The sequence below is a fragment of the Schistocerca piceifrons genome, chromosome X, assembly GCF_021461385.2.
Source record: "Schistocerca piceifrons isolate TAMUIC-IGC-003096 chromosome X, iqSchPice1.1, whole genome shotgun sequence".
In the NCBI taxonomy this organism is placed as follows: Eukaryota; Metazoa; Arthropoda; class Insecta; order Orthoptera; family Acrididae; genus Schistocerca; species Schistocerca piceifrons.
In genome coordinates this window covers 958,390,014-958,534,192 of record NC_060149.1, presented here as the reverse complement: position 1 = coordinate 958,534,192, position 144,179 = coordinate 958,390,014, and the positions used below count along the sequence as shown (strand labels likewise).

The 144,179-nt window shown below is 39.9% G+C and overlaps 1 long non-coding RNA gene across 1 annotated transcript; it reads left to right on the top strand.

Annotated features, from left to right (window-relative positions):
- The first annotated feature begins 63,116 nt into the window (after positions 1–63,116).
- On the top strand, positions 63,117–93,243 carry LOC124721811. The gene is made up of 4 exons (XR_007006397.1): positions 63,117–63,269; positions 71,138–71,273; positions 91,336–91,491; positions 93,229–93,243. It is a non-coding gene; the product is annotated as an uncharacterized LOC124721811 (long non-coding RNA).
- The last annotated feature ends 50,936 nt before the right edge of the window (positions 93,244–144,179 follow it).

The window sequence follows — 144,179 nt, the reverse complement described above, 5'->3', positions numbered from 1 at the left end:
CATATGACACCCTGGTTGGGCGTGTGGACTGTGATGTAAAGTGAGAGACTTCTTTGTTTCAAGAATGTGGTGACTGCCCTGGAAAGGGAGGACTGTCTTTACAGACACTTGGCCTGGTAGATGTAGCAGATAACTCTGTAGAAATTACACATGCAGCATGGGGGAAAATAAACTAATTGAGACAACTGTTGACTTTGACAGTTTCGTTGATGAACTTGGTAAACAGTCAGTGTAAGCAGTAACACACTAGCATCTGAAGAAACTGCAACAACACATTTCAGAAGTGAAAGGGTGTGTACACGCTGAAGAACTATGTTTAGTTCTTCACTGTGATTTTGCTGAGAACTGGTCTGTAATTCTCCCACAAGAAGTACAAGGTTATATCATTGGAGTAATGACCAGGTTACACTGTTTACAGGAGTGACATATTTTCAAAACAAAACCACAAGTGTTATAGCTATAAGTGATGACAGGCAACATGACTCAGCAGATGCTTTGCTAGCAATGTGCAAAATTCTTCAACTGCACACAGGGGCAGAAAAGATCATCATTATTTGTGATGGTGCTCCTAGTCATTTTAAAACTCATTACTGGTTGTTTGAATTGAGTAAGCTGCTTGTGCCAACTGACTGGGTATACAGTGCTACTGGTCACGGGAAGGGGTCTTGTGTTGTAGGAGGCCTGCTGTAGCACCATGCTACAAAACAATTTTTCCAGACCACATACAGCTGCGATTCAGAATGCTGAGGATTTTACAAGAGTCGTGAAATCTAACACATCCACAACCCTCATTCTTTTGTCCAAAGATGAAATCGAAGAATTCTGTGAGCAGGAAAAAGAAGAATGGTCCAACCAAACTACTCCTGTGAAAGGAACAAAGAAGACAAATTATTGGGCTCAAAGTGATGGGCACTTTAAAGAGAAAGAAAGAAGAAATCTTGTTTGTTCGGCCAACACCTCAGAAGCAGCAGGATAATATTGAGATTCACAACCTGAGAAGGTGGATGTTCATGGCATTTGTGTATGACTGTGACTGGTGGATTGCAGAGACTATAGACACCAGTTCATGAGTTAAACGAAATTGTAGTGAACTTTATGTTATCACATGGACCAGCTGCTGGTTATAGGTTATCAGCTTAAGGACAGCAATAACACCATCAGTGATGACTTCCTGTTCACAATGTTTTGAAGACTGTAAGTGCTCCAGTTCCTATTGGTTCAACAGGAAGGCATCACACTATATCAAAGGAAGATACTAAAGCAGTGGAACACATTTTTAGTTCACTGACTGACTAATTTCAGTACAAAACAGAGTACACAGAAGTTGCATAAATTGAAACCTTTAAGTCTTTGGACCTTTCACATACATTTTGGAACCATTTAAAAAGCTCGAAAAACGTCTCTCTTACTCATCTTTTAAAAACTAAAATTATGTTAAATAAGGCTAGGTTTCGATTTTTATGAGCTGATTATGTGATAATGTGGCAATAAAATAGGTTATATGTACGCCAAAAATTTCAATTGTTTATAAAACCTGTTCAACCTAAAAGTGGAAGCTCTCCTTTTCAAGGAAAGTAAACAATATGGTACTAATCAACAGAAAAAAATAAAACATTTATGGATTAGCATTTTTTTAAAAAATTCCATAAATTATAAAAAAGTTCAGAACACTATAGTAAAAGAACTTTGACACATATCTACAAATGGAGGGTTTCTTTGTAATCATAAAGCAACTATCTTTCAAATATTAATTAAAAAAATATACATGGTAGTTTCAGGTATACAGCATTTTAAATTTTTTCCAAAATTTGCATCTTCCACATGGTTTGCACAGTGTCATCTTTGGAGGGCTGTATCTCGGAGCACAATTTTTTTTTTTTTTTTTTTGAGATAGCAAAAAAATGTGTGTTTCTTACTTAGTCCTTCATTTTAACATATACTAAATTCAATAACATCCGAGACTGTAAAGGTAAGATTTTTTTCCTAGCCTTCCTGAACTGATATGGACTACGCCTATAGCAATCACTTTCTATGCAATAAAAGACATGGAGAGAAAGTTCTCTTTGCTTATGACAGCAACAGCATATTCACGCACAGAACGCAAGAACCCGTTTTAGAAAAGCCAAATGAAACCCTGAAGGATGTTTCATTTAATTTTTTTTCCCCCAATCTAATGCTCACCTCACAATGATGTAGCAATTGTATGTAAATTGAAGGGGATCACTCATTCTTATAAAAGATATAGCAATTGTCACAGGTAGCTCGATATATAACTGCACAGGATACAGTTGGTTAGCCACACCCTTGTCGAAGGAACCATCCTGACGTTTTCCTGCAACGATTTAGGAAAAGCACGGAAAATCCAAACCAGAATGGCCGGGCAAAGTGAATTCCATCCTCCCAAATATGAGATCAGTGTCTTAACAGCTGCACCACCTCATTCAGCTGGTCACTCAGTAGGCGCCTACTATACAATGTACTCTGATAAAGCTTATAATACAAAACAGTTTTTCTCTTCATTGCCATACACACTAAGCATTTCCACTGATGACTTCTGGCCATAAGGATGCAGATATGCCATTTGCACTAGCTCCAGTCTGTTCTGAAAACTGACTTCACCTGAAAAATTAAGTCAGCATCCTTCCATGATAAGTGAGATGCTGAACACAGGAGAATGACATGCAATTTAGATATTGATAAATGATGTTCTTGCAAAAGCAGTGAACCATGATAATGTATTGAAATGGGACAGGGTGATGTACTTGTCCCCCCCTTTCATTATTAATCGCCACTCTGAGCCCTCGAAGTAGTCTTTGATTGTGTAGTACATACCACTTATTTATTCCAATAGAAAATACTGTTTTGGGTTTTTATTTGTTTCTCCTTGGTAAATGTATGTCCAAAATGGCTCTTTTTTAATAGCTATGTATAGAACTATTAGCAATTTATTTAGTAATGTTTTCCTCGATATAGACTTCAGATCGTTTAGAGGCACCCACTCAGTATGGCTCTTTACAATAAACCCGACTACTTCTAGTTACTACTCCTATGGCCCTTTTCAGCAGTTCGAAAATCGTGTCCACGTTTCGTGCCTTGGGCCCCAGAAAAGTATGACACAGTTACGAATCGAGTGTATGTCGGAAGAATATGTCACCACGAGGCATCGGTTGTTACATACTGATGATAAAAACTCTTAAAAACATAACCGGGGTTGCCACAAGTTTTCCCAAGTGAAATTCCCTGATATTTCACTGATTTCCAGAGAAGTTTTAGCATTTTTCCTTAACAAATTTTGAGATCTCAATGGTCAGTAAAGACATAAGTTGACAAAAAAATTTAAGGACTTCTCTATTTCTCCCCTGTGTGAGCAAAAATCTTCAGCAGTAACATCAACATCTTCTGTAATGAAATGTTTTTAGATGGAGAAAGCAAGCCCAACGGTATATGTGTTCTATGAAGGCCACTGTTGTTATTTTATTTCAATAAAACATAACACATTTGGTGACAAAAATACACATTTCCTTGGAGTCACAAACCGGTTTTAAAATACCTTCACTGATTCCAGAAATAACCTCATAAAAAAGTAGGCACCTTGGGAAGAAGTGTATAAGGCACAGAAGGCTTGTGTAACCAACAGTATATGTGACTGCCAATAAAATGTTAGTCCTATTATATTCGTTATTGTCAGTTATTACCCATTGTGTTATGTCTATTATTTTACAGGTGTCGTGTAATTTTTCTTTAGAGAAATATATGAATACATAACGTACAAACTACCAGGGACTGCCACAATTTTTTTCTTCTTATTATCCATACTCTGTAATATAAAAATTACTTTCAGAGTGCCAAAATGTACTAGAATAAATAAAATGTCCATAAAACACCACACTGTACAATGTACTTGTGGTGAGACAGTCACAATTCCTGAAATCCATTGCCTGTGGCCTCTGGCCTGCCGAGAAGCACTGCTGTCCCGGGTCCTCAGATAAATTACGAAAATCTGCCACATTATGCCGTATAAAAACAGGCCCAGCCTGTGAGCAGATTAGTGAGACCAGATCTGACAAGCACGGCTTTCATATTAGTGGGAAATTATGGGCTTCAGATCGGCAGGCCAGATCCGTTAGCGATACCTGCAGAAATGGCCTGCGGTTTTGGTCCATCACGGAAGTCCACTCGTGTGGTCAGCTGTTCGTGTATCGGACACCGTGTTGATGAAATGAGACTGCAGTGATCGATCCTTGCAACAGACAGCATGCACAAATACTCTGAGAATCAGTACTAATGGTGATAGGTAGCAACTCACCATAAAGAGTATCACTGAGCCACAGACAGGCACACAGAAAAGACAATCACACTCTCACAATTAAATTTTCAGCCACTGTCAGAAAACGAAATGACACACACGCATTCACACAATCACTCACACACAACTCGTGCACGTGTGACCACCGTCTACGGCCCGTGTCGACAATCTCTGAGAATCGGACCCAAACAAACTACACCTCATGCGTCCCTGCCTGTTGTCGGCAGCTGCTAGACTAGTGGCAAGAAGTGGTGGCGGCACTGACTGCGAGCCAAGGGGAGTGGTAGGAAGGGGAGAAGCAGTAAAAAGGAGAAAGTTGGGAAGTGGCACATGTACTGAGTGAGCTCTGCCCAGCCAGTAACAATGCATGACATCTCAGTAAACAATCCACTTCATATACTGAGACAAAAAGATTTTTCCACTGGTATTTTTTTCCAGATTTCCCTGATAAGTTTGAAATTCCCTGATTTCCAGAACTTATGGCAAGCCTGGTAGCATGCTGATGGATGCCAGTATCTCCAAGTGTTCATTCCCTGTTAACTGACAATCAGTATTCATCCCTGAAAAGTTTATTATGAAGTCTATCGATTTATCATCTATGCATAATGTGACCAAATTGTTTCTACTCCTTATGCTGAAGTGCATACTTCGTGTGCGATGCTAATTTATTATGTACTGACCAATTATAAACATCCTTGAGGATTTCATTTGCTTTAGCAAACAGAAGCTGTGGTGTTTTATCAGCAATTATGATGTCGCTGTTATAATCGACGAGAACTTTTTCTTCGTGTCTTGTACTATCTGGAAGAACACTGATACGTACTAAACACGGAACTGGATCCGGTACACTATCCTAAGGGATACCTATGTTTATATGTTTCTTGTCTAAAAATTGTTTTACAAAAAATTTAACATCAGCAAATGTGTAAACTATCTCTAGCGCTTGCACCCTTTTTTCGAGGTAAGAGTGATACAACCATTTGCTTTTCCTTTTACACCTACTGCTTCTAGCTTTTTATAGTATTTTGTAGCCAACATTGTCAAAAACTGTGGACAAGTCTGCTTATTTGCTTATAAACCGCTATTAGATAAAAACTGTAATTATTCATGTAAATCATTAAACTATCTTTCATGATAGATTCAATAACTTATGAGGGTGCAGATAGCAGTAGAACTGACCTGTAGTTTTCAATACTTTACACCTTATCTTTCTTTAGTGCACAACTTTGTGCATGCTTTAGGTATTCTGGAAAAATACCTGAATTGAAGGACTCATTTATTCCATTTGTTAATGGGGCATGTGTGCTGTATATGCACCCCTTCAGAACAGAGACTGGGACAATATCCATATCTGCTGGCTTCTAATCTTTTACAACTGGGCAGTACAGGCATGTATGGTGTCTAAGCAACATAGACATAGACCACATAGACTGGAACATGTATCTATACCTACTCACTTCTTATCTTTTACAATTAGGCGATATGTAATAAATTAACACTGACCATAAAGAAAACAGTGTGCACACCTGCATAAAAAGGGAAAACAAGCATTTTGCATTAAGCTGATGATACATCTAAGGATTCTGTAACCAACACAAATTTTTTTGGAATGAATATTGATTGTCAATTAACGTGGAATGAATACACAAATATACTGACAAAAGAATGTCATCGGCATGTTATGTTCTTAGGGTTCTACTATCAGTGTGTAACAGCCAATGTCCTGTGGTGACATACTATTCCTACATACACTCAGTTCTTACCTATGATATTCTGAACACCATTTCTAAATTTCAGAAAAGGGCCGTAAGAATAATACCTAACAGGAAGTTACGGCTCAATGTAAAGAATTATTATAAAAACTGGCTATACTTACAGTACCGAGTGAGTATGCCTACAACCAATAATCTGTTGCGCAAATTGGGCAGAACATCTGGTCTACTAAGTATCCACTAACCCTTACTAATATTATAAAAACAAAAGTATGTGTTGCCTGTTACCTTTTCACAACCAAACCACTGTAGCTATTTTACATCAGTGAACATATATCATGTTAAAAAAATATTAAATCTGTACCAAAATGTAAGCTATACACCATATAATGTGTTGCTACTTCAATAGTACAATGCATAGATGTGTGCTCCTGCCCATGGCCCTCCACACACACTGCTTGGCAGCAATGCAGCCATCTCGTGCATTGCAGAAGTTGGGAGGAGGGGCAGTGTATATTACAAGCTATGGTAACTCAAACAGGCAGACAGGTGAGGGTTGCTAATGTTACTGCATGTAAAATAGCCTACTTACTCATCACCCGTCATGACAGGACAACTGATCTGCCAGAACATCTGCAGGTAACAGCTAGTAGTTCCATACATAATCATGAAACAAGAGCCAATTCAGACTTACATTTACAAATGGAAAACCAAACATAAACCTCAAAACAGCATTTTCTATCAGAAAATAAAACTGTATAATACATCCTATCCAAGAAAATGAGAGAGATTACTAAAATATATCTGTTTAAAAAGACAGCAATAACATTCTTCATAAGTAATGTACACAGTTATGGATCATTTACATGAGTCTGAACAGTGGTTAATAATGGAAAGGGATAACTATAGCACCCTGTCACATCACAATATGTGGTCATAATGAAATTCTTTTAAAAGAAAAAGATCTACAGTGTGTGCCTTGTAATTTTCCTGAGCTCAACATCACACTAGGGCGGGGGGGGGGGAGGGGGGGGGATGGGGGCAAGCTCACACAGTTTTTATGACAATGGCAGACATGCATGTGACTTGTAAAGGTCCAGAGTCAGTTTTCTAAACAGATTGGAGTTAGTGACAATGTTTTATAAGTATCTGGAGCAAACTGCACAATAGGGGCCAACTGAATGAGGCAGTGTGCTTATTCAGTTACTAACTTCAAACTCAGTAGGATGGAGTTTGTTCTATCTGGCCATCCTAATTAACGTTTTTCATGATTTTCCTAAATCATTTCAGGCTAAGAAGGATAATGTCGTGGATGACCACTGATAAAAGTAATCTTACATATTCTATATATCTGTATATCTGGAGCTATTTATTTTTATCGTATTCTGAGGGCAAATCCTATATCATTGTGGGATGACCCCTGTAAACAAAGAAAAACAGCCGAACGAAATGACATGTCATTAAGGCACTGATGGGATCCACATAAAAGGATACGCAAGTATGTCGGATAAATAAATAATGATCGCTGTCCAGTATTTAATAGATACCGTATGACATTTACTGTTAGATAATTAGATGCAATTCTCAGTGAAATAATTATTACTAGAAAGCTGGCAAACGAATAATCACTGTTTTTTTCAGTATTCTGGATTGATTGCTTCACACCGAAGTATGCGATCACTAATGTACTTCTTTAAATAGGCTTTTTTAGGTTTGTTATGTATTCACAGACTGATAGCAAAACTAACAATTGTAAATGTATTTCACTATTATTTGTAAGCGTTTCATACCTGAACTTCAAGATTTACTAGTAATTAAACTCAAACATAATCAAGGACTCTACTTGCAGTTACGATATTAAAACAATCAGCTTTCACTGTTTACGAGCAACCACGGAATTGCTACAAATACTTTCATATATACTGAACTCAGTCGTTGAGTTTTACTGTCAGCTTCTGAACTAAAATTATCATTTTCATATGTCGCCGTCACTGTGAATGATAAACAATGTTGTTCTAAAGGGTATATCCAATTACGAGGGCAGTTCTACAACATACGATGTACAGGAATCTATACGGCAAATAACACAATCATAAAACATTGAACACTTAATATTTCATCTCAACAAACCAAAAGCATTAATGACAAACACAAAATAACAACAATGTTTCGGAAACAGCAAACCATTATTTTAGGACGAACAACTTTTCGGCATCGTATCAATGCTACATAGTAACTAAACACGAATATTAAAATTCATACATTTTTATACCTTGTGAGATTTATTTACTACTAAATATCCACGTAGAAAAATGTGTGACAAGCTACAATATATGTTCAATATCAATTCCAATTTGGCGCTCATTTGAAAAGTAGTCGCAGGGTTGCCAATTATCATACAATGAAAATACTAAAACATTCTCACAAAACGGCCAAAAATGGCTAAAATATAATTTATATGTTTCTTCTTCTTCTTTCGTTTCACCCTCTTTGGGGTACGCTGGATCAATGATGTCTTTGCGCGTTGTTCTTTCTTAGGGTCCAGTATTTCTTCATTCTATCTGATCTTCTTTTCCTCTCTTCTTCCGAGATGAAGGCTTTCGACTTTTGTGTAGATTTGTTTTGGAACCTTATGTTTTCATCTTTAGAAATTAATTTGGCTGTTCGATCGATAAGTGAATTTTCTGAAATCTTTAATTCTACTAGGTCTTTCTCAGTTTCTTTAAACTAGTTGGGTTTCGTTTTGCGGTTACGGAAAAAGTCAAAGATTTGTTTGGTTAATCTCTTGGAATTCATTCTGAGAGAATGACCATAAAAATTTATCCTCCTTTTTCGCATAGTATTTGAAAGTTTTTCAGTTTTCTTGTAGAGAGTTTCATTTTTGATGACTATAATCTAACTGTCTTGAAATTTTGGTCCTATAATTTTTGTTAAAATTTTTCTTTCCTTTAGCTCAAGTTTCTCCATTTGGCCTTTGAAATTCATGTTTAGTGTTTCGGAAAAGATATTAAAATCAGATGAATTCACAAAAGCAACAGAAACCATTCAGACACCAAAGCTGGGAGGATATCAAGGAAAACCTCATTACAACAGCTGAACGGATAGCACCTAACACAAAAAGTAAAAAAACATGCCTGGTGGTCGTTGGAATGTGATACCCTCGTTGAAACAAGAAACAGGCATGGCAAAACTGGCAATCACAGAAAGTAGACTGAATTTCATTAGAGTTAGAAAACTGGTAGATAAAAATATTAAAAGGATTAAGAAGACACATGAAAACAAAACTCTCCTCCAAACTGATGAAGAATTTACTAAAAACAACACAAGAAGCTTTTACAGAACTTTCAAACAAAGGTAATCACGATACAAAGCACCCACCCTCCAATTTCGAGATGTAAATGGGACCATCGCTCACAATAACGCAGAAAATGGCAGATTACTAGCAAGCTACTTTGAGAAACTCTTGAATTGTGAACCCATCCTTGAAAAATTTGAATCCATCGCAAATAACCGTGAGAAGCCAGATTCAGAACCACCGACTACTGAAGAACTACAGAAGGTCATTTCAGAACTTAAAAACATCAAAGCATCCAGAGAAAGCCTAATAATAGCCAAACTATAGAAAAAACTGACAAAAATGCAATTACATCCCTTCAGTGAGTTTTCGAAGAAATCTGGAAAGAAGAAGAGATCCAGACAGAATGGAGAGCAGCTCTCATCCACCCTATCCACAAGAAAGGTTTGAAGACAGACCCTAACAATTACAGAGGAATATCACTGCTGGATATAACATACAAGATTCTTTCTAAGGTCCTTTTGAACAGGGCAGAGCCGCAAATGGGCCCGAAAATCAGGGAATACCAGGGAGGTTTTAGAAAGGCTAGATCATGTTCAGAACAAATACTAAACCTCAGAAACATCATGGCATACCAAAAATCAAGGGCAAAAACATACATAATATCCTTCATTGATTTCAAAAAAGCATATTATTCGATTGATAGAGTGACCCTTACAAATACATTTTCGTACGTTAAATTTATGGGCGAACTATCGGAATCCCTTGAAATAAAAACGTAAGTGCGACAGAGGGATTGATTCTCAGCATTGCTGTTCAATTGTGGGCTTGAGAAAGAAGTCAGAGAATGGAACACAAATATTAAGAGTGGTATAAGACTGGGTAAATATCTCAGAGAATGGACTAGTTGGGAGGCGGGGAAAGTAAAGCAATGGGATCCATAAAAAAATGTACTTGAATTTGACTTCCAACTAACAAAAAATACATACAACAAAAAATCCCTCCTTTCGTGTGGGTCCAAAATTACACATTACAAGACAGTGATTAAGCTACAAGCAATGTGTTTAATACATAAAAAAATAAAAATACGAAAAAACACTCATCCAGCAAAAATAAGTATCACTCTCCTCAGGTTCATTTCTTTTCTTGGTGCTGTAGATTTCACTGGTCACTCTCGCATATGCGGCATTTGTACCAACAAGCTTCACTATTTCTGCTGGGACTTCAGATGAAGAATAGTTAATGGTAACATTTCAATCCATATCTTACAGTCATAATAACAGAGAGTAAATTCTTTTTAACTCTGTTTCTGAGGTTTTTTTTTCTCACCAAGTTTACCTGGCTAAAAATTCTCTTGGCTCCTGCACTGGAGCATGTTAGAGTTAACACTGAAAATGAGAGTGAGACTAATTCTGTAAAATGATTTTCACCTCTGGCATCACTGTACTTACTTCTTGGCAGAATTCAGAAGTGGATGTCTGAGTTATCCATTTCATATAGCTAATGTTTCCCCTCTGGTTTTCAATATTGTCGTCATTTTGCTTAAAACTCATACCATTAACTAATACCAAACCAGTAATAGAATGTTTCACTGTTCTCAAGGTGTCTCTAATATTTAGCAATTTCATTTGGTGGATTACTTCAAAGTTATCTGCATGGGTATTCTGAAACTCCTCAACCAGCTTTTTTTGTAAAATTCATCTGTGCCATAAAGTTTTCTTTTCGTCATCGGACAGACTGGAGAGTTTTAGTTCACTTTCGACCGAGTAACAGAGATATGGGGATGGATCAATATGATTAGCAATATTGCTTTGAATGGGATCAATTTTAGCTGTGGGATTTATTATGCTGCCTCTTATGGACCGAACTAAATTGGCCAAACTATCTAATAACTTATTGGGATCTGCAGTCTCGGATTGAAAGTTTATTGATTTTTTTAGTTCGATCACATACCTTTACTTGGCTCCTGCACGGAGGATGCTGGATGTGGAAGCTTGCATTCGGTACGTACCACACTCGCTGCTAATACACACCCTGCCTCCTTCTTCCAAGAGCAGCCAGCTTACAGCTCATGGAAAATAAGAATGTGTAATAGGTTAATGAGCTGCAGAAGTAACACAAAAGTTGGTGGCGAGTCACTTGAAGGATCAGGTCAAGGTATAGCCTCTTCGCCCATTTTGGTAAATAATATAAACAATCACTAAGCACAACATTGCACTACTGATTATCACTACTACATAACAGCTAACTATTGTTACGGAGCACAACACTGTTATGCAGCTAACGTTGGCAGCACCCATGAACATTCGACAGCTACCAGAATGCAGCCAGTTTCCATCGATCACAGAATGCATCTTAATGGATGTATCCATGTGGTACTGTATAAGAAGCAAGTATTGCGAATTTATTCACAATAAATGTGCATGTGCCTAAACTTTTTTTAAAGTTGCACTGAGAAGAACATGACAATTATTCATGAGTTTCATGCATAAGTACTTAATAGTTTCTGGGCAGAGGTTCCTCTGTAGAATGAAAAAGTTCAAACTGTTGTTAATGACAGAAGCAAAGCAGAAGAACAAAACAATTGTTTTCAAATTATTTTTTCATCTGAACATATACCTCACTGTTAACACCATGCAACATGCTGGTGTTGTCTATTTTGAGCCCCTGAATATTTTTTGGATCAAGTTGTTTTATTCCTAAAGATGCATAATTACATTTTACTAGCTCAACAATACCCAAAAATTTCGTTCATCTGTGTGCTGTAATATTGCCCAGCAACTGCTAATAATTTGGATACTGAGATGTCAGTCAATTCATCTATAGTAAGATTGAATTTCTGTTTGGCTGTATCTCACACTAACAGAAAGTGAAATGCGAGTTGAGTAAATTCACAGTTATGCCCATACATTACATCACATGCAGATGAGGATCACTGTTTTACTGTCACTCAAAGGAAATACCTTATTGTATAATTGTGGCAGATAATCAGTACTCATTATTTCAGAATCTGTTGCAATGTACAATGCTGATCTAACTTCGGCCTTTTTCGCACCTGTGATTTCATCAACTCTTTTAAACATGAATTTATTCTCACATTACTACTAAATGAAATAGATGCTGGAAAGTATTACTTAGAACTTTAAAATGATGTTTTCAATGGTAATTTCCAAGAAATTTGCCCAACCAAGCTGCGGGCTCCAAATGATGGATATCGAACATGTGATTCTAAATCGATATAACCGAGTTACTAGGAAAAACCAAACGATTCATATCAGTAGTGAGTGGGATGTCTGGTATTGTAGATGTTTCTTTGGCCGACTGCCTCACGTGATAGAATCTAATTCCATGCTTATTCAATGTAGAAAATTGAATTTTTTGTCAGAAATGTGACACTCTACCCATATTTTTGCGTGACATTGGCAGAATCTACTCAGGTTGCGACAAAAAGGGAATGCTTCCCATAGCATACACATCAAATGGACTTTCTGTCACGACGACAACGTCGACGACGAGTGAGGTAAGTCGTTTCCTTTGTAATTACAACTATTTCAGTAACGCTCTGCTTTTGTCGTTGCTGTAATGACCACTATAAACGTGTCCATAATCACAGTCGCGTGATCAGTTTAGAATGGCACGTTCGAAGTGTATCGTTTGGAGCCTACGACTTCGATAGGTAAACATTCTTGGAAATTACCTTTTAAATAGTATAATTTTGCCCTTATTATGCTTTGTAAAATGCTGTAGTTGTCTCTGATACAACTGGTGGCATCCATTCCTTAATATCCCACATATCCTACCACTCCTTTCTGTAAGTTTGTATATACTGTGATTTTGGCATGATGTGATAATTAACTAATACAATTAGAAAGTTCAGTATATTCTTTCAGTACTCACTGCTCACTCACGTCATAAACGAGAAACTTTGCACAGCACTGTTGTATAATATCTTGTACCACATTTACAATGAAGTGCCACTGTGTTACTGTAAGCTCTTAACTCTTTAGCTCTTTTTTGTGGTGTCCAGATTTCTACAGACAGGGGAACCACCAAGTTATATGTCACTGAAATAGGAGATAAGATGATATATATTATGATGTCATTTCATGGGTATGTGAGTGAAGAGATGTCCAATGTTTAACACACGACCCATGTGTGGTATCTATCATACCATGGCATGGAGGAAACGAACATTAAGAAATACGAATACATTCATAATAAAATGAAAAGCTGTATAAAATTATTTAAAAACAGTCTTCATCATAGCCAATGTAGACTTCTGACCAGATTTGGTCTTTTAATTATGGGCCCTCATCAGAGTTTGCACCATCTGGATGACGGCGTTGGCATCACTGAGTAGTTGAAAGACCAAAGTGAACAGATGTATCCAGTGAAACTTAATACAACAAAACTTCTAGAGAGAAGTAAAATTAGTTATTCCACCATAAGTTTTTGTGTTCCTCAAAACATCATTCTATAGTAGCTCTGCTCCTTCCACAATACCACATTTGTGAGATAGGCTTAACAGTTGCATAGTATGGAGAGTTGCTGAGATGGCATGGGAGGGGGGAGAGATGAGGGAGTGGCATGGCCTCAGGCGGCACAAACTTGGAGGTGGCAAGCAGCAGCCAGGTCGGATAATCCTGTCGACATGGTCATTTCATCAGTTGATACATTGTCATGTGAACTGCATAGGTATTTACGGAGGATTTGAAGGCAATTGGACAAATGGAAGTGGTTCAAAATTGAGTTGTAAGATTTAAGGCTTTCGACTGTGTTAACCACAAAATATTACTGCAGAAATTGGATCATTATGGAGTAAGGGGAGTAGCTTACAATTGGTTCGCTCTTACTTCAAAAACAGAAAGCAGAAGGTAATTCTCCACAATATTGAGAGTGGTAGTGATGTTCAGTCCCAATGGGGCACTGTTAAGTGGGGCGTTCCCCAAGGGTCGTTGCTGAGGCCACTGCTGTTTCTTATTTATATAAATGATATGCCTTCTAATATTACAGGTTATTCAAAAATATTTCTGTTTGCTGATGACACCAGCTTGGTAGCGAAGGTTCTTGTGTGTAATATTGAAACATTATCAAATAATGTAGTTCATGAAATAAGTTCATGGCTTGTGGAAAATAATTTGATGCTAAATCACAGTAACACTCAGTTTTTACAGTTTCTAGCTCACAATTCAACAAGAACCGATATTTTGATCAGACACAATGGGCATATTATAAGTGAGACGGAACAGTTCAAGTTCCTAGGCGTTCGGATAGATAGTAAGCTGTTGTGGAAAGCCCATGTTCAGGATCTTGTTCAGAAACTAAATGTTGCTTTATTTACCATTAGAACAGTATCTGAAATAAGTGACAGTTGAACACAAAAAGTAGTCTACTTCGCATATTTTCATACGCTTATGTCATATGGTATTATTTTTTGAGGTAATTCTTCTGATTCAAAAAGGGTATTTTTGGGTCAAAAATGGGCTGTTCGAGCTATATGTGGTGTAAGTTCGAGAACCTCTTGTTGACTCCTATTCAATAGTCTGGGAATTCTGACATTGCCCTCACAGTATATATTTTCTTTAATGTCGTTTGTTGTTAGCAATATTATCTTATTCCCAAGAGTTAGCAGCTTTCACTCAGTTAATACTAGGCAGAAATCAAATCTGCATGTGGAATGTACTCCCTTAACTCCTGTGCAGAAAGGAGTGCACTATTCTGCTGCATCCATTTTCAATAAGCTACCACAAGAACTCAAAAATCTTAGCAGTAGCCCAAACACTTTTAAGTGTAAACTGAAGAGTTTACTCATGGCTCACTCCTTCTATTCTGTCGAGAAGCTCCTGGAAGAGCTGAAAAATTAAGCAAATGCCAGTGTTACATGTTGATTTTCTTTATTTAAACTTACGAATTGTCGCCTAATACATATCCTATATTTCATTTTAACTGTTTCTACTATCGTGTTATAATTTCATGTATTGACTCGTTCCATGACCATGGAGACTTCTCCTTAATTTGGTCCCACAGAACAATAAATAAATAAATAAAAATTAATCTAAACAATTATACCATAAACTAAGATTACTTGAGCCCTCAGTGTTACTGTCATTCCAAAGAGGAAAATAGCTTCAGTCTGTTGTCAGAGGCAACAGTTACTGATAGGGGTGTTAGTACCATGATTTTCCTATAAACAACAGCAGTGTCTTTAGTATAGACAGATTTGTTAGTTCATTTACTAACCACCAGAGGCTTCGTTATGTCTCGTTTGTCATAGTAAAAAATTATTGTTTCATTTACTCCTCAACACTTACACTTCCAATTATGGATTACAGCAATATTATCATACAAGGCCTTTTTCAGGAAATCTCATGGTGCCTGTAACTGGTTGTGAACCCCTCTGATCGTTATATCCATGATGTTCGACTCTTTGACCATATTTCACCATCGTTTGCACAGCTATTCTGGCTGCAAGAGACAAGTGCAGAGATTACCATATTCTCTGTCTTATCTACTGTCATATCAACAAACACTGACCCTCATGTTTCTATTCGATCTCAACGCTCTTATCTGAAAACATGACAGAAACACCGATTCCCATCATAACAAAATTCTTTCTGTGCCACTCTAACCATTTTCATGAAGTCTTTCTCACGGCAGGAACCCAGCTATAGAATAACTTCCCACATTACATTAGAGAACTGAATAACATCTCCAGTTCAAAAGGCAGTTAATGACATACTCTGCTAAAACAACAGTAAGGATTATGGTTGTCCCTGTATGCACTAGTTGCCCTTATATATTCATCTTTAGAATCAGATCGTCCTCTTTTTTCCAGTATTTTTAGCTAGCTAAATCAGAAATGATCTATCTTGTATCTAAAAATAAATTCAAGATTTGGACACCAAAACAAGCGCCATGTGAAGTCTGTATGTAGCAGCGAGCTAAACATCAATCTGCAAATGGACAGTAAACTGTGTGAAGGCTTATTTATGGCAAAGCTCATCGTTTGCCATTTGGCTCCAGGAAGAGAACTTCAGAACTGGATGCTTTATTCACACAGGCTTGTGTGGTCGGTTTCAGAATTCAATAACGGGATATCGGTATTTTGTACTTTTTAATGATGATTATACGAAGTTTAGTAGACTAAATTTCATCAAAGAAAAATCTGAAGTTGCAAATAAGTTATGTCAGTTCATAGCTGAAGCAAAAACTGCTGGATATATCTTCAAGGAACTTCTCAGTGACAATGGAACAGAATTTCGCAATGTCGTGGAAACTGGCAGAGCCATAATGCATACACATGGAAATATTCCACAAAAGCTTTGGGCGAAGATGGTGAATACTGCAACCTACATCCTGATCTGAACAGACCTTCCAATAGTCCAGGGATATCCTCATATGAACTATGGTATAGCAAGAAGCCAAGACTGAAACGTTTGCAGAAGACAGGCTCCACCTGCTATGCTTGTATTCCGAAACATCAGAGAAGGAAGACGGATTGGAAAGCAGTGAAAGGAATTCTTATTGGATACGATATTACAGAATTTATTGGAAAGAGGAGGGTAAACTCATTAGATCACAAGATGTAATCTTTGAAGAGATGCATTTGAAATCTGAGAAACTTTAATTTCCCCAGTGACTACTTTTAAATCAGCAGGATTCAACACATCAGACTGATGACCAGTCCATTATTGATGAGGATAACAGATGTGTGAATATACATGAAGTCACTCAGGAGGAAGATCAAGAAGACATAAATGAAGGAGCCTCACTTCCTCTGTGTGATTAGTCAACTCTCAGTGCTCCACAAAAGTTTAGAGATTGTGTGATGCATCTCCCAGCATGGTTCCAAGAACCAGAAACATTCAGTGAAGCCATGAAGTCTGGCTGGAAGGAAGCCATGGATTGTGAAATAAAAACTCTCCAGGAAAATAAAACACAGGACCTTGTTGAACTACCACCAGGAAAGAGGGTCATTCCGAACAGTTGGGTATACGAAGTGAAAACAAATGCTGATGGATCAGTCAATAAATTCAATTCAAGATTGGTGGTGGAGGACTACTCTCAGAGGAGTGGAGTTGGCTGAGATAAAACCTTTAGTCTTGTAACTCGAGTGTCTACTAATGAAGCACTACTCTGTGTTGCAGCAATTGATGCTCCAACAGCTTTTCTTTTTAATGATTTGAAAGAAACCACATACATGCAGCAACCTGAAGGATGTGATGATGGGTCTGGGAGAGAATGTAGCTTAAAGAAAGGTCTGCATGGACTGAAGCAGGCTCCTTGTTGCTGGAATGAAAAGTTCAGTAATCATATCTCTAAACTTGGCTTCCAGAGGACCGAAGCTGATTCTTGTATTGTCATGAGATAGAAAGGCTCTAATAAAATATTCGCCAGCCGCTGTGGCCTTGCGGTTCTAGACGCTTCAGTCCAGAACCACGTTGCTGCAAGGGAAGCGGGTTCGAATCCTGCCTCGGGCATGGATGTGTGTAATGTCCTTAGGTTAGTTAGGTTTAAGTAGTTCTAAGTAAGGGGACTGATGACCTCAGATGTTCAGTCCCATAGTGCTTAGAGCCATTTCTTAAATAAAATACTGCTTGTGCTTTATGTTGATGATGGTTTGATTGCAGCTCACAGTGAATAGTAACTACAATAATTTATCATTGATTTAACAGAAGATTTCAAAATTACTTCATCACCTGCATCATTTCTCTTAGGACTGGAAACTGATTAACAAGAAGACGGATCTGTTCACGTCAGTCTCATTTTGCAGAGAAGATATTAGAGCACTTCAACATGAATAAGTGCAAGGCTATATCTACCTCGGTTGAGAATGGCAGTGATGCAGAAGAAAGTCATCATTACTCTGAATTTCGGTTCAGACTAGCTGCCGGAACACTAATGTTTCTGACGTGTGGGACAGTTCCTGATACTGCGTATGCTGTCAGTGTGGTATCTACAAATCTGGACAAACCACAGGTCGTGATTTAAGAGGATTCTACAATACCTGAGAGGTTCAACAAATTGTGGGCTTGTTTATAAAAAAGCTCAAAAAGGGGGATTTTTGAATGCTATGGTGGTTCTGATCCGAGTAGAGATGTTGGCACAGGGCGCTCAAAATCAGGTGTTCTTTGTCCTTATTCTGAGGCACCTATCTCCTGGATTAGTCACAGGCAATCTTCTGTTTCCATATTCACAACTGAAGCTGAGATTGTAGCCACTAGCGAAGCTGCGTGAGGGATAGTCCGGATGAAGAAGCTTTTCACACAATTGGATCAGTTGAAATCGACACCAATTTTACATATTGATAGCAAAGCTGCTATCCAGCGAGCCTAGAATCCTAAACTTCATCGACAAACGTAGCATATTCGTATAAGACACATCTTTGTTCACGTTTGTTAGTGATAGTGAAATTACAGACTTAAAAGTGGACACTGAAGGACAACTTACTGACATATCAACGAAACCATTGTTTTCAGTTAGATTTCAATGGTTGTGTAATAATACTGGATTCTGTAAGTTAGTAAATAAGGGAGAGTGGTGCTGTATTTTTTTTTTCATCTTTGGAAATTTAATAACTGAACTCTGTACCTTTGTTTTCAGCAGTTGGCAGTACAAGTGTGTAATCTTTTACCTTTTGGTCATGTGCCTTTGTTTGGTTTGGTTTTGAATAAAGCTTGCGTTATTCAACTGTGTAAATGTTCGTTTTTCTTCTTGTGTTTTTCAAGTGTCTAAATATTCATTTGTGATACAGCAACTCTCAGCAATATGTAAAATAACAAGATAATTAAGTCGATTGATCTTAAATAAGATTCGATAGATGTAAAAACGAAAACCTTCGTTCATTAGGGAAGGATGATAAATGTAATAGGCAAACGAAGGAAGTGCACAAATCTAGTCCCATGGCCCATTCAAATATTTTTAAGAACTGAAAACCTCCTCTCAAGTTCTTTTCGTGCTCATTTTATCTATTCAAAACTTACAAAAACATGTCTCTATCACTTATCAATCTCTCTCCATCAAAATCTCTTTTGTAAAAATTTTACAATTTAATCGACACCTGTAGGATGCCCAAGAGTAAATTTTTCCAATGATTTGAAAAATTTTGCAGATTGGTTCCCAAATCTACTCTTGAGTGATGCAATCAACTGGTTGAAAACTTCAGACTCTGATTGCTGGCAAATTCGGGAAGCGTTTTGAATTTACCTTGATCGAGACATTTTGGATTTTTGTGCTGACACAGAAGTTTAGATTTGCCAACAACAAGGTCAGCAACATCTTGATAACTTTCACAGCGAATTTCCTGAAATTTAAATTAATAGGTAACCATTCACCCTCAAAAATAGAAGCTAAAAAAAATGATATGATTGTATCTGTATGTATGTTTCCATTGGTAACTTGCTTACACTGTCTATATTGCCTTCTGAAGAAGACGTTTTTATAGAAGTTGAAACTCTGGTAAAGGGGTTTTAATAAAACAGCCAATTTGCAGCTGATTGGCTGTGTTCTATCTCTAGAAAGAAAGTATGTTTAACCATATCACAATCCCTGTCAAACTCTTCACGCAGTATCATATCTCCCATTTAATCTTCATCTACATCCTCTTCCATTTCCATAATATTGTCCTCAAGTGCATCGCCCTTGTATAAACCCTCTATATACTCCTTCCACCTTTCTGCCTTCCCTTCTTTGCTTAGAACTGTGTTGCCATCTCAGCTCTTGATATTCATACAAGTGGTTCTCTTCTCTCCAAAGGTCTCTTGAATTTTCCTGTAGGCAGTATCTATCTTACCCCTAGTGAGACAAGCCTCTACATCCTTACATTTGTCCTCTAGCCATCCCTGCTTAGCCATTTTGCACTTCCTGTCAATCTCATTTTTGAGACGTTTGTATTCCTTTTTGCCTGCTTCATTTACTGCATTTTTATATTTTCTCCTTTCATCAATTAAATTCAATATTTCTTCTGTTACCCAAGGATTTCTACTAGCCCTCTTCTTTTTACCTCCTTGATCCTCTGCTGCCTTCACTATTTCATCCCTCAGAACTACCCATTCTTCTTCTACTGTATTTCTTTCCCCCATTCCTGTCAATTGTTCCCCTATGCTCTCCCTGAAACTCTGTATAACCTCTGGTTTAGTCAGTTTATACAGGTCCCATCTCCTTAAATTCCCACCTTTTTGCAGTTTCTTCAGTTTTAATTTACAGTTCATATCCAATATAGATTGTGGTCAGAGTCCACATCTCCTCCTGGAAATGTCTTACAATTTAAAACCTGGTTCCTAAATCTCTGTCTCACCATTATATAATCTATCTGATATCTTCTAATATCTCCAGAATTCTTCCACGTATACAGCCTTCTATTATGATTCTTGAACCAAGTGTTAGCTATGATTAAGTTATGCTCTGTGCAAATTTCTACCAGAGGGCTTCCTCTTTCATTTCTTACCTCTTTTCCGTATTCACCTGCTACATTTCCTTCTCTTCCTTTCACTACTATCGAATTCCAGTCACCCATGACTATTAAATTTTCGTCTCCCTTCACTATCTAAATAATTTCTTTTATCTCATCATACATTTCATCAATCTCTTCGTCATCTGCGGAGGTAGTGATCATATAAACTTGTTCTCCTGTGGTAGGCATGGGCTTCGTATCTATCTTGGCCACAATAATGCGTTCACTATGCTGTTTGTAGTAGTTTACCCACACTCCTATTTTTTATTCATTATTAAACCTACTCCTGCATTACCCCTATTTGATTTTCTATTTATAACCCTGTATTCACCTGACCAAAAGTCTTGTTCCTCCTGCCACCGAACTTCACTAATTACCACTATATCTAACTTTAACCTATCCATTTCCCATTTTAAATTTTCTAACCTACCTGCCCAATTAAGGGATCTGACATTCCACGCTCTGATCCATAGAACGCCAGTTTTCTTTCTCCTGATAACGACATCCTCTTGAGTAGTTCCCCGCCCGGATATCCGAATGGGGGACTATTTTACCTCCGGAATATTTTACCCAAGAGGACGCCATCATCATTTAACCATACAGTTAAGCTGCATGCCCTCTGGAAAAATTACAGCTGTAGTTGCCCCTTGCTTTCAGTCGTTCGCAGTACCAGCACAGCAATGCCGTTTTGGTTAGTGTTACAAGGGCAGATCAGTCAATCATTCGGACTGTGCCCCTGCAACTACTGAAAAGGCTGCTGCCCCTCTTCAGGAACCACACGTTTGTCTGGCCTCTCAACAGATACCCCTCCATTGTGGTTGCACCTACGGTACGGCCATCTGTATCGTTGAGGCATGCAAGCCTCCCCACCAACGGCAAGATCCATGGTTCATGGGTTGGGGGGGGGGGGGGGCGGTTATATAAATAAGGAACAGCAGAAGCTCTATAACACTACGTTAGGGAAAGCCTGAAATCTCTTCTGTTTTACGCGATGACTTTCCGTCAATTACTACGAACTGTGACCTCTCTGACAGGGCCGGCTGGGATGGCTGACCGGTTCTAGGCGCTATATTCTGGAACCGCGCGACCGCTACGGTCGCAGGTTCGAATCCTGCTTCGGGCATTGATGTTTGTGATGTCCTTAGGTTAGTTAGGTTTAAGTAGTTCTAAGTTCTAGGGGACTGATGACCTCAGAAGTTGTCCCATAGTGCTCAGGGCCATTTGAACCATTTTTTCTCTGACAGGAAATTGCAAATCCAGTCACATAACTGAGACGATATTCCATAAGCACGCAATTTCACTACGAGCCTCGTTTGTGGTACAGTGTCAAAAGGCTTCTGGAAATCCAGGAAAACGGAATCGGTCTGAAATCTCTTGTCAATAGCACTCAGCACTTCATGTGAATAAAGAGCTAGTTGTGTTTCACAGGAACGATGTTTTCTGAACCCATGTTGACTGTGTGTCAATAGGCATAGTGTTGTGGAAAACGGTGGACAGCATACTGCACATGTTTTGCGCCAGTCACATGGAAATTAATAATACGATTTGATTTTTATTGATGCTTTTTACGCGCTTTTTTGCTTCTGGACAATTAAAAACCGATGTGATTGATCCTTTTTATGCGGTTTTTGGCTTCAGGACAATTAAAAACCGATGTGACTGATACTTTTTAAGTGGTTTTATGCCTCAGAACAATTAAAAACCCATGTGAGTGATGCTTTTTATGCGGTTTTGACCTCAGGACATTAAAAATCGTTTTTTCCCATCTTATGTGATATGACCTTGCCATGGTGGATGGGCTTACTTAACTAACAGTATCACAACTGTACACCCATGCACACTGAGTAGTACAGTTTGTTTAAAGTCAAACATACACCTTAGGTATCGTTGTATGATTCATTCTTCATTTTTAGTCGACCACTATTAAATCATGATGCTTACAGGGCCCTCTTTTGCTACATTTTGTAACTATTTGTTTTTCTTCTGCCATACGTTTCCCCCCTTCTCCGATAATATTACATATCAATTTGAAGTTATTCTGACCGGTGGTGTTATTTCTACAGTGGTTTGAAAGTTTAACTTTAATTATAATGTTTCTGTATTTTTAATTATTTCTAGTTCATATTCCACATCATGGTCTCTATCCCATCTCCTTGGATTATCATTAACATAAAATTAGGTAGAAGCAGAAAGTGTGAAAAAGCTATCTATGATGTTAATGTTACTTAACACAAATTTAATCTTTCATTTTGTTGTCACAATGCTACAAAGGCCAGTTCCCCTGCTCTTGGTAATCAGAAGTCCATACGTGGCTCTAAAGCTGGGTTTCTACTGGCATGAATTTCTTACAAGTAGATCCCCTGCTACCACTCCCATAATTCAACATACGTGTGGAAACATGCAATTTGCATGTTGTTATACCAACTTACACCTAACCTTTGAAAGTTAAGTGGCGTTCTACCTCCTCCACCATCATCTACAAGTTTCAGCAACTATGATTAGTGGATCTGCTCTCATTCTACTCTGATTCATTCAACAGCACAGATCTAGAATCGTTTGTTTATTTACGTGAAAAGTTAGCGTCATACCAAAATAATGTGCTTGCTCTTCAACTAAGTAAATGAATACCTTCTAAAGTGACAGGGACATCTTTTTAACATTCAACAACTCTTTATAATCATTTATTTGTATCAGAGTAACGTATCATCTTTCAAAGTGATGAAATGATTAAACAGTATCGTTACTGGCAGAATGGACTTGTTGAAGTTCATATTACAGCAGAACACTCAATACTGTAAAGGTATTTTTTATTTCAGTATAGTGATAATAAGGTCTTGCTTTAGTCATTGAGTGTAAGTATTATGGTGAAATAGAAGTTTATTTTTAACGTTAGAGAATTAAAACTACTCTTGTCCATCATTAAAATACTATGCAAATATGACATTGTTCATATTGGTGCTGTTACTGAGTGATTACTTTTCTCCACAGCTTTGTAATTTTTGATTACAAAATAAGTGCTGCACCAGTGAAACAAACATATACAAATATTGCAGTGACTTCAGTTTGCCAGATGTTTCAGTGTTACTTCTAATTTAATGTGAGGTGGCATGACAGCTTGCATACGTGTACTAGATCTTGCTACAGAGCCACAAATATAGCTCAAAAAAAATTTCAAAATTGATGTTACTCATTCAAAAATGATTTTAAAATGAATGCTGTCTCAAGCAGATAACTTCCTTATTAGCATACTGGATGTTCCCAAGTGATTGCTACAAGATGTCCACTCCCATATCCAACTTTAATAAAAAAAATATGACCTTTTAAGTTGAAAAAACTTTTTGAGTATCCCATTCATCAAGAAACAAAGTTCATTGTATATTTTATTTTTAGTTTCAGAAATGTTGATGTACGAAATCATATGATTGTTTTTATAAACACTGTTCATAATTCACTGGGTCTCAGTGTGGTTTCAGGCCCCAATGGTTCATATTCAAAGATGTGAAAATGTTATTTCTTTCGTGAAAGCTTCTTTTGAATCAAAACCATCTACTGAAGGCACTCTAGCTGATCTGAGTAATGTATTTGATTTAGTAAACTGGAGATACCAAGGCATTATGGCACCCACGACTTGGAACCTTTGCCTAAGGATCAATTCTTCAGGCACTGTCATTTGCAATGTTTCTTAATGATCTTCAGAGTAATTTGTCGTGTATATCTGTACATGATGCAGATGACACAATGACTGCAAATTCTGGAAAAGAGGTGAACAAACTGAAACTACAATACGGTGAGTCCTTCAAGTTATCAAATACTTGGTTTAATGCCAATGAATATCTGGTAAACTACTTGGCATGTATATGGATGCAGATTTTATCTGTTGAGTAAACTACATAAATGTCTTTCTGAAAAACTGTACCTTTGTTCATATTGTGCATTCTTTCACTTTTATATAAGATTTGGTTTTGTTGGGTGGGGTGATTCTCCTGGAGAAAAAAAATGTAGCAGAAGTAGAGCATTAGCTGTTTCCATAACTGAAACATCTTGTGGGCCTTATTCCAAACAGTAAATTGTATTAATAGTTACATGTCTCTTCATACACAGTTGTCCCTTGCTTTAAAAGAAAACCACCGCCAGTATAGCCTAAGGCAGCCTGTGCACAAACATAATACTTATCAAATATTAAAAACAGATACACAAACAACTAGAGAAAACGCAGTGTAGTTACAAGTGTCTAGTTACAAGACGTTTTAGTATATTACCTTCATAGGTACCTCAGGTCTCACTAAAGTGGCTGAAAGAGAAGGTCTATCTTAAACTTGAAGAATATGAGAATTGTGTAGAGGTTGATCTTAATTAATAATTAATTAACAAAGTTTACAGCTTCCACCACCTGAGGAGGTGCAGTGGGGAATTAGTCCACATTAAAGAAGAATTACATGATTGTCAGAACACTCAATAAAGAAGTAGATCATAAATTGAAATAATGGCCGTAATCTAAACATACTGTCTCACAAAAGGGAAAACACTTCATCCTGACAACTCATTGAAGAGCCCAGACTACTTCTGTGCTGTAAATCTGATAAGAAAAATAAACAGAAACCCAGGAAAAAATAACGATTTTGAAGGAGGTTTCATCGAAAAATATTGTTGTTGTTCTTAACTATGTGACCAATAGTTGAGATTACAGTAGCACACGAGCCATTACCAGCAATTCAATAAAGAAACTTTAGAATACCTGCTTGGTTGATGAGTAATTATTAAAGCCATCAACTCTGCTGTTGAAGAATGAGTGGGAAGATCGTCAATCACAATTTCTAAGGACTAAAACTGTTTCATTGGTTCCACAACTATGTCATAGAATTGAGAAGTGAATGTGTCAGCCACCCATTAACTTTCAGCAATGGAGTCCACCTGGCACAGTGATCCACCTCGTCATCAGTGTCCGCTACACACCATACTGCACAGCAACTGTGGTGAGCTGTACTTAATTCATACTACTTTTTTGTGACAGTAGTACCTACTGTGAAATAATTTAAAAGTGTCTACATCCAAAAACAGAGACGTTGAACGAAATATATATACGCCAGCTTGACAGTTCATGGGGTCGCGGGTAAATATTCAAATGGTCATTTCTTTTGTTATGTAGTTATGAATAAGCACTTAAATTTTGTGTGCATGCTTTACACCTTCCTTTGATAATTACAAGAGCCTGGAAACTAATTTTGCAATCTGGCAGAAAGTAGTGGAGAACATACTGAGCATAATTTCCAGTCTGCAAGTCCAGATCCCTCTTTATGCTCACTGAAAGAAAATGTGCCTCTTTGCTGCTTACTCAGCAGGATCAGGAACTACAACTGTTAGTAAAACTTTTGAGTTTTAACTGATTGCTATATTCTGTAAAAGTTCACATGTACAAAATATAATAATATCCCTGATAATAATAATAATAATAATAATAATCGTTTCAGAAACAGCACTATTAACAGTGCAGAGATGACCACTGTGGGAACTTCCAATTAAAATGGTATATCATCCTGATTTCTAATCACCAAAAGTTACTTCATTGCCAATATAGCGGAAAAATGATTTCCTCACTTGCCACGTGGTTTTGTCAGCATTGTGGGCGACACACAGTTACTTCTGTGAAATTTAAGGGAACCAGGATAGTGGAATATCTTCACAGGTTCACTTCCAGCTTTTATGGAAAATCGCATTCAACTCTGCCAAGCTCTGACGTTGTCCAAGACACCAGGCAAGCAGGCATTTGACTGACATGAACATATTGATATCCAGGTTCAAAGTGTCTCTCCTAACTGCCTCTCTGGCCATTTTTATATATGGCCACAGTGGACCACCAAAGGGAACATCTACTATCAGTCGTCCTAGGGACAGGGTCAGAATCTAAAAGGCCCATTTCTCGGACACGTATTAATTAATAATAATTGTTTAACAATTTGTAATCTTCTCAATTTGTATATAAATAGAATTAAGTTTGGTTTAGTTATTAAAATGTTTTAGCTGGCTACAATTTTTTAAAGCGGAATCGACAGTAGAACACGACCTCTGAACTGCCTTTTTAAGATTCCTTGTTCTCACAGTTATTTATGAACTGTCTCGAAACTTGCTATAGCTGTATTACTGCATTATTGCAATTGCGTACTATAAGTACAACTTTCTATTACAAATACAAATGATAATCAATTATGAGTAAGGACTTCATTTCAAATTTGGTTTTTAGTAAATAATTTGAAAACCAATAGAGGTAACTTATTGGTGCTACATATAGAAGATGTTTACATCTTACTGAGGATGTTTCTAAGTCTAGTATTTAGAACCTTTAATTTTTCATAAAAACCCAAATAACTTTTGATTGTGATGTACATTATGTGCATTTGTATATTGTGACCAGTTTTTAGCTCTCTAGTTCTATTATTTAGTGGCACTATTTTTTCTGAGAGGTCGTATATTTTGCCTGACATATGAAGGGCTTATTTCAATAGTATAATTGAATATTTCTGGTATCTCAACTGCAGATTTTTCAGCGCTCATTTAATTTTAGGACTCTATATCTCAGAATGAACAAAAATGGACTTTTACAACTATTGAAATAAGCCCTTCATATTCATTTAATCATTCTGAGACCTTAAAATGTTAAAAATAATATACTTAGGCCTACACTGATGAAGTTTGGAGCATTTATTTTAGATTTAATGTCACAATTATATTATGGTGTAATCCTTTGTATGTTAAGCACAGATGTTATGATGATGTGACATTGGTAGTAGTGAACTGGAGTAAACCCCTGCACACTAGCTTTCCCCTATGCCTCTTATAACGATACAGCACTTGTTTAGCCTCAAGTTAGCAGCAGTAGAATATTAGGTGCAAACTCGTTATGGTTTTACCATATGCCAATATGAGATGGAAGAGCTATTCAAGGTTTTTGCAGAATTAAAATCTGACTTTAATAATAAATTGGATACTATTTATGCAAATATTGAAACTGGAGGTATTAAGTTAAACCCAGAGGCAGATGTACATTCTACATGTTTTTAAAGATATTTTATAAGTCCCTGCTTAAGTGTTGTGATGAATCCAAAAAACTGTTTTTCCCTGAGTTATTTGGAAGAGGATGGTGCTAAATGAGGAACTGCTCATTCGAAGAATTCCCTTCTTGGAATGATTTTCAGGAAATGTTTAAGAAGTACTGGTTGCCCAGCACACAGGAAAAGTTAATGCTAGAGTTATTTGGCCCAAAATATTATAGTAATAGTTGGCATCCTGGTAGTTATAAGAAATACAGAATGTCCCAAAATAATGTATACATTCTTTGAAACTGAACATCTCTTTAATGAAAGGGGTTAGAAATACAATTTTAGTGGTACTAGGTGCCTCATGGCCCGACTTAAGATGGTAAATGTTCAAAGTGGTGTCTGTCCATCGCAATACACTGTCGACAAAGACTTACAACTGAGCGACATGCCAATGTTATTGTTTCCAACGGAATAGCAGCACAGACTTGTTTAATTTGCTCTCTAAGGTCATCCAGTGTGTGTGGTCTCACAGTGTAAACTGTATTCTTGAGAGTACCCCAAAGAAAGAAGTCTAGAGGAGTTAAATCTGGAGATTGAGCAGGATACTCCACACTCCATCTTCGTCCTATCCATCTGGTACGGAAAGTATGATTGAGAAATGCTTTCACATCCAGGTGAAAGTGAGGTGGCGTCCCATCCTGTTGAAAGTAATAATCTTCATTTCCAGACACAACGCTAAGACCAGGAGTTATCATTTACAACATTTCCAAGTACGAGTCACCCGTGACAGTGTTGTTGAAGAAGTACGGCCTGATCAACCCTCTAGAAGACAGACCACAACAGACTGTTACTCCTAGTAGATTAATATGCCTTTGCTCAGTTACGTATGGATTCTCCCTGGCCCAGTACACGCAATTATGGTTGTTAATTACTCCATCAAGTTCAAACGTCGCTTCATCTGACCAAATAATTCGATCTCGGAAACATTGCTTTTCTTCACGTCTGTTAATGTGCCACTCACAAAATTCGCTTCGCCTATCAGGATCATCCTCGTTAAGAGCATGGAGAAGTCTTGGAATGTAAGGCTTAAAGTTTTGAGACGGCAAAATTGTATGATCACTGCTTCTGCAGATCCCAGCCCCATGAGAGCATTGCCTCACCTATTTCTTCGGGGATCGTGTGTATGCCTGGATTACTGCATCAAAACCCTCGTTATCTGTTGAACTTCTCTTTCGTCCGCTATGTCTCTTCTTCTCATTGTGCACTGTTTCTTCGATTTCAAACTTATCTCTGATTATTAGAATTGTTACTCTTGTTGGTGGTGGTATTCCAAATTCAGCTCTCCAATGTCTCCAATTTTTCCTGAGGACATGCAGCTTTACTGTATGATTAAATGATGATGGCGTCCTCTTGGGTAAAATGTTCCGGAGGTAAAACAGTCCTCCATTCGGATCTCTGGGCGGGGACTACCCAAGAGGACGTCGTTATCAGGAGAAAGAAAACAGGCGTTCTATGGATCGGAGTGTGGAATGTCAGATCCCTTAATCGGGCAGGTAGGTTAGAAAATTTAAAAAGGGAAATGGATAGGTTAAAGTTAGATATAGTGGGAATTAGTGAAGTTCGGTGGCACGAGGAACGAGACTTTTGGTCAGGTGATTACAGGGTTATAAATACAAAATCAAATAGGGGTAATGCAGGAGTAGGTTTAATAATGAATAAAAAAATAGGAGTGCGGGTTAGCTACTACAAACAGCATAGTGAACGCATTATTGTCGCCAAGATAGACACAAAGCCCATGCCTACTACAGTAGTATGAGTTTATATGCCAACTAGCTCCGCAGATGATGAAGAAATAGATGAAATGTATGACGAGATAAAAGAAATTATTCAGGTAGTGAAGGGAGACGAAAATTTAATAGTCATGGGTGACTGGAATTCGTCAGTAGGAAAAGGGAGAGAAGGAAACATAGTAGGTGAATATGGATCGGGGGGAAGAAACGAAAGAGGAAGCCGCCTTGTAGAATTTTGCACAGAGCATGACTTAATCATAGCTAACACTTGGTTCAAGAATTATAAAAGAAGGTTGTATACCTGGAAGAATCCCGGAGATACTAAAAGGTATCAGATAGATTATATAATGGTGAGACAGAGATTTAGGAACCAGGTTTTAAATTGTAAGACATTTCCAGGGGCAGATGTGCATTCTGACCACAATCTATTGGTTATAAACTGCAGATTGAAACTGAAGAAACTGCAAAAAGGTGGGAATTTAAGGAGATGGGACCTGGATAAACTGAAAGAACCAGAGGTTGTAGAGAGTTTCAGAGCATAAGGGAACAATTGACAGGAATGGGGGAAAGAAATACAGTAGAAGAAGAATGGGTAGCTCTGAGGGATGAAGTAGTGAAGGCAGCAGACGATCAAGTAGGTAAAAAGACGAGGGCTAATAGAAATCCTTGGGTAACAGAAGAAATATTGAATTTAATTGATGAAAGGAGAAAATATAAAAATGCAGTAAATGAAGCAGGCAAAAAGGAATACAAACGTCTCAAAAATGAGATCGACAGGAAGTGCAAAATGGCTAAGCAGGGGTGGCTAGAGGACAAATGTAAGGATGTAGAGGCTTGTCTCACTAGGGGTAAGATAGATACTGCCTACAGGAAAATTCAAGAGACCTTTGGAGAGAAGAGATCCACTTGTATGAATATCAAGAGCTCAGATGGCAACCCAGTTCTAAGCAAAGAAGGGAAGGCAGAAAGGTGGAAGGAGTATATAGAGGGTTTATACAAAGGCGATGTACTTGAGGACATTAGTATGGAAATGGAAGAGGATGTAGATGAAGATGAAATGGGAGATAAGATACTGCGTGAAGAGTTTGACAGAACACTGAAAGACCTGAGTCGAAACAAGGGCCCGGGAGTAGACAACATTCCATTAGAACTACTGACAACCTTGGGAGAGCCAGGCCTGACAAAACTCTACCATCTGGTGAGCAAGATGTATGAGACAGGCGAAATACCCACAGACTTCAAGAAGAATATAATAATTCCAATCCCAAAGAAAGCAGGTGTTGACAGATGTGAAAATTACCGAACTATCAGTTTAATAAGTGACAGCAGCAAAATACTAACGCGAATTCTTTACAGACGAATGGAAAAACTGGTAGAAGGGGACCTCGGGGAAGATCAGTTTGTATTCCGTAGAAATGTTGGAACACGGGAGGCAATACTAACCTTACGACTTATCTTAGAAGAAAGTTTAAGAAAAGGCAAACCTGCGTTTCTAGCATTTGTAGACTTAGAGAAGGCTTTTGACAATGTTAACTGGAATACTCTCTTTCAAATTCTGAAGGTGGCAGAGGTAAAATACAGGGAGCGAAGGGCTATTTACAATTTGTACAGAAACCAGATGGCAGTTATAAGAGTTGAGGGGCATGAAAGGGAAGCAGTGGTTGGGAAAGGAGTGAGACAGGGTTGTAGCCTCTCCCCAATGTTATTCAATCTGTATATTGAGCATGCAGTAAAGGAAACAAAAGAATAATTCGGGGAAGGTATTAAAATTCATGGAGAAGAAGTAAAAACTTTGAGGTTCGCTGATGACATTGTAATTCTGTCAGAGACAGCAAAGGACTTGGAAGAGCAGTTGAACGGAATGGACAGTGTCTTGAAAGGAGGATATAAGATGAACATCAAGAAAAGCAAAACGAGGATAATGGAATGTAGTCAAATTAAATCGGTTGATGCTGAGGGAATTAGATTAGGAAATAAGACACTTAAAGTAGTAAAGGAGTTTTGCTATTTGGGGAGTAAAATAACTGATGATGGTCGAAGTAGAGAGGATATAAAATGTAGACTGGCAATGGCAAGGAAATCGTTTCTGAAGAAGAGAAATTTGTTAACGTCGAGTATAGATTTAAGTGTCAGGAAGTCGTTTCTGAAAGTATTTGTATGGAGTGTAGCCATGTATGGAAGTGAAACATGGACGATAACTAGTTTGGACAAGAAGAGAATAGAAGCTTTCGAAATATGGTGCTACAGAAGAATGCTGAAGATAGGGTGGGTAGATCACGTAACTAATGAGGAGGTATTGAATAGGATTGGGGAGAAGAGAAGTTTGTGGCACAACTTGACTAGAAGAAGGGATCGGTTGGTAGGACATGTTTTGAGGCATCAAGGGATCACAAATTTAGCATTGGAGGGCAGTGTGGGGGGTAAAAATCGTAGAGGGAGACCAAGAGATGAATACGTTAAGCAGATTCAGAAGGATGTAGGTTTCAGTAGGTCCTGGGAGATGAAGAAGCTTGCACAGGATAAAGTAGCATGGAGAGCTGCATCAAACCAGTCTCAGGACTGAAGACCACAACAACAACAACAACATGTCAGCATACGACACTCACATTCTCTGTTTTCCAGTAACACTTTAGCGTCCATTTCCTTTGTTCAAACGATAACGCCATGTTCGCTGACAATCCTGAAACAGAAGAAATCATTGTTATGTTTTTCACCGCCTTCTTAATTATTACCCATAAAAATTGTATTTCTGTCTCCTTTAATTAAAGATATTCTCTGTTTCAAAGAGCGTATACATTATTTTGGGACACCCTGTATATTGAGTGGTAGCTAAAAAGCTCAAAATACGTGGACAATCCTATAAAGGACAGCCTGTAATCAAAGTGTTAGTGCAGAGGATACCTTACTATGTCAAGAAAGATATATAATATTTTAGCAGATGATGGCAATCTGTTTATTGACATTTATCAAAGGTATTGATATACTGAACAAAGAATGAGGAGACTACGCACAAGGTGACAACTGCCAACCAGACAATAATGAAGAGAAAGGTATCCACACACATTTTAACGAAAAAGTAATACGAATTATTGTGAAGTAAGGATGTGGAATAATAATAGGAGAAATAATCAAGGAAGTAACGAGGCATAGACAATTCATTCTAGTAATGTAAACAACATCATCAGAAACTAGGTTGACACTTAGTGTGATGGCTGATGTGAAGGTGGCTGATGTGAAGGTATCTCCAGCAGCTGTCGCTCCCATCAGCCACCATGCCGAGTGTCAACTTGTTGCGTGAACAGTAATGTAAGTACTAATATGCTGATTGACTGGAGAACACCTTGCAGTTTGTTGTTCACTTTACTGATCAGATGAACACGAGCTCAATGCAACTCACTTTGCTTATGTTGCACAATAGACAGGGCATCACACAGTTGAGTACCATCAGCTTACAGTCATGTGATGCCTTTTGATACCACTGGAAAGTTGGCGTTGTTTTGTAAACTCACGTCACCAGTTTTGTAAAGGGCTCGTCGATACTGCTGTTGAGGCCGAGTTGCCACCGTGTTACGGCAGGCTGAGTTTGAGAGTTTGTGGAATGGCTTCTGGTGCAGTACACCGCTAAGACAATTTGTCCCTGCCACTATTACACAACTGTGCCCCAGGGTCAGGTGACAGGATAGGTGAATGAAGGTTTAACAACACTCCAACAAATTAGCAACAAAATCACACAAATTAGTTAAAAAGGTTTACTTGTCTTTGTGACTTGTTGAATGATTAAGTCTGCAATACTGCATATAATATAAGACAAAAGAGGCCCTCAATGGCTAAGTGCAAATGATTGAAGGTAAACTTCACAGTACATAGCAAATGAAATTTTTACAAGAACTGTCTGTTCACTTTTAAGAGTTCACTAAATGACGTTCCCTGTCCGAGTCAGCCCTGGACGATGATCTATAAACAAGTGGGCGAGAGCTGCTCTTCTATCGTCCGAGCAGGCTTCTTTCCGTTGTCGTCTGGTCATTGGCGGACTGTAATCGGTCAGCAATTGGCTGAGGCGAGGTCGATATCTTTACCCTCAGCGCCATGGAGGTAAGAATAAGGGGAGATGGCGGTACGTATCCCAGCCGTACTACGTTTTGAAGCCATGGGGGCGTGGCTAGCTGCCATGACACTCTGACCAAAACATTGTCAGTGTGCTATAGCGCTGCGTGTGTTACAGTGGCTAATTGCACCATATACACATGTAACGTCATCAGATTGGTTGTTTCAAAGTTTTTGTTTAAAATAAAATCTCGTAAAGGCGAAATTCCGCATTTCTTCTGATTAAAAATAGTTTTTAATGTAATATTACGAACAGCTAGCCTTCAATGTAAACGATACAATGTTGTTAATTCAGTAATATACGTGTATCACAAACTAAATAATAGAAACTGAAAACTAAGTTAGCTATACCCTCCCTCCAAAGCCCCATAAATACATCTTGTTTGTAATACGTACTGGGACATTTCAGTTACGTTACACTACTGGGAAACACTCTTCATTACCACCAATATTTACTGAAATGTGGTACATAGAATGGCAAATCTACACAGTGTCCTGTTTAGGCCAGTTAATGTAGTGTTAGCTTTTAATTTGGTACATGATGAAGACAAAGTGAGTTACTCAACACTTCGATTATCGACGATACGTACGTATTATACTGAAACGTGAACTTGAAAACTAAGAATTTAATTCTTTGAATTAACATACCTTTTGCAAATGTTTTGGGTGTGTAGGGAAAACTGATGGTACAGCATTTTCTCGGAGCCTTACTGTTGAAACGGAAGTTCGGTCTATGTCCTCTTCTCGGAAATGCTGAGAACATATAGTGCTCCATTTAGACGCACACCAATTCTTCCTCCTCACGGCATTCTCCCACAGAGCTTTCCGACTTTCATTTTTAGGAAATCTACAGGAGAAAAACACGCTATAGTACAAGTACCGATGTAGCACACGTTCATTCACAATGAAGTTGTAAAATCACACTTAACGAGACAACTTACACATGAAATGTTATTCCCTTCGATTTCGCATCACAATCAGAAAGATTCGTACATCCGAACACCACACAAGTCACCATAATAGCGCAAAATCCTTCCAAAAGTGAGCGACAAGCCTATGCACACAAGCTTACAGCAGCAATGTTTCGGTCGGATTGAGATGGCTACCCTCGTCTTCACATAGCTTCACAGCTGTGACGTCACGGCGTCTCCCTCTATTCTTACCTCCATGCTCAGCGCCGACAGTGGCACAGGTGGAACTCGCGCAAGTGGAGAGTCTCTATGGCACTGGCACCAGCTCGCATCTTTGCACCTGTGTCTTGTTCGGACGACACAGCGCGTTGATGTATGTCAAGTTTAGAGACAACGTATCTGTAAAGAACTCTTTCGCAGTTCTGATAGCACTTTATTAATCACTATCAGGCTCAGAAAAGATCGTCTTGTTTTGGTGTAATAGGTACAGTAATACTCAACAACATTAACCCAAGAACCTCATTGTGTAAGTACAAGCTGAGGGGGAAATGGAGGGAAGCTCCTGTTCTATAATTTTTGTACTCTTAGTGGAGCTTTCACATAGATTTTATTGCTAGAGGAGATCGGTTGGCTCACATCAGTGCAATTTAATTTCACCTCTTCTGCAGCTCTGTACAATGCGTGTGCAAGGCAAGTGATGTGTGCCACACTGGGATAGAGACTCTGAAGTCTGTAGGCTGCTACAGCCATGTATGAAGCACCATTTATTGGTCTCTATTCACATCAACTAGCGACAGTAGCTTCATTGAGTTGTCAAACGCAAAGGCGGTTGTCGAGCTGTTTATTCTGCTGAGAGCTTCACACCCTTAGGAGAAACATTTCTCCAGGTCCGTCAACTTTAAGAACACCAACAAAAGTATTTACAATTTAACCCCTATCCAAATTGGTGATTTCCGATAGACGCCCTAATCTCTTGGTCAACAACTTTAGTTCGTATTTTGTCGAGCACTTCCTCGTAGCACACAGATAAATAGTCGTTTCTCAGCGTAGCTTCATCTGGAACTGGATTCATTTTGTACTTCAAGAACTGTCTGAAGCGGGGATTCTTCAGCTTCTCCAATAGGACATTGCAAGACACCACCATCTTAAACAAGTTCTTGCACCTCTGAAGATGGACATGTCTACTCAAATAACAGCGTTCGTCTGCTGTCCTTTTCAGCACTTATCTTCGTGCAGCTACTGTGCTTGGAGGTGTTGCAGTGTTTTTACACGATAAAGCCGTTTCCCCCATTAACCTTAACTTCATATAGTTTATAAAATAATATTTCCTTGTCATTGCTGAAGAATTTCTCCCCTGGTTTCGTCGAATAGGACTAAGTTTGTATTCAAACTGAATGGGGCGACTACTTGTGCTACGTTTATTACGTCAGAAGCCACCCTTGTTGGCTCCGAGAATGTTTTGTAGACTCTGTGCAACAATCTTTACATCAGTGAATGGACTACATAATGTGTTACACTGCTTGTCTACTATAAACCCGATAAATAAATCTTTGTAGTAATTGTGTTTAATTGTGACAACATTACCTCAAACATTGTCATGTGAGCAAAATTTTCGTGTTTATATTCTTGTGTACTTAAAAATACGACAAACATTTGGATTTCCGGAAAAAAATTTGGTCGAAATATGATTCATTATGGAAAAAGTTGTCCGAAATTTGACCTATTACTAAAAAAGATATAAACATAATTTTTGCTACATTAAAGTTTTGTGGATGAATTGCTGTAAAATTCACCCTAAAGTTCAGGAAAAAGATTTGACACTAAGATCCATGCCAAACTAATAATAGAATAGTAGGCCCTCATTCAGAGAAGACAGTAATCCTCACATGGCTGAGACCTATTCTTGAATAGTTGTTTAAAGAAGGAAAAGTAACAGCTAAGGAAGAACATTGTAAACCAATAGTAGTGAGTGACATTTTTGGAAAGAAAGTTGATGTTCACCTATATTCTGTGCATAAAATATCATTAATCTTACACCATGGCTAGCGCTAATGAGGAAGAAATATTGTTGCCTCCTAGTACCAGTAATGGGAGTGTGTGTTACTGGAACCACCTGTAATAAAGGGAAGCAAATTAAAAAAGAAACATGACTACCAGTTACGATTAAAAAGTGGAACTTCCATCAAACATTGTTGCTGGTGCCATAGATATCCTGTTAGGATAAGATTGGTTACTTGATAATTATTATCGATCGGATTTCAACCAGAAAATATTTGTGTGGAAAATAGGTATAAAGGTAGCTAGCATAGCTTTCCAAAGTAATCCATTGAAATCTAAGCAAGGCCCGTCATCAGAGGAGCATATTCATTTAGTTGTGTTTACTGATATTATTGCAACAGATGAAAATAAACAAGAAAAAGAAGGGAGGTATTAAATCAAGAGGAGTTGGCATTTAATCGATAGCAAGAGAATCACCTGTAGTGCCAGAAGAACAGAAATTTTAATTAGAAGGTATTCTGTTAAAACATAAAGATGTGGTCACAGATAACTTGGGACTAATGAAGGAATACTTCTGTAACTTTAAAGTAAAAGATGACACAGTTTTTTTCCTTTTGCAAGTCATATCCACTACCAATAAACCTTCGAATTGCAGTGAGAGATGAAATACGAAAGGAGATAGACAGCAACATAACTCAATGTATTTTTAGGGTCTGTTGTGGGTACTTAAGAGACTTGTGGTAGGTGTTCATTTAGTTTTAGATTCATGATCACTCCATAAACACAAAGAGACAGAAAGGGTTAGAACCTTGAGTACAGAAGAGATGTTATCTAACTTTGATGAAGCAGAATTTCATATTTCCATAGATTTCATGGAAGGATACTGGCAGGTAGCATTACATGAACACTCAAGGCCATACACAGCCTTCTTATTTGAAAGAAAATCTTTACAGTTTAAAGTAAATGCCATGGAAGTATTACAATTCGCCTTGGGTTGTGAGCTGTACCAAGAAGAATGGAATCCAGGAGAGGGTGATCACAGAACAATAGCTTTCATTAGTTGAAGTCTTGGCAAGCATGATTGAATTACTCCATTACCGAATTGGACATTCCTGTGTCAGTTTTCATTCCTGCTCAATATTTATTAGGGAGGGAATTAGTGCAAGAATTAATAATGTATGTCAATGATTTATTAATAGTCTACAAGACTTGGGAAGACTGTTGACAATTATTGATATATATTTTGAGGTGACTGGAAGAAAAAGGGTTACTAATAAAAGTTTCTAAAACATACTTTTGGTGACAAGAGTTGACTTTTTGTGACACAGTGTGGGAATAATGGGAATACAACCATGTCCAGAAAGAATGCAAGTTATAAAAGACTGTCCAGAGACTAGAAATATTAAGCATCTATGATCACTTTTAGATTTGGCTGGATTCTATAGGAGCTTTGTAAGAGGCTAGGCTGTGAAAGATGCTCATTTATCGAACTTATTGAAATAGAAAACTATCTGGAACTGTGATGAAAGTACAAAAGAAGACTTTAGCAGTATTAACCAAGCTACAGCAAAAGCATCATCCTAAAGTGAATCAGGTGTTCAAACTAGCCATTGATGTATAATAATTCAACTTGGGTTGCGAGCTGTACCAAGGAGAATCGAATCCAGGAGAGGGAGCTCACAGAAAAACAGCTTTCATTACCTGAAATATTGGCAAGCATGAGTTGAATTACTCAATTACCGAACAATTTGGAAGCAAGTCAAGTCACTATTTTACACTGACTATGAACTTCACTACATAATAGGTGAGAATAAATATTTTATGAGTATATAGCGTCCCCAGTGCTATATTAGGAAAAGACTTAAAAAACAGTAATTATAAAGAAGAGACATTTAAAAATTGAGTGATATATTTTTATCATGTAGCTGTAAAATAATAATTCCTCTGTCGAGAAATGCAAAGAAATGCAATGCAGAGAAATATAACAAAGTGATCTAAAGAGACAACAAGATACGCTCTTTCGTTAATTTTTTTAGTAGTCTTCACTTCTTCTCTTGTCTTGATTGTGTATAGACGGACATCTTACGAGTGCTGGCAAATGTAAGCATCTTTGTATGAGTTAAGCAGATTATATATTATATATATATATATATAACTCCGCTGTACCGGTCCCAAGCCTGGGGCCTCATTATGCAAGTGATGAGGAAGGAGGAGGGGGAGGAGTAACAACCTCGTTTAAAAAACCAGAGTTCACCTGGCCCGGGTGATAGTACTCTGTCAGGGCCCCTTTGCTAGGGTTACAGCGAAGACCTCAACGGTAGTGAAGGCGGAGAGAACGAATCTCGGTACGGTGGAACTAGCGGAAGAGGCACATAATACAATAAATCCACCTTGCGTCTGACTTGTAACAAGCGGCACTGTGGTCGGCGTCTGTTCACCAGAGGTGCGGCCGTAATACAAATTCTGGAACTAACCACTCCAGTCTTAACCACTGAGCTTTTCTGAGCTCAACCCTTTGATTCTAAGTACTATTATGGAGCGTTTTAGTAATTACAAAATTACCCCAGGTGGTAACAAATCCTCCGCCATCAGTGGCGCAACTAGTCTATCGGATTCTGGGGAGACTAGGCTGAAACGCTATATACCAAACCAGAGGAAATCGAAGTCTTTTGACTGACTCATGCCCAAGGTCGAAACATTTTTTGGAACTATCAATATTAACTCTCTCTTGACACCAGGAAAACTCTATAAATTAGGAGACACACTAAAAGAACAAAATATCAAAATTTTAGCCCTGCAAGAAACAAGGTTGCCTGATGAGAATACCATGGATTTTGGAAACTACCGATTGTTTAAAAGTAAAACAGACAAAAGAATTCTTAAAAACACTCCGCATCTGGGTGTTGCATTCGCAATTTCGCAAGACATTCTTGGCTCCGTAATCGAAGTAAATCCAGTAAACAACAGACTAATGACAATTTCCATGAAATGTGCAAATAAAATGTACTGTTTAATTAACGCACACATGCCTATCAACCAGGAGAATAAAACAAATCCAGAAAAAGTAAATAAGTCATGGGAAGTGTTAGAGAATACAGTCTCCAAAATTCCTCAAAATTATGTAAAGATTTTAATGGGTGATTTTAATGCACAGTTAGGGAAAGAGAGAAAATTTAGAAAAACGGTCGGTGAATTCCCTGCACATAAATGGACCAATCAAAATGGAAAGAGGCTGGTAGAATTTTGCAGAAATTTCAATCTCAAAATTATGTCAAGTCATTTTAAGAAAAAACCTTCAAAACAAAAGACATGGCGACCACCTAACAAGGACATAGGTGAATTCCAAATTGACCATATTGCAATCTCGTATCCATGTCACAAAGAAATTTTAAATGTTCAAGTTCGTAAAGGCGCCAATATTGACTCAGACCATTACTTAACCCGTGTGAAACTAAAGCTAAAACCCCAAAATTTCAACAAAAGGACACCATTAATCCCCAAACTTGACACCAGTAAAATCCAACCATCATTATTAGCAGACGAATTTGACAAAACAAGTGCACAAAATTGGGAACAACTCAAACACAAGATTATCAAAACAGCTCAAGATCAAATTCCTTTACGAAAACACAAGAAACATGCTTGGTGGAATGAAAACTGTGATCATGCAATCAAAGCCAGACAAGAGACATTTAAAGCATGGAATAGCAACAAGACAGAAGACACATATGATACATTCCTGACAACTAGAAAAGACACTTCAAAACTAATTAGACAAACAAAAAGACAATATGAGAATAGTCAACTCTTAGAAATTGAAGAAGATTTTCAGAAATACAATACCAGAAATTTTTATAAAACTTTTAAAACCAAAATAAAGGGGTACCAACCCCAGAATCTTTGCTTCAAGAAGGAAAATGGACAGTTGGCTCTTAACAACCAAGAAAATTGCAAAGAACTTTCTAAATATTTTAAGAATCTTCTAAATTGCCCCGAGCCCACAGAAAGATTTCCACCAAAAATTCCCCAACAATGCAATCCAGTTTCACTTGCACCAAATGAAGAGGAAAGCATTAAAGAAATTCATAGGTTGAAAAACAACAAAGCATCTGGTGAAGATGGAATTGTTGCAGAACTTTTAAAGGCAGCTGGTCCAAAAACCGTTAAAGAAATTACTTCAATCATGCAAAACATTTGGCAAACTGAAAAAATTCCTGATGAATGGAAAACCTCCTTGATTCACCCACTTCATAAGAAGGGAGACAAAACTGATGTTAATAATTACAGAGGAATTTCTCTTCTTCCAGTCACATACAAAATCCTCTCTCAATGTCTTCTGAACCGAGCACAACAACAACTTGAATGGAAAATTGGCGAATATCAAGCAGGTTTCAGGCCAAATAGATCTTGCCCAGAACAGATTTTAGTCCTCAAACTAATTCTCAGACATCAAAAAATTTACAATAAAAAACTAGTTTGTACCTTTGTAGAGTTTAGAAAGGCTTATGACTCAGTGGATCGTGAATCTCTTTTCCAAATTGTGAAAGAACAAGGCCTGGATCCTAAAACCACGGCAATTATCAGAGACACGCTAACTGGTACAAAATCAAAAGTAAAGTTCAGAGGAGAAATTTCAGAATCCTTTGAAATAAAAACAGGCGTGAGGCAAGGTGATGGACTCTCTCCGTTGCTATTTAACTGCGTTCTAGAAAAAGTAATACAAGAGTGGCGTGAACGAAAATTGGAGTTCAAAATTGACCAACCAGTGAAATTAGGACGAACAAATATTCGAATAGACTGTTTGGCCTTTGCAGACGACTTGGTTATTCTAACGCAGGACATCCAAATTGCTCAGAAACAAATAGAAATTCTTAAAGAAACAGCAGAAAGAGTAGGTCTCCAAATCTCATTTAAAAAAACACAGTATATGACTAGCAACAAACTGGCACCCAAACTTTTGGAAACTAAGTATGGAAAAATCAAAAGAGTTTCGCAATTCAAATATTTAGGTGAAACGATCTCAGAGACTGGTCTAGAAAAAATTGGAAATGAAATTCGTTGTCAAAAGATGGAGACAGCTTTTAGACTTACAAAAGACATCTACAACAAAAAATGTCTCTTGAGGTACTCTAAATTGAGACATTACAACACAGTCATAAAACCAGAGTGCCTTTATGGGGCTGAAACGCTAATTTTAAACAGAAAAAAGGACATTCAAGAAATCCAAAAAAGAGAAAGAAAAGTAATCAGAAAAATTCTAGGTCCAAAATATACTGAAGAAGGAACATACAGGCTAAGAGCAAATAGTGAAATTCAACAATACACCAGCATATATTCGGATATGAAAAAACGCAGATTAAAATTTTATGGGCATATTAAAAGAATGGATGCTACCAGACTAACTAAACAAGTAGTGGAATTCTACGAAAATCGAAGTAAAGCTAAATTTGAGACAATAAAATGGATTGCTGCTATAAAAGAGGACATGAAAGAGGCAGATATAAAACAAGATGAAATTTAAGACAGAAAATTATTTGGGCAAAAATTTCATGACTGGGTAGTTGGTCAAGCTGAAAAACCAAAGAAAACTGGAACCACATGGTCTGATGAAAGGAAAAGAGCTCATTCCAAGAGAATGAAAACAATTTGGGCAGAGAGAAAGTCTAAAAGAAAATAACTGAATGCCCCGTGATTGTACATCGCGTGGTCCAGTAGGGCCCAAACGTGAATAATAATAATAATAATATATATATATATAGATAGATTTAATATTATTGTGCACTTTTAATTTGTAAGAGGTGATCCCGATTTCATGTCCGCCTTCCTTGAATTAACTTGCATTCAAGTAATTTACAGTTCAACAATTGCAGCGGCTGATGCAGCCAAAGACGCCATTACGTGGCGATATTAACTTATGAAAAATTAGCGGAAGCGAAATACTCGCCCGCTATTAACATAATATTAATTTTTCTCCACGGTCGCATGAAGTTGCAGAAATACGTAGCTTTAAGATTCTTATTTTCAGTACCATAGCCGAGAGCCAGAGCCAGGACTCCGACTACAGTGCAATGGTTAATGGATGTAAGAAAAAATACTCTCGCGCGTGTGTGGGCCGCAATTGTAATTAATAACTAAAGATCTTTTGCTTTAAAGTGAGCTGACTAGCCGAGGAAATTAATATGAAAAGTTTATTACATTGTTCAGCTTATATGCTCATGTTTTAAGATTCAGCGAGTCTAACATTCATTAACGTAACAAATAATTTGAGATTAATATTGCTAAAAAGGAGAACTTCAGGAAAGCATTTAATCGTAAATCAAAATTAAATGAAATATCATTTTTATTAAGGCCCACCACGTAAGTCGGCAACAATCAAAAAATAATAACAACAATAATAATATATTAAATTACGACGGCCGACGGACGCGAGACCAGAAAGAATGCAAGTTATAAAAGACTGTCCAGAGACTAGAAATATTAAGCATCTATGATCACTTTTAGATTTGGCTGGATTCTATAGGAGCTTTGTAAGAGGCTAGGCTGTGAAAGATGCTCATTTATCGAACTTATTGAAATAGAAAACTATCTGGAACTGTGATGAAAGTACAAAAGAAGACTTTAGCAATATTAACCAAGCTACAGCAAAAGCATCATCCTAAAGTGAATCAGGTGTTCAAACTAGCCATTGATGTATAATAATTCAACTTGGGTTGTGAGCTGTACCAAGGAGAATCGAATCCAGGAGAGGGAGCTCAAAGAAAAACAGCTTTCATTACCTGAAATATTGGCAAGCATGAGTTGAATTACTCAATTACCGAACAATTTGGAAGCAAGACAAGTCACTATTTCACACAGACTATGAACTTCACTACATAATAGATGAGAATAAATATTTTGTGAGTAATATCTAGATAAGTATGCATGAGAAGATAGCATTTACTATTAAGGAATTACTCATTACTCACAGAAGTCACCATAATTTACCACAGCTCACATTTAAAAAGAACAAGAGATCAGAAGAGACATCAGAACTGAATAGATTCTCTCTTACATGCATAGCCATCACCACATAGAGAGTTGGTAATAAATGGCAAGAATATCCAGATTACATTCTAAGTCCAAAAAGGCTACTCTGTAAAAGGAACAACATATACACTCCTGGAAATTGAAATAAGAACACCGTGAATTCATTGTCCCAGGAAGGGGAAACTTTATTGACACATTCCTGGGGTCAGATACATCACATGATCACACTGACAGAACCACAGGCACATAGACACAGGCAACAGAGCATGCACAATGTCGGCACTAGTACAGTGTATATCCACCTTTCGCAGCAATGCAGGCTGCTATTCTCCCATGGAGACGATCGTAGAGATGCTGGATGTAGTCCTGTGGAACGGCTTGCCATGCCATTTCCACCTGGCGCCTCAGTTGGACCAGCGTTCGTGCTGGACGTGCAGACCGCGTGAGACGACGCTTCATCCAGTCCCAAACATCCTCAATGGGGGACAGATCCGGAGATCTTGCTGGCCAGGGTAGTTGACTTACACCTTCTAGAGCACGTTGGGTGGCACGGGATACATGCGGACGTGCATTGTCCTGTTGGAACAGCAAGTTCCCTTGCCGGTCTAGGAATGGTAGAACGATGGGTTCGATGACGGTTTGGATGTACCGTGCACTATTCAGTGTCCCCTCGACGATCACCAGTGGTGTACGGCCAGTGTAGGAGATCGCTCCCCACACCATGATGCCGGGTGTTGGCCCTGTGTGCCTCGGTCGTATGCAGTCCTGATTGTGGCGCTCACCTGCACGGCGCCAAACACGCATACGACCATCATTGGCACCAAGGCAGAAGCGACTCTCATCGCTGAAGACGACACGTCTCCATTCGTCCCTCCATTCACGCCTGTCGCGACACCACTGGAGGCGGGCTGCACGATGTTGGGGCGTGAGCGGAAGACGGCCTAACGGTGTGCGGGACCGTAGCCCAGCTTCATGGAGACGATTGCGAATGGTCCTCGCCGATACCCCAGGAGCAACAGTGTCCCTAATTTGCTGGGAAGTGGCGGTGCGGTCCCCTACGGCACTGCGTAGGATCCTACGGTCTTGGCGTGCATCCGTGCGTCGCTGCGGTCCGGTCCCAGGTCGACGGGCACGTGCACCTTCCGCCGACCACTGGCGACAACATCGATGTACTGTGGAGACCTCACGCCCCACGTGTTGAGCAATTCGGCGGTACGTCCACCCGGCCTCCCGCATGCCCACTATACGCCCTCGCTCAAAGTCTGTCAACTGCACATACGGTTCACGTCCACGCTGTCTCGGCATGCTACCCGTGTTAAAGACTGCGATGGAGCTCCGTATGCCACGGCAAACTGGCTGACACTGAGACGGCGGCGGTGCACAAATGCTGCGCAGCTAGCGCCATTCGACGGCCAACACCGCGGTTCCTGGTGTGTCCGCTGTGCCGTGCGTGTGATCATTGCTTGTACAGCCCTCTCGCAGTGTCCGGAGCAAGTATGGTGGGTCTGACACACCGGTGTCAATGTGTTCTTTTTTCCATTTCCAGGAGTGTATTTTGTCAAGGACAACCTTGTTCTGTAAGTTCTAAGCTTTTCGATCTCTGATAGTGGCAGGAGCTGAAGTGGTGTAATAAATGAAGAAAATCTTAATATCGGTCTAGATGACTTTACTCAAAATAATGTTTCTTGCTCATGCTGAGTTGAACAAAGAGTAGTATATTTAAGAGACAGTCGTATATTTAAGAGACAGTAGTATATTTAAGAGGAAGCTCAGTAATAAGGTATGGGTTCAAAATACAATAGAATTAAGGTAACTAAAGTTATAAGAGGGAAGACGAGAAAATAGTGGTTTAATGGGAGTGATGTAATAATGAACAGGCTATGATACGCATATATACATGAATTATATTATGAATAGTGCAGGTGGGATAAAGGGAGTATTACTTAAGTCTAAATGGAGGAAAAATGGAGGCATATATATAGGGCCAATATAGCTATAAAATTTGAATGGTCTTTATGAAGGATTTTTCTGTAGGAGGAGGAGTATTTATGGGTTTCTGCAGAAGTAGGAGACTATTAGCTTTGAGGATTACTCCAAAGTTGCAAAATATAGGAACGAACCTGGGTTTTGTGGTCTAATTCTTATACTCATTTCAGAAATGGATAACTAGGACAGAATTGTCTTAACTTTGTGTGCTGCTCTTAACACAGAGAGTAGGAAGTTAACGAGTTTACTACACTAGTTGTTCTCAACATTTATTACATTTGATTGTTTGGAATTGACAGATTAATATATAAACTCCGAAAAGCTCGAAGTGTCTATGGAAAACTATAATTTGCTGTCAGAACTGAATGGATACATCCAACGACTTGGGATGTTTGCGTGTTTCACAACTATTCCTTAGAATGTTTCGTACTTTTCTTATGGTTAGCAGTACCTTTGTTTGCTAGGAGCTTTTTACGAGGGGAATTTTTACTTATTTTGGATGGTTAAATCACATGATTTAGTTTATACACATTTTTAGGGAATGTTAGCTTAACTTAGAATAAGTAGGTTAACTGCCTGCTTAACTTATCCTACTTGAAGGAAGTGTAGAGGAAATAAGAAATGAGGCTCCTAAGCCTACGTTTCCTCACAAGTTTAGTTGGTAATCCAGATGAAGATACAACTATGATCAATTCATAATAGGAATTAATAATTACTCCATGTCCAGTCAGCATGACTAGGCTATGAATACTCACTGTGTCTGAATAGACCATTGATAATTAAAACAGAGGTACAGCTGGTTTACCAGCCACCATTGTGGCTGGTCCACATACATAAATAGAGACAATGAAAAAATAATATATGGTCATAACATTTTAAGACTATAACTTACTTCAAGAATTCAAATTCCTATTGAAGAATGGTTACTTTGCACCAGTGTTTATCCGACCTCAAGCATAGTATTTGAGATCAGATACATTGAAATGATAAATTTTTACTGAGTCTTTGTAAGTAATCCACAAGTAATCATTAAGTAAGGTTAGGGCTATATCATGAGTAAAGATGTTTTGAAATGGAATTATATGAAATATTACTTAGTTCAAATACCATAAGTAAAGGGTTTTTATTTTACAAAGTTTTAACAATTTTCGTTTCTGAAGACAAATGTACAATCTGAACTAGCAGTATTATTTATTTCTCTATGTCCTGTGGTTGTGATGACATCATTTACATACACAAAAAGGTGACATACAGTATAACATACCACTTGGGTAAGGTAATGTGTTGCACAATGTCTACCAGGCCGACAAATGATGAGTATCATAGTGAGCATACCGGTTTTTTATAAGTTTGTTGTTCTAGAATAGCATGTTGTTTGGAAGTTTATGACTGTCTGTGCATGTACATGGGTAAGGATGGGCGCCACATGTCTGCAAGGTGGAATGATGGCAGCTGCTTTACTTTACTTTTGTGGTACTTGCTGGTTCGGCTGTTTATTCCATCGGAGATGTGACTAGCCATGAAACTGCATACTCTGTGACAATATGAATTATTGCATGCAGAGAAAAAAACAAAACAAACATTTTTTATATGTCAAAATGGATTAAGATAACTTTCATGAAGGTTAAGCAGAATGCATGTAACGTTACAGCTCATATTTGAAAACAAACCTTTATCAAGTGTTTTTGCATCATATATGAATGGTCAGTACAATTGTACTTCCAAAGAAATGCTATCTCCTAATTATCAGAAAGTTACTAATTTGAGAAAAATATACAGCTTAAAGCACCAGAAAAGTTACAGTGAAGAGAAATCCATATTAACAAATAATTACACAGACCAACAATGGAAAACTTTTTGGTGAAAATACCTTATTCTTTTTATTGTTAGGATGGGAAATCTAAATATGATACTTCAAAAACTGTATCATCCACCATTTCTTCACACTTTACAGTTAAATTCATTAAATTAAGCGATTTTTTAAAGAATTTAACAGCTTTTGTATAGTTAAAATAATTTAAAATGAGGTGTAATAAATGTAGATGAGAAACATTTGCTGGCACAGAAGGTCAATTCTATTTTTGTGTTAACAGATGGTGGTTTGTATACTCTCAATCTGACTTCACTTTCTCGTTTCCTGTACATGTGCTCAATACAGTGTTTAATCGTGGTTGTAAAAACTCTGCTGACAGTTTTTGTTATATTTGTGTTGAATTTGTGATTAAAAACACCAAAGAAACATTGTTGACTTTTTGAAAAACGTTTATCTATCATACTTTCGATCTAAACTTGGTGATCAAGATAAATTTTAGGCGCCACACAAGGCATATTGTGTGTGTGTTGGAGACCTGAGAAAATGGTTCAAAAAGGAGAGAAAAGCCTTTAGATTTGCTGTTCCCATGATATGGAGGAAGCCAAGAAATCATTCCGATGATTGCTACTTTTGCAGTGTTGATATTACTGGTCATTATGCGGAAAACAAAAAAGGTAATAAGCTACTCTAACCTTTCATCTGCCATCCGACCAGTAAGGTATGGTGTAGATTTGCTGTTTCCTGACCCACCAGATGATTTAAATTCTGTTCTAACAGAAGTATTTTCTGATGCACAATGTGATTTAGATGAACCAGATGATGATGAATTCCAATGTAATACAGAAAGTCTAGAGCCCAAATTGTTTACTGAGACCGAGCTTAACGATTTGGTTAGGGATCTGGGCTTAATGAAAGAAAAAGTTGAATTGCTTGGCTTTAGATTAAAAGAAAAGAACTTACTAGCAGTTGAAACCAGCATATACATGCATAGAAAGAGTGAACAGCAATTTTCCAACTTTTTTCAACAAGAAGGTGATTTAGTGCACTGCTCAGACATTCCAGGTCTGATGAATGAGTTTGGTATTGAATACAACAAGGAAGACTGGAGGATGTTTATTGATTCATCCAAAACTAGTTTTAAGGCTGTTTTATTAGACAATTGTAACATGTATGCATCTATACCTGTTGGACATTCTGTACACATGAAAAAAAGCTATGAAAATCTAGAAATAATGTTAAATAAAATAGGCTATTCTGCTCATGGTTGGATGATATGTGGCGATCTAAAAGTAACATGCATGCTCCTTGGTCAGCAAGGTGGCTTTACCAAATTTCCATGTTTCTTGTGTGAATGGGACAGTAGGGCTAGGGATGAACACTGGTACAGAAAGAACTCGTCTGTGAGGAAGTCTTTAAACCCTGGTGAGAAGAACATACTACACAAAACCTTGTAGATCCAAATAACGTCCTCCTGCCACCTCTACATATAAAGTTAGGCATAATGAAATAGTTTGTAAAGGCTTTGCCTAAAGATGGACTACTTCTTTTTCTCGATCAGTCGATAATAGCTGACGTCGAGAGATTGTGAATAAGATATTGGCCACGCCTTCTTTGCCAGCCTCCTCCACTTTCGTCTCGCACGCCGCTGCTACGTAAGACCACCATGCAGCAGCGAATACTCGATCGCTGCTGCCCTTCGTTTTACAACTTATTGTTAAACCTAAATCGCACTACACTGACTTGTGACCGCTTTGAGTTTCCCGTCGTTTCGCCTCAGACGAAGCTCACACGCAGGAGTGGGTATGATGACAGTTTTTCATACCGGAAATTATCAGATTTCTAAATTACCACGATTAGTCGTAATTTTTTCTTCATACTTGGTGTTTATTCACTCATGCCGTAACTACGGCTATAATGGTTCTGCAAACAAATATGCTGCATGAGTGTGGAAAACCACAGGATGGTTGTTATTTGTCATGATTAACATTTTTTTAAAAACTTTCGAGAAATCGTGTTTTCACTAATAGAAGCAATAGATTTCTTTTATGTTGCCTCATTTGGAAAGAGGGTTTGAGTTGATTTGGGGTGAGGGGACCAAATAGCGAGATCATCGGTGGTCGCATCGGATTAGGGAAGGACGGGGGAGGTAGTCGGCCGTGCCCTTTCAAAGCTGTCACCTCGGCATTTGCCTGAAACGATTTAGGGAGATCACAGAAACTTCAATCAGGAAGGCCGAACGCGGGTTTAAACCGTCGTCCTCCCAAATGCGAGTACAGTGAGCTAACCAATGCGTCAGCTTGCCCAGTCGTATGGCAAAAGTACTGCGCAAAAGAAACAGGAAGAACAAACTCCCGTAAGCTGTCGTCATTCCGTCGGTCACGTGGTGACGTGCTGACACGGGATTGGCTGCCTTGAAGTGGCGTGATACTCTCATAGCAGTACAGAGCAGGGTGTGGTCGCATCCACGTCATCTCAGCACACAGATCGTTGGAAAGAGTGATATTGTATTTCTCTAAATACAATTTTAATAACATTCTCGGATTAACACATCAATTCAACAATGCAAAATTAGCCTCTCAGACAGTGCAATCTTTATGGTTAAAGCCTAACACAACTGTGAAGCTAGTAGCGGTATCCATTCCCTTTGTTTCCAGCGTCTCAAGCATAGTAATAAGGAAAATATAATAATAATAATGCTACCAATAAAACGTGATGTAGTTGTTGATGTGGTCTTGAATCAAAGACTGGTTTGTGCAGCTCTCCACCTTACTGTATCCTGTGCAAGCCTCCTCATGTTGGCTAAATACAGCAACCTCTAATTGAAACTGCTTAACTGTATTCATCGCTTGGCCTCCCTCTACAATTTTTACTCAGCACACTTCCCTCTACTATCAAACTACCGCTACCTTCATGCCTTAGGACATGTAGTACCAAGTGGTCCCTTCTTCTAGTCAAATTCTTCTATAAATTTCTTTTCTCCCCAATTAGATTCAGTACCACCTCATTAGACACTCGATCTACCTATCTAATTTTCAGCATTATTCTGTAGTACCACATTTGGAAAACTTCTATTCTCTTCTTATTTGAACTGCTTGTAATGCACATTTCATTTCTGTAGAAGGCTACACTCCACACAAATAGCTTCAGAGAACACTTCCTGACACTGAAATTTGTATTAGATGTTAACAAATTCTGCTTCTTGAGAAATGTGTTTCTAGCTACAACCAGTCTGCATTTTATATCCTCTCTGCTTCCGCCATCCTCAGTTACTTTGCTGTCAAAACAGCAAAAATCAACTAAAACTTTTACGTGCCTCATCAGTAAACCCATCACCTGATTCTTTAAAGATTCAAACTCATATGTATGAAACACCTTCAAACGTCTGATTAATATGCGAATGAGGTAAGGTGTTAAATATTTGACACTAACCATGTAAGGGAGAAAAAATTTAACAAAGATTTAAAATTACGTTTAAAGTTATGTTTCATGCTCTTCGATTTCATAACTGCAATACGGTGTGTTCGCTAGAAGTACATAACCTTCTGCTCTCTGTATTTTATCCCAGCTACCTTTAGAATTTAAAAGACTGTATTCCAATCAACATTGTTGAAAGCTTTCTGTGGGTCTACAAAATTGTAAATGTAGGTTTATCTTCATTTAAACTGTCTTCTAAGATAATTCGTAGTCTCAGTATTGCTTTGTGTGTACCTTCATACTCCAGAACCCAAACACATATTCCCCAATATCAGCTTTAATGGTTTTTTCTATTCTTCTGTGAATATTAGTGTCTGTATTTTGCAACCATGACTAAATAATTGATGGTTCGGTAATATTCGGACTTATCTGCAGCCGCCTCTTTTGAAACTGGAATTAATACATTCTTCTTGAATTCTCAAGGTATTTCGCCTGTCTCTTACATCTTGCACATAAGGTAAAATAGTTTGTCATGGTTGGCTCTCTACAGCGTCTAATAATCCACACTGAATATTGTCCACTACAAGGCCCTTGTTTCCACTTAAGTCCTCAGTGTTCTGCCAAAATTCTTCTTCCAGTGTTATATTTTCAGCTCATCTTCATCTAATTTCTTTTCCCTTTCCATAACATTACCTTCAACATAATTTACACTGCATTGCTCTTCTGTGTATATCTTCCACCTCTCAACTTTGCCTTCTTTGATTAATACTGGCTTGCCATTGAAGTTCTTGACATTTATACAGCAGCTTCCCTTTCTCCAAAGGACTCTTTAATTTTCTGTGGGCGGAATTTATCTTTGCCTAGTTATACATGCTTCTTAATCCTTGCATTTCTCATATAGCAGGTCCTGCTTAGCCATTTTGCACTTGCTGTCAATCTCTCTTTTTGGACATCTGTATTTCCTTTTCATGGCTGCAGTTGCCGTATTTTTATATTTTCTTCTTCGTCAATCATTTCAATATCTCGTGCATTATCCAGCTATTTCTACTGGTCCTTTTCTTTTTACTTGTTTGATACTCTACTATCTTCACCATTTTATTTCTCAGTGTTACCCATTTGCCTTCTGTTGGGTTTCTTAAGCTTCTTTCGGTCGATAGTTGCCTACTTCTTCCTTGAAATTCTCATCAACCTCTGCTTATTTCGACTTATCTGTGTCCCATCACGTTAATTTCTTACCTTTCTGCAGTTTCCTCTGTTTTAATGTGCAATTCATAACCAATAAAAATATTTGCAGAATCCATACCTGCACCTGGAAATTTTTTGAGTTTAATATCTGGTTTCGAGATCTCTATCCTACCATCAGGTAATGTATTTGAAATCTTTCTTGTGTCTGCAAGTCTTTGCCATGTGTACAACCTTATTTCATGATTTTTAAACCATCTATTAGTGATGATTAAATTATGATCCATGCAGAATCTACCAGAATTTTTCATTCTTTCCCCCAGTCCTTGTCCTGCTACTCTTTTCCCTTCTTTTCGTTTTCCTGCTATCTAATTCCAATCCTCATCAAAGTTAAATTTTACTCTCCCTCAACTATCAGAATAATTTATTTTATCTCATCATAAATTCTTTCAATCTGTACGTCATGTGCAAAGCTAGTTGGGATATAAACATGTAATTTTGTTGTGGATGTTGGCTTCATTTTTTTCTTGACTACGATAATGTGTTCACTATGCTGTTCATAGAAACTTAACCTACACCCTTATTTTCTTCTTCATCATTAGACATATCCCAGCATTATCCCCAATTGATTTCGTATTTATAACCCCGTACCGACCTGACCAGAAGTCCTGTTCTTTCTGCCACTGCACTTCACTAATTTCAAATATATCAGTCTTCAAGCTATTCGTTTCCCTTTTTAAATTCTCCAAACTACCTGCTTGATGAACCCCACTTGCAAACAGCACTTGGCAGACAGGGACAGTGACACATCCGAGTGCTAGCCAAGCTCTACAGCGCTTAACTTGGGTCATCCAATGGGGATCGGTGTTACCACTGTGGCAAAACCATTGCCTACATGTAGCTATAGAGTTATGAACCCTGAAGTGCAGTAGGCATGTTGCACAATATTGTGACAACCTGGGGTTAGAGTATCATCTTGTTTCTTCAGTTCTAGGCTGTTAAGTCAGTTCTACTGGTTAACTTGAATTTTTTGGGAGCTTAGAATGCTGACTGTGGGTTGCACATTATCCAAACAAACCAAAAAAGAATCTTCATTTTACTTTAATTATGCAGGTCAGCCCGAAACACTGGATTGTGTGAAAATAATCTAATAAATCCATTCACATGATCAGACTTTACATTTTGTAAGCCGGATGACTTCAAAGTTACTATTTTAATCAGTCACTTTTTATAGTTATTTTTGTGATATTCAACAAGGTTTATGTAGCCTGTCTGACTTTTTCGTTCTATTGCAGTATTCAGTGACAATCTAAACATTATAACTATATGAATGAAAATATCTTTAGTGAATATTGTCTGCCATAATTTCCCGATTTGTTGAATCATATGCAGATGTCATTTTCGATCGTTTAATTGAAAAGAATGTATCCATATTCATTATTACTAGTACAAAAAGATTTACTTTGCATTTATTTATGAAATATGCTTGCCTTTTGGGTTATGAAAGTAGTGTGTTCTTCAAAATATACTGAGTCAACTACCAATGCTTTGAGATACAATAAAACTGATAATACCATGTTACAATTTATTCTTAGGGTATAATTGTCTGCTGAGGGCCATATCAAATACGAAAATTTTAAAACCTTGACCACTCCTGAATAAATTTCTGCAAACATCCACGTTTGCTGCATTTAAATATGGCTGCCATCAATGTTTGCACCATATCATAGCTCAGAAAAGAAAATACACACTGTCATCTGAAGCTGTCAAACCAAACAAATGTGTCCCTTATTAGTTGGTTAGTAGATAACTGCCTATAACAGCTAATTTTACAATGGTGATGTGTAATGTCGTTCTTATGGCGTCAGGTTATAATTACACAATGACTTTTCAATCAAATTATCGTTTAAACAATTTCAAAGACAACCAAAATGATGTTCAGGTATCCTTACACTCTGTCTCTGTTGTTTGGAGGCAAATCGTGTTTGTAATATATTGACTAAACTGGTTTGGTGTGGGGACAGAAGGGCTAAAAGTTATGAAAACAATAATTACTACAAAATCAAAATTGTACATAATTTAATTGGTATATTAAAAGACTGTATCTGATTAGCACATTACGTATTAGGCGTCGGATTTTGTAAGGTTGAGTTATCTCGAAATTTGCTGCTACATCCTTATTTCTGTTTTAGTTAATTAATAATGACTAAAACATCTTCTTTTAGATTAATCAGATCACTTCCATCACGGCATTTTGACCTCACAGTTTGATCAATCTATCTCATATGCTTAAAAACTATATTTAACAAAAGTACCAAAAAGCAAAGTGAAACACACTTTCGTATCAGAGTTAGTGGGATTAGTCCATAGAAGCCATCCTCCACACACATAATGTTACTGTGGGTGGTTCTGATTTCCACTAAGTGTTAGTAATTCTGATGATAGTTTCTAAATAAGAAAACTTAAATTGCAAAGTGAAAGCTGATAAAGTAGATATAAGTGAAAAGATTTATATGAAAAGACACAATATCTTGATAGCATTTTTATGTTGTATTAGGGACTGTTTCTTATGCTATGAGTGACTGAAATCAGGAAGTACCACAGTGTGTGACTGGCATTTGCATGAAATCAGACTGTGACATGATGTCTTTCTCCCACAGTGTAATGTGCTCTTTGTCTTGACTACCACATTTATGAAAGCGCCGCTAAAGATTCGATCATGACTAAATATTTATGACAAAACGTTCAAATATGTGTGAAATCTTATGGGACTTAACTGCTAACGTCATCAGTCCCTAAGCTTACACACTACTTAACTTAAATTATCCTAAGGACAAACACACACACCCATGCCCGAGGGAGGACTCGAACCTCCGCCGGGATCAGCCGCACAGTCCATGACTGCAGCGCCTTAGACCGCTCGGCCAATCCCAAGCAGCATTTATGACAAGCAAAACTATAAATATGGTTGCTGCTCATTTCATTTGCACCAATTTAAGCTGTGCTCTTTGGTTTGTGTACAACCACACTCTCAAAAATCGTGGCTTATTTCAAAGAAACCACAAAGTATTGGTAACAAGCAAGACTATACATATGATTGCTGCTCGTTTCACTCGCAGTAACTTAAGCTTTACTTGTAGGTTCCCACCTAACCACACCCTCAGGAATCATGACATATTAAAAAAGGTCAAGTATTTGTGATAAGAAAAAATATAAATTTCATATGATGTAAATGTCTTTACTGCTTGTTTCACTAGCAGCAGTTTCATCGTTCATTTTTTAAGCTTGAAGCCATGAAAGAGAAGAAACTCATTTCATGTAAATAACATCGAATATTGTGGGACATGCTTCTATTACATAAATAAGAAGACCCAGAACGTGTTACAAAAGCAAAGCTGGAGAGAAAAGGTATTAATGTGTTCTAGGATATTATCCTACTTCTTTCAGTTCTGTAACAATACGTCTCTAACCACAGTGAATGCATTTCATCTTGAAATCTCTTAAGGACTGATGTGTCTAAAGGCTGGTCCACACGCAACGATCTGTCTGCGCAAATGTCTGCGCACATCACATGTGCGCAGACAGATCGTTGCGTGTGGACAGAAGATTTGCACCAACCTGAGGTGTGTGCAAACCTGGAAGTTGGAGTTGGAGGTTTGAACGAAACCTCTCAAATCTGTGGGTTCAAACCACATCTGCGCAGACAAGTTGGAGCGTGTGGACAGGAGATCGCCGCAAATCTGGCGCGAAACAGCTGTTTGCTCAGTCTAGTGTTTATATTTGTGCGCACAGGGCATTAAAATGGCTGGTACTCGTCAGTGTTCTCGAGAGTTTATAAGTGAATTCATTGAAATATATAGAAATCACCCATGTTTGTGGAAGATTAAAAGTAAAGAACATAGTGACCGAGACAAAAAGACAGCCGCATACAATGCTCAAATTGAAAAAATGCGGGCAGTTGACGTCTCGGTAAACAGAGAAACGGTAATAAAAAATAAAAAGAAACGTTGCGAACTGGCGAAATTATTTGCGGATGGATGTCGAAACTTAAAATTATCTCTTAAAGCTTGTAACCCCTCATATTATAAGAAAAAATACTTGTATGAGAAGGGCAATTTCTCCTCATGAACGGCTGGCGGTAACATTCAGATTCCTAGCAACAGGAAGGAGCTACAAGGATTTGGAATTTTCATCTGCAATGTCGAAACAAGCATTGAGTGAAATAATACCCAACAGATGTGAAGCTATTTACGCTTTCCTGAAGGATTAGTTCATGAAGGCAAGTCAAGTAAATTAAGTCTGTCAGCGAATTGTTTACCGAAAAGAGTTATCCAAAGTTGAGAAATCTAGAAGATCTTGTGTAGGAGTAGATCAAGTATACCAGCCAACGTTATGGTATTTTGATCTGCTTGTCTTTCTTAGTGATCAAGAAACACCAAGACCAAGCAGGAGTACAATTGAAGATGAAATTGGAGTGCCAATGTGCGAGGAAATGGAACACGAGGTAATGTAACACAAAACTGGTTCGCCCTGCAACTCTCGCAGTAAATTTACGTGAGAAAACTGCTTTCGCTTTAGCAGCCACTGTCTACACCATTTTGACCGCTTTCTCTGTTTCCTGCGGTTGGTCTGAATGTTTTTTGCAACACAAATTGCGACCACAGACCACAACAGAACTTCCTCCATTTCTATATTTCAAAATAACTGAATTAAATTTTGACGTTTACGGGGAGCGTAGTCGCTTGCCACTGATATTTCATTTCTACACCGACAGATGGCGGGCGAGTAGTAGATTGGGGTTTTTGTCGTGTGAACACACCACATTTGCAGCGATCTTTTGCATGTACAGACATCTGCGCCGATGTCTGCGCAGACAGATCGTTGCGTGTGGACCGGGCTTAAGAGATATTTAATTATAACAAATCGTATATAGAGTGATGTGTTTGTGATAAATCTTCTATTTGACGTTGCCTTCAAATTGCATACTGTCAAAAAATCCAAGTTATAACATGGAAACAACGAAATATGATGGATACAATACTGTGTCTCAAAATTAGTGAGTGGGGAATGTCACATGACCGATTTCTGATTTCAACCAAACACTAGCCACTAATTTCTGATTTCAGCCAAATGCCAGCCACATAACATAATACTTCCTAATTTTAGTGACTAACGATACGTTATGTCATAACCAGTGATTAGTATGTGAAAATTTATGTTATGATGGTACCACTGTTGTTTCAGCTGGTAAAAATTGAGGAGCATTAAAGCAGTAAAGTAGGGATCATTTCAGTGCAGCCAGTAAGTGGTTCCATCTCACTGAATTTTGTATTAATACTGACAAACTGTAAATATTCTCTTTACCTTATCAATTAAAGAGGATGGCAATAACTGCTTCAGCTAAACTTCTTGACTTCTGTCTTCACACGAAATTAACATGGAAGAATTATACCAAATATATCTCTACTAACTTAGTATGTGTTACATATTTGTTAGGTAAACTAAGGTCATGTGTTAATGATAAGCTATTGCTAAATGCATACTATACCTTTTTCCAAGCACAATTGACATGCCATTGTGTTATTGAGGAATTTCCCTGGAGCAAAAAAAGATCACATTTGGCAAAAATAAGGAGTTCAGATGCATCTGTGGGGCTATAAATAATGAGTCTTGGAAACCCTATTAAAAAAAAAAAAATACCAACAGCTACATTCCTCTTCATATTAAGTTGTCTAATACATACAAAAGAAAACTAGCATTATTACAAACTAAAACACTCTACCCATTGATGTTATTTTGGAAATTTGTGGTACGTTCCTATTGGGACAAACTGCTGAGGTCATGAGGTCATTGGTTTACACACTACTTAATCTATAACTATCTCACGCTAAGGATAACACACCCATCCATGCCCGAGTGAGGATCCGAACCTCTGATGGGGGGGGGGGGGGGGAGGGAGCTGAAGGAACTGTGGCAAGGTGCCTCGACCCCGCGGTGGTGTAGCCATGTGGTCCGTCAATATAATACACACCTAAAACAGAAGACAGACATCACAGTCGCTAGACTTAAGGAAACTCTAGACAGTTACAAATACATGAGGGAAAAACAGTTTAATATGTTGTCACTACAGGTACACAATGTGTCACCAATATGTTTAAAGACGTCGCACAGATGTGGCTTTGAGAGATAAAGCATTTTATACAATAGAAGAGTTCGAAATAGGCTTTAAAAATTATCTCAGACGGTAATATAGTTTCATTACATTAAACTTATGTATGTGATTCTACAGAATACATCATGCGCAGTATGATGGACAATTTAATGTCGAATAGTAATTATGTAAAATATTTTTTAGTCTGTGCTTGTTATTTATGTAATTGTATTGCTATGTCTGTGTACACAAAAGATTATGTTGGTTGCATTTTTAAAGGTGTATAATAAATAAATAAATGAAACATCCTTCATCTGAAGCACATGATTAGATAGAAAGTGTGTATTTGTAATTGACCTTGATCTTTTTTCCTTTCAGATGATTTTGCAGTTACAGTCATCTCGAATACAGGCTGCTGTGGCAGACTTATATCCATTTATAGAATTTACCAAACTATTCTATTTGTTATGTTCGGCTGACGTAGAGACCCATAAATCTTACTGTCTATTCCAGAAATTGGGAATCTAGCACTTTCTGCAGTGTTTGCTTATTTTTACATGACATCCATCTTCTCACTGTCGTTTCTTGGGGTGGTAGGTTTCATATTTCCACAATATTATTTTCCCACTAATGAGAACTAATCAAGTAGATATATATGCAAAACAGAACTAACAGCCCCTTGGTTTCCAGAGCTCTTACTTCCATAACATAAGGTGTGCCAAGTAAACGTATCTATAGAAATACCAGTAACTTGATGTTTTTAATTTCTGGATCTGCGTCGTTTACCAGTCATGATTGGACGGACTGTGTGAAGATTAAATATGCAAGAGTTATTTATCATTTTTCATATATATAAGGAAATATATATGATACACACACTGAAGAGCCAAAGAAACTGGTACACCTGCCTAATATCGGGTAGGGCCCCCGCGAGTATGCAGAAGTTTTGCAGCATGACGTGGCATGGACTCAACTAATGTCTAAAGTAGTCATGGAAGGAATGACACCATGAATCCTGCAGTGCTGCCCATAAGTCTGCTAGAGTAGAAGGGGGTCGAATCTGTTCTGAACAGCTTGTTGCAAGGCATCCCAGGTATGCCCAAACATGTTCATGTCTGGAGAGTTTGGAGGCCAGCGGAAGTGCTGGACGTTTGGGGTGTCGGATTGACCTGCTGGATTTTTCCAAGTCCGTCGGAATGCACAATGGACATGAATGGAGGCAGGTAGACATGATGTTTACATATATGTCACCTGTCAGAATCGTATCTAGAAGTATAAGGGGTCCCATTTAATTCCAACTACACACGTCCCACACCATTACAGAGCCTCCACCAGGTCGAACAGTCGCCTGCTGACATGCAGGGTCCATGAATTCATGAGGTTGTCTCCATACTCATACATGTCCATCCGTTCGATACAATTTGAAAAGAGGCAACATGGTATCAGTCATTGTTGACGGGCCCTGGCGAGGTGTAAATCTTTGTGTTGTGCAGTTGTCAATGATACACAAGTGGGCCTTCGACTGCGAAAGCCCATATTGATGCTGTTTCATTGAATGGTTTGCACACTGATGGCCCAGCATTGAAATCTGCAGCAATTTGCAGAGGGGTTACACTTCTGTCACACTGAATGCTTCTCTTCAGTCGTCGTTTCTCCCATTCTTGTAAGATTTTTTCCAGCTACAGCGATGTCGTAAATTTGATGTTTTACTGGATTTCTTATATTCACCATATGCTCGAGAAATGGTCATATGGGGAAATCACTACTTCATCGCTACCTCAGATCTGCTGTATTCAATCTCTCTTGCACTGACTATAACACCATGTTCAAACTCACTTAAATCTTGATAAGCTGCCATTGTAGCAGTAGGTACCGATCTGATAATTGCTCCAGACACTTCTTGTCTTACATAGGCATTGCCATATTCTGTCTGTTTATATATCTCTGTATTTGAAATCACATGCCTATGCCAGTTTCCTTGGCGCTTCGGTGTATGTGTGTGTGTGTGTGTGTGTGTGTGTGTGAGAGAGAGAGAGAGAGAGAGAAGATTACTCTTTCATGTCTTGTGCAGTTGTCCTTTTGAATGGTCCTGGTGACAGGAACTGCACTTCTGGGGCAATGAGTTGAATATTTTTAAAGCAACCATTGTATCAATGTTCCTTTCATGATTATGCATGTCCTGCCTCATGCAGATAACACCTTGGTTTTCTTTTACTCTGATGTGGTATAAAAACACGTAATGGATGTAGATTTCATTATTCCTAATTGGGTGAACATAGGCTTGCAGTGCTGCAGTCTTTAGCTTGATGCAAAGATTCTGACTACTTTTTTTATGTAGCACTGCCACATTCTTGCAGCCTTCAGAATATCCCCATAACAGTAGCCCATGATTGATGTGGCTATTAAATATTGCATAATGCACTGTTATAAGGTATGGGTCAGCTAATACACCTGTTCTCCTCAGAAGGTATATTACTGTACACACAAACTAAGTTGACACTCGGCGCGGTGGCTGAAGCGAGTGACAGTGGAGGCATCTCCCATTTACAGTCATTCCCATAAGCCACGGCGCCGAGTGTCAACTTACTTTCTGCAGACAGTACATCGGAGAGCTGGGAGCACACATACACTGTTTGTTCATTCATTATTAATTTGCTGTCAACCAGGAATCCCAGCAGTTTGATAGCCTCCATATTATCGGGGTATGCAACATTTGTAAGGCTACATGTAAGATTTTGTTGTGTTATTTCTTCATTTGTTTTCATTTTATTGTCGAAGAACCATTGTTTGATGTTTTGTAAGATCACATTTGTTGTTTGCAGAGCTTGTGCAGCAGTTTTTGTTTTCGCAGATACTAACAGTGCACTGGCAAAAAAATAAGCTAAAATCTATGTGAATGATTGGTGCTGTACAATCAAAACACAGAAGGAAACGTATACTGGAGACTGCCCAACCGAATGAACTGCTGGACGAGGAAATATGCATGTGTGGTTGGACATTTAAAAAAGTAAAATTCGTAATGTCCTGTCGGTGCCGAATTCACTGAAGACATGATACATGCACGGATTGGAGAAGGATAGAACTGTCTCTGTTATTTTCCTTGAGTTATTTAGTGAGATTACAGAATGCATAAATCTGGCAAATGAGTCGAGGATTATACACTTCAGAAAAGTTGCAGTAATATTTTCAGTGATCAGACCACCGCTACGATCGCAAGTTCGAATCCTGCCTCGAGCACGGGTGTGTGTGATGTCCTTAGGTTAGTTAGGTTTAAGTAGTTCTAGGGGACTGATGACCTCAGAAGTTAAGTCCCATAGTGCTCAGAGCCTTTTGAACCATTTTTTGAAACTAGTAAAGAGTATAGGAAGGTGTTTTGTACTGCGTGACTAAAACAGTCAAACAACACTTCGAAAATGTGCCTCTGTTTAATGGTTTTGTTCAAATTTAAATAAGAAACTCTCGTGTTACAATGAGCCAATAATAGCAACCAAAGAATTAAGCCGTAAAAATCATATGCAAAATTTACTATAAAGATAGTGACATTTATAATAAGTATCCTTTACTTCCAAAGCAATTCGTATTTTCTCCTTGAGTTTCATTCTTCTACACATTTTTCTAAGGCACACTGTGGACATTTTTATAAGCGGAGGTAAGTTTCTGGAAATTTCTTGTTTAGTTATTAGTGTAAGATCTACGGTCTCTATTGGATTGGATTGGCTTTGTCAATAATGATTTTTGATTCTGTCATCAAATGCCCCCACTTTCGAAGTCAGTACTTTAATCTAAAAAGCCATGGATTCATGTCAGCAAATAACAACTCTGCTGTTTCCTTCACATTTTAAATTAATCAAATAAACTGGCTTGTTCTAGTGCGTAGTTCTGTTGCTTTGTTGTCTTTGGTTGTCGGCATTATTAAAATCCGCTCAAGATTCAAGATTCTTTATTAGCCATTGATCATGCAAGATGAAATAGGCTTCGTCAGTACATAAAATAATATTAATATTCCAGACACTATATATAAGGCATAGATATAATTAGCATATGAGTAACTTACAAATAACATAAACCTTAAGCAGGTGACTACAATGCTTAATACATATTCTTGTTTCAGATACATACAAAGGTACCAAAAATGAGTTACATTGTAGTAGCAAACACAGTAGTTACGTAACACATCATAACACTGGCAAATAAAGTAGTTACCTAACACAGTTGAAATACAAAGGTATTAGATATGAAATATTTTGTAACAGTATATATAGTAGTTAATTAAGTTAATTATGCAATTACAGGTTTATCTCTGTGCTACTCAGATCATAATATTCTTGCATAGAATAAAATGGATTGTCAGATAACCAATTGTACAAATTTTGTTTAAGAATTTTTGTGGGCATGTCCCGAGCAGATTGCGGTAGTTTGTTGAATATTTTTAAGGTATTCGCTTTGTGTGAGTTACTACTTTTTGTTAGTCTGTGTCTTGGTATATCATAATCTGCCTTCCTTCTAGTGTTGTAGTTATGAATTTCTTCCCTGACAACACTTTCCATACCATTGTTTTTAATGTGTAACACACAGATATAAATATACAAGTTTACAATGGTCAACAGTCTTAGCCTTATAAAGAGAGGACGACAGTGCTCCGTGGGACCGACTTTACACATTATGCGCAGCATTCTTTTCTGCATCAACAAAGTTTTGTTACTGTGAGAGCTGTGCCCCCATATGAGAAGGCCATATGTAATATGTGACTGGAAGAGTCCACAGCACATTGTTCTCAGAAAGTTCATGCTAATCATGTCCCTAAGTTTCCAAAGGAGATAGGAGACTCTTGAAAGCTTTTTGCAAACCTGATTTACGTGTTCTTCCCAATTAAGTTTGGAATCAATATGCATTCCTAATAGTTTTACAGTTTTGTTTTCTATGGTTTTGGGTAACCCTAAGAGAAGCTGTTGTGTTTTCTCTGAGTTACACAGTAATTTATTGGATGTGAACCAGTGGATGGCTGATTTGAGTGATTCCTGTGTGTTATTAAAATACAATCTCTGAAAAGCAGTTTGTTTGGAGGCGTACGAAATACAGTGCTGTGTTTATCTAGGTTTGTTATTTTGAGTATGCGTATGGTGTCCATTGTCATGTAATCGTATCGGGTTAAGAAGTTATTTGTGTGTTCGAAGTTTGGTTGCGCGTTGCGCGATTACTTGCTAGTTGCAAGCAGTTATTTTTATCGGTGTACTGCTACAAATTATTCGATTGTTGTAAAAGACGTCTCCAGGGCTATTACGAGTCATAACATCTCAAAATTGATGAAAATACGTCCTAAAATAATCTCCCTTCGTTGTCGCATACAATTATTGTATATACTGTCTGATGTTTTGGAGCATTAGTAACATCCAGTACTGGTATGTAATTTCACTGATAAAATAAAACCATTACCGTCGCACCCCTCCAGTTCTGTAGGACTACGGTTTTGTTGAATACAGATTTTTTAGTATTGAACTGTATTAATCATCCCTTTTATGTGTAATCATGCTTATTTCTAGACCTCGGTATATTTATTTTATTATGCATTGTATCGCAGTCATGTTTTACGTGAAGTTTCATTGCTCACATCGAAATAATTGTGACGCATTGGCATTATTTCACCTAAACCAAGTATGTAAAGATCTGTATTTACGAATACCGGTACATGAAATGTGTAGATATTGTAATTGGAATTGTGAATAAGTTTTGTTTTAATTGTAGCGTAACTATGACTGTGTAGCTAATATCTAAACCCCAGAAAGCACCAAGCTGGTATTCTGAAGGGGGTGTGGAATCTGAGAAACAACCAGTATTCAAGAATATTGCTATCAAAAAGATGTTTTTGGGAGTTAATTTGACAAACTTAACCATGATAGCCTCATGATACTTATTCAAGAAACTGGACTAAGCAATAAATGCTTGTGTGTGAAAAAATAAACGTGTTTGGAGTCCAGTGAACAACATGAGCCATAGGTAGTCTATATGAACTGTGATGTCATATGGCATCTATGATATTTTGTTTGTTTCAGTGAAATATTTTGAGTGTGTGTTTTGATCATAATATGAAGTTTATTTTTTGTGGCTGGTAGCTTAGACTGTATTGTTTGCTAGGTGTACTTTAAGTCTAGGCCTACTGGAGATGGTGTTCGACTGGGGGAATGCTTGTGGCATACAAGATGTATATATGTGTTCATTTACATTGACAGGCTGATCTGTAGACTAGTGTAAACATATATCTAGGATAGGTTGGGTTGGTAGGTCATTCCACAGATACATTTAAGGTAGGTCATTCCATAGATACATTTAAGTACCTATGTGAGGCTCCATTTTCGAATTGTGGTCTGGTATTTTCAAGTTTTTAATATATTTGAAGGACTAATAGAAAGAACATCATGGGCCCAAAACTACCTTTTCTCACAGAGATCCTGTTAGTCTCTAGCATTTTATTTCGCTAATGTTTTCGTATTATTAGTTATGTGAGCAGTTGATCAGTTCTGTGTCTTATATCTCCACCACGTTAAGGGTGTTGTCGTTCATAAGCTTGGTATCACATTTTTAACTAATCCTGTTGTTGGCATTTCAAAGATTGATTTGGACACAACAGTTCATAACCAGTTCTTTGTCTTGCCTTTCTCCAACCAGTCAGTTATAGAGAGGTCTGTGGTTTAATATGAACTCTAAAAACAGTGCAGTTTTTATATTAACAGATTGTTGCCAGAGGTTAAAGAGTGATAAATGACAGAAGAAAGGGGTTGTGACATTTTGAAAACTTAAATTAAGTGCAATTTTAGGGTATGCCTTCTTAGTCACTGTCCACGTTCTCAGACTAACATGTAAAAATCTTTTTATGTACCGTGATATCATGTCTTAGAGTTGAAGTTTGTTGTCTAGATAACAATAGGGGGAACAATCTTACACGTGAGGTGACATCAGTGCAAGAATCCAAATATTAAACAATGAAGTTATTAAGGAATTGTTTTATAAAGAAACAGTATGGCTGGTCACTACTGATAGTCAAGGAAGCAAGATCCCAGGAGGCCCTACTGCTGATCAACACTTTTAAAAGTGAAACACTAATCTTATTTTTCAGAACTATTCATTCTTGTCCTCACATCCTGTCTGTCTGTGTGAGGTAGGAACTAAGTTAAGGGGCCATTGGAAGTGTTCTATTCCACCTGTCTCCTTTGACCCATGAGATAATGGTGTTGTGTGTGTGTTTTTGAATTGGTTTGTGTTTGTTGAGTTTAACATGTGATATTGGGTTCATTATCACTATGGTAACATGGGTTTATTTGAGTCTGGGTAGCCAGTGCTGCAATGTGGATTTGGAAATCTTCATTTTTCAGTGATGGTTATTTATGTGTGTGGCATTTTGTTAGGTTTGATTAGTTTTGTGTGTGTGTGTGTGTGTGTGTGTGTGTGTGTGTGTGTGTGTGTGTGTGTGTGTGTGTGTGTGTGTGTACGTACGTACGTACTGGTAGCGGCGGTCAACCTAGGTGATTTTGTTGCATGCTTTTGTTGGTAATAAACTTTTATTTTTGTTTTAATCTGTAGTAATTCTGATGTTCTGTCTGTTTTACATTTATCGTACTTTGGTTGGTTTTAATTGATCTGGTGTATATACAAGTTTTTGCGTTTTCAAGTTGTTGAAGGTTTTGGTTTTTGTGGTGTTTTTTGAGTTATGTTGGTGTGTGAAGTTTACATTGTTTTCATTATTATTATTATTGCTGGTAGGTATTGAGAGCTGCATTTGAGCTACATAGGTCAAGGGAAATGTCTGATTCCACTCTTCGGGTTGTAGCTATTGGTTCCTTGGTATCTGGGCTTCCTTTCAGCTGTATAGGTCGAGGAAAACATCTGATCCTGCTTTTCGTGGCACTTATGCAGTCTAGGGAGTACATGCGCTGATCACGAGAAAAGTACCTATTTTTGAAGGAAACACGTATTTCTGAAGATATAAGCATATATATGCACTGAATACCAAAAATTTTTTTATTTCAAAACTTGAGTGTTACAGTCATATCTGACGCGCTCTTCACCAAAAAAGTACTTATTTTTCAGTTGGATGCAAAAAAAAAAAAAAAAAAAAAGAAATCAGTTAACTGTCTCAAATTTTTTTTTTGTATCAAAAATGACATATTGCATATGTATGCACGGAATTTAATTTTTTTTTTTCCTCTCTCTCTCTCTTCAAGAAAGGTGGAATTAATAACAAAATTGTGGAATGGATTTTCCCAAAACATTGACGCCAGAGAAATTCCGCCAGGTAGTTATTCAGCATAGCACGGTGAGTTCTGAAAGGCCTTATAGGATTTTTTTCTTTAGCTTTTTGCCAGACTGACTTCATGTGATTTGTGGTTGCGTTTGTAAAGGGATCGAGAAAATAAAGCGAATGATTAACAGCCAGATTATTGTAGCCCAAGTTACCTATGGTGGTGTAAGTTGCCACAAATCAGAAACTGCTGTGGTTCCAGTAGCAAAACATACTGTTGCAAAATTGGCAGCAAATGGGTAGCATCACGTTGTGGCACAGCAACCATAAAGCTTTGCTTTGTCTCAACGTCATAACCACCAAAGACCCATTGCTCTCGCACCTATGACTTCGATGGTGCTGACGAAGCAGCTCTCGTCTATTTCAACAGTATGGCCAGGGCCGCCCAAAACTATTGGCTCAATTAAGAAATATTCGTGGCAGATATCTCTACAAAATTGGCACCAATCGACCACAGTGTGCTCACTGCCAATTTTGAGCTCCCTCATTAAAAACTTTTGCCTATTGAGTTCGAAAACCCACATGTAAGACAGTTGCAAAATTTTAGAAATGTCTAAATGACTGCCAGCAAAAAATGACATTTTCCTGATTGAACATTTCTTTCTACAGTCCCTGCCAATGGAGCAGCTCCAAATTTCGCCATCTTTCCCTGTAGTTTTCTCCAGCTTCATCTCGTTGTATCCAACACAATACCCATTTTCACACACCATATCGTTCTTCATAAGATCTTGTTGCCTAGCCCATTGTATTGAGCTTCGGGTGTTCTCCATAACATGGTATAAATCTTCCATTACAAAGTCGCTCAAATCTGGAAAATTTCTCGCCATTTTGGCACACGCAGTAATATACGATACTTCAAAACGGACAGCCTCAACAGAAAAATATAGGTTGTTGGGCGCACTGATTTCAGAAAAAAATTGATATTTGCTGGATGAATTCCACAATGTTTAATGGGTTTAAAGACATTTTTTAAAAAATTTTATTCTCAACATTTAGAAACAGTGGCTATTTTTTGCTTTTACAGGCATCTGTTTTTCTTTTTTTTCTTTTCCTTTTTTTTTTTTTTTAAATTATTCAGTACTGAGTTGAAGAATCATTAACTGGACTATAAATTAAAAACCATGATAACCATGCTGAATGTATTCCTTAATATAGGCCCTACTTTTAATGGCTCAAACTTGTTGATTGCAAGCTAAAAAAGCGTATTCTTTAAACTATTTAATTGGATAGATAAAAATTCTACTCATCAAGCAGCGGCGGAACACATACATAAAAGACAGCTGTAATTGGCAAGCTTTTGGAGCCAGTGGCTCCTTCTTCAGGCAGAAGGGTGGAAGGGGAAGTAATCGAGTGAAGGAGAAAGACTGGAGAGGTCTAGGAAAAGGGGTAGATATTGGTTAAGTCACCCAGAACCGCGGGTCAGAGGAGACTTACCGTACGGGATGAGAAGGAAAGACATTACTTACGGTAAGTCTCCTCTGACACGCTGTTCTGGGTGACTTTCCCGATATCTACCAATTTTCCTAGACCTCTCCAGTTCTCTTCCTTCACCCCTCTTCCGTCTTTTATGTGCGAGTTCTGCTGCCACTTGGTGAGTAGATTTTTTATCAATCCTAATTGTATTTTTCCAAAGTAAGAGTAATTTCTCAGCCCTAATATTTGTTGTGCTATTACACTATACAGTATAACTACTTCTTATAGTGAGAAGCTTACACAAAATGTACACTATTTTAAAAAATTGATTTTTTGAATTTTTTCATTCTTTGACCTACAATATCTTTGTAAGGAGAGCAGATAAAAGTCTGAAAATTACACACTTAATGGATCTTCATGATATCAAACTTAAATTGGAAGTAACAAACAGAAAATATTGTGGGGAAGGCTAACCAAAGACTGCAATTTATTGGCAGTACTAAGGAGATTGCCTACACTACGCTTGTCCGTCCTCTTTTAGAATTCTGTTGCGCGGTGTGGGATCCTTGCCACATAGGACTGACAGAAGTACATTGAAAAAGTTCAAAGAAGGGCAGCACATTTTGTATTATTGCGAAATATGAGAGAGAGTGTCACAGAAATGATAATGGATTTGGGCTGGACATCATTAAAAGGAAGGCATTTTTTGTTGCAACAGAATCTTCTCATAAAATTCCAATCACCAACTTTCTCCTCTGAATGTGAAAATATTTTGTTGACACTGACCTACATAGGGAGAAACGATCACCACAATAGAATAAGGGAAATCAGAGCTCGAATGGAAAGATATAGGTGTTCCTTCTTTCTGCGCTCTATACGAGATTGGAATAATAGAGAACTGCGAAGGTGGTTCGATGAACCCTCTGCTAGGCACTTAAATGTGATTTGCAGAGTATCCATGTAGATGTAGACAAGCCTGTACAAATCTATGTGTTGTCATCCCCCTTCCACCAACATCAGTTCACTCACACTTAGTTCATAATGAGCCCTTGAAGTGTGCAGTTGAACAATGGAGTCTCAAAAGAACGAGAATAGTTTTTCTAAGTGTTGGTTACTAACCTTGAAAACTCAATAGTGTGTCATTTAATTGCCAAAGTCAGGATAAATTTCTGAAGGGCAAAAGCAAACCTTGGCAGTTGATGAATGTATAGTTCTTGCTCTTGCTGACTTTTCTGAAAACTATTCCTTTGTTGTTCAAGTGAAATACAAGGGCGCCACTGGGTAAACAAACAGGCCACAGTTTGTCCATTTGTGTTCTGTTATAAAGATCCAGATAGACTAGAGTCATAGTTTTTGTGTTGCAAATGATTACTTTGAGCACAAAGCTACAGCAGTGCATGCTTTTCACCTGCAGTTAACAAACTACGTAAAACAGCACGACAGTTCCATAAACAAACTGATGAACTTCTCTGATGGTGCTGCAAGCCAATATAAAAGCAAACAAATATTAATATCTCCTTTCTCAAAGAAAAAAAGACTGTTGGCTCGGTGCAGAATAGCACTTTTTTGCATCATGTCCTGGGAAGAATGAGTGTGATGGCATAAAGGGTACAACAAAGCGAGCTGTCACAAAAGCTAGTCTGCAACGGACCTATGAGAACCAAATCTGGACACGTCAAGAAATGTTCAAATTCTGTAAAGAATAGGTAAAAGGGATTACGGATGTTTCATTAAATGTGAGGAAATATGAGAACTCTATGCCAATGTCTTGGAGGAAAGATTCAAAACTTGTCAGAAGATTAAAGGCACCCGATCTTTTCATTGTTTTATACCTCAGTCATACAACTTGCTCAACTGTAAGTTCACATCGACATCCTCTGATAGTGAATGTCATCACTGTGGAAAACTTGTACCACTGACACTTCAAAGTAAGGACATAGTGGCTTGTGTCTATGACGAACAGTGGTGGATTGCCAAAGTTGGTAACATTGCTCGTCAAAACCAAGATGTGGATGTTACATTTTACCAGCACCAAGAACCCCATTTAAAAAATTTTAAAAGGATCAACACGAGAGGCCCGTTAAAAATGCATTAAAGGAGTTGTCTTCTCCCCTGGAATTTATGACTGTGACTAGGCGAACATTTAACTCTGTGCCCAACATGAGTGAAGAAATATCTCTGTTGTTCAATAAACAACGTAGCAAAAACAAACAAGTTGAGAACGGGATAATGTAATGAATTGTCTCATTTTTTAAAGAGTTATCCTAGATATTTTTAAATTATGTAATTTATACACTGTTTCCATCAGCCCAGATATTGCAAACAGTAAGAAACATATTTTTGACTCATATTTGAAATTTTTTTTGTCCATGGAATCTCAAGGTTGAAATTTATACAGAAGTTTGATATCATAAAGGTCTATTAAATGTGTAATTTTCAGATTTATATCTGGTCCATTAACAAAGATTTGCAGACCAAAGAATGAAAAAATTCAAAAGATTTGTTTTTAAAGTGTTTCTAAGTATAAGCTTGTCATAATTGTTTCTCTAAAAAAAAAAAAAAAAAAAAAAAGGTGTCTGTACTGAGTAGTGTAATACCACAAAATGTATTAAGGCTAAGAAACTACTCTTTGGAAAGATAGTATTAAAAATGGGTTTTTTAAATTTACAACCAACAACTTTGAGACATTAAAAGTGTATTCCCTAATACATTCAGCAGGGTGATCATGGTTTTAATTTATAGTCCAGTGTCTGCTGAAATAAATACCTCTTATATGAAAGGTCTGGGGCAATCCATTACTGAATAATTTAAAAAACCACAGACGCTTATAAAAGTGTAAGAAAGCCTGAAACAAAAATGGCTGCTCTTTCTAAACGATAACCAATAAATGTTTTTAAAAAATATTTTTGAGTCCACCAAACATGAAGGAATTCACCCAGCGAATTCTTTCTATGAGAATGCAGTTGTCTCTCTTTGTAATTTTATGGCTTTCTCAAGTATGTTTCCCTTTGGATACAATTAATTGATAGTTTTATGGTTTGGATGGTGTACGATCATCCACGGAATGCTTGTATTTACTTAATAGGCACACGTTTCAAAATCCAAATATTAGATCATTATTTCTCTGAAGGAAACATTGTTTCCAGTATAAATCCTAGATGCAGAATTGTATTGTTTACATTGTGACTGCAGCACTATTCTTCTCTCACCTGTTGTATATAAATATTCCTGGAATAATTTTAACATCTGTTTAACAGGACACTAATGACAGCAGCAGAGAAGCTTGCCGCTGTTCCTGATGTGGATATCGACCCAGAAGGAACATTTAAGTATGTTCTAATACGTGTCTTTGGTCCAGAGGGTCCTGATGGCAAAGAACCGAGCAAATTAGTGGTCAGTAACTGGTAAACTAATATTTGGTCAACTTTGTGATACATTATTATTTGAGAGACAGTCGTTAGCATCATTTTTCAGTTTTCTCAGTTGAATTTTTCTTCTGATGTCGGTGACTTGCAACGGGGAATTGTAGCCTAAGGTTGGTTGTTATCTGCATAACATAGTGTTTCAGTGTTTACTGTTAAATTGGAAGTGAGATGGTGGATGGCGATACAACTGAAAACGCACAAAAGATTTTCACTGAAACACTGTTGAACTACAGTTATGGCCCTGTGTGCTATGGTATCTTTGCCAGATAGTGTTGACAGAGGACATAAAAAAGCATTCAAAGAAGAGCAACTTATGTTGTTTTATAGCTAAGAAGGGGGAGTGCGCCATGGACATGCAGGGTGTATACGACCCGGAAGATCCGGGGAAAAACCCGGGAAATTTTTCATTGTTTTTGTTTTCAGTTAAATTTTTGTAATTTTGATTGGTAAGAACCGATACTCTAACAAGGATATTACTGTGTCTCAATACTGCAGCAATAAAACATGAACAAGAGAAAAAACGAAAATAAAACTTAAATTTCAAGGGAAATGCACCATATACAGCAACAAAACAGTGCTCATACAAGTGTCCGCCAACAGTAAAATGTGTCAAAGGCTTTAGGAAGACTGTGCAATGCTTCGTAACAGCAAATTGCCTCCGCTGAGCGTGACGTCACAACTGTTTACATTAAATTCATTTTAGCAGTTACGAGCTCGATCATGCGCATGCACAGTTGAGTAGTACCTTCTCCCGCTTCTGGCTACAGAAATTGTTGGCTGTGTAAGCAGTCGCAGCAAGCAGCTAGATGCTACCGGGAAAAATTTTACTGGAGCGCCCAAGCCGCTAGATTTATACATGCGCAGGAGGTCCAAATCTAGGGGGGGGGGGGGCAAATTCATATTCTTGAGGGGGGGGGGGGGGGAGGAAACCTTATTTCACAAAGCGACTCGCATCCAGCGCACGTTAGTTCGTTAGTTTATCGATTATTCATATTACTTTGAAACTCATCCCTGTCGGTTTTTGAACATTTTTAACACATTCTAAGTTGATTTTGAATGAATCGTAAGTTGATTTGTGAATGCGTGCGTAGTGTACATGTTTCCTCTGTCAGTGGAATCTGACAGAGCTGAGCGAAGTAAGGCTGAACGGATGAATACCAACCGCTGTCTGATTGTGTGGTTGATTGTGTTTGCGAATGATGAGCGTTGTTGTAATTACTAGCGGAATCCATAGATTCAGACTACAGGAGTGGAAATAAACGAATAACACGTAAGAATGATTACGTATTACCTTCGCGGTGTATACAAGAAAATGAAATTTTGACAAAAAATTTTTGGGCAGATCGCTATACTAGTAAGGGCGAGTTGTACAGTCCCCAGCTAGCAGCTACTTTAAGTTCTGTTCTGGAAGAAGCACGGAAAATGTGTTGTACGACCATGTAACAACGCCTAACCGGAGAATAATCACGCGATAGCTAACCCGGTGATTCTGGTAGAGTTAATGAAGTTAACCTGCAAATAAGCTTTGGCATTGGCAGGAATAGCTACAGAATTAGCGATAACAAGACTGTTTGTTAGAATGATGAAGGAGAAGAAATGGGGGCATCACACAAATTATGGAACAATATGACGATTCCAAGTTCGTATAAAAATTTCATACTACTACTTTTCGATCTCGTGCTTGAGGAACTGGAGTGTATGAATGAAGTGTGAAACTATTTCCTAACGTAAAGCTTTTTGCTTGTAGTTGGCCTAATAGGCATTTGATATTGGTACTTTGTGAATTATTTTCTGTCCTTACAAAACAGACCGTTTGTGCCAAAACAGTCTCATTTATTTAGTGTGTATTACAATTGTTGTAGTATTAGAAAGGCCTATTTTGTTTTATCTAGCAGACAGTGACAAAATAGGTGTAATCAGATCGGGAAACAACCCCAGTCTTGGGTCCTATTTGTATTAACAGCTTTTTCAGTATTAGACAACGACATTTTGACTTTTCGTGTAGCAAAATGTTTGACGAACTTTGATGAGGTAATAGATTCTTTCACAGAAGGAAAGCACTCCATGTAAAGCTGTACCAAGATTAGAGGGTAAAAAATTCTAGGAGCTAAGGATTGAAGAAACATGTATTGTCTTGCTTGTCTCATGTCTTTACTGGGTTTATATATCCTATATTTAATTTTATGTCACACAAAGCAGCAAGTTGTTAGCTGATAGGGAACAAAGAGTGCACATTTTCTGAAGAGTTCTTTTTTTTAAAAAAAGAGGGACAGAATGTCAAACCGGCCAACTGTAAACAGGAGAGGCACCACAGGACATTTTAATTTCCACTGTCCTGAATATGGTTTGATGGCATCCATTACAAAATATACACATTTCAATTCCACAGAGCGAAGTACAGTGACGTGCGATAGGAGAATGCTGTGTGAGGAGACGAGACACTGCACTTTGGCACACTTATGACATGTCTTACATTTCCTCAAACACACATGTTGCATGCATCAGACCCTTCAGAAAGACGTGCACTACAAAATGAACATATTTTTGGAAAATATATATATATATATATATATATATATATATATATATATATATATATATATATATATATATATATATATATAAAAAATAAAAAAAAACAAAGATGATGTGACTTACCAAATGAAAGTGCTGGCAGGTCGACAGACACACAAACATACACACAAAATTCAAGCTTTCGCAACAAACTGTTGCTTCATCAGGAAAGAGGGAAAGACGAAAGGATGTGGGTTTTAAGGGAGAGGGTAAGGAGTCATTCCAATCCCGGGAGCGGCAAGACTTACCTTAGGGGGAAAAAAGGACGGGTATACACTCGCGCGCACACACACACATATCCATCCACACATATACAGACACAAGCAGACATATTACACGTTTTTTCGAAATTTTCCCGAATTTCTCCGTCCTTTAACGTGTTTTAGCGGCAACACAACCACCTAACCTTGATGCACATCGCTGTCTACCAACCCAAGTTCACCACAGGATCAACTTAACCAACACTTTTTCGCCTTTTTTCATACCAGATTTCCAGTTGCTTTCTAGTTCACCTTTATCTCTCCCCATATATTTTTATCTTTCATTTTCATTTCAACCTCATGTTACACTTTCCACCTTCTAATACCATGTCACCCTCACAACACCCCCCAGGGGATCCACAACCCTTTTGTGGATACGTGCGTAGCGAGCACGGGGCCCCGAGCTAATGTGGCCTTCTTTCCTTTCCGGGCTGCATACCTTCCCTTTCCGCATCCTTCCCCATCCCCTGTCTTCACCCCCCCCCTCACCTCTGGCTCTTTCCTTCACTTTCTCCCCCTCTGGGAGTATGGTTTGCGCCTACGTCCGGAGACGGACGCTTGTAAATGTACCGCATTCTTCTTCTTCCTTGCTTGTATGTCTTCTTCCTTCCTTTGTCCTTCTCCTTTCCTTACCTCTTCTCTTTACCCTTTTCTCCGCTGCGGCGTTTGAGACCCACTCTTCTTTCCTTTCCCTTTCTCTTTCTTCCTCCCTGTGCGTGTCTGAAGGCCGACCCACGCACTTCCATGCGTAGCCGGTGACGGGGTAACGCGTAATTCCCCGCCCTGGGTAGACAGGTAGGACACGTACGTACCCCCTGGTAAAGGCCAGGCCCAGGGAGGGGTGATTACCCGAGCTGATACCTTCCGAAAGTGCCGATTGGTCCCTCCGTCCGGTTGTCGGGAGGTGTGACCTGAGGTGTGAACAATCACCTAAGGCGGGTGTGCCCTCGGTGAGGGCCCCCACAAGGGAGGAGCGCGCCATCGGAGACGCCGGTAATCATGGGGGATTCTTCCGCAATGGTTTCCTCACCTTCCACTATGTCTGCTCACAAACGTAAGTTCACTGAGTCTCAGCCACAGACGGTTCTTCCATCGTTGCCACAGTTCCTTGTTGTTTCTCGGTCTGACGAAGGTCACGACTTTTCCACGGTCAACCCTTTCATTATTCAGAAAGGTGTCGACGCAATTGCGGGTCCTGTAAAGTCTTGTTCCAGATTACGGAATGGTACCCTGTTGTTAGAAACACACAGTGCCCTCCAGGCTCAAAAATTGCTGCGTACTTCTCTGCTCCACACCTTCCCTGTCCGGGTGGAACCGCACCGTACCTTAAATTCCTCGCGTGGAGTCGTTTATACACGCTCCCTCGATGGATTGTCTGACGAAGAAATTCAGCACTACCTGTCTGACCAGGGCGTCACAGCTGTTCATCGGGTTATGAAAAGGGTTGACTCGAACATCATTCCAACCCGCACTGTCTTCTTGACATTCGACAAAGTTCAACTCCCATCAAAAATCAAAGCAGGCTATGAGATAATTTCCGTTCGCCCTTATGTCCCAAACCCTACGCGTTGCTATCGATGTCAGCGGTTCAATCACACCAGCCAGTCCTGTTCCAATCCGGCCAAATGTGTTACGTGTGGCAAGGATGCCCATGAGGGTGCTTGTCCACCTCCATCCCCACACTGCATCAACTGTATGGGTGACCACGCTGCTTCCTCTCGAGATTGCCCCGTTTTTAAGGATGAAAAGCTCATCCAGGAAGTAAGAGTGAAGGAAAAGGTGTCGACCTTTGCTGCTCGAAAGTTACTCGCTAGTCGACAGCCCACCGTGCCTCAGAAAGGAAAATACAGCACTGTCCTTGCTTCTCCTCGGCCAACAAAGGAGGCAGCCACGCAGACTTGCGACCTCACATTTAGTACCACGGTCGTCAGATCGGCCAGCGCAAAGATCGCCCGTTCAACCTCACCACTTTCGCCTGCCCACTCTATGGCTCACCCTTTGTCGGGTTCGGCTAAATCTCGAGCCCAAAAGTCAGACGCAAAGTCTTCGAAAAAAGAGCATTCTCGTGAAGAGTTTTTACGTACTGCAACTTCACAACCATCGGTTCCTCCTTCATCTAAACATCATACCTCCAAGAAGGCTACGAAGAAACACAGTTCCTCTCCTTCTCCGCCAAGGCGTGTCCCAACTACAGCACCACCTGGCGGAAATCGCCCTCGGCCATCTTCCGTGTCGCCGAGGCGCACTGCTGGTGGCCGGTCAACTGGCCGATCGTTGGTGGCAGGAGCTGCTCCTGACCAACCTATGGATCAGGATCTTCTGCCTTCGACTGAATGCCATTCCATGCTGTCGGTCGCAAGCTCTGAGCAGTCGTTGAGTTGACAGCACCCTTGGTCACGTTTCTCCATTTTCTGTTCACCCTATGTCCATTATCCACTGGAATATCCGCGGCATTCGCGCCAATCGGGATGAATTGTCGATCCTCTTACGATCCTACTCGCCGGTCATCTTCTGTCTTCAGGAAACACAGCTGCGTCCCCATGACCGCTTTGTTCTCCCTCATTTTCAGTCCGTCCGATATGACCTCCCCTCCGTTGAAGGCACACCAGCCCATGGAGGACTCATGATTCTGCTCCATGATACTCTCCATTATCACCCAATCCCCTTAAACAGTTCCTTCCAAGCTGTCGCCGTCCGTCTTTCCCTTTCTGGATACACGTTCTCTCTATGTACGGTATACATTCCATCGTCTACACCACTGGCACGAGCTGATCTCCTTCATCTTCTTGATCAGCTTCCACCCCCGTATTTGCTGGTTGGGGACTTCAATGCCCACCACCCACTTTGGGGATCTCCACATCCTTGTCCACGTGGCTCACTATTGCTAGACGTCTTCCACCAAGCGGATCTAGTCTGCCTCAACACTGGGGTCCCCACGTTTTTGTCTGCCTCCACGGCAAATTTGTCTCATTTGGACCTTGCGGTCGGTACTGTTCCGCTAGCCCGGCGCTTCGAATGGTTCGCCCTTGGTGATACACACTCGAGTGACCACTTTCCATGTGTCCTTCGACTGCAGCCTCAACTGCCATATCTGCGCTCGCGACGCTGGAAGTTTGCCCAAGCCGATTGGACACTTTTTTCGTCTCTAGCGACATTCGATGACCGTCGCTTTCCCAGCGTCGACGTTGAGGTCACACATTTTACCGACGTTATTCTCACAGCTGCGGAACGTTCAATGCCACGCACCTCCGAATTGCCCCGGCGCCCCCCAGTTCCTTGGTGGAACGAGGCATGCCGTGACGCAATACGTGAGCGGCGACGTGCTCTTCGCATTTTCCGTCACCATCCAACTTTGGCCAACTGTATCCGATATAAGCAGCTCCGTGCGCGATGCCGTCGCGTCATCCGCGATAGCAAGAAGGCAAGCTGGCAATTCTTTATTAGCTCATTTAACACCTTCACTCCCTCCTCGGAAGTTTGGAGTCGGCTTCGACGGTTCTCAGGCGCGCCTAGTTTCTCCCCGGTCTCTGGGCTCACTGTCGCGCATGATACCTTAGTGGACCCCGTCGCAATTTCTAACTCATTGGGTCAGCACTTTGCTGAGATTTCGAGCTCTTCCAATTACCCGCCAGCGTTTCTCCCGAAGAAACGTGCAGCGGAAGTGCGACATCTTGCTTTCTCCTCTCAAAATCGCGAAAGCTACAATACTGTTTTCTCCATGCGTGAACTCCAACATGCACTCTCTTCTTCTCGCTCCTCCGCCCCAGGACCGGATGGTATCCATGTCCAAATGTTGCTGCATTTATCAACCCATAGCCTGCGCTACCTCCTTCGCCTTTATAATCGAATTTGGACCGACAGTACCTTTCCCAGGCGATGGCGGGAAGCTATTGTCGTTCCCGTTCCGAAACCTGGAAAGGACAAACATCTCCCCTCTAGCTATCGCCCCATTTCTCTCACGAGTAGTGTCTGTAAGGTTTTGGAGCGTATGGTGAATTACCGTTTAGCTTGGTGGCTGGAATCCCGCAGTCTTTTAACACCAGCCCAATGCGGATTCCGACAACATCGTTCTGCCGTTGACCATCTTGTTGCTCTCTCCACTTATATCATGAACAATTTCCTCCGGAAACGCCAAACGGTAGCAATATTTTTTGATCTGGAGAGAGCATACGATACCTGTTGGAGGACAGGCATCCTCCGCACACTGTTCTCTTGGGGCTTTCGAGGCCGGCTGCCCCTTTTTCTTCGCGAATTTATGGCAGAGCGCACATTTAGGGTGCGGGTGAACACTACTCTATCCCGTATTTTCTCCCAAGAAAACGGGGTACCCCAGGGCTCCGTGCTGAGTGTTGTACTGTTTGCCATTGCCATTAATCCAATTATGGATTGTCTCCTTCCTGATGTCTCGGGCTCCCTCTTTGTGGACGATTTTGCGATCTACTACAGCTCTCAACGGACCAGCCTTCTTGAAAGACGTCTTCAAGGATGTCTCGATCGCCTCCACTCGTGGAGCATCGAAACCGGCTTCCGTTTCTCACCCAGTAAGACCGTTTGTGTTAATTTTTGGCGACGTAAGGAGTTTCTTCCGCCCTCCTTACATCTAGGTCCTGTCAACCTTCCGTTCTCCGACGTCGCTAAATTCTTGGGTCTTATGTTTGACAGAAAACTGTGCTGGTCCTCCCACGTTTCCTATCTTTCGGCTCGCTGTCTGCGTTCCCTTAACACCCTCCGTGTCCTGAATGGCACCTCTTGGGGAGCGGATCGAGTGGTCCTTCTCCGCCTCTATCGCGCCTTAGTGCGCTCGAAATTGGATTATGGAAGCATAGTCTACTCCTCTGCTCGGCCGTCTATTCTTCGGTGTCTCGACTCTATCCACCACCGTGGATTACGTTTAGTGTCTGGAGCTTTTTACACCAGCCCTGTGGAAAGCCTTTATGCTGAGACTGCTGAACCTCCGCTATCCAATCGGCGGGCAGTCCTTCTGAGTCGTTATGCTAGCCATTTGTCTTCCATGCCTGCTAATCCAGCCCATGACCTTTTTTTCGACGCCTCCCTTGATGTCGGGTATGCAGGCCGCTCCTCCTCCCTACTACCCCCGGGAGTCCGCTTCCGTCAACTGCTCCATTCTCTTTCCTTCCGCTTTCCTAAAACCTTCTTGACAACTTGGGGTACAGCACCGCCTTGGCTCCGTCCCCGGATCGACTTGCTCAGAGACCTATGTCAATTTCCCAAGGATGGTACCCCTACACTTGTTTACCGTCGGGCATTTGCTGCTCTATGTGCACAAATGACGGAAGCCACATTTATTTACACCGATGGCTCGAAAACATCGTTAGGTGTAGGGAGTGCCTATATTGTTGGCGACACCCCAAATCACTTTCGGCTTCCCGACCAGTGTTCGGTTTATACTGCGGAGCTTTACGCTATTCTCCAGGCTGTCCACTACATCCGCCGCCATCAGCGGATACAGTACGTAATCTGCTCAGATTCTCTCAGCTCTCTCCTAAGTCTCCAAGCTCTTTACCCTGTGCACCCTCTGGTCCACCGGATTCAGGACTGTCTGCGCTTGCTCCACCTGGGGGGCGTCTCAGTGGCGTTCCTCTGGCTCCCAGGACACGCTGGTATCTGTGGAAATGAGGCGGCCGATATAGCGGCCAAGGCTGCAGTCTCTCTTCCTCGGCCAGCTATTCAGTCTCTTCCGTTTACTGATCTACGGAGCGGTTTATGTCGCCAAGTTGCTCATTTATGGCATGCGCATTGGTCAACACTTCCCCATAATAAATTGCGGGAAGTGAAAGCCCTTCCTTGCGCTTGGACCTCTTCCTCCCGATCGCGTCGTCGGGAGGAGGTAATTTTAGCTAGACTCCGGATAGGGCACTGTCTTTTTAGTCATCGACATCTTTTAAGCGGTGATCCTCCCCCACTCTGTCCCCACTGCTCTCAGCCGTGGACGGTCAGACACCTTTTAATTGAATGCCCCTATTTTAATCCGTTACGCTCCCGTCTACAACTATCGCCTGATCTATCGTCGATTTTAGCAGATGACACGCGCTCAGCTGACCGCGTTCTACAGTTTATCAGTGACAGTGAAATGACGTCAGTCATTTGAAGCCTTTTTTTTGGGGGGACAACCAACCCCTTTCTATAGTGGATTTTTAAGCATTCCTTCTGCCTTTAGTTTCTTAAATTTTATGACTTTGTTCCCATTGCTGCTGATTTTAAATTTCGTTTTTTTCCTGTTTTCTACGTCACGGGCTGGGCGCTAATGACCATAGAAGTTTTGCGCCCTAAAACCACAATAAAAAAAAAAAAAAAAAAAAAAAAAAAAAAAAAAAAAACCCTCACAACACCCCCACAAAATAGGTCTTTAAATATGTCTGCTTGTGTCTGTATATGTGTGGATGGATATGTGTGTGTGTGCGAGTGTATACCCGTCCCTTTTTCCCCCTAGATCCGGGACTGATGCGCAGAACAGTCTGAATTACAGTTGGGAAGTGGGTAGTCTACACGTGACCCATTTTTACATTTAGTGTTTTTGGTGTTTCCTCTTCATTTACTGCTCCCACATCAAATGAAGACAAAACAGATTTCTGTGGCCGGGAGCTATCAAGTGAATTAAAATACATTCACATAATAATGGAAGGCTAAACTGTGTTATTAGTTGCACATTTTATTTTATTTCCATCTTTCTGACAGTCAAGCGTTAATTGCCTTTTAGAACAATGAAGTTATTTTTGTTGGTTTGCCAAAGAAATTTTCTTTCATTAATCTTTTCCACTAAGGCAGACAATATATTTGAGACAAAGTGTTTAATTCCACACACTGTGTTTGCTGCATTTCAAGTGCACATTTTCAACTTCTAGCACATTTGGCATTACGCCATAATAAAGAACCAAACATGAGACAGGACAGTACTGGTACTCCGAGAAAATTTACATCCCAAAAACCACATAGAAAAGCTTAATAACAGGTCGTGGGATTCTGGACATACAAATTTGCACTTTAAATGTGAACATTTTAGTATGGGTCACGAAATTCCGATTCTCTTGGAGTATCCTCTGATGTCTTGTTTCTTACATAATGTAAGATCTTTTAATGTTTCACACGTACGAACATGCGGGCTCCCTACGACATCGTAGCTGCGCTTGCGCGGTGACGCCTGTCATCTGGCGCTCTCTGGCAACTGCAGAAACGAACCTATTTCTAACAGGTCGTGGGAAAATATTTCGAATGGTGGGTTGAAAATCGTTACCATCAAAGTACCATTCTAGCAGTTACACCAGAACTATGTGAGATAATGTACGATGAATTTCTTAAATCACAAAGTGTTTGACTCTCATTTAAAAATCAACTCTTTGATGATGAGCCATTTAGATGAATTTTGAGCCTGGAAGATCAGACATTTATGTCGTTATTAAAAATTTTACTGGCACCTTTGTGTGATACATCTTAAATTGTAATACGCGCATAAAAGACCAACATTTTATGAGAAAGCTTAGCTTCTCTTGCAGTGTATTAATCTGATAGACCAATATTATATGTGAAGGCTTTGCGTTTCGTTTAGCAACACTATTTACATTAATTTGAGCCATTAACTTTTTCTGTTTGTGTGTTCGCGCTACTTAACAGTGATGTTGCTGTTGGTTGACTACATCACGTGTCCTAAGCTCTGAATACCTGCTGTGATCGGCTGGCGAAATCGCATGAAATGAGCTATGACTAACTTACAAAAGCGCATCCCAATCTCCATTTCAATGCTTTGGAAAGTAACATGCGGTGTTTGGTGGAATTCGAGTTTATACTTTCCTAATACAAAAATATGCAGCATACATGTTGCTGCACATCAAAGATCTTTCCAAAATGCGTGTTTTTTTTTCTTAAAGCGCCAGGAAATTCTACGCCCGTGTATAAAACCATAATCAAAGGACTTATAAGTTATACAGTTCCAAGAGAAAATATACCGTCAGTTAACAGGGAAAAAGTATGTTTTCACTTGGGGGAAAGTGTATTTTTGACTGAGAAATCTGGGAATTTTTTTTCCTTGTCCGCATATACCCTGACATGATATACAAGTTGGGGTGACAGTCATTAAAACAAAGGTGTTTTTTGTTATGATGAGATGTTTTCAAGAAATTTCCTCTGAATGGCAAAATATTTTGTTGGCACCCACCTACATAAGGAGAAATTATTATCGTGATAAAGTAAGAGAAATCAGAGCTCCCACAGAAGCTGTTGAAGAGGGGAATGTTACAGAAATAGTCTGAAGGCTTTTCGATGAATCCTCTGCCGAACACTTAAGGATACAGGATACTTATAAATGGTGGAAAAATCAAAATTTTTTTAATGACTTTATTAAATTCTATAGTCTTTCCTGATTACATTGATATATACACTGTAGGGTTTGAAATGAAAAATGACCTATACATACCAAATTTTAAAGTTACGGTCATGTACGAGGTGCGACAATAAAGTAATGAGACTGATTTTCTTTGCAAGATGTGGCACCCCTGCAGGCTTGCGTAGGCACAATATCTGTGACCTTGGTCTATAAGCCGCTTCTAGTTCAAGCGGCATGTTGAAGCAACTGCTCAGTCATTAGTTGTGCTGTAATAAGTTAACACGTGTTAGTGTCTCTCATCACGGAAATGGAACTGCATAATATTGCGCAACAGTATGCCATTTCTTTTTGCATTAAATTGAGTGAAAACGCGATGACAACTTACGGTAAGCTTAAGAAGGCTTTTGGAGAGGAGGTTATGTCAAAAGCTCAAGTTTTTGATTGGCATAAAATGTTTAGTGAAGGCAGAACAAATGTTGAAGATGAAGACTGCAGTGGACGACTGTCAACCTCATGGACGGATGTCAACTTGGCCAGGGTGCATGAACTCATAAAATCTGATAGAAGGTTATCCATGAAAATGATTGCAGGAGAACTGCACATCAATCGAGGAACGGTTTGTCTAATAATAACATTGCTGATAATTGGATTCTGCATCACGATAATGCACCATCCCATACTGCTCTGTCAGTACAGTAATTTTTTACCTCAAAACAAATTTCGATACTGCCAGAGCCACCTTATTCACCAAATATTGCTCCGTGCAACTTTTTTCTCTGTCCAAGAATCAAAATGGCGGTCAAGGACACCATTTTCAAACAACACAAGATGTCCCAAAAGCTGTGACGAAGGTCTTGGAGGATATTACAGAAGATGAGTTCCAGAAATGTTACCATCAATGGCAGAAGTGCTAAAAAAAGTGTGTGCAATCAGAAGGGAACTTTGAAGGAGACAACACGAAAATTGACTAAAACTGTAAGCAACATTTTTTTTCACATCAGTGTCATTACTTTACATTCACACCTTGTATACTGCCATGCCCCCTTTATTTCTGTTACAGAAACTAGTATTATTTTGAAAAGAACTGTGCACTTTCTTTCTGTTTCCAGCGATTATGTGTATGATACATTGTATATGTTGGTAACAGTGCAGGTTTCTAGCATCTGTAAATGATTATCTTTGCAAGTATTTACTTTTGTGTTCTGAAGCAGTTTGTTCACATGTTAATAAACGTTTGTTTCCCAAGCGCTACATATATTTGTGAAAATACATATTTGTTAGTGTGCCACACATCAAGAAATTCAATGAAAGGAAATTCTGTGGTAACCAGTTCACAAACAAAACAAGCCACACTGTTGAAAGTAACCTACGTGTCAGTTCTTCAGTGAAGAAATTCGCACATGGCATGCCTCCTGGTGATTCAAATTTTTGTGTTAAAAATGACGCTGTTTGTAGTGGATTTGTTGTTGTTGGTGTGGGTATCTTATCTTCTTTGATAAAGGAAGTGGAAAAATGTAAACAATGTGATGGTGTAGGCTGTCTGGAAATAACTGAACAACAAAGTAGCAGGAAGGGTTTAGCGTCAAAATTAGTTGGTCTGTGTAGATCCTGCAATAAATCTACCTCGAAAATGACTTTGAACATTGTGCATAATTCATATGATGTGAATTTGAGGTTAGTGTATGCAATGCGTGCAATAGGAAAAGGAAAAAAAGGCTGCACAAACGTTTTGTCATTTGATTGACCTTCCTCCTCCCAGTAGGTTCAGCAAGTACATAAGAATACTTTTAGGTGCCTTGACGGTTGTGTCTAAAGCATCTATGAAATGTGCAGCAGAAAAAATTGTTAATATTAGTGAAACAAGGGACATTGCTGTTGCACTTGATGGGACATGACAACATCGAGGACATCGTTCCTTGAATGGTGTTTTAAGTGCTACTTCTGTGGAGAATGGAAAAGTTGTTGATGTTGAGTGCATATCTAATTATTGCCACATCTGACATAGTAACACTGAAGGACATATTGAACATCAGTGTTATAATAATTATGATGGTTACAGTAGAGGTATGGAGTGTGATGGAGCTCTAAAATTATTTCAGAGGTCAGTGCCCGTTTATAACGTTAGATATACAAAGTACCTAGGTGATGGGTACTCTAAAGCTTTCAATAAAATTAATGAGTTGAATGTTTATGGTGATAGCTTCGTAACAAAACTGGAGTGTTGTGGACATGTGCAAAAGAGGATGGGTGCTAGATTGAGGAAGCTAAGAAGAGAAATGAAAGGAAAATTGCTATCTGATTGAAAATCTCTGTCTGGCTGAGACAGATTGACAGAAACTGAAATAGACCTCCTTCAGAGGTATTAAGGACTGGCCATTAGACAAAATGCACCTCTGAATGATGATACAGCAATGAGGAAAGCTGTATGGGCCACCTACTTTCATAAGTTGTCCACAGATGACCACACTGTTCATGGACTTTGCCCTAAAGGAGCAGATTCTTAGGTGTGGTTACCAAAAAGCAAAGGAAAGTGGTCAAATATACTATCAAAATATCATAAGCATTATCTTCTTGAGCCTGTTATGAATGAAATAAAACCAATTTTTAGAGACCTGAGTGGACCCCGTTTTGCTTAGTACCACATTTACTCGAATCTAAGACGCACCTGAAAAATGAGACTCGAAATCCAGGAAAAAAAATTTTCCCGAATCTAAGCCGCACCTGAAATTTGAGACTTGAAATTCAAGGGGAGAGAAAAGTTTTAGGCCGCACCTCCAAATCGAAACAAACTTGTTCCATTGTAATATGAGACATGATTTAGGTCAAATGAATGACGATACAGCTACAGTAGTTTGGTTCGAGTCGTAAGCTCAGTAGTTAAGCTTTACCAGGTAGCCATTGCTATGCGTCAGGCGCTCCGTCCGTATTATACGGGTACCCTTCCTCTTTCGCGTACTTCGTTAGCGAAACAATGGCAAGAGACTGCTATTTGCTGTTACCTACACTCCTGCTTTCTTTGAGAATGATCAACAAGAACCAAATAATAGACAGCGTATGATAGAAGATATTCTGAACGGGAGTTTAGCGAAAATTTTTCTCCGTTTGAAAATCTTTGCAGGCACCTCTTTAGTACATTACATTCTGCACTGAAATTAGTCATCTTAGATTTAAAAATCTACTCAATTGCCGTGCTTCATTTCTGACTGTATCACTATTAGGCATAAGAATAATACAAATATAAACATGGGATGATATCTATATTTTTCCGCATTTGCTGTTGTCTCACTCTAGTTTCGTAGTTTATTAGGCAGACAGGATTTAAATGAGTTAGCAGCAAACACGAAAGAATACATGGCAAAATGTTTATATTCTAATTATTCTTATGTGAAGAGAATACTGCATGCTATTCACAATTCATAAAAGTTCCTATAAGGAACCATCTCTTCTCACAGTTAGGAAAAAATTCAGAACGTAGAGTTGGCCATATTGACAAACATCCCAAACAGTCTTGCCAGTCGGATTTTCGAAGTGCATTGAAATGCTGCTACATTCAAAGGTGCACAATACGGAATTTGTATTTACTTCGTTGGATAATGTATGAAAATGCAGTGGTCGAAACTCGAGACGGAGGAAAAACTTGTCTGCCACCCCCCCCCTTTTTTTTAATGCACTCATGCAGAGGGTTTGGCACCAGTATTTATCTTTGTGCCTGCAAAGCATGCCTGTGTAGTGCTACATATATTCGACAGCAGAAGTTAGTTGTGGCGGCACCTACCAACATTTTCCAGAACTTCTGCTTACTTTGCACTCGATTCTAAGCCGCAGGCTGTTTTTTGGATTACAAAAACCGGAAAATAAGTGCGGCTCAGATTCGAGTAAATACGGTAAATGTCTTCATGGGGGCACTCAGAATACAAATGAAAGTTTCAACCATTCCATACGGGAAAGATTACTCAAGAATGTTTTTGTAGGACTAAATACATTAAAAGTTGGTGTACTAGATGGTGTGCTATGTTTCAATGACGGAGTGATAGGAAGGTAGGAAGTCCTGAGAAATTTAGGCATAAAATGTGGCTCTAATATGAAAGATCAATTTCTTCTGCGTGACAGACAACGGGTGCATGAAGCTGAAAGATTCGCTCTTCAAGTTACCAAAGAAGCAAGAAGTGCTAAAAGGAATGCCAAGAGGAAGCTTGAAGATGAAGAAAGGCTGCAGGATGTAGACTATGCCTCAGGAATGTTCTGAGGCACAGTTTAATTGGACTCATATGTTCATTCGCAATTTCCCGCTAGTTGTTTTCTTCAGAATTCAGGTACAAATATTTCCTAAAGTTTATAAAGCATTGCTCTAATTTTTTCTGTAACTTTTGGTAGTCCATACTTATGTAGTAGACCTAAGCTTTATTGCAGAATCAGCTAAATCATAGAAAAAATAACATTTTTATTTGGAAAAAATTATAAATATTAAAATGTAAGATGTGATACTTTTTTGTCCTTGTAATATACGTAATAGGTGGAATTAAATAGGTCTAGTATCTCAGCCATGTCATGAATGTCTGGTAAAAATTTGGTCTCCTTCAAATGTATAACATTGGATTAAATGGTACCTCAGTTTGAGGAAGAATTTCCTTGTTACTTTTTTTAAATAACTCTAAGCAGGTTCAAAAATATTCAAAATACTTCTAATTTGTTTAAAAAGTGTGCTCTATTACCTGATATCAACAAAAAATCTTGAAACATATACATTATAAACAGTGCCTGAAAGAAATATAATATTGAGCTGGAAAAATGCCCTGTATCCTTAAGTGTGAACTGCCAGATAGCCGTGTAGATTTACACGAGAAATATCGTCTGGTTTGCACTGATGATGTAATGATGTGAGGGGGCTGAATGCAAATATTTTTTTTTTTTTTTTTACGCCTGCTTTGGTGACGGAAGCAATGCATTCAACTTCCAGAAAGAAATTATCTCACAAAACAGGCCTTTGACTAAACTTCATAAAGTGCCGTACTGTGCTGGTTTATGGTATAGAGCAGATGTTACCAACAAGTATTCCATTGGTTCTCCATCATTTGAAAAAACGTCGTTTTCACTAAAACACAGCTACATTTACAACTCCATTTTTCCTGTACAGTGTTCTATAATACATACAATTGTGACTTTAAATGACAGCTTTGAATTATCAAGGGCATCAGTTTTTTTTTTTCCAAATTTAATGTGCCATTATCAACAGAATGATTGCATGCAGATCATTATATTGGCGTGTGAGGTTTTGGGATTGACATTTATTTTTTTTATCACGTATCTTGAGACTTTGAGCCAAAGCTCGTGGGATGAGGTGGTACCTAGTTTACAGAAAGCTGAATATAAAATTTATAAACAAAAAATTACAGAATTAATAAAATATGAAATTAAGAGAAATTAGGATAAATTACATGTTGCATAGAGAAGTTCTCATGTATTGTGAGGGTCTCTTGTGCAGAATTGTAGCATACCACAAGGTAACCTTTGTGTGTGGATTTGAATACTTACGTGTATCACTCTTTTTTTTCTGCCCTGCTGGGAAATTTGGAAAAAAAAACCTGGAGAAATCTTGTTTTTTGTCTCAGTAGATGAAACAGTTTGTTTACTGGGATTTCCTGCATCGTCGCTGGCTGGATGCAGCTTAATACATGCACCGCTTCCCTACTCCCTCATTCTTACTGCTTCTCCACTTCCTACCACTCCCCTCAGCTTGCAGTCAGTGCTGCCACCACTTCTTGCCACTAGCCTAGTAGCTGCCGATGGGAGGCGTGAGGGGTGGTTTGTTTTGATATGATTCTTGGAGATTGTTGACCCAGTGGCTGGAGACAACGGTCATATGTGCACGAGTTGTGTCTGAGTGATTGTGTGAATGTGTGTGTGTGTGTGTGTGTGTGTGTGTGTGTGTGTGTGTGTGTGTTATTTTCTAAGAAAGGCTATGGCCGAAAATTTAGTTGTGAGAGTGTGATTGTCTTTCTACGTGTCTGTCCATGGTTCAGCGATCATCTTTACGGTGAGTTGCTACCTATCTTCATTAGCATTAATTCTCAGAGTATTTGCACAAATTGATGGATTTATCACCACCATCTCATTTCGTCAACATAATGTCAGTGACTTGTGTAAAGCTGGCCACATGAATGGACTTCCATGATGGGCCAAAACCACAGGCCATTTCTGTGGGTCTCTCTAACGGATTGGGGCTGCCGATTTGAAGCCAATCGTTTCCCAATAATGTGCAAGCCCTGCCCATCGGATCTAGTCTCGCCGATCTGCTCCCAGGCCGGCTCTGTTTGTGTGTGGTATAATGCAGTGGGTTTTCGTGATTTATCCGAGGACTCAGGACTGTGGTGCTCCTCGGCAGGCCAGAGGCCACGGGCGATGGAGTTCAGGAATTGTGACTTTCTCACTGCAAGTACATTATGCGGTACATTGTTTTATAAACATTTTATTTATTCTAGTACATTTTGGGGCTTAGAAAATAATTTATACAGGATGTACATATCTTTTTTTTTTTACGAACATTCAGTACGCGAAACATGAGTGACCCGGCAGACATCAATACAGTAATCGAATTCGTGTCATACCTGTCCCAGCATGGCATCGTCAATTGTGATATTTGTTTCTCGTATTCTCTCCCGGAGCTCCGCTACATCACGTGGTAGAGACCATACATACACTGGATCTTTAATGTGTCCCCACAGAAAAAAAGTCACACGGAGTGAGATCTGGTGATCAGGGAGGCCATTTCATGAAACAGCTGTTCCCTTCTGTAGCACGGCCAGTTCATCGATGCGGCAGCTCCGTATTCAGGTACCCACAAACTTCACGATGAAAATGGGGTGGAGCCCCATCCTGCTAAAAGATGAACGGAGAGCCCAATTGCATCTGAGGCATCAGCCATTGCTGCAACATATCCGAGTAGGAATATCCAGTGACAATGCTCTTGGCGAAGAAGAATGGCCCGTACAGTTTTCGACACGACAAAGCACAAAAAAACATTTACATTTAGCGAATCACACCCAAATTCAATGCATTCGTGTGGATGCTTTGTACCCCAGATTCGACAATTATGCCTGTACACTTTCCCATTAGTGTCAAAAGTGGCTTCATTGCTAAAACTTAAGCGATCAAAATTCCATCCCCGTCCTTATTCAATTGTTGCAACTGTGAACAAAACTCAAAACACTTGTCTTTGTCGTCGTTATTGACCTTCTACCCTAGCTCCAATTTGAATGGTTTCATAGACAACTTCTGTCGCATGACTTGCCACAGTCAGTGGAGCCATTTCGAGTTCATGGGATGCACGACGCACCAATTTCTTTGGACTCCTTATGAATGTTTCTCGTATGCAATCCAAATTCACTTCACTCACACTGGGATGTCTGGTTCTCTGTGCTGGGCACAAGCAACCCGTCATAATAAATTTGTTGTGCCTTCCTTGTTGGTGGTTTCTTACCGTACTTTGTTCTAAACATCCATTGAACAGCTGTAGCACACACTTTTTTTGTCGAACTCCAACACACAGAAAGTTCGCTCCGCACCTGAACTTGCCATATTTATGACTGGTGCTATCGGCAAATCACCAAAGTATGCTGTGGTGGTATACATGAAAAAGAACTTTCAGGGTTTCTCTTCAAAATGACGTGTGTGATATCTGTGCTATGTTTGGTTCTTGTGCAATAAATAATTGAAAGTGTTCCCAGATGTAATGTACGCCCTGTATATTAGAAAGTATGAGCGATAGGAAGAACAACTTGTGGCAGTCACAGGCGGTTTGTATGCTATGTACCTGTATATTTTGGCCTGCCTTATATACTTCTTTCAATAGGCCTACTTTTTTCTGAGGTTATTTCTGAAATCAGTGTAGGTATTTTAAATCTGTCTTGTGACTCCAAGGAAATGCGTGTTTGTGTCACCAAATATGTTTAGTTTTATTGAAATAAAATAACATCAGTGGTCTTAATGGAATATTATATACCATTGTCTTTCTTTCTCCATCTAAAAACTGTTCATTACAAAAGATGCTGAAATTAGTACTTAAGATTTTTGCTCATGAGGGGAAGAAATACAGAAGTCCTTACAATTTTTTTTTTTTTTTCGAACTTGTCTTTACTTGCCCTTGAGACCTTGAAATTTGTCAGGGAAAAATGCTAAAACTTGCTGGAAATCGGGGAACGTCACTTGGGGAAACTTGCGGCAACCCTGAATGTTCACAAGCTGACACTGCAGAGCTTGCTGACTGCATTTTTCAGGGATGAGAATATTCTTGCCAAGTGCACAGAATTGCCCCAAACTATAACACCATATGAGATAACAGAGCAAAAGTAAACAAGCTTTTGTGTTTGTGTCCAAGACATAGTGTATAGTGAAGACAGAAGTGTTCATTTTCTGCTTAAGGTGTTGAACATGATACTTCTGAGAGAGCTTTTCATCTATCTTCAGTCTTAAGAATTTAAAATGTCTGTTCGACCAGCTCAGGACAAGACTATTTCTATTTTACAAGTGTTCAGTTGTTGGCAGTGAAGTATTAATCCGTTCTCCAAAAGCCATGTGCTGATGTTGCCAACTACCTTGTCAGCTAGATGATTTACGTTATGTTCAGTGTTTTCCGAGAGAACACATGTCTGAATATACAAAAGCTTTCATTTGCATTTGCAGCAGAAGCTCCTGTGTGTGTTTCCTATAGATAGTGGATATAACAACAGCTCCTTTAAGTTATGTTTTCAGATTATTTTTGATGCCACAATTTCCACTCACGTTGCTACTTTTGTGTTTTCTTCTTGCTTAGTACTCTTGATACATTTTGTTCAAAGTTTGACTATGGTTCCTGTTACTAGGTGCGAGGATACAAGTGAGTTGGCTTCCATTCGGACGTCTACGATGAGACGATGGACAGGGTGAAAGGCCTCGGCGTTGATACAGAGTGCACTGGTGGTGGCAGAATACAGCATGACCCCAGTGCCGAGGTCATCAAAGTGTACAGCTACTCACAGGTAGTACCAAAAGCAGTGAGTTGTAGAAATGACAGTATGTGTCATCTTGAGCTGTTATTCAACTTAATTTTTTACTGTGTGACTGGTTTCAGTTGAAGACCATAATGGTTTCAGTTGAAGACCATTTTCAGGCACCTGTTGTATATACATCGCGGATACGGGAAAATTTGGGATGAAAAGAATGTTTGAAAATTATAGTAACAATACAAGCAACACTTACAGAATTTGATTACCAGCAAAAACTTTATATATCAAAAGAATACAATGTCAGAAATATAAATTAAATATCCACAAGCATTGTATGTATTGTTACTACAATTTTGAAATATCCTTTTTGCCTGAATTTTTCCTGTTTCTATGCTGTGGGAACAACAGGTGCTCGAAAATGGTCTTTGACCAAAACTGGTTGCATCGTAAAAAAAAATTATCAACAGCTTAAAGTGTTACATGATGTCATTTCTACAATTCGTATAAGCTGCAGACCACAGTTAACAAAAAGTATTTTAAGAACAGTGAAGTTTCTGTTCATACGTTGTGTGCCCTATAATTCAAGTATTTTTAAAGCTTTTAAGAATGTTATACGCCAAGCTCCTCCATGGGAAAGCAGTTTCTGCTTTGGTTACATGGCACAAATTATAGAATACCTTGTTAGATGGTCAGAAGTAAATGTCACCAGATGTTAATACCTGTAAATCATCATCATGCTTCTTACAACTGTGTACAATAATTTGGGCGTGGTGTTGTGGACAAGTGTTATGGTTGAAATGGCTACTGTTGTTCTGGGTAGCAGCCATGATTATGAAACTTCCTGACAAATTAAAACTATGTGCCGGGCCAGGCCTACATCCTGAAACCTTGCCTTCCGTGGACAAGGCTGATACCAACTGTGCTGTTCAATCTGATTCAGGATTTTTTCTTACACCTTTCAGATTACTTTTGAGGCCACAATCCTTGCTTCCACTTGTATATTTAGCGAGAGAGAGTTGTATATGTAGCGAGAGAGAGAGAGAGAGAGAGAGAGAGAGAGAGAGAGAGAGAGGATCTTCTGTCCCATAATTTTATGACATTATTATTATTATTATTATTATTATTATTATTATTATTATTATTATTACCAGCTTCTGTATCTTTTGATTGAGTATAGTTACGGCAGCACATGAATTGTGGTGAGCCTGGTGTTTTTACAAGACTTTTTCCAGTTGCCAGGACAGTTGTCATAATTACTCAAATCAACAATTCCTTGCACTTGGAGCAGACCAAATGATTCCTCTGTACCCCTCGCACCTATTTTATACTTTTCAGACTGTGTTTCACACATTTTGTGACCTACCTGTTTCATTTAACACAGTTAATACAGTTGCAGATTGTGGGTACGTGTTTAATTTTTTTGCACGGTTACTGCTGCTTGTGTTTCAGTGTTGTGTACAATGCCAGACCCATCAATAGAAAAATTAATTCTGATGCTGCATCTTGCACATCTGTTCTGATGGTCTTTACACACTCCCTTTTTCTGCTGCTTTTGTGTTGTGATGTGTGGTGTAGAAAATTTCAGATTGCTTTACGGTTTCATGTGCTCTGTATTAGATGCAGTTTTAGTGTACGTACAAGCACATTGTTTACTTATGATGTAGTTGTAGTTAAGAGTTCTCGTTTTAGTGTTTAATTATTATTGTGATATGTAGCACACTGTTTAATTGTACTTTAGTTTTAAAATACCCAAGGACTGCTTCATTTCAGGGGCTTGGGAAGGCAGACCACAGCAAGACTGTAGAAATTCTGAAGACTGCATATCCTGTTTACAACATTACTTGGAGTGATGAAGGATACTGATCTGCTCAGGTAATTAAATTTACATATGTGTGATACATTCAAAATGTCTCTGACATTACGACAACCTTCATAATGAATGAAGGTGATATTTTTTCCATTTAAGCTGTTGTATTTTAATAAGACCTCTCCTTAATTATACAGGGTGATTCAAAAAGAATACCACAACTTTAGGAATTTAAAACTCTGCAACGACAAAAGGCAGAGCTAAGCACTATCTGTCGGCGAATTAAGGGAGCTATAAAGTTTCATTTAATTGTACATTTGTTCGCTTGAGGCGCTGTTGACTAGGCGTCAGCGTCAGTTGATGCTAAGATGGTGACCGCTCAACAGAAAGCTTTTTGTGTTATTGAGTATGGCAGAAGTGAATCGACGACAGTTGTTCAGCGTGCATTTTGAATGAAGTATGGTGTTAAACCTCCTGATAGGTGGTGTATTAAACGTTGGTATAAACAGTTTACAGAGAATGGGTGTTTGTACAAAGGGAAAAGTTCTGGACGGCCGAAAACGAGTGATGAAAATGTAGCACGCATCCAGCAAGCATTTGTTCGCAGCCCAGGAAAATCGACTTGCAGAGCTAGCAGAGAGCTGCAAATTCCACATTCAACTGTATGGAGAGTCCTACGAAAAAGGTTAGTTATGAAACCTTATCGTCTGAAATTGGTTCAAGCACTGTCTGCAGCTGATAAGATTAAAAGAATCGATTTCTGTGATTTTATCCTTGCTCAAATGGAAACAGATGAATCTTTCGTTTCAAAGATTGTGTTTAGTGATGAAGCAACTTTCCACACTAACGGGAAAGTCAACCGTCACAATGTCTGTATATGGGGCACTGAGAATCCGCGGGAAACAACTCAGTATGAACGTGACTCGCCTAAGGTGAACGTTTTCTGTGCCATTTCAGCCAATAAAGATTTTGGTCCCTTTTTCTTCGAAGGTGCTACTGTAACTGGACTACAGTATCTGGAGATGTTAGAGAATTGGCTGTTCCCTCAGCTCGAACAAGAAGCACAATAATTCGTATTTCAGCAGGATGGAGCGCCACCACATTGGCACTTATCTGTCCGTAACTACCTGAACGTCAACTACCCGAGGCGATGGATCGGCCGCCAGGCAGCCCGTGACAGAGCACTTCATCACTGGCCTCCAAGAAGCGCTGATCTTACCCCCTGCGATTTTTTTTTTATTTTTTTTATTTATTTATTTATTTTTTTTAATGGGGGTATGTTAAGGATATGGTGTTTCGGCCACCTCTCCCAGCCACCATTGATGATTTGAAACGAGAAATAACAGCAGCTATCCAAACTGTTACGCCTGATATGCTACAGAGAGTGTGGAACGAGTTGGAGTATCGGGTTGATATTGCTCGAGTGTCTGGAGGGGGCCATATTGAACATCTCTGAACTCGTTTTTGAGTGAAAAAAAAACCTTTTTAAATACTCTTTGTAATGATGTATAACAGAAGGTTATATTATGTTTCTTTCATTAAATACACATTTTTAAAGTTGTGGTATTCTTTTTGAATCACCCTGTACAGTTAGTTCTGGCCCAAAAAGCCATTTTAAATGTTTTTAAAGTACAACAAACAGTAGCATTTCTACTGTAATTTGTAAGCCATGATGAACAGTAGCACATAGTGTGAGTTTGCTGTCTTTTTATTTCTGTGAGACCTCGCTATGTGTGTAAACCAAAAAATGGCTTTTCGAGCTGAAACTAGTTGCTTAACTAAAAATATTTTTAGTAACTATATTATCTTAAGTTGAAAAGTATCATTTTCATCCAATGACATTAATAATTTTTGTGTCCTCTTTTTCACTTTTGCCATATGGGTGTGTTCTGAGAAGGTCTATCACATGTTTGTTTCTAAGATTGGTACAGTTGTTTTCTGTCATTAGTTATTGTATGCTGCTTTTGACCACTGAGAATCAAATTTTTCAACTGTTTAATATCAGGATTTAGCAGCAAGTTTTTTTACTCAAGTGTTAAAAGGTGTTGTATCTAACAACTATTTTTCTGATCTTCACAACTATTTTTCTGATCTGAAGATTGCCATGCAGGAACTCAACAAACTAGTTCTGATCTGATTCAAAGATTGCATTAATTTTGTTGGTAGAGACAGTGGGGAGCTGTCCTCTTCAGTCATCATTATCCAGAGGTGAAGCTAGTTTCCTTCAGTAGTGGCTGTCATTATTGACTTCAGTCTTCAAGAGTGTGTCTCAGAAATCATTACATCAGCAGCAGACTGTTGCTTTATTGCATGAAGAGATTCCAAATACTGCTTTAAATTCACTTCTATCTTAAATTCAGTGCCATGTATGAATGTCTTCTTTTAAACTCCATTGCTACCTCAGTCTAACTGATGTGTGTACAAAAGGAGTGAACAAGTGGCCCGTGTAATATGCCTAGTGTGTTAACAGTGTACACCACTACACTGTCTATTTTAGAAAATGAATCACTCTGCAGCAACCCAGAATGTCTCAGAATTCCCACACTATGCAGTACAGTATCCAAAGATTGTTATTCTGTGAAAATAAATCCATTGGTGTTAATTAGATGTGTACTGTACTCTCCATTTAATGTACAAAAGCAGTTGTCCAGTAGCAATCCATTGCAAGAGGAGGGACAATTTCCAGTTTTGTTATTTATTTTATTTACCCATTTAAATAAAGCTGACTTAGGAATTTTCCCTTATGTGGGGACTGTTTGTACTAGATAATGTGTCTATTTGAAGTTCTATATTAGTATATTTTGCTGTTCATGTCACTTCTGCGTAATTTTTCATTGATTGTATCGATACTTGTTTGAATTCTGATATGTTGTGAAATTTCAAACATTTGGGAATCCCGTGATAAACTAGTACTATTAGCGTCAATTGTAGGCTTAAACTAAATTGTGCTCTTTCAAAAATTTTTAGAACAGTATGCCTATCATCCTCATTCACAATAGTCTGTCTCTTATTTTGTTGTCCAATTATGTGAGAAATAGTTTAGTTTCAGAATTTTGAGATGCCTGCAAAACTATACTTTGTAAGTTAGTGCTACCAGTGTTTTGTATACGTAATTTACGTAGCAAATCAATGCTTTGTGGTTCACAGCTCAGCCAAAGTATACATCACCCCTGAATTTCATTGTATATCAATGCAAATAAATGTGTATTTTTGAGAATTTTCGGAAGTTACCATTGTCCTTTGCATAATCTGTGAGCAGTCGGGGTTTGTGATGTAGTTCCTGTAGCAGATTTTCTGCCAGACATTTTGTGTTACATCTGGTTTTCCCTTAATGCTCTACCGGCCAGAACACTATTGGATCTTTTTTTTGCAAACTTTTATACATAAATATGTTACATTGAGTGATAAATTGAATAAAAAGTTGTTTTGAAAAGTTTCAGTTTATTAGAACAAAAACTACAGACGTCCCATTTTTGGGACATTGGCCAAATGCGCTATCCAGATTCACAATCTTATTCTCCATGCATAATATTGTAAGAAGCAACACAAACATTAAATAAAGAATATTTTAATATTATGGAATGCATATTCAGTATGAAATGAAGCAAAATACTTATCATGTACACCAACATTGCACCTATCACAAATTTTTGTTGTTTTTTTTCTTGCAGTAAGCACATCTCTTCTGTGTTTTACTTGGCACAAAGAAATGATTTCCTGGATCTAGTCGTACATCTGTGCTCACCCGTCCTCCCATCAATTTGCTGTCCGCCCTGGTAGCTGAGTGGTCAGCGTGACAGACTGTCAATCCTAAGGGCTCCTGTTTGTTGTCAGTCTTGCCACGGTATGGTGAAAAATTATAAAGAAAGCCATTGGAACTTGTAAGACACCAAATTTTATATCCAAATTTGATAGGCTTTCCCCTCAGAAACATTTTAGCTGAATGTTTGCCATAATAATGTACCATTATTTCATCAGTTGAGAGTTCTGAATGAAATACGCCAAATTTACCAAATTCCTATTTCAGCATTTCAAATTATAACCTCAGTTTGTACATCTTGTCGTTTCTGTCTATTTTGGAGTTGTCATTGAGATGAATGAATCTCTTTATTTCCCAAAACCTATTTCTTGACCCGGAGTTGAAGACTAAAGGAACACCGACATCAGGAACCTGTTCCCAGTACTTATTCTTGTGGGGAAGCTTATGATAACCACTCAGAAGTAGTACGCCAATAAATAATTTTAGTTCTTCTTTGGTTAGCAGAAAATTTATTCTGTTATGTTGGCAAGCATAAATTTCGCTTTGTTCAATAATAGTATCCATTAGTTTCTCAGAAAAAAAAAAAATCCTCAAACACCTGGGGCACTGTGTTACTTGCTAGACATTCCGCATCATAATGTTTGTTGCTCTTCCCTGGTTCACTATTGTTTGTGTACGTTGTTGACATTTATACCACTTACATTTATATTTTTTTGTAGATAACATACCACTTTCTCCTCCACCTCCCAATGCTTTCCTTCTTTTGGCTTCTGGATGTACAACTGTAGCATTAACTTCATCTCAGCTAATCCTACCCCTAATGATCCAACTCCCCAAGACACTATCCAAATTGAACCCTGCCTGGAACAGTTCCGTCCTCCGTCACAGTGGGACCCACCTCCTCTTCCTCAAAATCACCCTCTCCAAACCTTCCAGGAATTTCTGACTTCCAGCCTTGCCTCTCAATCCTTCTTAAAAAACCTTAATCCTACTCCCAACATCACCACTGCTGAAGCCCAGGCTATCCGTGATCTGAAGGCTGACCGGTCCATCGTCATTCTTCCGGCGGACAAGGGTTCCATGACCGTGGTACTTTATCGTCGGGAGTATGTGGCTGAGGGACTGCGTCAGCTTTCAGACAACACCACATACAAAGTTTGCCAAGGTAATCCCATTCCTGAAGTCCAGGCGGAGCTTCAAGGAATCCTCAGAACCTTAGGCCCCATACAATACCTTTCACCTGACTCCATCCACCTCCTGACCCCACCGACACCCCGCACCCCTACCTTCTACCTTCTTCCTAAAATTCACAAACCCAATCATCCCGGCCGCCCCATTGTAGCTGGTTACCAAGCCCCCACAGAACGTATCTCTGCCTACGTAGATCAACACCTTCAACCCGTTACGTGCAGTCTCCCATCCTTCATCAAAGACACCAACCACTTTCTCGAACGCCTGGAATCCTTACCCAATCCGTTACCCCCAGAAACCATCTTTGTAACCATTGATGCCACTTCCTTATACACAAATATCCCGCACGTCCAGGGCCTCGCTGCGATGGAGCACTTCCTTTCACGCCGATCACCTGCCACCCTACCTAAAACCTCTTTCCTCATTACCTTAGCCAGCTTCATCCTGACCCACAACTACTTCACTTTTGAAGGCCAGACATACCAACAATTAAAGGGAACAGCCATGGGTACCAGGATGGCCCCTTCGTACGCCAACCTATTCATGGGTCGCTTAGAGGAAGCCTTCTTGGTTACCCAGGCCTGCCAACCCAAAGTTTGGTACAGATTTATTGATGACATCTTCATGATCTGGACTCACAGTGAAGAAGAACTCCAGAATTTCCTCTCCAACCTCAACTCCTTTGGTTCCATCAGATTCACCTGGTCCTACTCCAAATCCCATGCCACTTTCCTTGATGTTGACCTCCATCTGTCCAATGGCCAGCTTCACACGTCCGTCCACATCAAACCCACCAACAAGCAACAGTACCTCCATTATGACAGCTGCCACCCATTCCACATCAAACGGTCCCTTCCCTACAGCCTAGGTCTTCGTGGCAGACGAATCTGCTCCAGTCCGGAATCCCTGAACCATTATACCAACAACCTGAAAACAGCTTTCGCATCCCGCAACTACCCTCCTGACCTGGTACAGAAGCAAATAACCAGAGCCACTTCCTCATCCTCTCAAACCCAGAACCTCCCACAGAAGAACCACAAAAGTGCCCCACTTGTGACAGGATACTTTCCGGGACTGGATCAGATTCTGAATGTGGCTCTCCAGCAGGGATACGACTTCCTCAAATCCTGCCCTGAAATGAGATCCATCCTTCATGAAATCCTCCCCACTCCACCAAGAGTGTCTTTCCGCCGTCCACCTAACCTTCGTAACCTGTTAGTTCATCCCTATGAAATCCCCAAACCACCTTCCCTACCCTCTGGCTCCTACCCTTGTAACCGCCCCCGGTGTAAAACCTGTCCCATGCACCCTCCCACCACCACCTACTCCAGTCCTGTAACCCGAAGGTGTACACGATCAAAGGCAGAGCCATGTGTGAAAGCACCCACGTGATCTACCAACTGACCTGCCTACACTGTGACGCATTCTATGTGGGAATGACCAGCAACAAACTGTCCATTCGCATGAATGGACACAGGCAGACAGTGTTTGTTGGTAATGAGGATCACCCTGTGGCTAAACATGCCTTGGTGCACGGCCAGCACATCTTGGCCACAGTGTTACACCGTCCAGGTTATCTGGATACTTCCCACTAACACCAACCTATCCGAACTCCGGGGATGGGAACTTGCTCTTCAATACATCCTCTCTTCCCGTTATCCACCAGGCCTCAGTCTCCGCTAATTTCAAGTTGCCGCCACTCATACCTCACCTGTCATTCAATAACATCTTTGCCTCTGCCTCGACTGACATCTCTGCCCAAACTCTTTGTCTTTAAATATGTCTGCTTGTGTCTGTATATGTGTGGATGGATATGTATGTGTGTGCGAGTGTATACCCGTCCTTTTTTCCCCCTAAGGTAAGTCTTTCCGCTCCCGGGATTGGAATGACTCCTTACCCTCTCCCTTAAAACCCACATCCTTTCGTCTTTCCCTCTCCTTCCCTCTTTCCTGATGAGGCAACAGTTTGTTGCGAAAGCTTGAATTTTGTGTGTATGTTTGTGTTTGTTTGTGTGTCTTTTGACCTGCCAGCACTTTCATTTGGTAAGTCACTACATCTTTGTGTGTGTGTGTGTGTGTGTGTGTGTGTGTGTGTGTGTGTGTGTGTGTATAGATATACAGCCAACGATTGCTTCATCAGGAAAGAGGGAAGGAGAGGGAAAGACGAAGAGATGTGGGTTTTAAGGGAGAGGGTAAGGAGTCATTCCAATCCCCGGAGCGGGAAGACTTACCTTAGGGGGAAAAAGAACAGGTATACACTTGCACACACACCCATATCCAACCACACATACACAGACACAAGCAGACATATTTAAAGACAAAGAGTTTGGGCAGAGATGTCAGTCGAGGCAGAAGTACAGAGGCAAAAATGATGTTGAAAGACAGGTGAGGTACGAGTGGCGGCAACTTGAAATTAGCGGAGGTTGAGGCCTGGCGGATAACGAGAAGAGAGGATATACTGAAGGGCAAGTTCCCATCTCCGGAGTTCTGACAGGTTGGTGTTAGTGGGAAGTATCCAGATAACCCGGACAGTGTAACACTGTGCCAAGATGTGCTGGCCGTGCACCAAGGCATGTTTAGCCACAGGGTGATCCTCATTACCAACAATCACTGTCTGTCTGTGTCCATTTCCCCCATGCGGGTTCGGGGGTTAGAATAGGCCCGCGGTATTCCTGCCTGTCGTAAGAGGCGACTAAAAGGAGTCTCAACTGTTTCGGCCTTTAATGTGATGGTCCCCATTAGGGTTTGACCTCCATTTTTCCAAATTCAACAGAAGTAAGAGCCTTTTGGGGAAGGACCCCTTACGTGGTGCACCATCAGTCCTCTGTGCCCTAAGACCTTGGCAATCTTTATCGTCTGGGTGTCGTAACTGCACCCTCCATCCCTCATTTTGGGCATACACACCTGATGGATTGTGTAAGTTACGCCCTTAGTGCATCATAATCTGCACCCACGATCACTATGGACTACCCATGGCACCCAAAATCCAGCACGGTAGCCAGCCCGTTGTGGTGGGGTCGTCATGTACCCTCTAGGTTGTAGCCCCTGACAACACAGGGATCTTACTGCCGATGCCTGCGCTGCCGCCTCCCCACGTAAGCCAAGGAGTAGATGCCCGTCTCTCCGGGGCATCAGGACTCCCGGCAACGGCCATCCTGCTAGGTGGCCTTTGCTGTGGCTGGATGGCACCCGTGGGGAGAGCCCCTGGTCGGAGTGGGTGGCATCGGGGCGGATACCCCGCAATGAAGCGGGTACAATCTCAATCCGGTGGTAGCACGACCACCAACGTCTCTAAGCGCGGTAAAGTAGACTTTAACGCTGTGGCATATAACCCCAAATCGTTCCCTTCCCTAGCCACGGCCTGGGAGGGACGCAGGGCTGCGGACAGACAGGAGCCATATTCACCGCGATATCTTGTGTGCAGCAGAACTGATGGGGATTCATTTTTGGGGACTAAGCCTCTGTTCTTTGTGACCCATCTTGAAGATAAGTTCGGGGAAGTGGCCTCTCTTTCCAAAATGCGGAGCGGGGCCATTTTTATACAAGCACCTTCCTCTGCACAGTCAAGGGCGTTGCTCGCCTGTGAGAAGCTTGGTGACATACCTGTTAACGTCACTCCCCATAAGTCACTAAATTTGGTCCAGGGGATTATCTTTCATAAAGATCTTCTGCTACCGTCTGATGACGAGCTACGGGAGAACCTGGCACGACGAGGTGCACACTTCGTTCGTCGTGTCTTTAGGGGACCCAAGGATAATAGGATCGCTACCGGTGCTTTCATCCTGGCCTTCGAGGGCGACTGCTTGCCTGAGAAGGTCAAGGTCATGATCTACCGGTGCGATTTCAAGCCCTATGTCCCGCCCCCTATGCGATGCTTCCAGTGCTGGAAATTCGGACACGTGTCCTCCAGATGCACTGCCAGCCCCACGTGTCGCGATTGTGGACGACCTTCGCATCCAAATGCTCCGTGTGCTCCACCTCCCACCTGCGTTAACTGTGGGGAGCATCATTCTCCCTGCTCGCCAGACTGTGCAGCCTACCAACGAGAGCGGAAGATACAAGAAATTAAGACCCTGGACCGTTTAACTTACCAAGAGGCGAGGAAGAAATTAGAATGACTCAACCCCACACCTATGTTGAAGAGTTATGCTGCTGTAACACTGCAGCCACCAGTTCCTGCAAAGACTCCTTTCACAGTTGGCCCACCGAACAGTCACGTTTCGCCTGCTCCACCACCGTTGGGGGCCACTCTCTCTTCCACTGCTCCCAAAACACCCAGTTTGGGAGCAGTGCGCCCCAAGCAACCGGGGACGTCGGTCCCCACCTCTCAGCCAGAGTGGCGACAGCCCTCTCCGGCTCCTCAGCCGGGGAAGCGACAGCTCTCTCCGGCTGCTCAGCCGGAGACGCAACAGCCTCCTCCGGCCTCACTTGTTCGGAAGGGATCCCTTGGGGGAGTCCCTTCCAAGGACTTCCCCAGTGTCTCACAAGACACTAGCCAGTGGCTGAAGAAGCCACCAGCTGCTGGTCGAAGGGCTTCACGCTCTTCCTCTGTTCCTGATAATGCGTCAGAAAAGCCCTCCCAGCATGCCAACCCTCCTCCCAAAGACAAGAGAGAGAAGAGGAAGCTCTCCAAGAAGGATAAGGACCCAGTGGTTCCCGCACCAACACTTCCTGTCAGCTCAGCCTCTGAGGATGAGGTCGAGCTCTTTGCGTCCCCTGATGACCTGGGTCTCGCCGTCTCCTCAGAAATGATGGCCGTAGCGACGTCCGTCACTCAGTCGGTGGCAGCATGTGACCCTGCCCAGTAATTTGCATTTTCAGTGCCTGAATGCTTGTACAGGACACGCTTTGTACAATCCTCCAGTGGAATTGTGGTGCTTATTTTAGCCATCTACCTGAGCTATGTCAGCTTGTAAGCATGACACCTGCTTTATGCATTGCTCTCCAGGAAACCTGTTTCCCGGCAATGCGGACCCCTGTCCTCTGTGGATACAGGGGTTATTACTGCAACCGTAGCACTTACAATAGTGTGTCAGGTGGAGCCTGCGTGTATGTCCTTACCTCTGTATATAGAGCTCCTGTGCCCCTTCAAACATCTTTGGAAGCTGTGGCTGTCCGCATAAGGACTACCCAGGACATAACCGTCTGCAGTGTCTATCTCCTTCCAGGTGGTACAGTCTCCCTGACCGAATTGGCTGCACTTGTCGCCCAACTTCCCACGCCTTTTCTACCAAGAAAGTGTATTAGCAAAGTTTCAAGAACTGTCTTTAAATGATTACTCTAGGGATATACTACAGCCCCCCACATATTGCTCTCACAGAGGTCGTGAAGATAAGATTAGAATGATTACTGCTCACACAGAGGCATTCAGACAAATTCAGACAATCATTCTTCCACGCTCCATACATGAATGAAACAGCAAGAAACCCTGATAACTGGTACAATGGGACTTACCCTGTACCATGCACCTCCTGGTGGATTGCAGATTATAAACGTAGATGTGAACTGACAGTCTCTTACATGTGCATGAGGGAAACATCTAATCACCTTTATTTTACCAAGACAAAAATTATGATTTACTAAAGTTTCAAACCTTGACAGGAAATAATGGATTAGGCTGTCCATAAATTATAAACTAACATTATTGTGATGATGGAAAATCTCATATAAAGACGTGAAACAAATACTAACAAAGAGATAGAGGGGCTGGCCAGTACATCCAATAGATACACAAAACATAACAGAAAATTTACGTATCCTAGCTTTTGGAACTTTGTTCCTTCATCGGGGAGGAGAGAGGGGAAAGAAGGGGAAGAAGAGAAAGTGGATTCAGTTACTCACAACCCAGGTTATGAAGCAACAGGGTAGAGGTAAACAGGGAGGGTAGCAAAGATGGAGGCATGGGTGTATACTCTACAGTATGTCAACATGTTGCCTTGACCTGTTTAAACACCAGGTCTGGCTCCAATTCAGTGCACACGGGACATCATCGAAGAACTCCAGTGTCTCCCAAAAACAGCATTAACCATCCCTGTTTTGATGACAATGTGAAACAGGCATGGAACTTCATCCCACAAACTCATATCCAGCACAATGCATGTACGTTTGCATCCTTACATTCGGGCAGTTACACTGGATTTCAATATATTAGTGTATCACATTTGCAATGGTGTATCTCGCACTTATATTATCCTGTGATCTTGCAACGTTAATCACTTAAATAAGTTACTTAGACATATATGTTCCTGAAATTTCATTACTCTACGTTAACTACTTATTGGTGTTGCAATTTTTTTTTTTTTTTCAGTGTACATGATGACTACAATAATACATTATAATGTTTCTCCAGTGGTTTCAACATTAACTTTTTAACAGAAAAGATTTTGCTTACAGTTCATTTTTAAGTTAACGTTCTAAACGTTTTAACAATCCATATTAAAGCTAGCAATAGTAACTATATTAATAATTGCTACTGTAAACAGTTACACATATGGACATCAGTTTTGAATAATGGGTTTTGAGTGTAAATAATGTTTTATGTAAGTGTTTGTATTGATACTTAAAATTAAATGTCATGTAATGAATGTCCAGATACTCATATGAAAAGTTTTGTTGGATCAAGTTATTTACGAACGCGATGTACTGTGTTCTTCCATTAGAGAATGAGACTGTATTGTTTATCGGTTTCATTACAAAATGCTAATAAGCTTTTAGTTAGAAAACCTTCTATAACTAGAATTATTAATATGAGAAATATAGGAACAATGAAAGAACGGAAGATCAGTTGCAGAAACAAGAGTAGCTCTGAGTTGCAAGAGTGGTTGCTTTTCCCACACATGTCATTAACTGGCATTATCGCCACTATTAACTTACCGTGGTTTCACATCTCATCTGTTCATTGTTCCCCATGTCCTGCCCTTCTGTTCCCCCTTCCTATTAGACCATATATGCCTCTGTTACTGTAATCGATATGTAAACAATATTTATCACATGACCTTTTTTTGTTACAGGTTGTAATATTTGACATTGCAGCTTTTGAAAATGGAGCAGGGTGTTGTGCCCTCTTTCCTATTGGAGTGTTTCTCTGTGATCAGAATTGGAGGCAGACAATTCACTTGAACTTCCAATGCTGTTGTTGATGTCTTTGATTCATGTTGTTTCTTTGTGATTAATAAAAAATTATACAATCCAATGGTTTCTTCACCTTGTCTTTAAAAATTCCAGACCTATTGTTCAAACACATATTTTGAGAGTTATGCATCTGAGCATTTTTGTGGAAAGTGCGTTTCACACATACTTTCAAGATAAATTGAATAATGACCCCCATTTTGTGTGTTGGGGAAGATAATTTGATACAGCTAAACGCATATACGGGTACACACATTTGCTCGCGCCTGAGACAAAGTGAGAGTGATTCAAAGGAAGAATTCACTACTTTTTACCTACTTTCTGAATAACTCGTACTTTTGTCAGAAATGTCACACTGCAAAGTTGATTAGATAAAGGGACAAAAATGAGAGTAAAATATAATTTGAATATCAGAAAAAATAACCACTTAGTGTTTGTGTAATACTTTACGGCAAGCCTAAAATTAATTTTTAAGCATTGGGAAATCTGGGATGGAATAACAATAATATGAAATAGGATAGCTTTCTGCTCCCCACCTAGAGGAGACACTGAGTGGCAGACTGGCGCATTGAAGGAAGATGTTTAGATATTAGAAAGTATGGGACAGTCCTCATCAAGCAGGTGTGGTGGTGTGAGGCTGGGGTGGGAGCAGGTAAAGGCCTAGATATGTGAGACAGAGAGACTAGCAAAGGTTTAGGTAACGGGGGTTTACAGGAGTGAAGAATATGTCGCAGCTAGGCTTCGTTCCTGTGGCCCCACACCTCAATGCCCTCCCCTGCTCCCATTCCAACCTCACACACTGTTACTGTCCCCCTAGTACACCTCTCTCTGTCTGTCCACCTCCACACTCCCAACCAGCAGAGACTCCCTATGCTGAGGTGGGCTCTGTCCATTACATTACACTCGTAAGATAAAAATAAACATTATGCAGCATGAAAGAATTATCTGTGTGGGATGGAAATATGTAGATGTGATGTACGTGCACAGACAAAAAAAAAAAAAAAAAAAATTACAATGTCAGAAAAATTGAATCATTTATTCAAGAGAAAGAGCTTCACAAATTGAGCAAGTTGGTCCACCTCTGACTCTTGAACAAGCTTGGCATTGATAGATATGTTGGATGTCCTACTGAGGGACATCAAGCCAAATTCTATCCAAGTGGCGCATTGTATTGTCTAAATCATGAGCTGGTTGGGTGGCCCTGCCCATAATGCCCCAGACATACTCAGTTGGGGAGAGATCCCGTGACCTTGCTGGCAAAGATAACGTGTGGCAAGTATGAAGACGAATTGTGTGTGGGCAGGCATTATCTTGCTGAAATGTAAGCAAATGATGGCTTGTCATGAAGAGAAACAAAATGGGGTTTGTAATATCGTGAACAGATATCTGTGTTGTAATGGTGACACAGATGACAACCAAAGGGGTCCTGTTATGAAAAGAAATGGCACAGTAGACCATCAGTCCTCATTTGGCTGTATGGCAGCCAGCACCCGGGTTGGTATCGCACTGCTATCTGGTGTGTCCCCAGGCACGTCCCTGGTCTGGAATTGCATTGACTGGAATATAATTGGCTTCAGTGATGAATCCCACTATGAACTGAGGCCCAATGATCAGCACAGATGTGTCTGAAGACGCCCCAGACGGTGGGATACCACCGTGAATGTCACATCCCATACGGTCCAACTACCAGGACTGATGATCTGGGGTGCGATTTCTTTTCGTAACAGATTCCTTTTGGTCAACAGACGACTATGCTGTAGGTGTGACATGGATGTCACCCCTACAGCATAGCCGTCTGTTGACAATACTGTACATCCTATTTTGTTTCCCTTCTTGGCAAGCCATACATTGCTTACATTTCAGCAAGATAATGCCTGTCCGCACACAGCTTGTCCTTGTGCTTGCCAAACCCTACCTTGGCCAGCAAAGTTGCTGGATCTCTCCCCAATTGAGAATGTAAGGAGCATTATGGGCAGGGCCGTTAGACCACCTCGAGATTTTGACTATCTACCGTGACATTTGAATAGAATTTGGCATGATGTCCCTCTGTTGGACATCCAACAACTCAATCAGCCAGAGCCAAGCTTGTATAAGGGCCAGAGGTGGACCATCTCATCCAATTTGTGATGCTCTTTCTCTTGAATAAATCGTCCAGTTTTTTCTGAAACTGTAATTATTTTTCTGTCTTCACATGTATGTCACATTTACTGATTTCAGCCCTATTTGGTATTTGGATAATTCGTTCAGTACCTAAGTGTTTTTTTGAGTATATAGTATCTGACAGTTTCTTTTTTTTTCAGTATGCTTGTCTGCTGCCCATTGCCTGCTCTAACTGGTGAGTAGCAATCTGTCCTATTTCATATTGTTAGAATTAACTTTTGACACTCAATATTTATGATGCAAGCAAACTGTTATTGCCACTTGACATGATCGTGAATGGTACTCTGTTAGCCATTGGCACAAATGGATTGACATGATAAAACAAGAGTCCACAGCTTTTACAAACTTTTTGAATGTGATAAATACAGCTTACTGCTGTCAATACTTTTGTTAATTAAAATATTGATCGTTTGTTATTTTCAAACATACATGTCAGGTGCCACGACACCTTTGAATTACTGCAAATGGACAAAGATGACCAGACTCATTTCTCTTCAGTAGAAACAACTATCGACAAGAGAAGAAACTTGATGTCATTCAAATCTACTTTTTCATTGGTAGAGATCTTTCACTCATGGGATTAGCAGCAGAGATTAAAAAGAAGCAGCAGCAAACAGATCCAAGGCATCCATTGTTTGGAACTCATGTTCTTCCATCACAACTCCTTATAATAGTATCAGCTCTGGAGAACTAAGTCCCGATTCATTTTCTTGTAACAAAATAGACTGGCATTACCTTGCAGTTAAAAATGGGAAGCTTTACATGAATGTCCTACATGCAGTTTTTTTATACTTGTGCTCTTTGAGTTCCTGTCCTAGAATACATTAAAATATTAAAAAATGTGTAAATTAATCTTTGAAACAATCCAAACCTTTCAATGGAAACCAGGAAAGACTTAGAAACATTATCATTTAAAAAAAAAAAAATCAAGGAAAGGTAATGTAAGGAACTATCAGGGAAAGTCTGCTGTACCCTTCCTGTTGTGTACTGTGTTATTGTTATTCTTAATTTTTTAAAATTTGATAATGGCCATTAAAGACCATGCAGAATAGCAATTGCACATTACTAGAAGCTGCCTTTGCATTCTTCCTCCAACAGCCCGTTGTATTTGCTCAGCGTAGAAGCCTTTAAAGTTGTAACTCTGGTCGGTCTGAGACGCCGCCTAGATTTAATCCAGCCTGTCAAAGATCCCTTTGTCATTCCCCTGAACTATGTCAGAAACTTTAGGGTTGTTTCCAAGAGTATTAAAAATCTGTTTTGTCAACCTGACCTTAAAACTTTCGTCTTCCTGACTCGACAGGTGCAGGCAGTATTTCTCGATTTCTGAACAGCTTTTGACTTAGTGCCAGATCGATGCTTATTATCAAAATTGCTACCGTGAGGGGTATCGAGTGAAATTTGTCACTGGAATTGAGGATACTTTGGTAGGAATGACTTACATGTTATCTTGGCTGGGGAGTCATCATCTGATGTAGAAGTAACCTCAGATGTGTCATAGAGAGGTATGTTGTGACCATTGCTGTTCGTGTTCATGTAATTTAATGACTTTGCAGACAATATTAATAGTAAAGCACTCTTTTCACAGATAGTGCATTTATCTAGAATAAAGTACAGTCTGAAAGAAATTGTACAAACATTCGTCAGATCTTGATAATTTCTAACTTTCTTTTAAATGTTCAGACATGTGAAATCGTGCATTTTGCAAAATGAAGAAAACGCGGTGTGGTATGACTACAGTATCAGGGTGTCTTGCTCGGATTAAGTCTATTCATACAATTACCTGGGTGAAGCACTTTGTAGGGATATGAAATGGAACAGTCATATGGGCCCACTCAGGGGTAAGGCAGGCGAAAGAGTTAGATTTTTTTTTGGTAGAATACCATAGAAATGCAGTCATTCTACAAATCATTTGTATGATCCATCCTAGAATATTGCTCAAATGTGTGGGACCTGTATCAAAATGGATTAATGGGGGATTTGAACGCATGCAGAGAAGGGCAGATCAAATGGTCACAGGTTTGTTTGACTCAAGGGAGAGTGTCACAGAGATGCTGAAATAACTGAATTGGCAGACGCTTCAAGATAAGATGTACACTATCCTAAGAAAGTATGCTTTCCAAAAGACGACTCTACGAATATGCTACAACCTTGTAACTATTGCTCCCATAGGAACTGTGAGGACAATATTAGATTAATTACAGCATGCAGAGAAAGAGTTAAATGGTCTTGAAACATGAACAAGCTTTAATATCTGGTACAGTGAGATGTACCCTCTGTCATACTCTTCATAGTGGTTTGCAGAGTGTGGATGAACATGTAGATAGCATCATCAAGAACGCAATCAACGTGTATCTGAAACTTGAGCTTCTCCTAGTGTGTAGTGTCACAAACGTTTTGACATTATTATACATACTTCTGCCACTGGGGTAATCATAGGTAATGACTAATTTGGCAGTAATATGCAGTGCTAGATTTGTTAAAAGAAAAAAAAATAGACTTCTTAACATGTATTTATGGTAAGTAGCACTCTATCATTTCCTATATTTCTAAGTTCCTACTGAGAGTTTCCATAGTTTGATTTAGACTTCTGAAAAAGTTATAACACTTTTCTGAGCTTTTTAAAAGTGTGAATACAACATTTGCATCTTACCGCTTCAACTAGAGCAAAAGTTCTATTGTACCACATCTCAAAATCTTTGGGTCCAATTTTTTTCGTCATCAGCGGTATACTGTCACAAATCAAGCCTTGGTTATGTGTATTGCTAGATTTTGTTTATTATTATTTATGTGGGGTGCATGAGCAATGCAGCTGACTGGGATTCACCTACTGCAAGTCATAGACTGACCGCTGCTGTGTTCACTGCCTGGGTCAAAGGTGCTGAAAGGATGTGCTCATTGATGCTATGGAGACACTGTTGTGTGTTTTATTTTAATGACAATTATTGTCATTTTTTCTTGTTTTGTTTATAAGAAAGGAATGAGGACATCATTAGATCTTTTGAAGAGTAGAGAACATAAATCACAAAATGTTATTTCTGTATTAGCAAAAAATTGGACTACATTGTATGATAGAGATGAAAAAGAAACTGTGATTAATTTCTTTCTGTGTTAGATTCCTGAACCTGCCGATCTTTGAGAGAGAGAGAGAGAGAGAGAGAGAGAGAGAGAGAGAGAGAGAGTGAGAGAGAGAGAGAGAGAGAGGGGGGGGGGGATGGGATTTAATTGTATCTCCCCATGCAGCCGTAGCATTTTGGCATGTCGTACATTGGTCCGATCATCAGCAGCTTGGAGGACTCGTATGTAGGGCATAAGCAACACACACAAACACACACACTTAATAATAGTCAAGAAAATTTGCAACCGCAAAATATTGCCTCGGTACAGGTCATAGAATCTAATATACAACACAGATATTTCAATATGCATATCCAGTTACTGGAATAGTGTTATTAAGAAAGCTGTTGAGAGACAGAAGTTTTTGCGTAAATTCTTATAATTTACACCAGATGATGTACAAAATAAACTCCAAATTACTGTAACAACATAGTGCACAAGGCACACATTCATTTTCTAATTACAACAATCATACCCCAAACTACACTCCTGGAAATGGAAAAAAGAACACATTGACTCCGGTGTGTCAGACCCACCATACTTGTTCCGGACACTGCGAGAGGGCTGTACAAGCAATGATCACACGCACGGCACAGCGGACACACCAGGAACCGCGGTGTTGGCCGTCGAATGGCGCTAGCTGCGCAGCATTTGTGCACCGCCGCCGTCAGTGTCAGCCAGTTTGCCGTGGCATACGGAGCTCCATCGCAGTCCTTAACACTGGTAACATGCCGCGACAGCGTGGATGTGAACAGTATGTGCAGTTGACGGACTTTGAGCGAGGGCGTATAGTGGGCATGCGGGAAGCCGGGTGGACGTACCGCCGAATTGCTCAACACGTGGGGCGTGAGGTGTCCACAGTACATCGATGTTGTCGCCAGTGGTCGGCGGAAGGTGCACGTGCCCGTCGACCTGGGACCGGACCGCAGCGACGCACGGATGCATGCCAAGACCGTAGGATCCTACGCAGTGCCGTAGGGGACCGCACCGCCACTTCCCACCAAATTAGGGACACTGTTGCTCCTGGGGTATCGGTGAGGACCATTCGCAACCGTCTCCATGAAGCTGGGCTACGGTCCCGCACACCGTTAGGCCGTCTTCCGCTCACGCCCCAACATCGTGCAGCCCGCCTCCAGTGGTGTCGCGACAGGCGTGAATGGAGGGACGAATGGAGACGTGTCGTCTTCAGCGATGAGAGTCGCTTCTGCCTTGGTGCCAATGATGGTCGTATGCGTGTTTGGCGCCGTGCAGGTGAGCGCCACAATCAGGACTGCATACGACCGAGGCACACAGGGCCAACACCCGGCATCATGGTGTGGGGAGCGATCTCCTACACTGGCCGTACACCACTGGTGATCGTCGAGGGACACTGAATAGTGCACGGTACATCCAAACCGTCATCGAACCCATCGTTCTACCATTCCTAGACCGGCAAGGGAACTTGCTGTTCCAACAGGACAATGCACGTCCGCATGTATCCCGTGCCACCCAACGTGCTCTAGAAGGTGTAAGTCAACTACCCTGGCCAGCAAGATCTCCGGATCTGTCCCCCATTGAGCATGTTTGGGACTGGATGAAGCGTCGTCTCACGCGGTCTGCACGTCCAGCACGAACGCTGGTCCAACTGAGGCGCCAGGTGGAAATGGCATGGCAAGCCGTTCAACAGGACTACATCCAGCATCTCTACAATCGTCTCCATGGGAGAATAGCAGCCTGCATTGCTGCGAAAGGTGGATATACACTGTACTAGTGCCGACATTGTGCATGCTCTGTTGCCTGTGTCTATGTGCCTGTGGTTCTGTCAGTGTGATCATGTGATGTATCTGACCCCAGGAATGTGTCAATAAAGTTTTCCCTTCCTGGGACAATGAATTCACGGTGTTCTTATTTCAATTTCCAGGAGTGTATAACAATTAAAGTATTGAAGACCAGCATTTAATTTTAGCTGCTACAAAATTATGTCACAGGTAACAATTATTTAATTCACTTCTTAAACATAACAATTTAATTTAAAAAAGACAACAAATAACATTTTTAAGTACAATATTCAAGCTCAGCTGCTGCAAAGATGCATAACAATCATCTATATTTCAACATTCTTATAAAAAATACAACATAAAAAGGAAGACCTGATTGTAGATCATGGGTGGGCTACGTAAAATAAATGACAAAAATCAGCAGCTCTAAAAGGCAGATTTTTTTTTTCCAACTACAATCAATTCCTCCATTTTACAACAGCATAAATGAATGCAGCTCTTTTTCCCCAAATTTGCTGCTTCAGAGTATTAGTGTCATAATGAAGTCTTTTAAGAATTAGGGGCACAAACAGATTAATAAATACAAACAAAAGCAGGAATTTTCAATTTGCTCGAGGCTACCAAATGAAAGAAGAAAGGGGGCTAGGGAGGAGAAAAAAGATCACGTAAGAAAGAAATAAACTGCTGATTGATTGCATAATTCCTAGACTCAAAACCCTAAGCAAAAGAAACAGTGATGATAGCATTGATTTAAAATCATGTCAGAAAAGACGGCAGCTAATTCTAGGTGATGCTCCATAAAGCCATGGTCTCACGTTGTCAAACCCCTGCAGGATTGTTTGAGGGACAATGATTTGACACTGATTGTTATGTCAAAAAGGCAATTGCATTGGGACTGAATACAACATGACAATGCCGACTTAAGTACAAGAAGAGTGAATCTTCTAAGAGACTGTACTTTGAGCGTCTCCAGGGAGACCAGTATTAGATTCCGATGCACCAGTGCAGGTTTACTGTATCCCTTGCACCATGACCATGACCATTGACCATGAAACACAGAATTTGCATCGGGATTGAATACAAAAGGGACAATCCCGACTTACATATAAGAAGAGTAAATCTTCTAGGAATTTGTGCTTTGACCGACTCCTGGGAGACCATTTTTAGATTCCGATACACCAGTGCAGGTTTACTGTATCCCTTGGACCTTCACATTCACCATGAGACACAGAAATTGCATCGGGACTGAATACAAAAAGGACAATGCCGACTTAAGTACAAGAAGAGTGAATCCTCTAAGAGTTTGTGGTTTGAGCGGCTCCTGGGAGACCAGTATTAGATTCCGATGCACCAGTGCAGGATCACTGTATCCCTTGGACCTTCACATTGACCATGATACACCATGATACACCATGATACATCAGGATTGAATACAAAAGGGACAATGCCAAATTAAGTACAAGACGAGTGAATCTTCTAAGAATTTGTGCTTTCAGTGGCTCCTGGGAGACCAGTATTAGATTCCGATGTACCAGTGCAGGTTTACTGTATCCCTTGGACCTTTACATTGACCATGCAACACAGAAAAAGCATCGGGATTGAAAACAAAAGGGACAATGCCAACTTAAGTACAAGAAGAGTGAATCTTCTAAGAGTTTAAGGTTTGAGCGGCTCCTGGGGGACCAGTATTAGAAAATCGATGCACCAGTGCAGGTTTACTGTATTCCTTGGACCTTCACATTGAACATGAAACACAGAAATTGCATTGGGATTGAATACGAAAGGGACAATGCCGACTTAAGTAGAAGAAGCGTGAATCTCCCAAGAGTTTGTGGTATGAGCGGCTAATGGGAGACCTGTATCAGATTCCGATGCACCAGTGCAGGTTTACTGTAACCCTTGGATATTCAGATTGACCATGAAACACAGAAATCGCTACGGAATAGAATACAAAGGGCACAATGCCGACTTAAATACAAGAAGAGTGAATCTTCTAAGAGTTCGTGATTTGAGCGGCTCCTGGGAGACGAGTATTAGATTCCGATGCACCAGTGCAGGTTTAGTGTATCCCTTGGACCTTCACATTGACCAGGAAAGACAGAAACTGCATCGTGATTGAATACAAAAGGGCAATGCCTACTTAAGTACAAGAAGAGTGAATCTACTAAGAGTTTGTGGTTCGAGCGGCTCTTGGGAGACCAGTATTAGATTCCGATGCACCAGTGCAGGTTTGCTGTATCCCTTGGACCTTCACATTTATCGTGAAACACAGTAATTGCATCGGGATTGAATACTAATGTACATCTTCTAAGAGTTTGTGGTTTGAGCGGCTCCTGGGAGACCAGTATTAGATTCCGATGCACCAGTTTAGGTTTACTGTATCCCCTGGACCTTCACATTGACCATGAAACACAGAAATCGCAACGGGATAGAATACGAAAGGCACAATGCCGACTTAAGTACAAGAAGAGTGAATTTTCTAAGAGTTCGTGATTTAAGCGGCTCCTGGGAGACCAGAATTAGATTCCGATGCACCGGTGCAGGTTTACTGTATCCCTTGGACCTTCACATTGACCATGAAACACAGAAATTGCATCGGAATTGAAAACAAAAGGTACAATGCCGACTTAATTACAAGAAGAGTGAATCTTCTAAGAGTTTGCGGTTTGATCGGCTCCTGGGAGACCAATATTAGATTCCGATGCACCAGTGCCAGTATACTAAAGGGACACTGCCGATTTATGTAAAAGAAGAGTGAATCTTCTAAGAGTTTGTGGTTTGAGTGGCTCATGGGAGACCAGTATTTGATTCTGATGGACCAGTGCAGGTATACTGTATCCCTTGGACCTTCACATTGACCATGAAACACAGAAATTGCTGCGCGATTAAATATAAAAGGGACAATGAACGACTTAAGTACAAGAAGAGTGAATCTTTTAAGAGTTTGTGGTTTGAGCGGCTCCTGGTAGACCAGTATCTGATTCCGATGCACCAGTGCAGGTTTACTGTATCCCTTGGACCTTCACATTCACCATGAAACACAGAAATAGCATCGGCATTGAATACAAAAGGGACAATGCCGACTTAAGTACAAGAAGAGTGAATCTTCTAAGAGTTTGTGCTTTGAGCGGCTCCTGGGAGACCAGTATTAGATTCCGATGCACCAGTGCAGTTTTACTGTATCCCTTCGACTTTTACATTGACCATAAAACACAGAAATTGCATCGGAACTGAATACAAAAGAGACAATGCAGACATAAGTACAAGAGGAGTGTATCTTCTAACATTTTGCGGTTAGAGCGGATACTGGGACACCAGTATTAGACTCCAATGCACCAGTGCGGGTTTACTGTATCCCTTGGACCTTCACATTGACCATAAAACACAGAAATCGCATCAGGATTGGTTACAAAAAGCACAATGCCGACATAAGTACAAGAAGAGTGATTCTTCTAAGAGTTTGTGGTTTGAGCGGCTCCTGGGAGACCTGAATTAGATTCCGATGCACCAGTGTAGGTTTACTGTATCCCTTGGACCTTGTCATTGACCATGAAACACAGAAATTGCTTCGGGATTGAATACAAAAGAGTCACTGCCCATTTATGTAAAAGAAGAGAGAATCTTCTAAGAGTTTGTGGTTTGAGCGGCTCATTGGAGACCAGTATTAGATTCTGATGGACCAGTCCAGGTTTACTGTATCCCTTGGACCTTCAGATTGACCATGAAACACAGAATTTGCATCGGGATTGAATACAAAAGGGACAATCCCGACTTAAGTGCAAGATGAGTGAATCTTCTAAGATTTTGTGATTTGAGCGGCTCCTGGGAGACCAGTATTAGATTCCGATGCACCAGTGCAGGTCTACTGTATCCCTTGGTCCTTCACATTGACCATTAAACACCGAAATTACATTGGGGTTGGATATAAAAGGGACAATGCCGACTTAAGTACAAGCAGAGTGAATGTTCTAAGAGTTAATGGTTTGAGCGGCTCCTGGGAGACCAGTATACCAGTATTAGATTCCGTAGCACCAGTGCAGTTATACTGTATCCCTTGGACCTTCCCATTGACCATGAAACACAGAAATTGCTACAGGATGGAACACTAAAGGGACACTGTCGATTTAAGTACAAGAAAAGTGAACCTTCTAAGACTTTCTGCTTTTAGCGGCTCCTAAGATACTAGTATTAGATTCCGATGCACCAGTGCAGGTTTACTGTATCCCTTGGACGTTCAGATTGACCATGAAACACAGAAATTGCATCGGGATTGAAAACAAAAGGGTCAATGCCAACTTCAGTACAGTAGGAGTGAACCTTCTAAGAGTTTGTGATTTGATCGGCTCCTGGGAGACCAGTGTTAGATTCCGATGCACCAGCGCGGGTTTACTGTATCCCTTGGACTTTCACATTGACCATGAAACACAGAAACTGCTTCGGTATTCAATACAAGTGGGACACTGCCGATTTAAGTACAAGAAGAGTGAATCTTCTAAGAGTTTGTGTTTTGATCGTCTCCTGGGAGACCAGTACTAGATTCAGATCCACCAGGACAGGTTTACTGTACCCCTAGGACCTTCACATTGACCATGAAACACAGAAATCGCATTGGAATTGAATACAAGAGGCACAATGCCGACTTATGTAGAAGAAGAGTGAATCTTCTAAGATTATCTGCTTTAAGCGGCTCCTGGGAGCCCAATATTAGATTCAGATGCACCAGTTCAGGTATACTGTATCCCTCGGACCTTCTCATTGAACATGAATCACAGAAATTGCTTCGGTATTGAATACAAATGAGACACTGCCCATTTATGTAAAAGAAGAGTGAATCTTCTAAGAGTTTGTGGTCTCAACGGCTCATGGGAGACCAGTATTAGATTCTGATGGACCAGTGCAAGTTTAGTGTATCCCTTGGACCTTCACATTGACCATTAAACACAGAAATTACATCGGGGTTGAATACAAAAGGGACAATGCCGACCTAAGTACAAGAAGAGTGAATCATATAAGAGTTTGTGGTTTGAGCGGTTCCTGGGAGACCAGTATTAGATTCCGGAGCACCAGTGCTGGTATGCTGTATCCCTTGGACCTTCCCACTGACCATGAAACACAGAAATTGCTTCGGGATTGAATACAAAAGGGACACTGCCGATTTAGTACAAGAAGAGTGAATCTTCTAAGAGGTTCTGGTTTAATCGTCGGCTGGGAGACCAGTACTAGATTATGATGCACCAGTGCAGGTTTACTGTATCCCGTGGACCTTCACATTCACCATGAAACACAGAGATTGCATCGGCATTGAATACAAAAGGGACAATCTCGAGTTAAGTACAAGAAGAGTGAATCTTCTAAGAGTTTGTGGTTTGAGCGGCTCCTGGGAGACCAGTATTAGACACCGATGTACCAGTGTAGGTTTACTGAACCCCTTGGACCTTCACATTGACCATGAAACACAGAAATCGGAACGAGATAGAATACAAAAGGCGCAATGCCGACTTAAGTACAAGAAGAGTGAATCTTTTAAGAGTTTGTGGTTTGAGCGGCTCCTGGGAGACCAGTAATAGATTCCGGTGCACCAGTGCAGGTTTACTGTATCCCTTGGATCTTCACATTCAACATGAAACACAGAAATTGCATCGGTATTGAATGCAAAAGGGACAATGCCGACTTAAGTACAAGAAGAGTGAATCTTCTAACAGTTAGTGCCAATAGCGGCTCCTGGGAGATCAGTATTAGATTCCGATGCACCAGTGCAGGTTTACTGTATCCCTTGGACCTTCACATTGACCATTAAACAGAGATATTCCTTCGGGATTGAATGTAAAAGGGACACTGCCGATTTAAGTACACGAAGAGTGAATCTTCTAAGAGTTGGTGGTTTGATCGTCTCCTGGGAGACCAGTACTAGATTCCGATACAACAAGGCAGGTTTACTGTATCCCTAGGACCTCCAAATTGTCATGAAACACAGAAATCGTATTGGGATTGAATACAACAGGCACAATGCCGACTTAAGTACAAGAAGAGTGAATCTTCTAAGATAATCTCCTTTACGCGGCTCCTGGGAGACCAGTATTAGATTCCGATGCACCAGTGCAGGTTTACTGTATCGCTTGGACCTTCACATTGATCATGAAACACAGAAATTTCCAACGGGATAGAATACTAAAGGCACAATGCCGACTTAAGGATAAGAAGAGTGAATCTACTAAGAGATCGTGGTTTGAGCGGCTCCTGGGATACGAGTATTAGAATCCGATGCAGCAGTGCAGGTTTACCGTATCTCTTGGACCTTCACATTGACCATGAAATACAGATATTGCATCGCGATTGAATATAAAAGGGACAATGAACGACTTAAGTACAAGAAGAGTGAATCTTTTAAGAGCTTGTGGTTTGAGCGGCTCCTGGAAGAACAGTATTAGATTTCGATGCACCAGTGCAGGTGTACTGTATCCCTTGGAGCTTCACATTCACCATGAAACACAGAAATTGCATCGGGATTGAAAACAAAAGGCACATTGCCGACTTAAGTACAAGAAGAGTGAATCTTCTAAGAGTTTGTGGTTGGAGCGGCTCCTGGGAGACCAGTATTAGACACCGATGCACCAGTGCAGTTTCACTGTATCCCTTGGACCTTCACATTGACCATGAAACACAGAAATTGCTTTGGGATTGAATACAAAAGGGACATTGCCGACTTAAGTACAAGTAGAGTGAATCTTCTAAGAGTTTGTGTTTTGAGCGGCTGCTGGGGGACCAGTATTAGATACCGATGCACCAGTGCAAGTTTACTGTATCCCTTGGACCTTCACATTGACCATTAAACACAGAAATTGCTTCGGGATTGAATACAAAAGAGACACTGCCGATTTATGTAAAAGCAGACTGAATCTTCTATGTGCTTGTGGTTTGAGCGGCTCATGGGAGGCCAGTATTAGATTCTGATGGACCAGTGCAAGTTTACTGTATCCCTTGGACCTTCACATTGACCATTAAACACAGAAATTACATCAGGGTTGAATACAAAAGGTACAATGCCGACTTAAGTACAAGAAGAGTGAATCACCTAAGAGTTTGTGGTTTGAGCGGTTCCTGGGAGACCAGTATTGGATTCCGGAGCACCAGTGCAGGTATGCTGTATCCCTTGGACCTTGCCATTGACCATTAAACACAGAAATTGCTTCGGGATTGAATACAAAAGGGACACTGCCGATTTAAGTACAAGAAGAGTGAATCTTCTAAGAGGTTCTGGTTTAATTCGCGGCTGGGAGACCAGTACTAGATTCCGATGCACCAGTGCAGGCTTACTGTATGCCTAGGACCTTCACATTGACCATGAAACACAGAAATCACATCGCGATTGAATACAAGATGCACAATGCCGACTTAAGTACAAGAAGAGTGAATCTTATAAGAGGTTCTGGTTTAATTCGCGGCTGGGAGACCAGTATTAGATTCCGATGCACCAGTTCAGGTTTACTGTATCCCTTGGACCTTCAGATTGACCATGAAACACAGAAATTGCATCGGGAATGAGTACAAAAGGGACAATGAACGACTTAAGTACAAGAAGACTGAATCATCTAAGAGTTAATTTTTTGAGCGGCGCCTGGGAGACCAGTATTAGATTCCGATGCACCAGTGCAGGTTTACTGTATCCCGTGGACCTTCACATTCACCATGAAACACAGAGAATGCATCGGCGTTGAATACAAAAGGGACAATGCCGACTTAAGTACAAGAAGAGTGAATCTTCTAAGAGTTTGAATTTTGAGCGGCTCCTGGGAGACCAGTATTAAATTCCGATGCACCAGTGCAGGTTTACTGTATCCCTTGGACTTTCACATTGACTATGAAACACAGAAATTGCATTGGGGTAGAATACAAAAGTGTCAATGCCAACTTAAGTACAAGAAGAGTGAACCCTCTAAGACTCTGTGCTTTGTTCGGCTCCTGGGAGACCAGAATTAGATTCCGATGCACCAGTGCAGGTTTATTGTATCCCTTGGACTTTCACATTGACCATGAAACACAGAAATTGCATCGGGATTGAATACTAAAAGGGACAATGCCGACTTAAGTACAAGAGGTGTGGATGTTCTAAGAGTTTGCGGTTAGAGCGAATCCTGGGACACCAGGATTAGACACCGATGCACCAGAGTAGGTTTACTGTATCCCTTGGACCTTCACATTGACCATGAAACACAGAAATCGGAACGAGACAGAATACAAAAGGCACAATGCCGACTTAAGTACAAGAAGAGTGAATCTTTTAAGAGTTTGTGGTTTGAGCGGCTCCTGGGAGACCAGTATTAGATTCCGATGCACCAGTGCAGGTTTACTGTATCCCTTTGATCTTCACATTCAACATGAAACACAGAAATTGCATCGGTATTGAATACAAAAGGGACAATGGCGACTTAAGTACAAGAAGAGTGAATCTTTTAAGAGCTTGTGGTTTGAGCGGCTCCTGGGAGAACAGTATTAGATTTCGATGCACCAGTGCAGGTGTACTGTATCCCTTGGACCTTCACATTCACCATTAAAAACACAGAAATTGCATCGGGATTGAAAGCAAAAGGGACATTGCCGACTTAAGTACAAGAAGAGTGAATCTTCTAAGAGTTTGTGATTTGAGCGTCTCCTGGGAGACCAGTATTAGATTCCGATGGAACAGTGCAGGTTTACTGTATCCCTAGGACCTTCACATTGACCATTAAACCAAAAACTACATCGGGGTTGAATACAAAAGGGACAATGCCGACGTAGGTACAAGAAGAGTGAATCTTCAAAGAGATTGTGGTTTGAGCGGCTCCTGGGAGACCATTATTAGATTGCGATGCACCAGTGCAGGTTAACTGTATCCCTTGGACCATGACATTGGCCATGAAACACATATATTGCTTCGGGATTGAATACAAGAGGGACATTGCCGACTTAAGTACAAGAGGAGTGAAGCTTCTAAGAGTTTGTGGTTTTATCGGCTCCTGGGTGACCAGTATTAGATTCCGATGCACGAGTGCAGGTTCACTGTATTCCTAGGACCTTTGCATTGGCCATGAAACACAGAAACCGCGCCGGGATTGAATACAAGAGGCACAATGTCGACATAAGTACAAGAAGATAGAAACTTCTAAGAGTTTGTGGTTTGAGCGGCTCCTGGGAGACCGGTATTAGATACCGCTTCAACAGTGCAGGTTTACTGTATCCCTTTGGACCTTACATTGACCATTATACACGGAAATTACATCGGCGTTGAATATAAAAGGGACAATGCCGACTTAAGTACAAGGTGAGTGAATCTTCTAAGAGTTAATGGTTTGTGCGGCTCCTGGGAGACCAGTATACCAGTATTAGATTCCGTTGCACCAGTGCAGGTATACTGTCTCCCTTGGACCTTCACATTGACCATTAAACAGAGATATTGCATCGTGATTGAATATAAAATGGACACTGCTGATTTAAGTACAAGAAGAGTGAATCTTCTAAGAGTTTGTGGTTTGATCGTCTCCTGGGAGACCAGTACTAGATTCCGATGCACCAGGGCAGGTTTACTGTATCACTTGGACCTTCACATTGACCATGAAACACAGGAATTGCATCGCGATTGAATATGAAAGGGACAATGAACGACTTAAGTACAAGAGAAGTGAATCTTTCAAAAGTTTGTGGTTTGAACGGCTCCTGGGAGACCAGTATTAGATTCCGATGCACCAGAGCAGGTTACTGTATCCCGTGGACCTTGACATTCACCATGAAACACAAATATTGCACCGGCATTGAATACAAAAGGGACAATGCCGACTTCAGGACAAGAAGAGTGAATCTTCTAAGAGTTTGTGTTTGAGCGGCTCCTGGGAGAACAGTATTAGATTCCGATGCACCAGTGCAGGTTTACTGTATCCCTTGGACTTTCAGATTGACCATGAAACACAGAATTTTCATCGGGATTAAATACAAAAGGAACAATCCCGACTGAAGTAGAAGAAGAGTGAATCTCTAAGAGATTGTTCTTTCAGCGGCTCCTGGGAGACCTGAATTAGATTCCGATGCACCAGTGCAGGTTTACTGTAACCCTTGCTCCTTCACATTGACCATGAAACACAGAAATTGCATCGGCATTGAATACAAAAGGGACAATGCCGACTTAAGAGCAAGAAGAGTGAATCTTCTAAGAGTTTGTGCTTTGAGCGGCTACTGGGAGACCTGAATTAGATTCCGATGCAGCAGTTCTGATTTAGTGTATCCCTTGGACCTTCACATTGACCATGAAACACAGAAATTGCATCGGCATTGAATACAAAAGGCACAATGCCAACTTAAGTACAAGAAGTGCGAATTTTCTAAGAATTTGTGCTTAGAGCGGCCCCTGGGATAACAGTATTTGATTCCAGGCACCAGTCCAGGTTTACTGTATCCCTTGGACCTTCACATTGACCATGGAACATAGAATTTGCATCTGGGTTGAATAGAAAAGGGACAATGCCGACTTAAGTACAAGAAGAGTGAATCTTCTAAGAGTTTGTGTTTTGAGCGGCTGCTGGGGGACCAGTATTAGATTCCGATGCACCAGAGTGGGTTTACTGTTTCCCTTGGACCTTCCCATTGGCCATGAAACACAGAAATTGCTTCGGGATTGAATACAAAAGAGACACTGCCTATTTATGTAAAAGCAGAGTGAATCTTCTAAGAGTTTGTGATTTGAGCGGCTCATGGGAGGCCAGTATTAGATTCAGATGGACCAGTGCAAGTTTATTGTATCCCTTGGACCTTCACATTGACCATTAAACACAGAAATTACATCGGGGTTGAATACAAAAGGGACAATGCCGACTTAAGTACAAGAAGAGTGAATCATCTAAGAGTTTGTGGTTTCAGCGGTTCCTGGGAGACCAGTATTGTATTCTGTAGCACCAGTGCAGGTATGCTGTATCCCTTGGACCTTCCCATTGACCATTAAACACAGAAATTGCTTCGGGATTGAATACAAAAGGGACACTGCCGATTTAAGTACAAGAAGAGTGAATCTTCCAAGAGGTTCTGGTTTAATCGTCGGCTGGGAGACCAGTACTGGATTCCGATGCACCAGTGCAGGCTTACTGTATCCCTAGGACCTTCACATTGACCATGAAACACAGAAATCACATCGCGATTGAATACAAGAAGCACAATGCCGACTTAAGTACAAGAGGAGTGAATCTTCTAAGAGTTTGGGTTTTCGATCGGTTCGTGGGAGACCAGTATTAGATTCCGATGCACCAGTTCAGGTATACTGTATCCCTTGGACCTTCATATTGACCATGAAACACAGAAATTGCATCGGGAATGAATACAAAAGGGACAATGAACAACTTAAGCACAAGAAAAGTGAATCATCCAAGAGTTAGTGCTTTGAGCGGCGCCTGGGAGACCAATATTAGATTCCGATGCACCAGTGCAGGTTTACTGTATCCCGTGGACCTTCACATTCACCATGAAACACAGAGATTGCATCGGCATTGAATACAAAAAGGACAATGCCGACTTAAGTACAAAAAGAGTGAATCTTCTAAGAGTTTGAGTTTTGAGCGGCTCCTGGGTGACCAGTATTAGATTCCGATGCACCAGTGCAGGTTTACCGCTTCCCTTGGAATTTCACATTGACCATGAAACACAGAAATTGCATTGGGGTAAAATACAAAAGTGTCAACGCCAACATAAGTACAAGAAGAGTGAACCCTCTAAGACTCTGTGCTTTGTTCGGCTCCTGGGAGACCAGAATTAGATTCTGATGCACCAGTGCAGGTTTATTGTATCCCTTGGACTTTCACATTGACCATGAAACACAGAAATTGCATTGGGATAGAATACAAAAGTGTCAATGAAAACTTAAATACAAGATGAGTGAACCCTCTAAGACTCTGTGCTTTGAGCGGCTGCTGGGTGACCTGAATTAGATTCCGATGCACCAGTGCAGGTTTACTGTATCCCTTGGACCTTCACATTGATCATGAAACACAGAAATTGCAACGGGATAGAATACTAAATGCACAATGCCGACGTAAGTAGAAGAAGAGTGAATCTACTAAGAGTTCGTGGTTTGAGCGGCTCCTGGGATACGAGTATTAGAATCTGCTGCATCAGTGCAGGTTTACCGTATATCGTGGACCTTCACATTGACCATGAAACACAGAAAATGCAACGGCATTGAATACAAAGAGGACAACGCCGACTTAATTACAAGAAGAGTAAATCTTCTAAGATTTTGTGGTTTGAGCGGCTCCTGGGGTACGAGTATTAGAATCCGATGCAGCAGTGCAGGTTTACCGTATCTCTTGGACCTTCACATTGATCATGAAATACAGAAATTGCAACGGGATAGAATACTAAAAAGACAATGCCTACTTAAGTAGAAGAAGAGTGAATCTTCTCAGAGTTCGTGGTTTGAGCGGCTCCTGGGATACGAGTATTAGATCCGATGCAGCAGTGCAGGTTTACCGTATCTCTTGCACCTTCACAATGACCATGAAACACAGAAATTGCATCGCGATTGAATATAAAAGGGACAATGAACGACTTAAGTACAAGAAGAGTGAATCTTCTAAGAGTTTGTGATTTGAGCGTCTCCTGGGAGACCAGTATTAGATTCCGATGCAACAGTGCAAGTTTACTGTATCCATAGGACCTTCACGTTGAACATTAAACCAAAAACTACATCGGGGTTGAATACAAAAGGGACAATGCCGACTTAGGTACAAGGAGAGTGAATCTTCAAAGAGATTGTGGTTAGAGCGGCTCCTGGGATACCATTATTAGATTGCGATGCTACAGTGCAGGTTTACTGTATCCCTTGGACCATCACATTGGCCATGAAACACATATGTTGCTTCGGGATTGAATACAAGAGGGACAATTCCGACTTAAGTACAAGAGGCATGAAGCTTCTAAGAGTTTGTGGTTTTATCGGCTCCTGGGTGACCAGTATTAGATTCCGATGCACCAGTGCAGGTTTACTGTAACCCTACTACCTTTGCATTTTCCATGAAACACAGAAATCGCATCGGGATTGAATACAGGAGGCACAATGACGACATAAGTACAAGAAGATAGAATCATCTAAGAGTTTGTCGTTTGAGCGGCTCACGGGAGACCAGTATTACATTCTGATGGACCAGTGCAGGTTTACTGTATCCCTTGGACCTTCACATTGACCATGAAACAAAGAAATTTCATCGGCATTGAAAGCAAAAGTGGCAATGCCGACTTAAGTACAAGAAGAGTGATTCTTTTAAGAGTTTGTCCTTTGAGCGGCTCGTGGGAGACCAGTATTAGATTCCGATGCACCAGTGCACGTTACTCTATCCCTTGGACCTTCACATTGACCATGAAACACAGAAATTACATGGGGATTGAATACAAAAGGGAGAGTGACGACTAAGGTACAAAAAGATTGAATCATCTAAGAGTTTGAGGTTTGAGCGGCTCCTGGGAGAACAGTATTAGATTCCGATACACCAGTGCAGGTTTATTTTATCCCTTGGACCTTCAGATTGACCATGAAACACAGAATTTGCATCAGGATTGAATACAAAAGGGACAATCCCGACTTAAGTACAAGATGAGTGAATCTTCTAAGAATTTGTGATTTGCCAGCTCCTGGGAGACCAGTATTAGATTCCGATGCACCAGTGAATGTCTACTGTATCCCTTGGTCCTTCACATTGACCATTAAACACCGAAATTACATAGGGGTTGGATATAAAAGGGACAATGCCGACTTAAGTACAAGAAGAGTGTATCTTCTAAGAGTCAATGGTTTGAGCGGCTCCTGGGAGACCAGTATACCAGTCATAGATTCCGTTGCATCAGTGCAGTTATACTGTATCCCTTGGACCTTCCCATTGACCATGAAACACAGAAATTGCTACAGGATGGAATCCTAAAGGGACACTGTCGATTTAAGTACAAGAAAAGTGAATCTTCTATGACTTTCTGCTTTTAGCGGCTCCTGGGATACTAGTATTAGATTCCGATGCACCAGTGCAGGTTTACTGTATCCCTTGGACCTTCAGATAGACCATGAAACACAGAATTTGCATCGGGATTGAATGCAAAAGGGACAATCCTGACTTAAGTACAAGAAGAGAAAATCTTGTAAGAGATTGTGCTTTGGGCGGCTCCTGGGAGACCAGTATTAGATTCCGATGCACCAGTGCAGGTTTACTGTACCCCTTGGACTTTCGCATTGGGCATGAAACACAGAAATTGCTTCGGGATTGAATACAAAAGAGACACTGCCGATTTATGTAAAAGTAGAGTGAATCTTCTAAGAGTTTGTGGTTTGAGCGGCTCATGGGAGGCCAGTATTAGATTCTGATTTACCAGTGCAAGTTTACTGTATCCCTTGGACCTCACATTGACCATTAAACACAGAAATTACATCGGGGTTGAATACAAAAGGGACAATGCCGACTTAAGTACAAGATGAGTGAATCATCTAAGAGTTTGTGGTTTGAGCGGTTCCTGGGAGACCAGTACTAGATTCTGGAGCATCAGTGCAGGTATGCTGTATCCCTTGGACATTCCCATTGACCATGAAACACAGAAATTGCTTCGGGATTGAATACAAAAGGGACACTGCCGATTTAAGTACAAGAAGAGTGAATCTTCTAAGAGGTTCTGGTTTAATCATCGGCTGGGAGACCAGTACTAGATTCCGATGCACCAGTGCAGGCTTATTGTATCCCTATGACCTTCGCATTGAACATGAAACACAGAAATCACTTCGCGATGTAATACAAGAAGCACAATGCCGACTTAAGTACAAGAGGAGTGAATCTTCTAAGAGTTTGGGTTTTCGATCGGTTCGTGGGAGACCAGTATTAGATTCCGATGCACCAGTTCAGGTATACTGTATCCCTTGGACCTTCAGATTGACCATGAAACACAGAAATTGCATCGGGAATGAATACAAAAGGGACAATGAACTACTTAAGTACAAGAAGAATGAATCATCTAAGAGTTAGTGCATTGAGCGGCGCCTGGGAGACCGGTATTAGATTCCGATGCAAGAGTGCAGGTTTACTGTATCCCTTGGATCTTCACATTCAACATGAAACACAGAAATTGCATCGGGATTGAATACAAAAGGGACAATGCCGACTTAAGTACAAGGAGAGTGAATCGTCTAAGAGTTAGTGCTAAGAGCGGCTCCTGGGAGACCAGTATTAGATTCCGATGCACCAGTGCAGGTTTACTGTATCCCTTGGACCTTCACATTGACCATTAAACAGAGATATTCCGTCGAGATTGAATGGAATAGGGACACTGCCGATTTAAGTAAACGAAAAGTGAATCTACTAAGAGTTTGTGGTTTGATCGTCTCCTGGGAGACCAGTACTAGATTCCGATGCACCAGGGCAGGTTTACTGTATCCCTAGGAACTCCACATTGCCATGAAACACATAAATCATATCGGGATTGAATACAAGAAGCACAATGCCGACTTAAGTACAAGAGGAGTGAATCTTCTAAGTGTTTGTGCTTCGATCGGTTCCTGGGAGACCAGTATTAGATTCCGATGCGCCAGTTAAGGTTTACTGGATCCCTTGGACCTTCAGATTGACCATGAAACACAGAAATTGTATCGGGAGTGAATACAAAAGGGACAATGAAGGACTTAAGTACAAGAAGAGTGAATCATCTAAGAGTTAGTGCTTTGAGCGGCGCCTGGGAGACCGGTATTAGATTCCGATGCACCAGTGCAGGTTTACTGTGTCCCGTGGACCTTCACATTGACCATGAAACACAGTAATAGCATCGGGATAGAATACAAAAGTGTCAATGCCAACTTAATACAAGAAGAGTGAACCCTCTTAGACTCTGTGCTTTGATCGGCAACTGGGAGACCAGAATTACATTCCGATGCACCAGTGCAGGTTCACTGTATCCCTTGGACTTTCACATTGCTCATGAAACACAGAAATTGCATCGGGATTGAATACAAAATTGACAATGCCGACTTAAGTACAAGAAGAGTGTATGTTCTGAGAGTTTGCGGTTAGAGCGAATCCTGGGACACCAGTATTAGACACCGATGCACCAGTGTAGGTTTACTGTATCCCTTGGACCTTCACATTGACCATGAAACACAGAAATCGGAACGAGATAGAATACAAAAGGCACAATGCCGACTTAAGTACAAGAAGAGTGAATCTTTTAAGAGTTTGTTTGTTGAGCGGCTCCTGGGAGACCAGTATTAGATTCCGATGCACCAGTGCAGATTTACTGTATCCCTTGGACCTTCACATTGACCATTAAACAGAGATATTCCTTCGGGATTGAATGGAAAAGGGACACTGCCGATTTAAGTACACGAAGAGTGAATCTTCTAAGAGTTTGTGGTTTGATCGTCTCCTGGGAGACCAGTACTAGATTTCGGCGCACCAGGGCAGGTTTACTGTATCCCTAGGACCTCCACATTGCCATGAAACACAGAAATCGTATCGGGATTGAATACAAGAGGCACAATGTCGACTTAAGTACAAGAGGAGGGAATCTTCTAAGATAATCTCCTTTATGCGGCTCCTGGGAGACCAGTATTAGATTCCGATGCACCAGTTCAGGTTTCCTGTATCCCTTGGACCTTCACATTGACCATGAAACCCAGAAATTGCATCGGCATTGAATAGAAAAGGGACAATGGCGAATTAAGTACACGAAGAGTGAATCTTCTAAGATTTTGTGCTTTGTGCGGCTCCTGGGTGACCTGAATTAGATTCCGATGCACCAGTGCAGGTTTACTGTATCCCTTGGACCTTCACATTGACCATGAAACACAGAAATTGCAATGGGATAGAATACTAAAGGCACAATGCCGACTTAAGTACAAGAAGAGTGAATCTACTAAGATTTCGTGGTTTGAGCGGCTCCTGGGATACGAGTATTAGAATCCGATGCAGCAGTGCAGGTTTACCGTATATCTTGGACCTTCACATTGACCATGAAACACAGAAAATGCATCGGCATTGAATACAAAGTGGACAACGCCGACTTAATTACAAGAAGATTAAGTCTTCTAAGTGTTTGTGGTTTGAGCGGCTCCTGGGAAACGAGTATTAGAATCCGATGCAGCAGTGCAGGTTTACCGTATCTCTTGGACCTTCACATTGATCATGAAACACAGAAATTGCCATGGGATAGAATACTAAAGGCACAATGCCGATTTAAGTAGAAGAAGAGTGAATCTTCTCAGAGTTCGTGGTTTGAGCGGCTCCTGGGATACGAGTATTAGAATCCGATGCAGCAGTGCAGGTTTACCGTATCTCTTGGACCTTCACATTGACCATGAAACACAGAAATTGCATCGCGATTGAATATAAAAGGGACAAGGAACGACTTAAGTACAAGAAGAGGGAATCTTTTAAGAGCTTGTGGTTTGAGCGGCTCCTGGGAGAACAGTATTAGATTTCGATGCACCAGTGCAGGTGTACTGAATCCCTTGGACCTTCACATTAACCATGAAACACAGAAATTGCATCGGAATTGAAAACAAAAGGGACAATGCCGACTTCAGTACAAGAAGAGTGAATCTTCTAAGAGTTTGTGATTTGAGCGTCTCCTGGGAGACCAGTATTAGATTCCGATGCACCAGTGCAGGTTTACGGTATCCCTAGGACCTTCACATTGACCATTAAACCAAAAACTACATCGGGGTTGAATACAAAAGGGACAATGCCGACTTAGGTACAAGAAGAGTGAATCTTCAAAGAGATTGTGGTTTGAACGGCTCCTGGGAGACCATTATTAGATTGCGATGCACCAGTGCAGGTTTACTGTATCCCTTGGACCATCACATTGGCCATGAAACACATACATTGCTTCGGGATTGAAAAGAAAAGGGACATTGCCGACTTAAGTACAAGAAGAGTGAAGCTTCTAAGAGTTTGTGGTTTTATCGGCTCCTGGGTGACCAGTATTAGATTCCGATGCACCAGTGCAGGTTTACTGTAACCCTAGGACCTTTGCATTTGTCATGAAACACAGAAACCGCATCGGGATTGAATACAAGAGGCACAATGTCGACATAAGTACAAGAAGATAGAATCTTCTAAGAGTTTGTGGTTTGAGCGGCTCCTGGGAGACCAGTATTAGATACCGATCCACCAGTGCAGGTTTACTGTATCCCTTTGGACCTTTCATTGACCATTAAACACGGAAATTACATCGGGGTTGAGTATAAAAGGTACAATGCCGACTTAAGTACAAGGAGAGTGAATCTTCCAAGAGTTAATGGTTTGTGCGGCTCCTGGGAGACCAGTATACCAGTCTTAGATTCCGTTGCACCAGCGCAGGTATACCGTATCGCTTGGACCTTCACATTGACCATTAAACAGAGATATTGCATCGGGATTGAATATAAAAGGGACGCTGCCGATTTAAGTACAAGAAGAGTGAATCTTCTAAGAGTTTGTGGTTTGATCTAATCCTGGGAGACCAGTACTAGATTCCGATGCACCAGGGCAGGTTTACTGTATCTCTTGGACCTTCACATTGACCATGAAACACAGGAATTGCATCGCGATTGAATATGAAAGGGACAATGAACGACTTAAGTACAAGAAAAGTGAATCTTTTAAGAGTTTGTGGTTTAGCGGCTCCTGGGAGACCTGAATTAGATTCCGTAGCACCAGTGCAGGTTTACTGTATCTCTTGGACCTTCACATTCACCATGAAACACAGAAATTGCGTCGGCATTGAATACAAAAGGGACAATGCTGACATAAGCACAAGAAGAGTGAATCTTCTAAGAGTTCGTGCTTTGAGCGGCTCCTGGGAGTCCAGTTTTAGATTCCGATGCACCAGTTCAAGTTTAATGTATCCCTTGGTCCTTCACATTGACTATGAAACACAGAAATTGCATCGGGAATGAATACGAAAGGGACAATGCCGACTTAAGTACAAGAAGAGTGTATCTTCTAAGAGCTTGCGGCTTGAGCAGCTCCTGGGACACCAGTATCAGATTCCGATGCACCATACGCCATAATAAAGAACCAAACATGAGACAGGACAGTACTGGTACTCCAAGAAAATTTACATCCCAAAAACCACATAGAAAAGCTTAATAACAGGTCGTGGGATTCTGGACATACAAATTTGCACTTTAAATGTGAACATTTTAATATGGGTCACGAAATTCCGATTCTCTTGGAGTATCCTCTGATGTCTTAATTCTTACATAATGTAAGATCTTTTAATGTTTCACACGTACGAACATGCGGGCTCCCTACGACATCGTAGCTGCGCTTGCGCGGTGACGCCTGTCATCTGGCGCTCTCTGGCAACTGCAGAAACGAACCTATTTCTAACAGGTCGTGGGAAAATATTTCGAATGGTGGGTTGAAAATCGTTACCATCAAAGTACCATTCTAGCAGTTACACCAGAACTATGTGAGATAATGTACGATGAATTTCTTAAATCACAAAGTGTTTGACTCTCATTTAAAAATCAACTCTTTGATGATGAGCCATTTAGATGAATTTTGAGCCTGGAAGATCAGACATTTATGTCGTTATTAAAAATTTTACTGGCACCTTTGTGTGATACATCTTAAATTGTAATACGCGCATAAAAGACCAACATTTTATGAGAAAGCTTAGCTTCTCTTGCAGCGTATTAATCTGATAGACCAATATTATATGTGAAGGCTTTGCATTTCGTTTAGCAACACCATTTACATTAATTTGAGCCATTAACTTTTTCTGTTTGTGTGTTCGCGCTACTTAACAGTGATGTTGCTGTTGGTTGACTACATCACGTGTCCTAAGCTCTGAATACCTGCTGTGATCGGCTGGCGAAATCGCATGAAATGAGCTATGACTAACTTACAAAAGCGCATCCCAATCTCCATTTCAATGCTTTGGAAAGTAACATGCGGTGTTTGGTGGAATTCGAGTTTATACTTTCCTAATACAAAAATATGTAGCATACATGTTGCTGCACATCAAAGATCTTTCCAAAATGCGTGTTTTTTTTTCTTAAAGCGCCAGGAAATTCTACGCCCGTGTATAAAACCATAATCAAAGGACTTATAAGTTATACAGTTCCAAGAGAAAATATACCGTCAGTTAACAGGGAAAAAGTATGTTTTCACTTGGGGGAAAGTGTATTTTTGACTGAGAAATCTGGGAATGTTTTTTCCTTGTCCGCATATACCCTGACATGATATACAAGTTGGGGTGACAGTCATTAAAACAAAGGTGTTTTTTGTTATGATGAGATGTTTTCAAGAAATTTCCTCTGAATGGCAAAATATTTTGTTGGCACCCACCTACATAAGGAGAAATTATTATCGTGATAAAGTAAGAGAAATCAGAGCTCCCACAGAAGCTGTTGAAGAGGGGAATGTTACAGAAATAGTCTGAAGGCTTTTCGATGAATCCTCTGCCGAACACTTAAGGATACAGGATACTTATAAATGGTGGAAAAATCAAAATTTTTTTAATGACTTTATTAAATTCTATAGTCTTTCCTGATTACATTGATATATACACTGTAGGGTTTGAAATGAAAAATGACCTATACATACCAAATTTTAAAGTTACGGTCATGTACGAGGTGCGACAATAAAGTAATGAGACTGATTTTCTTTGCAAGATGTGGCACCCCTGCAGGCTTGCGTAGGCACAATATCTGTGACCTTGGTCTATAAGCCGCTTCTAGTTCAAGCGGCATGTTGAAGCAACTGCTCAGTCATTAGTTGTGCTGTAATAAGTTAACACGTGTTAGTGTCTCTCATCACGGAAATGGAACTGCATAATATTGCGCAACAGTATGCCATTTCTTTTTGCATTAAATTGAGTGAAAACGCGATGACAACTTACGGTAAACTTAAGAAGGCTTTTGGAGAGGAGGTTATGTCAAAAGCTCAAGTTTTTGATTGGCATAAAATGTTTAGTGAAGGCAGAACAATTGTTGAAGATGAAGACTGCAGTGGACGACTGTCAACCTCATGGACGGATGTCAACTTGGCCAGGGTGCATGAACTCATAAAATCTGATAGAAGGTTATCCATGAAAATGATTGCAGGAGAACTGCACATCAATCGAGGAACGGTTTGTCTAATAATAACATTGCTGATAATTGGATTCTGCATCACGATAATGCACCAACCCATACTGCTCTGTCAGTACAGTAATTTTTTACCTCAAAACAAATTTCGATACTGCCAGAGCCACCTTATTCACCAAATATTGCTCCATGCAACTTTTTTCTCTGTCCAAGAATCAAAATGGCGGTCAAGGACACCATTTTCAAACAACACAAGATGTCCCAAAAGCTGTGACGAAGGTCTTGGAGGATATTACAGAAGATGAGTTCCAGAAATGTTACCATCAATGGCAGAAGTGCTAAAAAAAGTGTGTGCAATCAGAAGGGAACTTTGAAGGAGACAACACGAAAATTGACTAAAACTGTAAGCAACATTTTTTTTCACATCAGTGTCATTACTTTACATTCACACCTTGTATACTGCCATGCCCCCTTTATTTCTGTTACAGAAACTAGTATTATTTTGAAAAGAACTGTGCACTTTCTTTCTGTTTCCAGCGATTATGTGTATGATACATTGTATATGTTGGTAACAGTGCAGGTTTCTAGCATCTGTAAATGATTATCTTTGCAAGTATTTACTTTTGTGTTCTGAAGCAGTTTGTTCACATGTTAATAAACGTTTGTTTCCCAAGCGCTACATATATTTGTGAAAATACATATTTGTTAGTGTGCCACACATCAAGAAATTCAATGAAAGGAAATTCTGTGGTAACCAGTTCACAAACAAAACAAGCCACACTGTTGAAAGTAACCTACGTGTCAGTTCTTCAGTGAAGAAATTCGCACATGGCACGCCTCCTGGTGATTCAAATTTTTGTGTTAAAAATGACGCTGTTTGTAGTGGATTTGTTGTTGTTGGTGTGGGTATCTTATCTTCTTTGATAAAGGAAGTGGAAAAATGTAAACAATGTGATGGTGTAGGCTGTCTGGAAATAACTGAACAACAAAGTAGCAGGAAGGGTTTAGCGTCAAAATTAGTTGGTCTGTGTAGATCCTGCAATAAATCTACCTCGAAAATGACTTTGAACATTGTGCATAATTCATATGATGTGAATTTGAGGTTAGTGTACGCAATGCGTGCAATAGGAAAAGGAAAAAAAGGCTGCACAAACGTTTTGTCATTTGATTGACCTTCCTCCTCCCAGTAGGTTCAGCAAGTACATAAGAATACTTTTAGGTGCCTTGACGGTTGTGTCTAAAGCATCTATGAAATGTGCAGCAGAAAAAATTGTTAATATTAGTGAAACAAGGGACATTGCTGTTGCACTTGATGGGACATGACAACATCGAGGACATCGTTCCTTGAATGGTGTTTTAAGTGCTACTTCTGTGGAGAATGGAAAAGTTGTTGATGTTGAGTGCATATCTAATTATTGCCACATCTGACATAGTAACACTGAAGGACATATTGAACATCAGTGTTATAATAATTATGATGGTTACAGTAGAGGTATGGAGTGTGATGGAGCTCTAAAATTATTTCAGAGGTCAGTGCCCGTTTATAACGTTAGATATACAAAGTACCTAGGTGATGGGTACTCTAAAGCTTTCAATAAAATTAATGAGTTGAATGTTTATGGTGATAGCTTCGTAACAAAACTGGAGTGTTGTGGACATGTGCAAAAGAGGATGGGTGCTAGATTGAGGAAGCTAAGAAGAGAAATGAAAGGAAAATTGCTATCTGATTGAAAATCTCTGTCTGGCTGAGACAGATTGACAGAAACTGAAATAGACCTCCTTCAGAGGTATTAAGGACTGGCCATTAGACAAAATGCACCTCTGAATGATGATACAGCAATGAGGAAAGCTGTATGGGCCACCTACTTTCATAAGTTGTCCACAGATGACCACACTGTTCATGGACTTTGCCCTAAAGGAGCAGATTCTTAGGTGTGGTTACCAAAAAGCAAAGGAAAGTGGTCAAATATACTATCAAAATATCATAAGCATTATCTTCTTGAGCCTGTTATGAATGAAATAAAACCAATTTTTAGAGACCTGAGTGGACCCCGTTTTGCTTAGTACCACATTTACTCGAATCTAAGACGCACCTGAAAAATGAGACTCGAAATCCAGGAAAAAAAATTTTCCCGAATCTAAGCCGCACCTGAAATTTGAGACTTGAAATTCAAGGGGAGAGAAAAGTTTTAAGCCGCACCTCCAAATCGAAACAAACTTGGTCCATTGTAATATGAGACACAATTTAGGTCAAATGAATGACGATACAGCTACAGTAGTTTGGTTCGAGTCGTAAGCTCAGTAGTTAAGCTTTACCAGGTAGCCATTGCTATGCGTCAGGCGCTCCGTCCGTATTATACGGGTACCCTTCCTCTTTCGCGTACTTCGTTAGCGAAACAATGGCAAGAGACTGCTATTTGCTGTTACCTACACTCCTGCTTTCTTTGAGAATGATCAACAAGAACCAAATAATAGACAGCGTATGATAGAAGATATTCTGAACGGGAGTTTAGCGAAAATTTTTCTCCGTTTGAAAATCTTTGCAGGCACCTCTTTAGTACATTACATTCTGCACTGAAATTAGTCATCTTAGATTTAAAAATCTAGTCAATTGCCGTGCTTCATTTCTGACTGTATCACTATTAGGCATAAGAATAATACAAATATAAACATGGGATGATATCTATATTTTTCCGCGTTTGCTGTTGTCTCACTCTAGTTTCGTAGTTTATTAGGCAGACAGGATTTAAATGAGTTAGCAGCAAACACGAAAGAATACATGGCAAAATGTTTATATTCTAATTATTCTTATGTGAAGAGAATACTGCATGCTATTCACAATTCATAAAAGTTCCTATAAGGAACCATCTCTTCTCACAGTTAGGAAAAAATTCAGAACGTAGAGTTGGCCATATTGACAAACATCCCAAACAGTCTTGCCAGTCGGATTTTCGAAGTGCATTGAAATGCTGCTACATTCAAAGGTGCACAATACGGAATTTGTATTTACTTCGTTGGATAATGTATGAAAATGCAGTGGTCGAAACTCGAGACGGAGGAAAAACTTGTCTGCCACCCCCCCCCCCTTTTTTTTTAATGCACTCATGCAGAGGGTTTGGCGCCAGTATTTATCTTTGTGCCTGCAAAGCATGCCTGTGTAGTGCTACATATATTCGACAGCAGAAGTTAGTTGTGGCGGCACCTACCAACATTTTCCAGAACTTCTGCTTACTTTGCACTCGATTCTAAGCCGCAGGCTGTTTTTTGGATTACAAAAACCGGAAAATAAGTGCGGCTCAGATTCGAGTAAATACGGTAAATGTCTTCATGGGGGCACTCAGAATACAAATGAAAGTTTCAACCATTCCATACGGGAAAGATTACTCAAGAATGTTTTTGTAGGACTAAATACATTAAAAGTTGGTGTACTAGATGGTGTGCTATGTTTCAATGACGGAGTGATAGGAAGGTAGGAAGTCCTGAGAAATTTAGGCATAAAATGTGGCTCTAATATGAAAGATCAATTTCTTCTGCGTGACAGACAACGGGTGCATGAAGCTGAAAGATTCGCTCTTCAAGTTACCAAAGAAGCAAGAAGTGCTAAAAGGAATGCCAAGAGGAAGCTTGAAGATGAAGAAAGGCTGCAGGATGTAGACTATGCTTCAGGAATGTTCTGAGGCACAGTTTAATTGGACTCATATGTTCCCGCTAGTTGTTTTCTTCAGAATTCAGGTACAAATATTTCCTAAAGTTTATAAAGCATTGCTCTAATTTTTTCTGTAACTTTTGGTAGTCCATACTTATGTAGTAGACCTAAGCTTTATTGCAGAATCAGCTAAATCATAGAAAAAATAACATTTTTATTTGGAAAAAATTATAAATATTAAAATGTAAGATGTGATACTTTTTTATCCTTGTAATATACGTAATAGGTGGAATTAAATAGGTCTAGTATCTCAGCCATGTCATGAATGTCTGGTAAAAATTTGGTCTCCTTCAAATGTATAACATTGGATTAAATGGTACCTCAGTTTGAGGAAGAATTTCCTTGTTACTTTTTTTAAATAACTCTCAGCAGGTTCAAAAATATTCAAAATACTTCTAATTTGTTTAAAAAGTGTGCTCTATTACCTGATATCAACAAAAAATCTTGAAACATATACATTATAAACAGTGCCTGAAAGAAATATAATATTGAGCTGGAAAAATGCCCTGTATCCTTAAGTGTGAACTGCCAGATAGCCATGTAGATTTACACGAGAAATATCGTCTGGTTTGCACTGATGATGTAATGATGTGAGGGGGCTGAATGCAAATTTTTTTTTTTTTTTTTTTTTTTTTACGCCTGCTTTGGTGACGGAAGCAATGCATTAAAACTTCCAGAAAGAAATTATCTCACAAAACAGGCCTTTGACTAAACTTCATAAAGTGCCGTACTGTGCTGGTTTATGGTATAGAGCAGATGTTACCAACAAGTATTCCATTGGTTCTCCATCATTTGAAAAAACGTCGTTTTCACTAAAACACAGTTACATTTACAACTCCATTTTTCCTGTACAGTGTTCTATAATACATACAATTGTGACTTTAAATGACAGCTTTGAATTATCAAGGGCATCAGTTTTTTTTTTCCAAATTTAATGTGCCATTATCAACAGAATGATTGCATGCAGATCATTATATTGGCGTGTGAGGTTTTGGGATTGACATTTATTTTTTTTTATCACGTATCTTGAGACTTTGAGCCAAAGCTCGTGGGATGAGGTGGTACCTAGTTTACAGAAAGCTGAATATAAAATTTATAAACAAGAAATTACAGAATTAATAAAATATGAAATTAAGAGAAATTAGGATAAATTACATGTTGCATAGAGAAGTTCTCATGTATTGTGAGGGTCTCTTGTGCAGAATTGTAGCATACCACCAGGTAACCTTTGTGTGCGGATTTGAATACTTACGTGTATCACTCTTTTTTTCTGCCCTGCTGGGAAATTTGGAAAAAAAAAACCTGGAGAAATCTTGTTTTTTGTCTCAGTAGATGAAACAGTTTGTTTACTGGGATTTCCTGCATCGTCGCTGGCTGGATGCAGCTTAATACATGCACCGCTTCCCTACTCCCTCATTCTTACTGCTTCTCCACTTCCTACCACTCCCCTCAGCTTGCAGTCAGTGTTGCCACCACTTCTTGCCACTAGCCTAGTAGCTGCCGATGGGAGGCGTGAGGGGTGGTTTGTTTTGATATGATTCTTGGAGATTGTTGACCCAGTGGCTGGAGACAACGGTCATATGTGCACGAGTTGTGTCTGAGTGATTGTGTGAATGTGTGTGTGTGTGTGTGTGTGTGTGTGTGTGTGTGTGTGTGTTATTTTCTAAGAAAGGCTATGGCCGAAAATTTAGTTGTGAGAGTGTGATTGTCTTTTCTACGTGTCTGTCCATGGTTCAGCGATCATCTTTACGGTGAGTTGCTACCTATCTTCATTAGCATTAATTCTCAGAGTATTTGCACAAATTGATGGATTTATCACCACCATCTCATTTCGTCAACATAATGTCAGTGACTTGTGTAAAGCTGACCACATGAATGGACTTCCATGATGGGCCAAAACCACAGGCCATTTCTGTGGGTCTCTCTAACGGATTGGGGCTGCCGATTTGAAGCCAATCGTTTCCCAATAATGTGCAAGCCCTGCCCATCGGATCTAGTCTCGCCGATCTGCTCCCAGGCCGGCTCTGTTTGTGTGTGGTATAATGCAGTGGGTTTTCGTGATTTATCCGAGGACTCAGGACTGTGGTGCTCCTCGGCAGGCCAGAGGCCACGGGCGATGGAGTTCAGGAATTGTGACTTTCTCACTGCAAGTACATTATGCGGTACATTGTTTTATAAACATTTTATTTATTCTAGTACATTTTGGGGCTTAGAAAATAATTTATACAGGATGTACATATCTTTTTTTTTTTTACGAACATTCAGTACGCGAAACATGAGTGACCCGGCAGACATCAATACAGTAATCGAATTCGTGTCATACCTGTCCCAGCATGGCATCGTCAATTGTGATATTTGTTTCTCGTATTCTCTCCCGGAGCTCCGCTACATCACGTGGTAGAGACCATACATACACCGGATCTTTAATGTGTCCCCACAGAAAAAAAGTCACACGGAGTGAGATCTGGTGATCAGGGAGGCCATTTCATGAAACAGCTGTTCCCTTCTGTAGCATGGCCAGTTCATCGATGCGGCAGCTCCGTATTCAGGTACCCACAAACTTCACGATGAAAATGGGGTGGAGCCCCATCCTGCTAAAAGATGAACGGAGAGCCCAATTGCATCTGAGGCATCAGCCATTGCTGCAACATATCCGAGTAGGAATATCCAGTGACAATGCTCTTGGCGAAGAAGAATGGCCCGTACAGTTTTCGACACGACAAAGCACAAAAAAACATTTACATTTAGCGAATCACACCCAAATTCAATGCATTCGTGTGGATGCTTTGTACCCCAGATTCGACAATTATGCCTGTACACTTTCCCATTAGTGTCAAAAGTGGCTTCATTGCTAAAACTTAAGCGATCAAAATTCCATCCCCGTCCTTATTCAATTGTTGCAACTGTGAACAAAACTCAAAACACTTGTCTTTGTCGTCGTTATTGACCTTCTACCCTAGCTCCAATTTGAATGGTTTCATAGACAACTTCTGTCGCATGACTTGCCACAGTCAGTGGAGCCATTTCGAGTTCATGGGATGCACGACGCACCAATTTCTTTGGACTCCTTATGAATGTCTCTCGTATGCAATCCAAATTCACTTCACTCACACTGGGATGTCTGGTTCTCTGTGCTGGGCACAAGCAACCCGTCATAATAAATTTGTTGTGCCTTCCTTGTTGGTGGTTTCTTACCGTACTTTGTTCTAAACATCCATTGAACAGCTGTAGCACACACTTTTTTTGTCGAACTCCAACACACAGAAAGTTCGCTCCGCACCTGAACTTGCCATATTTATGACTGGTGCTATCGGCAAATCACCAAAGTATGCTGTGGTGGTATACATGAAAAAGAACTTTCAGGGTTTCTCTTCAAAATGACGTGTGTGATATCTGTGCTATGTTTGGTTCTTGTGCAATAAATAATTGAAAGTGTTCCCAGATGTAATGTACACCCTGTATATTAGAAAGTATGAGCGATAGGAAGAACAACTTGTGGCAGTCACAGGCGGTTTGTATGCTATGTACCTGTATATTTTGGCCTGCCTTATATACTTCTTTCAATAGGCCTACTTTTTTCTGAGGTTATTTCTGAAATCAGTGTAGGTATTTTAAATCTGTCTTGTGACTCCAAGGAAATTCGTGTTTGTGTCACCAAATATGTTTAGTTTTATTGAAATAAAATAACATCAGTGGTCTTAATGGAATATTATATACCATTGTCTTTCTTTCTCCATCTAAAAACTGTTCATTACAAAAGATGCTGAAATTAGTACTTAAGATTTTTGCTCATGAGGGGAAGAAATACAGAAGTCCTTACAATTTTTTTTTTTTTTTTTGAACTTGTCTTTACTTGCCCTTGAGACCTTGAAATTTGTCAGGGAAAAATGCTAAAACTTGCTGGAAATCGGGGAACGTCACTTGGGGAAACTTGCGGCAACCCTGAATGTTCACAAGCTGACACTGCAGAGCTTGCTGACTGCATTTTTCAGGGATGAGAATATTCTTGCCAAGTGCACAGAATTGCCCCAAACTATAACACCATATGAGATAACAGAGCAAAAGTAAACAAGCTTTTGTGTTTGTGTCCAAGACATAGTGTATAGTGAAGACAGAAGTGTTCATTTTCTGCTTAAGGTGTTGAACATGATACTTCTGAGAGAGCTTTTCATCTATCTTCAGTCTTAAGAATTTAAAATGTCTGTTCGACCAGCTCAGGACAAGACTATTTCTATTTTACAAGAGTTCAGTTGTTGGCAGTGAAGTATTAATCCGTTCTCCAAAAGCCATGTGCTGATGTTGCCAACTACCTTGTCAGCTAGATGATTTACGTTATGTTCAGTGTTTTCCGAGAGAACACATGTCCGAATATACAAAAGCTTTCATTTGCATTTGCAGTAGGTATGGGGGGAAAAAAAAAAAAAAAAAAAGAAACAGAAGCTCCTGTGTGTGTTTCCTATAGATAGTGGATATAACAACAGCTCCTTTAAGTTATGTTTTCAGATTATTTTTGATGCCACAATTTCCACTCACGTTGCTACTTTTGTGTTTTCTTCTTGCTGAGTACTCTTGATACATTTTGTTCAAAGTTTGACTATGGTTCCTGTTACTAGGTGCGAGGATACAAGTGAGTTGGCTTCCATTCGGACGTCTACGATGAGACGATGGACAGGGTGAAAGGCCTCGGCGTTGATACAGAGTGCACTGGTGGTGGCAGAATACAGCATGACCCCAGTGCCGAGGTCATCAAAGTGTACAGCTACTCACAGGTAGTACCAAAAGCAGTGAGTTGTAGAAATGACAGTATGTGTCATCTTGAGCTGTTATTCAACTTAATTTTTTACTGTGTGACTGGTTTCAGTTGAAGACCATAATGGTTTCAGTTGAAGACCATTTTCAGGCACCTGTTGTATATACATCGCGGATACGGGAAAATTTGGGATGAAAAGAATGTTTGAAAATTATAGTAACAATACAAGCAACACTTACAGAATTTGATTACCAGCAAAAACTTTATATATCAAAAGAATACAATGTCAGAAATATAAATTAAATATCCACAAGCATTGTATGTATTGTTACTACAATTTTGAAATATCCTTTTTGCCTGAATTTTTCCTGTTTCTATGCTGTGGGAACAACAGGTGCTCGAAAATGGTCTTTGACCAAAACTGGTTGCATCGTAAAAAAAAATTATCAACAGCTTAAAGTGTTACATGATGTCATTTCTACAATTCGTATAAGCTGCAGACCACAGTTAACAAAAGGTATTTTAAGAACAGTGAAGTTTCTGTTCATACGTTGTGTGCCCTATAATTCAAGTATTTTTAAAGCTTTTAAGAATGTTATACGCCAAGCTCCTCCATGGGAAAGCAGTTTCTGCTTTGGTTACATGGCACAAATTATAGAATACCTTGTTAGATGGTCAGAAGTAAATGTCACCAGATGTTAATACCTGTAAATCATCATCATGCTTCTTACAACCGTGTACAATAATTTGGGCGTGGTGTTGTGGACAAGTGTTATGGTTGAAATGGCTACTGTTGTTCTGGGTAGCAGCCATGATTATGAAACTTCCTGACAAATTAAAACTATGTGCCGGGCCAGGCCTACATCCTGAAACCTTGCCTTCCGTGGACAAGGCTGATACCAACTGTGCTGTTCAATCTGATTCAGGATTTTTTCTTACACCTTTCAGATTACTTTTGAGGCCACAATCCTTGCTTCCACTTGTATATTTAGCGAGAGAGAGTTGTATATGTAGCGAGAGAGAGAGAGAGAGAGAGAGAGAGAGAGAGAGAGGATCTTCTGTCCCATAATTTTGTGACATTATTATTATTATTATTATTATTATTATTATTACCAGCTTCTGTATCTTTTGATTGAGTATAGTTACGGCAGCACATGAATTGTGGTGAGCCTGGTGTTTTTACAAGACTTTTTCCAGTTGCCAGGACAGTTGTCATAATTACTCAAATCAACAATTCCTTGCACTTGGAGCAGACCAAATGATTCCTCTGTACCCCTCGCACCTATTTTATACTTTTCAGACTGTGTTTCACACATTTTGTGACCTACCTGTTTCATTTAACACAGTTAATACAGTTGCAGATTGTGGGTACGTGTTTAATTTTTTTGCACGGTTACTGCTGCTTGTGTTTCAGTGTTGTGTACAATGCCAGACCCATCAATAGAAAAATTAATTCTGATGCTGCATCTTGCACATCTGTTCTGATGGTCTTTACACACTCCCTTTTTCTGCTGCTTTTGTGTTGTGATGTGTGGTGTAGAAAATTTCAGATTGCTTTACGGTTTCATGTGCTCTGTATTAGATGCAGTTTTAGTGTACGTACAAGCACATTGTTTACTTATGATGTAGTTGTAGTTAAGAGTTCTCGTTTTAGTGTTTAATTATTATTGTGATATGTAGCACACTGTTTAATTGTACTTTAGTTTTAAAATACCCAAGGACTGCTTCATTTCAGGGGTTTGGGAAGGCAGACCACAGCAAGACTGTAGAAATTCTGAAGACTGCATATCCTGTTTACAACATTACTTGGAGTGATGAAGGATACTGATCTGCTCAGGTAATTAAATTTACATATGTGTGATACATTCAAAATGTCTCTGACATTACGACAACCTTCATAATGAATGAAGGTGATATTTTTTCCATTTAAGCTGTTGTATTTTAATAAGACCTCTCCTTAATTATACAGGGTGATTCAAAAAGAATACCACACCTTTAGGAATTTAAAACTCTGCAACGACAAAAGGCAGAGCTAAGCACTATCTGTCGGCGAATTAAGGGAGCTATAAAGTTTCATTTAATTGTACATTTGTTCGCTTGAGGCGCTGTTGACTAGGCGTCAGCGTCAGTTGATGCTAAGATGGCGACCGCTCAACAGAAAGCTTTTTGAGTTATTGAGTATGGCAGAAGTGAATCGACGACAGTTGTTCAGCGTGCATTTTGAATGAAGTATGGTGTTAAACCTCCTGATAGGTGGTGTATTAAACGTTGGTATAAACAGTTTACAGAGAATG